The following is a 111,242-nucleotide window of genomic DNA, read 5'->3' as shown; positions in this document are numbered from 1 at the left end:
CAGGGTGTTTTTTTAAAAACTTGCATCTTTATTTATGTAAAAACCGCAATACATAGAAATATGCAGTTTGTGGGAATCATCTATTGACGTAGGGGGCCCAATTGTTTTGAATTCAACGTTACATTCACATTCCCCCCCTATCCCCCCTGCCCCCAACTTAATGTTTTTAAATAGCAAGGTACCCCTTCTGACATATCAAATGAAAGAGCATGAAAAAAAAATGTTTGATGAAAAAAAATTGAAAATCGGTTCATAAATTTGCGAGATATTTCTCCCTCCCCCCCGGAACTTAATTTTTTTTAATAGCAAGACACCCCTTGTGACATATTAAATGAAAGAGCATAAAAAAAGAAAATGTTTGGTGAAATTTATTTTTCATTTGATATGTCACAAGGGCGGGTACCTTGCTATTAAAAAACAAGTTATGGGTAGGGATAAAGGGGGGGGGGGATTAACTCACAAATTCATGAGCCGATTTTAATTTTGTTTTCACCAAAAATTTTCTTTTTTCATGCTCTTTCATTTGATATGTCACAAGGAGTACCTTGCTATTAAAAAAAAAATAAGTTCCGGGGAGGGGGAGGGGGAAATATCTCGCAAATTTATAAACCGATTTTCAATTTTTTTTCATCAAACATTTTCTTTTTTCATGCTGTTTTATTTGATATGTCACAAGGGGTACCTTGCTATTTAAAAAAATTAAGTTGGGGGCAGGGGGGGAAAGGGGGGGAATGTGAATGTAACGTAGAATTCAAAACAATTGGGTCCCCTACGTCAATAGATGATTCCTGCAAACTGCATATTTCTATCTATTGCGGTTTTTACATAAATAATGATGCAAGTTTTTAAAAAAACACCCTGTATATACCGGGTGTCCGAAAAATAACTCCCTAGTTTTGATAAACGATTGTTTATTGTAGAGAATACATATTCTTATATCTAATACATGAAATTAAAGAGGGTTTACTCAAGTTTATTTTGACATTAGTACACCTCGATATGTGACCCATTTGTAGCTCTACAGATATCTAACCGGTATTCGATCTCTCTCCAAGTGTTAGTTAAAATATCAGGTGTCACTGATTCTACTGCAGCTACGATTCTTTGACGAAGATGGTCAATGTCACGTATCTTTTCTGAATAAACCAAGTTCTTAACGTAACCCCACAGGAAAAAATCCAGTGGTGTTATGTCTGGGCTTCTTGGAGGCCACGCGATCGGGCCAGCTCTCCCCATCCATCTTGCCGGGAAACGAGCGTTTAAGGCCGAGCGCACACGTTTCTTGTAATGGGGCGGCGCACCGTCTTGCTGGAATATTACTAGTCCTTTTTCCGCCTCGATGTCATCCACCTGTGGAAACACGTACAGTTCAAGCATTTCACAGTAGATATCGCCATTTATAGTGTTTTCACAAAAAATAAAAGGTCCAACAATTCGATCGTTCATTAAACCGCACCACACATTAACCTTAGGCGAGTCTCGTTGGTGTTGAACAATTTCTCGTGGCTTCTCAGACCCCCAAATTCGGCAGTTGTGGCGATTTACAACCCCGTTAACATGGAACGTTGACTCATCAGTGAACAAAACATTGTTCAGGTAGTTTGGATTCTCATCAATTCTGTTGAGAATGTCCACAGCAAAATCTAACCTTAAGCGTTTATCATTTGGTTTTATTTCGTGGACCAGTTGGATTTTGTACGCATGTAATTTCAGTCTTTTACGTACCACGTCGTAGACAGTAGATCTTGGTAATCCCAATTGTAGACTACGACGCATTAGTGACGTCTTAGGGCTGCGTTGGCATGAGGCTCTGATTCTCTCTACATTCTCCGCTGAAACAGATGGCCTACCCGGTCGTTTTCCTTTTAAAACACTCCCCGTCTCCTTAAATTGTTTTAACCAACTGCGAATTGATTTCGGATCAGGTGCACTGCCACCATACTCACGTCTGAAGTTACGTTGCACAGTAGTAACAGATTTTGTTTCCACTAACCAAATTACGCACTGTGCTTTCTGCTGTGGAGTAGCCATTGCACTGACTGACAGTCAGACAGTCGAGTCTAGCGCTCGGCGCGGCGGCGCGGCGCGTGGTGGAACTACACGCTCAAGGTCAAACAGGGGGTACGAAACTAAAACTTAAGAGCATACTCAACAGGCCCAAAGAATTATTTTTGTCCATTCTAACGAATACTGTCCTCAGAAATTTGATAAAACTAGGGAGTTATTTTTCGGACACCCGGTATATATATGTGTGTGTCCGTTAGCACGATAACTCGAGCATAAATGATCCGATTTTGATGAAATTTGGTACAAAAGTGTAAACCTACGTTTATTCAAACGAGTTCGCGATCCAGCATGATCGGACCATGGGAACGGGGGTTTACGGGGGGTTTTATGGGGTAAAAATAGGTTTTTCCCATTTTTGACCCAAAAAACATAAAATTTAGCAATTTTTTTCCAAACCATTTTGTAGAACTTAAAAAAACAAATAATTTGGTATATTGAAGCGTTATTATGCGCCTAATGGTTACGGAGAAAATTCCAAAAAATTGTAAATTTAAAATTTCCATGTTATTCTTATGGAGAATAAGTAAATTGTTGTAGTTTGCTTGTTTATGAACATATTTTGATCAAATTTGGAAAATGTTTTTATTTCTTACTAACTATTAACGTTTTACAAAAAAAAAACAGTTTTACCCTCTCGGATGCAGCAAACCTAAGTACTAGTTAAACTAATTCTATTTAAATAGAGAATTATTGTTATATTTTTAAGAAGACATTTCAGTGTAAATCCAATCAGTCAAATGGAAATTCGCTTAGTCTGCAGGTTTGCTGCGGCGGGGGTATTTACCCTTCATCCCGTTTTTCAAATTTTTTCCCTTTATCCCAAATCGTTTTCACTTTTTCCCAACTCTACTTCCCTTTGTCCCATTTTCCGAATTATTTTTCCCTTTATCCCGTTTTCCCAAAAACCGACCCGACCCGACCCGACCTGACCTGACCTGACCTGACCTGACCTGACCTGACCTAACCCGACCTAACAGACTAGACAATGTTATGAGCCAACCAGACCTGTATTAAAAGCTGTATTAATAGCTGTATTAAAAGAATGTTAGTGTTTTAATAGTTTTAAGGATTAAAATGTTCTCTGTTAATTTGATTCTTTTTTGAGCATGTTTTTAGCGTTACACAAAAAATGCAATTAGATTGATTCATGTCCTATACATTTTACTAACATAAGATTTATTTTTTAATAAAATGTTTTGAAATATTTAATAAATTATTATTACAACAAGTAGTCAGTTATAAATATTACAATATTCCACATTCAAGGCACAAAATAAGACAATTAATTTGTGAGCAAACAATTGCGTAAAGATAGTATATACCTTAAAAACTACTACAAGTAAAGATTATGCATGTTGCTTATCCTATACTTTATCCATGACCGGTTACGTTTTTTAACTCTTTCCAGCACGGAAAATACAGGTGTCAGGTGACCCCAACCTGCACGGAATTTTTTTTTGAAATGTTTGTAAATACTTTATAATTTGTGTTTAGAACCATACTAAATTTATAAGGTTATATAAAAATGCATTAACAATTTTTTTTTTCAGTTAGTGATAAAAGGGAGTTGCACATGTAACACCGTGCAGCACATGGAACATATTTTATTGAATCCCCTAACTATTAAAAATCAAGTAAATATTTATAATGGTTGATAATGGAGAGGGTTTTTAGGGTCATAAATACAAATGCAAATTACAATATAAGAATAGTTATTTGTGCAACTAGTGAGCAAAGTGAGCAATTGACTCACTCGAGAGAAATACTTACTCACGAGCCGTAGGCGAGTGAGGAATGGTTTCTTGAGTGAGGCTATTGCTCACTTTGCTCACTTCCCAATTATTTTTTCCCCTTTGTCCCAAATCGTTTTTACGTTTTCCCTTTTTCCCAACTATACTTCCCTTTATCCCATTTTTCAAATTATTTTCCCTCTATCCCGTTTTTGCAGTTATCATTTTCACGTTTTCCCTTTTTCCCAACTCTACTTCCCTTTATCCCATTTTCCGAATTATTTTCCCTATATCCAACTTTTATCTTTTCCCAACTTTTTTACCCTTCAACCCGGTTTTCAATTTTTTCCCTTCATCCCAAATTTTTTTCACTTTTTCCCTTTTCTTTTTTTCCAACTCTTTTTCCCTTTAACCCTTTTCCCAATTATTTTTTCCCTTCATCCCAAATCGTTTTCACTTTTTCCCAACTCTATTTCCCTTTATCTTGGTTTTCCTTTATCCCAAATCGGTTTCACTTTTTCCTTCATCCCATTTTCCCAATTATTTTTTCCTTCATCCCGTTTTTCCAATAATTTTTTCCTTTATCCAAAATCGTTTTTACTTTTTCCCTTTATCCCCCTTTCACAACTCTTTTTCCCTTCTATCCCGTTTTCCTAATAATTTTTTTTTTCCTTTTATATTTTTTCTTTATCCCGAATCTTTTTCACTTTTTCCCCTTTTTCCCAACCCTATTTCCCTTCATCCCATTTTCCCAATTAATTTTTCCTTTTATCCCAAATCGTTTTACCTTTTCCCAACTTTTTTACCCTTAATCCCGTTTTTCAAAACTTTTCCCCTTTATCCCAAATAGTTTTCACTTTTTCCCAAATCTACTTCCCTGTATCCCATTTTCCGATATATTTTTCCTTTTATCCCATTTTTTTAATTACTTTTTTCCTTTTTCCCCAATCATTTCCACTTTTTTCCCTTTTTCCCAAACCTATTTCCCTTCATCCTATTTTCCCAATTATTTTTTCCTTTTACCCCAAATCGTTTTCAAATTTTTCAACTTTTTTACCCTTCATCCCGTTCTTCAATTTTTTTTCCTTTATCCCAAATTGTTTTCACTTTTTCCCCCTTTCCCAACCCTACTTCCCTTTAGTCCCCTTTCCCAAATCGTTTTCCCTTCTATCCAGTTTTCCTAATAATTTTTTCTCTTTATCCCAAATTGTTTTCACTTTTTTCCTTTTTCCCAACTTCATTTCCCTTTATCCCGGTTTTCCTTTTATATTTTTCCTTTATCCCAAATCGTTTTCACTTTTTTCCCTTTTTCCCAACCCTATTTCCCTTCATCCCGTTTTCCCAATTATTTTTTCCCTTTATCCAAAATCGTTTTTACCTTTTCCCAACTTTTTTACCCTCCATCCCGTTTTTCAGAACTTTTCCCCTCTATCCCAAATCGTTTTCACTTTTTCCCTTTTTCCCGACTCTACTTCCCTTTATCCCCTTTTCCGAATCATTTTTCCTTTTATCCCGTTTTTTTTTTCAATTACTTTTTCCCTATATCCTTAATCGGTTTCACCTTTCCCCAACTTTTTTACCCTTCATCCCGTTTTTCAATTTTATTACCCTTCATCCCGTTTTCCAATTTTTTCCCCCTTTATCCCAAATCTTTTTCACTTTTTCCCTTTTTCCCAACCCTATTTCCATTCATCCCATTTTCCCAATAATTTTTTCCCTTTATCCCTAATCTTTTTCACCTTTTCCCAACTTTTTAGCTAATTTCCCATATAGGGAATAAGCTATTACCGTAGTACTCATGGTAAGACCTGGACGCGGGACGAATTTTTTTTTCATTTTGAGGTTCCTAGAGGCCAAAAACACCATCTGTTCAAATTCATATATATATATATTTATATATTTACTAGCTGACCCGGCGAACTTCGTATCGCCTAAGTTATAGGTTTCCCCTAAGACAGACCGATGGAACGAAAGTACCGTTACGTTTAATTTTCTAGATGATCTCGTTCGCATCGCTCAATCACGTCCTGGTTGAAGTTCGTTCGCTACACTCACTCACCTTTGGGTTGGAGCTCGTTCGCTACGCTCACTCACCTTTAGGTTGGAGCTCGTTCGCTGCGCTCACTTGCCTTCAGGTTAGCTCGTTCGCTACGCTAACTCGCCTCCAGGTTGAAGTTCGTTCGCTACGCTCACTCACCTTTGGGTTGGAGCTCGTTCGCTACGCTCACTCGCATCCAGGTTGAAGTTCGTTCACTACGCTCACTCACCTTTTGGTTGCAAATTAGCTGTTGTCATAAACGTAAAAGAAATAATAGTGCTGCACCCTGTTGGTAATCCTTGTAACTTTAATGCTATTGAACATCATAGAACAGAACCAACTTGTTTAATTGAAACAGCTGTTAAGATTCATTAATTCCATTTCTCATAAGGTTAACATGGGAAACTCCAGAGCCACTGGGGCGGAGCCCTTTTAAGAATTTCGAAACGGGAAATAGTTTACGTCCGATTCGCATACCTACAGAATTTACACACCAAATTTCAAAACGATCGGTGAAGTCGTTCCGGAGGAGTTTGCAGACAAACACTGTGACACGAGAATTTTATATATTTGATATACACCCATATACAGGGTGTTTTTTTAAAAACTTGCATCTTTATTTATGTAAAAACCGCAATACATAGAAATATGCAGTTTGTGGGAATCATCTATTGACGTAGGGGGCCCAATTGTTTTGAATTCAACGTTACATTCACATTCCCCCCCTATCCCCCCTGCCCCCAACTTAATGTTTTTAAATAGCAAGGTACCCCTTCTGACATATCAAATGAAAGAGCATGAAAAAAAAAAATGTTTGATGAAAAAAAATTGAAAATCGGTTCATAAATTTGCGAGATATTTCTCCCTCCCCCCCGGAACTTAATTTTTTTTAATAGCAAGATACCCCTTGTGACATATTAAATGAAAGAGCATAAAAAAAGAAAATGTTTGGTGAAATTTATTTTTCATTTTATATGTCACAAGGGCGGGTACCTTGCTATTAAAAAACAAGTTATGGGTAGGGATAAAGGGGGGGGGGATTAACTCACAAATTCATGAGCCGATTTTAATTTTGTTTTCACCAAAAATTTTCTTTTTTCATGCTCTTTCATTTGATATGTCACAAGGAGTACCTTGCTATTAAAAAAAAATTAAGTTCCGGGGAGGGGGAGGGGGAAATATCTCGCAAATTTATAAACCGATTTTCAATTTTTTTTCATCAAACATTTTCTTTTTTCATGCTGTTTTATTTGATATGTCACAAGGGGTACCTTGCTATTTAAAAAAATTAAGTTGGGGGCAGGGGGGGAAAGGGGGGGAATGTGAATGTAACGTAGAATTCAAAACAATTGGGTCCCCTACGTCAATAGATGATTCCTGCAAACTGCATATTTCTATCTATTGCGGTTTTTACATAAATAATGATGCAAGTTTTTAAAAAAACACCCTGTATATATATATATATATGTGTGTCCGTTAGCACGATAACTCGAGCATAAATGATCCGATTTTGATGAAATTTGGTACAAAAGTGTAAACCTACGTTTATTCAAACGAGTTCGCGATCCAGCATGATCGGACCATGGGAACGGGGGTTTACGGGGGGTTTTATGGGGTAAAAATAGGTTTTTCCCATTTTTGACCCAAAAAACATAAAATTTAGCAATTTTTTTCCAAACCATTTTGTAGAACTTAAAAAAACAAATAATTTGGTATATTGAAGCGTTATTATGCGCCTAATGGTTACGGAGAAAATTCCAAAAAATTGTAAATTTAAAATTTCCATGTTATTCTTATGGAGAATAAGTAAATTGTTGTAGTTTGCTTGTTTATGAACATATTTTGATCAAATTTGGAAAATGTTTTTATTCCTTACTAACTATTAACGTTTTACAAAAAAAAACAGTTTTACCCTCTCGGATGCAGCAAACCTAAGTACTAGTTAAACTAATTCTATTTAAATAGAGAATTATTGTTATATTTTTAAGAAGACATTTCAGTGTAAATCCAATCAGTCAAATGGAAATTCGCTTAGTCTGCAGGTTTGCTGCGGCGGGGGTATTTACCCTTCATCCCGTTTTTCAAATTTTTTCCCTTTATCCCAAATCGTTTTCACTTTTTCCCAACTCTACTTCCCTTTGTCCCATTTTCCGAATTATTTTCCCCTTTATCCCGTTTTCCCAAAAACCGACCCGACCCGACCCGACCTGACCTGACCTGACCTGACCTGACCTAACCCGACCTAACAGACTAGACAATGTTATGAGCCAACCAGACCTGTATTAAAAGCTGTATTAATAGCTGTATTAAAAGAATGTTAGTGTTTTAATAGTTTTAAGGATTAAAATGTTCTCTGTTAATTTGATTCTTTTTTGAGCATGTTTTTAGCGTTACACAAAAAATGCAATTAGATTGATTCATGTCCTATACATTTTACTAACATAAGATTTATTTTTTAATAAAATGTTTTGAAATATTTAATAAATTATTATTACAACAAGTAGTCAGTTATAAATATTACAATATTCCACATTCAAGGCACAAAATAAGACAATTAATTTGTGAGCAAACAATTGCGTAAAGATAGTATATACCTTAAAAACTACTACAAGTAAAGATTATGCATGTTGCTTATCCTATACTTTATCCATGACCGGTTACGTTTTTTAACTCTTTCCAGCACGGAAAATACAGGTGTCAGGTGACCCCAACCTGCACGGAATTTTTTTTTGAAATGTTTGTAAATACTTTATAATTTGTGTTTAGAACCATACTAAATTTATAAGGTTATATAAAAATGCATTAACAATTTTTTTTTCAGTTAGTGATAAAAGGGAGTTGCACATGTAACACCGTGCAGCACATGGAACATATTTTATTGAATCCCCTAACTATTAAAAATCAAGTAAATATTTATAATGGTTGATAATGGAGAGGGTTTTTAGGGTCATAAATACAAATGCAAATTACAATATAAGAATAGTTATTTGTGCAACTAGTGAGCAAAGTGAGCAATTGACTCACTCGAGAGAAATACTTACTCACGAGCCGTAGGCGAGTGAGGAATGGTTTCTTGAGTGAGGCTATTGCACTTTGCACTAGAGTTGCACATTGTATTTTTCCTACAGTTACCATAAATAAAACATATAAATTTGAAAAGAAACGTAACATATTTTTACACAGAAGTTAACTTTTAATATGATATTTAATGATACAACAGTACAACAGCTCATGGTTCCACCATGCAACAACTGACCAGCTGATTTACAGCTAGTGCTGCCAACGTATTTTGCGCGCACACGACCTTGTCTGCATGTTACGTTCTCACTATTTCTTGCCTTAACGTTGCAAATCTGGAGTGAGACAAAGTAATTACTTTGTCTAATTACGCACTCTAATTAGAGTGAGACAATGTTAACATTTTCTCACTGATGAGCGAATTGGCCACTTTGCTTTCTCAAATCAGTAAGAGAACATGTACATTGTTAGGTAACTCTAGGAAAAGTATATATTTTACACATATTCAATATAAAGCATTAAAACATCATATAGAGACCTGAATAAATGTAGTAAAAGAAAATTCACACACTGATAAATGTAAATAAATTATAAAATGTAAAAGTTACTTAGCCAAAACAAAGTATATAAAGGCCAATTTATATTTAAGTAATCTATATCTATCTGTATACATAAAATAAAATGTATGTTTGTATGTTTGTATATTTGTATGTTTGTCCTTTATGGACTCCAAAACCGCTCGACAAATTGTAATGAAACTTTCAGGCATTATTAAGCATTCAAGGATGGTTTGTGTGAAGTTTGGTGCAGATCCGTCAATAGGGCTCCGCCCCAGTGGCTCTGGAGTTTCCCATGTGAACCTTATGAGTAATCATATTTAAATGGAATTAAAGAACCTTAACAGCTGGTGCAACTAAACAATTTGATTCTGTGATGTTCAATAGCATTAAAAAGATAATAGGTTTACCAACAGGGTGCAGCACTATATTTATTTTTAATTTATGAGAACAGCTAATTTGCAACCAAAAGGTGAGTGAGCGTAGCGAACGAACTTCAACCTGGAGGCGAGTTAGCGTAGCGAACGAGCTAACCTGAAGGCAAGTGAGCGCAGCGAATGAGCTCCAACCGAAAGGTGAGTGAGCGTAGCGAACGAACTTCAACCAGGACGTGATTGATTCATGCGAACGAGCTCATCTTGAAAATGAACGAGCATGTGACATAAAACCACAATAGGACAGGAGATTTAAAAGTAAATATTGATTGATGGTATCCATGGTAACAAAGAACAAACCTACAGAGTTTAAAAATGTAAACAAGCAGAACTAACTGTCAAATGAATTTTAAATTCACAATTCCACACAGCTGGTTCAAACATATTAAATATACTGCACGAATATTAGAACAGAGAGGGTAAGGATTATAAATTTAAAATAATGATGTCACTAGCCATAGATGTGTAAACATTATTTTACCTAACCCGCCATGTTAAACTTCCCTATCCCAAGCGTGATGTATATAACTTCCTTACTTCTCGAGTGATGTAAAGTTGAAAAAAACTCACTCGGTGATGTAATGAAACCCATTTAAATAACATTGAGTGGATAACTTAAAAAATATACCTCTATGGAGCCAACGACGTTCAACGCTAGAAATCAGCTGTGTGTTTGAATTTTATTGTTATGCTTTGAAGAATTTTCCTAACCTAGCATTTGTTTGTAAATGAACGTTACTGTTAGAAGATGGGGATGTTATTTAAATGGGTTTCTTTACATCACCGAGTGAGTTTTTGATACTTTACATCACTCGAGAAGTAAGGAAGTTGTATACATCACGCTTGGGATAGGGAGGTTTAACATGGCGGGTTAGGTAAATAGCTATAACATTACTTAAATGGAGCTGTCAAACCATATGTTAATGTAATTTCATTAGTACTGTACATGATTCATTCAGTTACTTCATTTGTTTATGTTTATGATCTATATTATACTGAGTCTGTTCTAATATTTGTGAAATGGTGTAATAATATTTTACAGGGAATAATTCAATGGAAAATAAATCATTCATGGATATAGGAAATAATTAAGAATCATTGCCAAATCAACATAGGCCCTTATCCTGAGTTTTTTTTTTTTTTTTTTTTTTTTTTTTGTAAACAGTAATATAATCCCCTTACCACAGCAAATCTATTGACTGAGCGAATTTCCATTTGCCTGATTATAATGTCACTAAAATATATTACCCTATTTTCCATATTTATTTATATTTTCAGATTTTTTTCTATTTTTTGGTTTGGAACTATAGTGATAGCTTTTCGTTTACAGTGCAAACCATTAAACACATTCTCTTATTATACCTAAAAATCTGTCATTGGTTTTGTATCGAAGGTAGCCTAAATAAAGTATTCACAGTATGAGTTAACAAAAACGTACTATTATCAAGTTAAGTAACTGTGTCTAAGGATCTTGTCGGCCTTAGTCACTAACAAGACTACAAGATCGCGCCACTCATCCTACACTCTTATTTGGGTTAAAATACGCACATAGTGGTGTCCCCATCTTAAATAATTGATAATTGATAATTGAAGTAATACAGTTAAATTTTGCTTCTAAATTAAATGGTAGGAGTGAAACCATATGCCATTTTCAAAGAACCCATTGTCTCTTTAGCATACCTACTGACCCCGTTGAAAGGCACGGGTATAGCTGCTAGCAAATACAAATACAGTAGTAGCACTGGTTTGCAATAGCTGTCAAATAACAAGCGACCGACCGGCGCTACTGATTGTGACCTAGACGGGATTGATTTATTAAGTATCTTATATAAGTAGTCAGTAGTTAATCATGTATTACCAAAAAGTCTTTGTTCTACATATCAATTTACAATTCAATAATACCTCCACCACAGCAAACCTGCAGCCAAAGCAAATTTCCATTTGTGTGAATTTATTTTCAATTAAATCTAATTCAATAACATTAGGTTTAACGAGTACCTAGGTTTGCTGCCTACAGGCATATTAGCTTAGTATTAAATAAATAAATTTTCCAAGTTTGATAAAAATCTATTCATAAACAAGCAATATTACAACAGTTTACTTATCCTACTAATATTATAAGTAAGAAAGTTTGGATGTTTGGATGTATGGGTGTATGGATGTATAGATGGATGTATGGATGTATAGATGGATGGATGGATGGATGGATGGATGGATGGATGTTTGTGACAAGTAAACGCGAAAAATACTAAACCGACAAGATTGAAATTTGGTATGATGATAGCTGACATTCCCGATTAACATATAGGCATATTCTTACCTCAAAAATCCTTTCAGGCTCCACCCCAGTGGCTCTTGCTCTGGAGTTTCTCATGTTAACCTTATGAGTATTCATATTTAAAGAAATTAAAGAATTTTGTCAGCCGTTTCAACTTCACAAGTTGGTTCTATGATATTACATAACATTAATAAACGGTATCAGCATTCTGACACATACTTTCTCCCATAAGTTTGTCAACAACCTTTATCATGTGTAAGCGGTGAGAGTAAATATACGGAAATGGGATTAGTACTTTGATCAGAATTTCAAGGACTATAACATACTAAATTTTTATCAAAATCGTTCGGGCCATTTTTGTAAAAATCCGATTTGTCCGTTATTTTATGGGGTTTTTATGGGAAAATAACATAATTTACAATAACTTTTGAACCGCAATTTTTACAGAAATGGGATTTGTACCATTTTGTTCAGAATATAAAGGACTATAACATACTAAATTTTAATCAAAATCGTGATGGCCGTTTTTGGGAAAATCCTATTTTTCCGTTATTTTATGGGAAAATCCCCATTAAAAATAAAAACTTCTAAAAAATTGAAAAAAACTATCAAAATTTTAAGGACCATAACATACTATGTTTAATAAAAACCGGATTTTTTTTTCTAAAATCCTAATTTTTGTTATTTTATGGGGTTTTTATGGGAAAATAACATAATTTACCATAACCTTTGAACCATAATGTTTAGAGAAATGGGATTTGTACCATTTTGTTCAGAATTTAATGGGCTACAACATACTAAATTTTTATCAAAATCGTTCTGGCCATTTTTGAGAAAATTCAATTTTTCCAGTTTTTTATGGGAAAATCCCCATTAAAAATCAAAATTTCAAAAAAATGAAAAAAACACCTGGAGATATCATGGATTGGAACCTACATACCAAATTTCATCGCAATCGGACCACAGGTGTAGTCTCTAGCTCTGTACACATCCAGACACACAGACATCACTTCGAAAACCACTTTTTTGGGTCCAGATGTTAAATTTAAATACATAAATTTAAATGCGGGTGTCCATAACAAATGTTTCAATATGCCAAAACTTTATCCTAAATTGTAATGACATAAGAAAAAACTATCAATATCGAGCCAAAAATATGACAAAACCTATTTATAATGTCATATTATGGTACTGTTAAAGGGAACATTCATTATTATCGATGATTTTTTTCTCGATATATTGATGTTTTTGTTTTCCCATCCATTACAAATTGACAAGAAATGAAACCGTTCTAAGCTAACCTAACATAACCAACCATACTTGCTGTACCATTTAAAAATTCTGTTTGGGTTTGAATATAAAAGGCAAGTTATAAACGCGGAATTTTTAAATGTTACAGCAAGTTTGGTTAGTTATGTTAGGTTATTTATTTTAGAACAGTTTAATTTCATTAATTTTTGTTGATACTGAACAATATATTTAGTAATTGTCACCTGATATGTTTCAATTTGTTAATATCGATACATCGAGAAAAAAATCATCGATAATAATGAATGTTCCCTTTAACAGCAAAGTACCCATATTATTTATAAAAATGCATAAACGCAATTAAAATTAAGTTTCTGGAGGATTTTATTGTTAATTTATTATTTATGGATAGATATATTTGAACGCTGAGCTGCATGGTGTTACATTTGAGTAACGCACTTTGAGAAATCAAAATACATTCTAGTTTACTGATTTTATGACTCTAAACTATTATAACAACTATTATGACAAGGGACGCTATTATAACAGTACATTACAAAACAGCATAGGAATCATATAATCAATAACAACATATCTTTCATTTGCATAAAAATAAAGACGGGATCTTGGGCACGAGTCTTTCACCAGGAACAGCTGTTTTCTAGGAGTTATTTGTAAGAGTGTAAACAAATGGATGGTGCTGCCACCTAGCAAAGGTCCATAATACTAACATTTAAAGTTTCCAGATGCATAGCGCTAGTAGTATTGCTAAAAAAAAAAAATGTCTCGCATTACAAAGATGTAACACCGTGCAGCAAAAAGTCAAAAAGTACGTTACATAAATGTAACACTGTGCTTGAAAGAGTTAAACTTCATTACCTTGGTACTGCTACAATTGAATTGGTAGTTTAGTCATTACCAGATGGTCAGCATTAGGTATAAATTTTAATTCTTTTACAGTAGAACCCTTGTTAACCGAAATGGTTCCATAAAATAATACATAGTACAGTAAAAATATGTTTTGACCAAAAAAAAATTAGCACAACTGGGGAATTTGGTACAGATGTTGGGTGTACCTTCCTTTTGAACATACTAAAAGTCCCCTAAAATTGAAGATGTGCTACGGCAGCCATATTGGAAAATAGCGACATATTTCAGTATTTTTCGCTATAGTGACTTTAATATTAAAGATACAGGAAAAAGCTAAATATACAAAATGTAGGTCATCTAAAAATACACATTTTTTGTATTTACCATCTTTCTCTAAACCCAACGGTTTTTGAGTTATTTGTTATTAAGTATATTTAGTTTTTTCTATTTATCAAAAATAGGTGAAACACATGGAAATTGACCGTTACTATCAAGGATTATGATAATGTATTCTATTTAGTTAAATAGTATGATACTATAAAATCTCAAAATTTAAGCTTATTTTATGAGTAAAACAACTCTGCCACAGCAAACCTGCAGACTCAGCAAATTTCCATTTGATTGGATGTTTTATTAAAAAATGTATATAAATATAATTAGGTTCAACAGGTACCTAGGTTTGCTGCTACAGGTAGGTTATTGTAGTGTGTTTTTTCAAGTAAAATATCAATACCTTACAATAAAATAACTAATTTTCCAAGTTTGATCAAAATATATCTATAAACAAGCAAACTGCAACAGTTAACTAATTCATAAGAATAGCATGGGAGTTTTAAATTTACAATAAACAAATTTGAATATATGTACAAATTTGGTTGTGTTTACTAAAAAGGTGGCGATTATTCGTCACGATTAGAATATTAACCAAATGGGTTTTCAAAAGGAGATGGAGCCTGTTATTTATGTAATATTAATTCGTACCAAGCACCGAAAATATTGTATGCAGTAAGGTAATCTACCATATTTTGTAAAGTACGCAATAGTCATATTAATATTTTATCTTCATTTTTTACCCATTTAATAGTTAACATTTTAGTATTTTGATGGCACCACCACACTAACTAACTATACTTGACATCCCATTGTAAATTTGGAAGGGTATTTTTCGTGTCTAGTTCATGTTGGTGACTAATTAAGTATGGTATAGTATAGTTTGTTTTATTTATCAAAAATCAGTGAAACCCATCGCAATCGACGGTTACTTTCAAGGTTTACGACAATTATTCATCCCACTTAGTTGATATCAGAGTGATAGTGGTAAGCCATCAAAATATTAAAATGTTAATTTATTAAATGGGTAAAAATGAGTATAAAATATTAATATGACTATTGCGTAGTTTACAAAATATGGTTGATTTCCTCACTGCATACAATATTTCCGATACTTGGTACGAGTTAATATTACAGTACTTAAATTACTTGCTTCATCTCCTTTTGAAAACCCCTTCGGTTAGTATTCGAATCGTGACGAATAATCACCATCTTTTTAGTAAACACAACAAAAATTTGTATATTTAAATTTGCAAATTGTAAATCTTAAGCTAACATGCTATTATTATTAATTAGTTAACTGTTGCAGTTTGTTTGTTTATAGATTTATTATGATCAAACTTGGAAAATTAGTTATTTTATACTAAGTTATTGATATTTTACTAAAAAAAAACACACTATAATAACCTACCTATAGCAGCAAACCTAGGTACCTGTTGAATCTAATTTTATTTAAATACAATTAATAAAACATCCAATCAAATGGAAATTTTCTGAGTCTGAAGGTTTGCTGTGGCAGAGTTGTTTTACTTATAAAATAAGCTTAAATTTTAAGATTTTATAGTATCACACTATTTAACTAAATGGGATAAATTATCATAATCCTTGAAAGTAACGGTCAATTTCCACGTGTTTCACCTATTTTTGATAAACAGAAAAAAACTAAATATACTTAATAACAAATAACTCAAAAACCGTTGGGTTTAGAGAAAGATGGTCAATACAAAAAATGTGTATTTTTAGATGACCTACATTTTGTATATTTATCTTTTTCCTGTATCTCCAATAATAAAGTCACTATAGCGAAAAATACTGAAATATGCCGCCATTTTCCAATATGGCGGCCGTAGCACAGCTTCAATTTTAGGGGACTTTTAGTATGTTCAAAAGGAAGGTACACCCAACATCTGTACCAAATTCCCCGTTTGTGCTAATTTTTTTTAGGTTTATGGAATTTTTCTCTTATTTTTACTGCACTAACAGGGCTGTAAAATGCTTTAGTAACTTCAGTTGTTTAGCTTAAACTTAGCTTAAAGTGTTTGTAACCCATTGTTTTAGCTTAAATAAAACACTGGGTTATATATCATTGACCATATAGTCGATGGTCATATAGTCATTGTCTTAAATTAATTTTTTCTACACACTGCGGGAACACATTGGTTATTTTTAGCATATGATGGGTTAAGCTAAATTGGTTATCCAAAACAGATCTCCCCCTTTATTTCGGTTAACCGGGGTTCTACTGTATCTCGATCCTTAATCCCCATGGGTCTGTTACTTTACCAAACTAGTGCTAAACAATATGGCGAAGTGAAACTTAATGGTTCTAAAAATTGAATTGAAAAGACTATTAAAAAAACCCATTTGTAGGAGATACATATGTATTTAATTCTTACTCCTTTTGTCAAATACTACCTTTCAAACTTCAATTGAATGATACATAAATTTCAATCCTGTATATATTGTTATGATTTGAGGTTCTGCATCAGTGACGTAAAACTTAAGTGCGAGTTGTGTGTTATGCTTTTTCAGTTAAACTAAAGGCATAACATAAAGAAAGAGTGGTGGACCTAACCAGCTTAACAATTATTGTATTTATAATTTATATGCACTTAATAGGCACTCACAATTCTGCAAGGGATGAAAAATATTGTAATTTATTAAGTTACTGCCTGTTTCATTGCTGCTTGCCATTCAGTACACAGAAAAATAAACAGAAGAAATTAAGGGTTAAAACCATTTATTATACACTGTAAAAATATGATTAAAAATGTTGACAAAATTTAGTACAGTTACTAACAAATATGACCACATTATATCACCCATTTAAAACAAACAATCATGAATTGAAATAATTCAGTGGAATCAGTTTTCTACAATGGTTTAAAAGGCGAAGGCCCTTGAGGAAAACGGAAATGACAAAAACAAGTAAAGTACAATCTATCTTACACACTAATGAGAAAAAAATACTTATTTGGTACAAATATTTTTAAAAATAAATTGTGAATGTGTTTAATATGGCCTGCTCCTGTCTCCACCGCGGTCCCTGGAAAAAAAAACAACTATTAGTTTTTCAATGTCAACCAATAATATAGGTCACTGTTTATTAAATGTGGAACTCAGTCCAGCTAGTTTACCTGAGCAAGTTTTGCTACCGGAGAGTAAAGGAGCTAATAGATACCAATGATAGATGATTTGATTGGAAAGGGCTTATTTAAGAATTTAGGAGACAATAAGAACAGGATAAGCAGGCTTACCGTAAATTTGTAGGCATTTAACTTCCCAAAAGTAACATAAAAGAAAACATAAAGGAAAAACTGAATATTCCGAGGCCGCTTCAAGAAATATTCACAGAAGAATGAACTCGCAGAATGTTGCAGAAGGGGCCATTGGCCTTGAAATATGATTAAGTTTTTCCTTGGTAATTACTTTTGTGAATTGGTATGCCAAAATCAAATCACTAACTTTTGTTGCTTTAAAACCCTTAATTAAATGATGAAATTACTCTCATCTTTAAGATATTTGAATTTCACTTTTATTGACAATTGCAATACTAAACAGTTAAGTTTTTCATGCTTCATTTGCTGGACAATAATTAAACCTGTTACCAATCACTAGGGGTGTGCGATGCAGCATATTTTTTTCGATTAGATGCATTGATGCTATTCAAAGAATTCTGATTTGAATCGATGCGATTCGATGCAGCACGGCATGATTTTCTTTAAAAATTAATTACAACATGTGTTTCTGTAATGGATCCTTTACCTTAAAAAAGTTGAAGTAAAAAATGTACTAAATAAAATTATGAACAAGAGGATAGTTGCTGACCTAACACACACATTGCTAATGAGAGAATAGTTGCTAATGGATACTGCTAATTTTATGGTTGGCCTAAGGAAATTCACCCTTCACTAACAAATAGAATCAGCCTATATATCTATAAAGCAATCGTTAAGTTTATTATTATTGACCTGTATTAAATAAAATAGAGTTTATTTTATGATGTAGGCCTAAATTAGTAAATTAGTAATGTAGTAAATTTGAAAATGTGAAAATTGTAACTTAATTTTCACATTTATATTTGTTGGCTTTCAATACTTCTGGATCATTCTTAAATCAGGACGAACCAAAAAAGTTGATAACCAGTGTTTACTGTCTATTTGATACATTATTGCATGCAATGAATAAATAGACGTGAAATTAAAAATAAAGATTGAAATAATAAAAGTGTGTGTAAACTAAAAAGTTCAAAGAGATCAGCAAGGCCTACCAAAAAGATAATAAGTTAGTTATTAATTAGAACTTAAATAATATATAATGTCATTTTCTCACTATTTATATCTTCAACATGTGTTATGAAAATAAGTCACTAAGTCTAGCTGAAAACACATTAATAAATTACGATATCTTTTAAATACAGAATAATAAAATAAATCACATTTTAAAAACATTTTATTTCCTAACTTTTTCCCTTGAACAGGTTGAGGGGGGAGGTTTTTTTACTGATTATCAACAAAAATTATCAATTATAATTTCACGAAAGCCGCTGATGAGTGAGCTGTGAAGAGCAGACAGTAATAGCCGGGGGTCTGAGACTGAATTCTGACTGTCTGACATCTTGAAATGTAGATTGTATTGTGTTGTGCAATATCATCTGCCTGCAGAGTGAACAGCTGAAGCCAAACAATGGCACTTCAACTGTTTTGAACTAAATAGTGTTCTAAGTTGGCTACTAAAGTTGTTAGCATGATTAAAAAACTAATAGATAACTAATAATTAAATGTTAAAATAAAATATCTGTCTATTCCTGTCGGGTGTCGGTATCGGCGGATTCGGGCGAAATCGACGTTTGGCAATCGATTCTTGATACCGATATTCCTAGTATCAGTATCGGTGGTATCGATAATCAACAGATCCCTATCTAAAACTCATTTTGGAGTCCTAAATTAGTTTTAAATATGCATCGGGACTTAATTGATGCATCGGTCTTTTTCGATGCATCGAGGCCAAATCGATGCATCGTGATTTTGATGCATGCTGAATCAAACCGTGAATCGATCGATGCATCGCACACCCCTACCAATCACTCAAGACAAGAATAGTAGTTCTTTGCACTCACCCTCGCATTGGTCCACCACTTCCTCTACCACCACCCCCTCTGCCACGGCCGCCGAAGCCACCTCCACCGCCTCCATAGCCTCCACCACCACGACCTCCTCGGCCCCCACGGTCCATTCCTCCACCACCACCTCTACGTCCTGTGGAAATACAAACATCAACATGTTGTAGCAACCTCAGTGAATATAAGTTTGGAATGTTAACTAATTAAACTCATGAATCCCTACTTTTGCAAGGTCTAGATGATGGATAAACATTTTTATATTCAGCTCTTTCAATTTCATAAGAATTAGCCATTTATTAAGGAAAAAATTGATAAACTCAAAGTTTTTTTAAACCAGTAAAATTTTTTAATAAAGAATAGTTTTATAAATCTTTTTGGAATAATTCAATCAATCTCGTCATAATTTTTTTTTTTCTTTAAACTATTAAATATTCAGTGCATGATCCATGATGAATTTTGCTGATATATTTTGATATTGTAACACTAATTCCCAATCCAAATCATTTTTATATTTATCAATAAAATCTTCATCTAAATTTTGATACTTACAAACCAAATTAATATAGCCATTAAGTTGATAATTAATAAATAAACTGATAAATAAATGTTATACTTAATGTTTGATGTTGTGAAATTTTTCCCAATTTAGTTTATTTTGAATTGGATAGACTAATAGCATTAACCAGATTATTAGTTTTCTTAATATGGTTTTTTAAATCCTTATTAACATAATTAAAAATGGAATTTATATAATCATTTTTTACTTCAATTAAATTTTTTTTCTGTCTACCAAATAGATCAAATATATCTAATGAATCCATATTTATTAAGAATTAATTTATTGATTATAATATCAAATCTTAAATTTTTATTCAACTCATTTAATACAAAAACACACAAATGACCACATATAGGTGGATCATCATAATTTTGAATTTGTGAATCATTAAAAAATATATTGTCTTTTCCTAAATATTTAACAATTTCCTTAAAAAGTTTATTAACAATTTTTCCATAAGAATCTAAGTAATACTTAATTTTATCTTTTTTATAATAACATATCCAATGAGTTCCATTGCCAGAAAAAGAATCTAAATTAACTATACCACATTCAAATTTATTAACAGTTTCAGGAAGCATATCTCTCATAAAAACACCTCTAAAATACTTGATATTATTACATAATTTTTCTAAGTTAGCTAATGTTAATGGGTTGAAATTTTTTCTTTATATATTTTAATGTTTTTTATCTAATCCAGATCCTTGAACATTTTCTAATTCTTGATCTAACCAATTAATTAAGTCTCTAAATTTAGGAATAACATTTTCTTTTACTACTTTAGCTCCTCTTCTAACTTTTGGTGTTAAACTATTTATGCCAGGAATATAATCAGCAACATTTAATATTTCATTTAATAAACCACCATCTTTTATTTGTTTAAGTTGATTATAAGAAAATTCAAGTCTTAATCCAGTATTTATTTTTTTATGTTTTTCTATTTTTTAAAATTGTTTTTTAGTTTATAATAATACATCATTACCATTTGAAAATTGATTTATATCAAACTGTAAGGTTAAATCTTTATTTTTCTTAAAAGCTGATTTAATTTTAGATTTTTGATAATTAGTTAAACTTACATTTAATTTCTCCATTTATGTATGTTAAAATTTTGATCCAACTTCTAACCCCATACCTAATTTTCTTTTCAACCACATAGCACCTGATGTTGGTGGTACAACTAATCTTTCACCAATACCATGATCACTAGATGTTGCTATATTCCAAGCTTTTTCTTGTAAAATGTTATCAGCAATTTCATTTCTAGATTCTGTATCCTTATTATCTCTATAAAATATATCATGTTCTTTAGCAGCTTTATCTAAATCATTTATTCCAGGATCACCTCTTTTAAATTTTTTTTAGCTTAGTTCCAGGTCCTAGATATTGAAAACCAGGTACATGCAATTCAAATGGTAAATTATTTATAAAATCATTTAATAATCCTGAACCTATAATAGGTGATGTTATTGTTGGCAAAATTCTTTTTAAACCTCCGAGTGTCATTTGTCAAAGCTTCGACACATAACACACTTTGTGTAGTTTTTTGTGTCGAAGCTTCGACTCACAAGCACGACTTTACGGCGAAGGCTCTATGACTGACAAAATCGGATTGAACTGGATCGAGTTAGGTATCGTTTTATTTGGCAGATTCTAAGCTTTCTCTGGAGGTCTGTCTCTAAGCGGTTTTTTCTCGAGCCGAACATAATTGTAGCAGACAGCTGACGTGCGTATTTGTGAACAGCTTGGTTAACCTCGCACCGATGACTGATGTGTTTTATTACGTTTATCATTGTTTTAGTGTTAAAAATCAAAAGTAGTGATATACGTGGTGCATTATAAGAAGATTTAAGTGATTTTGAAGGGCTGGTTGATGATCCTGAAGAAGTAGGTAGTAATATTGATGTAAATTATCAGCCAGATTCCTAGCTATGGTTAGGCTATGCATTCTTACCTAAACGCTATGTACCGAAATCTGTTTTTTGCCCATAACTTCTTTAATTGCAAATCTACTTCCTTATATTATATATATATATTTTTATATTTTATATTTTTGGAATCCTCATAAAATTCTGAACAAAGTGGCTATTTTCAAATATTTATAGGCCTATAATTTATACAATTTCATTGAGCGTGAACTTATTTTTTTTTTCCAAATTATTTTACCTAAAAAATTTTTTTTCAACAAATGTTCCTTATGTTTTATGTATAATATTGAAGCCCATGATTTTCCAAACAAAATGGTATATAGAACAGTATAATTAACATTGTTTATAAGCTTCTCAGATCCGTTTTAATAAAACCTTGCAAATGCGCAAAAAATAGGCAGACATAAGGCCAAAACTAGGGACACTCGGAGGGTTAAATATTTTATACCATCTGGTTTTTTAACCTATTCATCTAATTTGGTTGAAATAAAATCCTTAATAGCTCTTTTTTCATTGATAAAGTTATTATTTCCAGCTTTTCTTAAGCATATATATTATTGATTATATTCTCCAATTTGATAAAATCATCAATATATCTGTATTCAATTTTATTTACTGTATATTTTCTATTACCAGATCCTTCAATATTTCCTTTAGAATCCCAAATAAATTTAATCAAATTCATATATTTATTACCTTTACTTGATTTTGGTTTTCTAGTACTTGGATCATTATTTTTATAAATTGAATCTGTTTCCCATAAAATTCTTGAGTAATTATTTAAATTATCTTGACTATATAAATTATCATCTGGTGTATCTTTATATGTCAATAATCTAAAAAAAAACCATGAGCGCCAGTATGTGTTTTACCATCAATAAGTCATCATCATTATCAATTACTGTTATTTTATCACCAATCATAAATGATTTTTTATGTTTATCCCAATACAAACCAAATTTATCATCTTTTGCTCTAGGTAAATATTTCTGTGCTATTGGACCAATGGTTTTATTTAATGTTTGAGGTGAAACAATATTTGGATCTATAAATGTTGATTCTTCTTCAATAATTTGTTCTCTTATTGGTCTAAATGGAGTACTTGAAGGTAACATAAATTCTTCTTCAGATTGTGGTATTGACATATTTGCTAATTGATTAACAATAGGTACTAAATCCATTAAATTTTTGATTTTCATTTAAAACTTCACCAATTTTATTTTATACTTTACCAATTGCAGATGTTATTGGTTCATATGCTTTTTTTGTTTAATTTGTTCATAATTTTCATTCATTTTAATCTGATTTTTAAATTTTTTTATTAATTATTTTTCAATTTCATCTAACTTCTTAGCCTTGTCGACAGTTATGTTATCCATTTATTAAAAGAAAAAATATGTTAATATAAACATAAATGATGTGAATACAAACATAAACCATGTTAACATAAACATGAACTATGTCTATTAAGCCCAATCAACACTACACTAATGATTAATATAAATAAAACAAAAATAATAAGTAAATCTAAAATTAAACACAAACACATCATTTTTATTTTCTGTAAATTCCATAAGAAAAATAAACACTAAAGATAAGGCAAATATTATTATAACAAATATTTTATCAACAATTGAATCTAGCATACACCACATTTATTTAGAAGAAAATCTTATGTTAAAAAACTTATTCATATATTTTCCTTCATTTGTTTTTAATAACAAATTCATAGTTAAAAATCCATAATTTTCTATTTTTTTTTATAACAAATTCATAGTTAAAAATCCATAATTTTCTTTCCAACAATCATTACAAATATAATTAAATTCATTAAATGACATATCAGAACCTACAAAATGACCAAAAATTTGATTTATATAATGATTATTTTGCTTAAAAATACATAACAAACTTAAATTATTCCTTATCAATTTAATGTCAACTTTTGAATAACATTTTGAAGGTAAATACATGATATGTTTTGATGTCTACCCTTTACAAAATATTCTTTTATTTTATCTAATGTTCATTTCAATGTTTTTAAATCTATGTTGTAATCTATACTATTATATACAAATCTAATGGTGTATGTCTGTATGTGTATTACTAATAGGCACATAAACTACTGAATTGACTGGGCTTAAATTTTACAAAAGTATAGTTACCATACCAAGGACCATTATAGGACTATTCACACTTTGATACTGACCGTGGTCTTTGCCCCTTTGGCTTCAAAAGTTCTGAGGTGAGGATTTTAAAAGTAAATATTGATTGGTCTCCAAGGCTGCCATTAAAACACACACAATGTTTACAATTTTCTATCCCACCCAAATGTAAACAAGCTGAACTGTCAAACCACATTAATTCGCAATTCCACAGCTGGTTTATAAATAGGCATATAATATTCTCTACAATCATGTGACATGTTTATTTATTCTTATATTTGATGGTTCATTGATTATTGGTTTCATGAAATAAGTGAGATTGTATATCTGGTGCTGTATCTAACCCTAATTAGTTATTTAAAATTTCACTAATGTGAATGATTGTATTGAAAGATTTTGGTGTAAAAATAGTAAAATTATAAAGTCACATTTCCTTGAATCATTTTAACATTTTTGAACACTTAAATTGTGTTTAGAGTAGGGCACACACACCTTAAAAATTGACTCAAGGAGATAATTAATTGTAGGCCTATATTTTTTCCATTTTGAGAGATATATTGTTCACACCATTTGCCTTTTCACACATTTTTTAATAATAATTTCATATTACTAATTAATACCCATAGATTAGTTGTGATGTTTTCTAATCCAGAGGTAGCGACTGGTATAACTTTTGGCCATTCCTGTAGATTTCACATTCTATTCTAATAATGAATAACTTTTTACAAGCGTTCCATGGTCATTACATGTAAATTTTCAACAAAGTTCCTCTTGACAAAACCAATCCTTGACATAGACATTGTTTGAATGACGTTAAATTTCCTAATTCTAAGCTATATACCAATATTTCAATTTAAAAAGAACAATAAAAAACTAAGTTTTATATGCACTTGCCTTTGGTACATGAATAGTAGGAGTTATAAATAATAGGGCTAAGTATGTTTCTGTTTTAGTAGTAAGAGTGTTAATGTTTTTGTTTGCTCACATAGTATGTAATGAGATATTTTTATAATCAATGATTAGTGAGCAATGCTTCTAGAAACAAGATCACATGCTTAATTTAATTCAACCCGTAATATTAACCAGATGTTGTAAATTATTGTTTCTCTGTGTTTGATTTTATCATTTAAAAGTAAGTAAAAGCTTTGAGTTTTTTTTATTTGTTTTATTGTTTGAAAATGTGTTTTTATGTAATTAGTAAGTTAATAGTTTTTGATAGGTACATTTATTGGAATTTAATCTTATTTTACTCTTTTTTTCATGTCAGATTTCAAAAAGTACCATTTAAACATACATCAACCCCGGACGAAGGACGGGTCCTCTGCTAGTTTTATATATGCAGGCTGCTCTAATGATTTACTAAAAACATATAAATTTGTGTATGGTATCAATCTTTTATAGATAAAATTTAATAGCAATGTTGTTTTACCAGAACCACTTGATCCTATTATTAACAATCTAATTGGTTGATTATTTTTGATTTTTTCATCATATATATCAAAATTTAACTTATTTTTTCCTTTAAAAATTTTTCCATTTAAATAAGATGAAATTATTTAAAATTACAGGAAATTCTTCAAAGATTTAACTAAGATTAGAACATCCAATTCATTTGGATGGAAATTATAGAATTGGTCTTTGTGGATTTTATTCAGATAATTATATATTAAATGTACCAAATGATTATAAAAATGTATATGATTTACTATTAAGGATGGTAAAAAAGAAATAAATCAATATTTTAATTTAAACAAAGGATATCACACATTGGAAGCTATAAAAGAAAACTTTAAAAATAGCTTAAAAGAATACAAAAAAAGCAGATAATTTTGATGAAAATGATTATTTATTGGATAATGATTGTCCTTTTATTGTGATAAAATCACCTGTTAAATTATAGTAACAGCTATTATAACTGATTAATAAGGTTTAAAGGATGAAATGATTGAACCATACACTTTAACTAAAGGAATTAAGTTGCCAAAATTAAGACCTTTTGATGTTTTAGAAATCCGTTGTAATTTGGTTGAACCTAGCTTTGAAAATCATAATGATCACTCACATTTACATAAAGAATCAGAAATTCTATATACTTTTTTCCAAATGTTAAATATGGTTCTAAAATAAGTGAAAACCCAAATCAAATAGACTATGTTCCTTTAAAAAATATTAATAAAATTCAAAATATTGTAATATTTATTCAAGTTAATGAAGGAAATTTGATAAATAGTAAAAATGTTAAGAATATTGTGTATTTAAGATTAAAACAAAATGTCTAACGTAAAATTTCTTCTATATAAATAATGACAACAACTAATGATTTATTTAATAATAATTTTATATTTAAAAATAAAAATGTATTAATTCTATTTGATAAACAAAATAATCCATGGTTTAAAGCTAAAGATATTTGTAATGTATTAGAATATGAAAATTCTAAACAAGCAATTATAAAAAATGTTGATAATGATGATAAAACTGATTTAGAGACATTAAATCCTATATGTATCTATCAGATACCTTTAAAAAAATTTAAAAAATATAATTTGTATTAATGAATCAGGTTTGCTAATTTTAAAATCTAAAAAAGAAGAAGCTTAATTAATCAAAAAATGGGTTACTAAAGAAGTTTTGCCTTCAATTAGAAGATCAGGTGAATATAAACTAAAAAAATCAACTAACATTAGAATTTGAAGAAAAATTAAAAATTAAAGAAGATGAAAATAATAAAGTTATAGAATAAAATAAAAAACTAAAATTTAAACAACTTCAAATTAATAATTTTATTACAAATATTAAAATTAAAGAAAAAACTGAATATATTTATATTCTTACTACTTTACAATACTCTAAAAACAATAATTTTAAAATTGGTTTACTAAAGATTTAAGAAACAGATTACATACTTATAATACAGGCAGAAATTCTAATGATTTATGTTATTATGTTTATTATGCAAAAGTATTTGAAGGTAAAAAAATAGATAATTTAATACAATATTTATTAGGTGATTTTAGAGATATTAAGAATAAGGAATTATATATTATACATTTTTTTTTAATTTAGAGTCAATTGTTAAATTTATTATAAATAATTATAATGATACATTTGAATATATACATGATTTTATTAAAAATCACTTGAATAACATGTATGAAACAAAACCATATACTGTATACCAAAACCGATTATGTTAGTTTGAATAGAGAAAAAGATAGTTTTAAACAAAATTAAATAAAAGTGAAACTGTTAAAAAGAATTTTTTTAACTATTTAGAAAATCAGACTTTTATTGTAAATGGTGTTAAGAAAAAAATTTATAATTTAAGTAAAAATATATCTAATCTAATGTAATGTCTAACTATATTTCAATCTCTAATATTATCAAATTAAAATTCATGATTTAGCCCCTGAACTGTTTATTAGACTAATATGATCAGGTACATACCTTTACGTCAACAGTACCTGATCACATGTACCTGTTCAGTACATGTCAGTATGTACCTGATCATATTAGTATTATCAAATCTTCCATGGTAATAATAATTTTGTTTTAATAAATAAGACTAAATAATTGTTTGATTGTTTACTATCAAATTTAAATATTGTTATATCTTTTTCATTATTAATTCATTCTTTTGGTATGATTATTATTTCCATTTATCTATGTTTAAATTATATTTTTATGTCCCCAAGGTAATGTATCGATTCTATTTTCACATACAAATATTTTATCATCCTTATTACTCAAAGCTAATTTGTTTATTCTAATAGTATACAATTCATGTTTATAACTTCTAATACATGTCATTGTTCTATATTGTTCTATATCAGCAAACAAGCACTTCTTAAAATCACTCATATTTATTGTCTTATTTACAACACTTTTTTTGATTCCTTTACATTTTACAGGATTTTTATTGTTAAATTCATAACTATATAATTTTGATCTTAATCCACAATATTCTTCTAGTATTTCACCATTTAGCTCATCTTTAAATTCACCAATTAGTTTTTTATTTTTTTTTCAGTGTAACACTCATGATCTTTTTTATAATCACTTGTATCAAACTCATTTATATTTTCCTTAATAATTTTATAAGGATCCGTCTTTAATTCCACAAAATAACAATCAGTGTCCATATATAATAATTTTGCATTTGGATCATATTTCTTTAGCTTATTATAGTAAAATTCATACATTAATAATTTTGATAATTCTAAAACTGAAAGTCCAACATATATTAGTTTATCAAATTTATCTTTTTCTTTAATCAAATGTGAAGCAATACAATTGTTATCAAAAATACTAAACGTTTTTAAAGTTTGGTTTTTTAGCTTGTTTTAATGAATATTCTTCATCACCTAATTTTACATCTATTCCTTACATTCCATTGTTTTACCAAATACAGAATTATTCATTAACTTAAAGAAGTCTTTTTCAAAGTCTGATTTTGATTGAGCTCTTAATTTTGTGTTCAGTTTTATATATTTTTATTTTTCCATATAGTTATCTTGATCAAATGCTATTACTCGATTTACTCTTTTTAATTCTAGAACTTGTTTTAAGTAATATTTTAAGTTTCTTGAATGAACCAAATAGTCTTTTTTATCAAATAAAGTAGTACACAACTTGTTATTATAATGTTCAGGAGCCAAAGGTAAGTCTTTATGTTTATCATGCAATTCTTTTAGATATTCTAAATCAACATCTAATATATAGCCATAATCAGCATTTTCATCTAATTCTAATATAGTTTCTTTCCATTCATCAGTAGTATATACATTTGGATTCATCCATTTAATATCTTTATATGGTAGTTTTTGACTTAAGGCCCATCCATATAAATTGTTTGCATCTACATATCTAAATATATAAAAGGCAAAGCCCTCACTGACACACTCACTCACTCACTCACTCATCACTAATTCTCCCACTTCCCATTTACCTAGGAGGCTGAAATTTGGTACACCGATTCTTTGGGCATTAAATAGGAAAACTAAGTAGTTTTTATTCTGATCGGGCTTTCGGGTTCCGCCCCAGTGGCTCTGGAGTTTCCCATGTTAACCTTATGATTTGCCATATTTAAAAGGAATTAATGAATCTTAACAGCTGTTTCTATTAAACAAGTTGGTTCTGTTCTATGATGTTCAATAGCATTAAAGTTACAAGGATTACCAACAGGGTGCAGCACTAACAGGGTGCAGCACTATTATTTTTTTTAATTTATGACAACAGCTAATTTGCAACCAAAAGGTGAGTGAGCGTAGCGAACGAACTTCAACCTGGAGGCGAGTTAGCGTAGCGAAGGAGCTAACCCGAAGGCAAGTGAGCGCAGCAAACGAGCTCCAACCTAAATGTGAGTGAGCGTAGCGAACGATCTTCAACCAGGACGTGATTGAGCCATGCGAATACTTATGAAGTTAAACGGGGCAAAGCCCGGGAGTATTTCATTTGGTCCAAATCGTTTGGTCCACAAGTTGTAAAACAGTTCGTTTGGTCCAAAATCGTTTGGTCCAACACTTGTAAAACAGTTCGTTTGGTCCAAAATCGTTTTATCATCCAGTTGGGGAGTATTTCATTTGGTCCAAAATCGTTTGGTCCACAAGTTGTAAAACAGTTCGTTTGGTCCAAAATCGTTTGGTCCACAAGTTGTAAAACAGTTCGTTTGGTCCAAAATCGTTTGGTCCAACAGTTGTAAAACAGTTTGTTTGGTCCAAAATCGTTTGGTCCAAAAGTACAGGCAAAACCAGAATTACAATTGTGCATTGTGGAGTAAACTTATGAAATAGACTGTACGTTTCACTGTGGACCATTCGATCGGGTCGTTTTATCCAAAACTCTAATACGAGTTCGTTTGGTCCAAAAGTATGAACTATTGCGTCCCTCACATAGAAGGCGTTCAAATAATCGCCGTCACGTCGTCAACCCAACCGCCTGCCTTCCGAGGCCTATTTGTTGTTTTGTGTTACGTTTCTAAATAATTGATATGTTTGCATTAACACGTACATATACATATATTTATTTATATATAATGTGTTTGTGTAATGTTTACTTTCTATCCCCAGTCAATCTTAACACAACGCGTTTTAATTCCCTAGATTTGTGGATAAATATTAACTTTGCTTTGAGTTTGCATTTAATGTTAAACAGATGGTTTATTTAATTTATCTATATATTAAAATTCAATCTGTGTTTGTTGTGTGTTTGTCGTGGTATTTGTAACAATTATGTAGTTAATAATACAAATATATAAAGTTAATTTCTCATCGAAGATATATCCTATTTGTAAAACTTCCCAAAATGTTATGTTTACTCCCCATGAGAACCGTGAATAAATTTTTTAAAAGAAAAGAGTTTGTAATTGTTGTATCTTTACAAAATTATATTATATTTTTAAATATTTATATCTTATCTTATCTTACTATATAATATTATAAATGTGAAAGTTTGTGGGTTTGTTTGTTTGTTTGAAGTTCAATCACGCATAAACCACTGGACGGATTGGGCTGAAATTTGGTATGATGATAGCTTACATTCCCGATTAACATATAGGCATATTCTTATCTCAAAAATCCTTTCGGGCTCCGCCCCAGTGGCTCTGTAATTCCCCATGTTAACCTTATGAGTATTCATATTTAAAGGGAATTAAAGAATTTAGTCAGCTGTTTCAACTAAAAAAGTTGGTTCTATGATATGGAAAAGCATTAAAAAGTTATAAGATTTACCAACAGGGTGCAGCACTATATTTTTTTTTTTGCATTTATGAAAACAGCTAATTTGAACTAAGCAGCAACAAAAAACTGTGATTCGCAATGAGAACTGTCAAAGTAGGATTGTTTACAGTTATGTATATGTTTTTCATTTCATGAATAATTTGTGATATTTTGCGAATTGATAATTTATTTTTCTCTATTGTTTAGGTAAAATGGTAGAACATTATGGCTATGGTAGATGTGTAATACTATAGAATACTGTAAATTTAAAAAAATTAAACTGTGTCCTCCACCCATTGCAATCGCAAAGCTTGAGTATAACTGCAATAAGCATTTTATACTTATATTCCAACCCCGTACGAAGGACGGGTACTCTGCTAGTTTTTATATATTTTTATATTTGATATTTTTAAATTTTATTATATTTTTTGTATACATTTAATAGTTAGTTTTTAGTACTGCAACGCGTGCCGGATAAATACTAGTCTGATACTGTATATATATATACAGGGTGAGTTTTAATTGTCCCCCCCCCCCCAACTTTTTTCTACATTTTTTCAAATATCAATCCCAGACCACTTCCAAACATTGTTGGGTAGTAAGTACTTCATTTTGACAAGGTGGTCATTTCCGGCCGCCATCTTGGATCCGCCATATTGGATGCAAAATTTTTTTTCAAATGTAAAGGTGGGGTTGTGACCCATTATTTCGAACTACATTTTTACCCTGATTACAATGCCGCAAACCGTTTTTAAAAATCTTGATTCATTCTAAAGTTACGAGGGCGTTTTAAAACTTTATTTTTAGCCCATTTTAACATTGTGCATTTACAAACTAAGACCATAATCCCAAAATAGTGCTAGATAATGATAAGTATACACTACCAGTAATTGTCCACCTATTTTCACTTGGTTATGACTGATGTATTTTTTTCGGCCGCCATCTTGGATCCGCCATTTTGAAATGTGATTAATTATTTTAAATATGAAGGGGGTGTTGTGACCCATCATTTCTAACTACTTTTTTAAGCTGAACTTAATTCCATAATCTGTTTTTCATTTTCATTTTTTGATTTTGAAATATTGACATTTTTAACAAAAAAATTTAAATACTTCATAAATAAAACAAGATAACAAAAAATGGATTGCGGCATTGAGTTTAGCTTAAAAAAGTAGTTCAAAATGATGGGTCACGACACCCCCTTCATATTTAAAATAATTTATCACATTTCAAAATGGCGGATCCAAGATGGCGGCCGAAAAAAATACATCAGTCATAACCAAGTGAAAATAGGTGGACAATTACTGGTAGTGTATACTTATCATTATCTAGCACTATTTTGGGATTATGGTCTTAGTTTGTAAATGCACAATGTTAAAATGGGCTAAAAATAAAGTTTTAAAAAGCCCTCGTAACTTTAGAATGAATCAAGATTTTTAAAAACGGTTTGCGGCATTGTTATCAGGGTAAAAATGTAGTTCGAAATAATGGGTCACAACCCCACCTTTACATTTGAAAAAAAAGTTTTGCATCCAATATGGCGGATCCAAGATGGCGGCCGGAAATGACCACCTTGTCAAAATGAAGTACTTACTACCCAACAATGTTTGGAAGTGGTCTGGGATTGATATTTGAAAAAATGTAGAAAAAAGTTGGGGGGGGGACAATTAAAACTCACCCTGTATATATATATATATATATACAGGGTGAGTTTTAATTGTCCCCCCCCCAACTTTTTTCTACATTTTTTCAAATATATATATATATATACAGGGTGAGTTTTAATTGTCCCCCCCCCCCAACTTTTTTCTACATTTTTTCAAATATCAATCCCAGACCACTTCCAAACATTGTTGGGTAGTAAGTACTTCATTTTGACGAGGTGGTCATTTCCGGCCGCCATCTTGGATCCGCCATATTGGATGCAAATTTTTTTTTTCAAATGTAAAGGTGGGGTTGTGACCCATTATTTCGAATTAAATTTTTACTCTAATTACAATGCCGCAAACCGTTTTTAAAAATCTTGATTCATTCTAAAGTTATGAGGGCTTTTTAAAACTTTATTTTTAGCCCATTTTAACACTGTGCATTTACAAACTAAGACCATAATCTCAAAATAGTGCTAGATAAAGATAAGTATACACTACCAGTAATTGTCGACCTATTTTCACTTGGTTATGATTGATGTATTTTTTTCGGCCGCCATCTTGGATCCGCCATTTTGAAATGTGATAAATTATTTTAAATTTGAAGGGGGTGTTGTGACCCATCATTTCGAACTGCTTTTTTAAGCTGAACTTAATTCCATGATCCGTTTTTCATTTTCATTTTTTTGATTTTGAAATATTGACATTTTTTACAAAAAAATTGCAATATTTCATAAATAAAACTTGATAACAAAAAATGGATTGCGGCATTGAGTTTAGCTTAAAAAAGTAGTTCGAAATGATGGGTCACAACACCCCCTTCATATTTAAAATAATTTATCACATTTTAAAATGGCGGATCCAAGATGGCGGCCGAAAAAAATACATCAATCATAACCAAGTGAAAATAGGTCGACAATTACTGGTAGTGTATACTTATCTTTATCTAGCACTATTTTGAGATTATGGTCATAGTTTGTAAATGCACAATGTTAAAATGGGCTAAAAATAAAGTTTTAAAAAGCCCTCATAACTTTAGAATGAATCAAGATTTTTAAAAACGGTTTGCGGCATTGTAATCAGGGTAAAAATGTAGTTCGAAATAATGGGTCACAACCCCACCTTTACATTTGAAAAAAAAGTTTTGCATCCAATATGGCGGATCCAAGATGGCGGCCGGAAATAACCACCTCGTCAAAATGAAGTACTTACTACCCAACAATGTTTGGAAGTGGTCTGGGATTGATATTTGAAAAAATGTAGAAAAAAGTTGGGGGGGGGGACAATTAAAACTCACCCTGTATATATATATACACGCGTTTTTTATTTTGATATTTTGAACCACTTTACGGATATTAATGAATTTAAATAGAATGATAGATAATTAAGAAATGAAGGGGATGTCGAGGCAAGTCGATGTTGAGTATCGTCTGGGTAAGTAACTTAGAGAGATCAATGATTTTTGTAGCTGAGTAGCGTCAGTAAACATGTACAACACTTCTTTAGTTGAATAACATTCATTGGCTCTATTGTGTATTCTTTCACTAAGCTGAATTAATACATCAAAGTAAACTCTCTAAAAGTCTGTAATAAACTGAAATTTAGGATTAATAACTTTCTATAACTTATCATGCATTTATTCATAAAATTATTAAAAATGTAATCCATTAACTGAAAACCACTATTATTTAAAAAAATATGGGCAACGTGCCTGAATGTTTGTCTCAGACAATTATGCATATCACAAAGAGTATACCTATAATTGATGTACCTTAATGATATGTCTATGATAAATAAAAGTAGCCTATTTAACATTCATTTTCATAGACTGTAAAAGCCTTCTGCACTTGTATTATTCTGTATCGTATTACATAATGGGAAATTGTCCAATGATTAAATACACATGTATAACAATAATCTCGTGATGATCTTTCGGTCTTGAATAATAAGACAAAATATCGGCAAAAGTAGTCAAAAAGGCAGACACCAACCAGTACAATAGATATAACATAATGCAATAAGAAATGATTGAAAGAGTTACTGTAATATTAAGATTATATAATTGTTCGTAATGGAACGTTATATTGCTAAACATGACATTATACAGAAGAACATCAATTTTAAAATAAGAAAATAAGATCCTTAAATATAATTCTGTAAGACAAGATTTTTACCAGGAAATTGTGGACGTCCAGAAAATATGAGTAGGCTAATTAATGTAATTTTCATGTTCTATTTTAACCTTTTGATTAAGAATTAATTATAAACAACGATGGAGGATCAATAGTAAACACTCCATTGTAAATAGGTACCGGTACAACAATACAAATTAAGGTGTATTATAAATATTTAAAACACGTTGGTCCACTGAATTTCTATACACTCTGTATATTAAAAGGTCGCCAAATGTGATAAAAACTGTTCATTTATAAGATTTCCAACCGTGTGATACACTTTTGAGCTTTAAGTTTGTTTATGTACGCTTTAGTGGTTTGAATACAACAAAACATGGCGTCTTTAACGTTAAAAACATAAAAAGTCAACATGTTTAAAGCAAAAACTGTATTAATATTATTATTGTATACGACGGCGGATATTTGAACGCCTTCAATGTGAGGGACGCAATAGTTTATACTTTGGACCAAACGAACTCGTATTAATGTGTTGGACCAAACGATTTTGGACCAAACGAACTGTTTTACAACTGTTGGACCAAACGATTTTGGACCAAATGAACGGCAATATAAACGTACAGTATATTTCATAAGTTTACTCTACAATGCAACATTTTACTTCTAGTTTGGCCTGTACTTTTGGACCAAACGATTTTGGACCAAACGAACGTGTTTTTAACTGTTGGACCAAACGATTTTGGACCAAACGAACGAGTTTTTAACTGTTGGACCAAACGATTTTGGACCAAATGAAATTGGATAAAACGATTTTGGACCAAACGAACGAGTTTTTAACTGTTGGACCAAACGATTTTGGACCAAACGAACGGCAATATAAACTGTGGACCAAACGACTTTGGACCATTTGAAGATGATCCCAAAGCCCGCGGGTACAGCTAGTAACATATAATTTTCAGGTTTATTAGGATAATAATTTTTGGTATATTTGTTATTTGCTTTACAATACATTGTAACACATTGAGAAATTCCACCTCTTATACCTTTTTCAATCATCAAATACATATCATAATCACTTATCAATTCTAATTCTATTTTTGTTAATTTTAACAGAGTCCCATGCTAATGATGGTGGTGTTAAATAATGTGCAGGATCTAATTGATAGTTCTTTAAACAAACTGATCTAAAATTTTCAAATACATCAGCTAGCATCACATCTTGAATATTGTACAAATCAGAATAATTTCCTAATGTTTTAACTTATAATTTGTTCCAAACTTTTAGATAGTATTTATAATCATCATCACTAATATTTTCATCAGTTAAAGAACTATAAAACTGTCCTTTATCTAATATTTTATCATAATTTAATTTTTCAATATCATCTATAAACTCATAAGGAAATATACCTTTAGAAGATAATATTGCAAATGTTTCATCATCTTTTTCAATTATATCAATGTTCTTTATAAATTTAGTCAAGTGTTTAAATTCTTTTAGATTTTTTGCTAACTTGTCAATTGATGAGGCCATAAATCTAAACGTATCTACAAATGAGAATTTTACAAATTTTCTAGGTTTATCATCTTCAAATTCATAACCATATCCTGAATTACCTGAATAATTTATATATTTTTCATCAGTATTTGCTATTAAATCAATTTTACCATATTTTTTAGCTAATTCTTTAATAAACAAAAATGTGTATCATAGTTTGAACTATTTTGACAAAACACAAGTATATTTTGTGGAAGTTTTAGATTTAAATTACAACTTGAATGTGCTGCACCTCTAAATTTTCCTGTTAAATGACAGTGATCTCTTACCTTTCGTCTTGTGTCATTATCAAAACCACTAGTTTCACAAATATGACAAACACTTGCTTTATGATATTCAATTTCTTCATTTTTAGTTAAACTCATAGGCTTTTTGTTTTTTGAATTATATTTGTTAGCGATATACTTTGAAATCTCATCTAAGTTTTCAAATAATTTATTTGGTACATTTTTTACTCTTCATCTGTTTTTGCTCTATAACAAATTGGTTTATACATTTGATTAGTCACTCTAGAAACTAAATAAATTGTGAATCCATAAGGTATACGTTTCTGAATTTTATTTGTATATGAGTTGTTTTGATTATTTTCACAAGTATTAATCTTTTTCAGAATGCTTTCAAAATCCATATAAATTACATAAGGATGTTCGAGTTTTTTATAATAATTTTTAAATTTAACAGTTTCACCAGGAAATGGCATAATTGGTCGACAAGGTACAAGAGATTTACAAATTATTAAATGATTATTCAAATCACTATTTTTATAAAAATGTGTCAAACATCGTCTACAAATATATAGTTTATGACCATTTTTTGAAACTTGGTTGGAAACTAATTTACTTAAATCAGTTATTAGTATTAGTATATAATATAAAAGGCAAAGCCCTCACTGACTCACTCACTCACTCACTCATCACTAATTCTCCCACTTCCCATTTACCTAGGAGGCTGAAATTTGGTACACTGATTCTTTAGGCATTAAATAGGAAAACTAAGCTGTTTTTATTCTGATCGGAATCTCGGGCTCCGCCCCAGTGGCTCTGGAGTTTTCCATATTAACCTTATGAGTACTCATATTTAAATGGGATTAATGAATCTCAACAGCTGTTTCAATTAAACAAGTTGGTTCTGTTCTATGATGTTCAATAGCATTAAAGTTACAAGGATTACCAACAGGGTGCAGCACTATTATTTCTTTTACATTAATGACAACAGCTAATTTTCAACCAAAAGGTGAGTGAGCATAGTGAACGAACTTCAACCTGGAGGCGAGTTAGCGTAATGAACGAGCTAACCTGAAGGCAAGTGAGCGTAGCGAACGAGCTAACCTGAAGGCAAGTGAGCGCAGCGAACGAGCTCCAACCTAAAGGTGAGTGAGCGTAGCGAACGAACTTCTACCAGGACGTGATTGAGCCATGCGAACGAGATCATCTTGAAAATTAAGAAGTTAAACGGGGCAAAGCCCGCGGTTTACAGCTAGTTAGTATATAATGTGAGTTGTCACCATCTTTAGAATACAACAAATCAATGTCTAATTTTGCATTTTAATTTTCAGATATTTGTAATGGAACAATCTTTACATCTTCATCAATTCTATAAACATTAATTGACATGGACAGATAGTTATATTTAGGATCAAATGATCTTTTTTCAAATAATTTTATATCTTTTAATGTTATTGGATAAACCTTTAAAAATTTCATCATTTATATAACTCTGATACTGTTTAACCCTAACTGGATTATCTAATTTTCTATTTTTATATTTATCAATCGCACATCTAATTGCATAAATGAAGCAATATTCATCTTTATTTTTAAAATTTATACAACACTTCTTGTTTTTGATTTTATTTGGTAGTTCAATATATGTACCAGCATTTAATGAATTAACTTTATACAATTTGAGATTTAATTCTAAACATCCACTTAATGACCAACCACTACCATTTGATGGTTGATTCAAATTTTCTCTTAATATCAATTTTGTAAACTGATCATTTATAAATTCATTAATATTTAAGATATCTGAACCCCTAAGACCATAATACATTGTACTGGTTTGATTTTCACCACTAACCAATTTTCTTTGATATTCACATATTAAAGCTAATTGTCCTTTTATATTTGCAAATTCTTGTTTTTCAAACAATTTTTGAATTTCACTTCTTTGTGATTCTAAATAATCAGATGTATCCAAACCATCATTTGAATTTGTTAGAATATATTCTTGAAAATAACCTTTTAATGAAGAAGCTTCTTGAATATTTATTATATTTTCTTTTGGAATTGGTTTATTTTTAAGATGATCAGTCAATAATTCAGTCAATTCCTTTCTAGTTTTATTTACAATTTTAATATTATTTTTAACAGCTAAATCTTGAATAAATTTCAATGATCTATATTCTAATTATTAGGATTTTGTTTAATTTTATTTAGTCTTTTAATCAGTTCATTTCTTACTAAATTTGTATAATTTCTAACAGATAGTTTGTTAGCAATTTCCTTTAATTTTTCTTCTTTAAATAAAGAATAGTTTGTTGGATCATATGACTTTTTCATTTCTTTTAATTGATTTAGATTTTTGTTTTTATAATCATTAATATAATTTTGTTTACACCATATTTTTATATTATTAACTTCATTTTCAAATTTGATTTTATTTTCTAAATATTTCTTTGAGTTATAATGTCTTGCATAGTTTTTAGAATATATATTTTTAATACAATAAGGACATAATATATTTTCATTTTGTCTTTCCATTTAGATGGAAAAAAATTCCTTTATTTAATAAGAATAATTTTTACTTAGAAAATATGTTTTTATAAAATATAAGTAATATACCCAAATTAATGATTAATTTATTTTTTCTAGAGAACTTTTTCAATAAAATAAGTAATCAACTAGTCAATTTATATTTTCTTCAGTATTTTTTTCAATTAAACTTTTATAAACTAGTAATATTATTAATTCATCTTTTTAGCCTCATAGATTTATTGGTATATTTGATGAGAAAACAATTAAAGAATTAAATAAAAAAGATTTAAACTTAATAATTACTGAAATTAAAACATTCAAAGAGAAAGAAACTGTTTTAATTCAATTTGTATAATTTTTACAAACTATTCAATAATATATTTTAAAGTTTTACTTGTTTTTAAAAACATTTTGTTTTGTAGTCAGTTTTATATAAAATATAGATATATTCGGGTCCGCGGAATTGGCTAACTCTGGAACTCGCTAACCCCATGTTAAACGCCCTATCTTCAAATTTGGTCGATGAGAGGAACTCGCTAACTTGTTCGGTTTCGGAATTGGCTAACTCCGGAACCCGCTAACCCGCTCTAGAGCCGGGTTAGCGAATTCCGTCCTCGTACGGAAGTTGCTAACTCGGTCCCTCGGCGGAACTCGCTAACTCCCAATCAGAAGCCTCGCGGGCCGTCCAATGGGAGCCAAGCACGAATATTTTTGGCCAGTGTTGCCGAAAGTGTAGTACCTAGATCGTACCGGTACCATAATGTCGTATCCTACGATTAATTAGGAGTAAGATCAACGTAGTCGATAAAATAAATATATTTAGAAGTATGTTTATTTATTTATTTATTCATTCCGACGGCAATCACCATTTTACAAAATAATACATTAGACAAGATTTACATGCAACAAGATATACAATAGAAAACATCAATAAATGAGTAAGAAGTTTGGTGGTGGTGGTGGACAGTTTGAGTGAATTGCAACAGTTACAAAATATTGTGAAAAAAGTAACAATAACAAGAAACAGTGTAAATAATTAACATCAATAACAATAACAAGAAACAGTGTAATTTTGATACATAATGATAATGATAATTAATTATGATAATAATGATAATTTTGATTTTGATTCTTGTGGTTATGTTTAACCACAGAGAAGTTCTTATGATTATTAGGGTGGAAAATGCATTATAATCTTACCATAGACTAACCAACACAAGTAAACTTTACATCCCATTGTAAACTTTGTAGCTCGTTTTTCGTGTCTAGTTCATGTCCGGTGACACTGATCGCTAGTGTCGACAAAATTGTGTTTCTATTATTTTATAGTTAACTTCATGATTTGTTCTTTACTGTTTGGTTATATAACTAGGGGACATGTTATTAGTTGTGATTAGAACGTTTTATTTGGTTAAACGAGGTTTTAAAGTACTGAAAACAAGAAACAATTGTAAACAAAAAACGACCTCTAAAGACAGTGCACCGGGCAGAACTAACAATACAACTGTCTTCAGATGATCCATAAGGATGAGAAATGTACTAATATAAGGGAGTATGTTTTATATGTGGGTTTCTTACTTAAATAGTAGCTTATTGGTATGTAAAAAGATAAAAATGAACATTTAATTTGGATCTATTACATGTTATGCAATATCTATTTTCGTAGTCCGCCATTTGTTTCTTTTATTCGAATAAATACCATTTTGTGAACTTCTGCAAATAAAATTATTGAGTTCATATTTTATATACTGGGCTTGGAGTAACCTTAAATCATAAATCATAATAAAATATACACGTTAAACGTCATTACAGAATTACATTGTAGTGGTAATGTATTTTTAAATAGAGCTATTGAATTTAAATAAATATTTATCAATACAATATAAAGTGGTAGGCCTAATGTATTCATGGATTGCATTAAAAGTTAGTCTATGCATAAATACAACTTGTAAATTTCTTTTATCGTAGGCTATTAGTGTAGAACCCGGGTCATCCTCTTAATTTTGTTGAATCAATTAACATTAATTTTACGTCTTTCAGTAGGCCTACTTTTTAAAAGTCTGGAGTTTTTCTCCAGGCTGGTTCTAAATGGGCCCAGGCGTTCTTGTTTGTTACAATTCTTATGAATGGTGGCCATAGCTAAACATACTTGATCTTATCCAAAAACAAAGCTATTGTCTATTGTGGAGCTCAGTACCGGGGAACGGTGAACCGAGCAATGGCTTGGCATAGTTTATATCGATTGTGAAAGCAATATAAAGGAAACCCAACACCCAAATCAGGAAAATCCGTCAATTCGTTTATTAAGAATCGTGAATTAAAATAACCCTGTCACGTTTTATTATATGAATATTATATCTTCTGTTTTTTACTAGTGGTGATTAGGTGTACAATCTAAAAACTGTTTTAAAACATGTAACATTATTGCTAAAAAATTCAACACATTCTAGAATTAGGCAACTATTTACTAGTAGGCCTACAATGCTTTGGTTCAAACTATTAGGCCTAGATAAAAACTTAGTCTATGTCATCATATTTGTACACGTTAGTTGGCCGGTTCAATGACAAACATTTAATTTAAAATCTATGAATTAGTTATGAAAGTTACGATGGTTGATGACTGTATTAATTAATGGTTTTGATTTATTACATTACAATTAAATCTGTTTTCCGTGTTTAAGAACTTGCGTGTATTTTAGCTTAATTTCGCAGTGGTTAAATTACTTATTACCAATTAAACTAAATTTTAAATATTTTTCATATTCTATTATTTTCTTTTATACTGATGGCATTTATATTTAAGATCGAAATCATAAACATTTAACTGGCCATTGTACAGTTTAATATAAAACCCCCTTTTCATTATTTTTATATTGTCTTTTAATTACTTTGGGCTAGTTATCTGTTAAAAGTGGAATTGATAACAAAAAACAATAACATTTACTGTATCTTTATAGACACTGACATTTTGAAATACGGCAGTGTAAGATTATTTTGTCGTACAAGGTTGGCAACGCTCCGAGCAGTGGGCGCGGCCGGGTTAGCGACTTCTGAGTTAGCGAATTCCGCCGCGAGACAAAATCGAGTTAGCGGGTTCTGGAGTTAGCCAATTCCTGACCGAGACGGTTAGCCAGTTCCAGAGTTAGCCAGTTCCGACACACGACCGAGTTAGCGAGTTCCTGAGTTAGCCAATTCCTACGTCTCATATATTCATGAAAATTTCATCAAAATTGTATACGTTTTCTAGAAAAATGTTAGAAATTGGCTGAAAAGAGGCAAAAATTTTACATATTAGTATTGAAAAACAACAAATTTCATTAAATTATTGAAGTCTTCCTTTTTTGGTTTAGGATTGGCACATTACTATCTACTGTTATATTTCTATATTGTTATGAGTTTGTTTATAGTTGAGTCTGTTTACATTCAGTTGTTGTATTTTGCATTCTATCTTATTCCCAATAATTAAATTAGTTTCATTGGTTTCATGTTAACTAACTGTCTAAATCATTTTATATAATCAGGGAAATTGCTGCAGCTCAACTCTGCTATTTCACCAACATCAGGTTATGGGCCTCCTGTTTACTGAATTTTAATTTCTCTGATTATTTTGTCCAAGTTCACCAACTTTTCAAATGTATCAACCTCCCTCAATAGAGAAATTGAAAGGCCGTGAAAACTATGATAAATGGAAAGTTGCCGTTCAAGCATATTTGGAAGATTGTGAGCTCTGGGACTGTATTTTGGGAACTGAAGAAGATAGAAAGAAAGTGACAAAATGTAAATCTAAAATTATCTTGCTAATTGATTCAGTTAATTATGTCCATGTTCAATCAGCAGAAACAGCCAAGAAAGCCTGGGAAAATTTAGAAAAGGCATTTTCTGACAGGGGTTTGACCCCTGACAGAGTTGGTTTGCTGCGATTTTTAACAACAACAAGGTTAGAAAATTTTAAGTCCATAGAAGATTATGTTAATCAAATCGTATCAACGGCCCACAAGCTAACTAACATGTGGATGATGAGTGGGTAGGAACAATTTTACTTGCTGGACTACCGGATCAATTCCAACCAATGATCATGGGTATTGAAAGTTCTGGTGTCAAGATAACGGCTGAATCAATCAAAATTAAACTAGCCTACTTCAAGATGTATCCGTGGAAAATGAATCTTCCAAATGCATTGCGATGTACGGTTATGGTCGAAGAGAAAATTCAAAACCAAGTTTTCAGAACAGCCACAGACACAACACTTCAAGCCAAAAGAAACCCACCGAAGACAAGCAACGACAAGATGGCAAATGTTACAAGGGTCCTCGATGTTTCCAATGCAACAGTTATGGTCACATATCAAGGAACTGTGACGAATCCAGGAACATCAGCACCAGAAATGAAAGAGACAGTTGTAAGTCTAAACAGGACAATTCACTCTTTGCTGCCTTCTCAATGCAAAAAGATGTAAGTAGTGATTGGTATCTAGATTTAGGGGCTAGTGCTCATGTATGTGTTGACAGTGTGATACTTGAAAATAAAAGGAAATCTCCAAAATTGAGTATTACAACCGCCAATAATTCCACTATGGTAAGTGACACAATTGGAGATACAAACCTTTCTGGAAATATTTCAGGTACTTCATCAGATGTTAAAGTTCAAAATGTATATTATGTTCCTCAGTTGAATGAAAATTTACTGTCTGTCAGTCAAATTGTGAGCAAAGGGAACACTGTGATTTTTGACAACGAAGGAGCTCAGATTTTCAATAGTGACAATGAAGTAATTGCCACAGCTTCTAAGGTCAACAACTTGTTTAAATTAGACGTTCAACCCTCTTCAGGCACAGCCATGACTGCAAAATGCAATGATCAAATTCTCTGGCATAAACGTATGGCTCACCTGTGGCATAAACGTATGGCTCACCTGTGGCATAAACGTATGGCTCACCTGTGGCATAAACGTATAGCTCACCTGTGGCATAAACGTATGGCTCACCTGTGGCATAAACGTATGGCTCACCTGAACTATGATGATCTGACAAAATTGTCAAATGGCTTGGTGCATGGAATAAATCTTTCTGATAAAAAGCATGATAATCCTTGTGAATCATGTGTACTTGGCAAAAGCCACCGAATACCTTTCCAACCAAGTAGCAGTAACAATAGTGAACTGCTAGAATTGGTACACTCTGACTTGGTTGGACCGATGGAAGTAAATTCTCTTGCTGGTTCTGAGTATGTTCTTACTTATCTTACTCACTTGGACGTCGTGCAACAGTCAAATATTTATTGGACGTCGTGACACTTGGACGTCGTGCAACTGGCAGAGGCTTTGGACGTGATGCAAATGATACTTTTTTTTACAATTAATAGTTTGCTGTTTCACGACGTCTAATTTCATGACGTCCAAAGCTTGTAGAAAGACTATATTTTTGGCAGTTACTGTACTTTTGGACGTCGTGGCACTTGGACGTCGTGCAACAGTCAAATAATTCATATTGGATGTCGTGCAACAACTCAAAAAAATTTTGTACGCCGTGGCACTGAATAATATCTTTGGACGTCGTGGCACTTGGACATCGTGCAACACTCCCGAAAATTTCACCCAAAGAATGTCCCTCCAATGACAGCTGGTCGACATTAAGGCTATGCAGTTTTCCTCAGAGGATTTGAATACAACATCAAACATCGGAAAGCAGAACAACACCAAAATGTAGACTTTCTATCCAGGACTTTTCAAACAACGGAACATCGTGGTATCGACACAGCACTGAATAAAGAAGATGAAATATAACAGAATTCAATCCTTCAAATCTCATAAATCAACATCACGAGTGATTCAATTTCAAAAGAAACTGTGTAGGATCCAGGAATGAAAGATCTTATGAAACAAATAAAAGAAGGTGCAAATGATCCAATCTACTCAACCAATCAATGAATTGTATTCAGAGGAGAACGTGTCTACATTCCAAAATCACTACGCTCTCATGTTTTAGAAGAGCTTCATGCAACACACATAGGAATGGTAAGAATGAAACGACTCGCAAGACTCCACTGTTATTGGCCCGGAATCGACAAAGACATTGAAAATAAAGTTTGATCATGTGCAGCAACTTGCGCTTTACAGTCAAAAAAGCCAACAAAAGTTTTCACCCTTGGGAATCCCTAAGGAAAACTGAAAGAGTTCACATGGACTACAGACCATTTAATGGACACCATTTCCTAGTAGCGATTGATGCTCAAATCAAATCAAATCAGTTTTATTTCCACAATATATAAAAAATTTACAATTTTTCAAAAAAATAAAATACAAATATATATAGTCTTGAAGCATTATAGAGTAAATTTATTACGTAAACTAATTCTAGTAAAATTAAATTTATAAAGTTATAATAGTAAAAAACTTAAATACTAGTTGAATATGTTTGCTCCGGGTTGAATAATAACTAATGTAATAGATAATGGAAATGAGTCTACATGGACCTCAGTGGTCTGTGCGTAGACTCGAGTTGTTAAAAATTATATATATATATATTTTTTTTTTGAGCTAATTTGAAATTGAAGAAAAAGTTGAAGAATAAATAATAAAAATGTACTATGTGCTATGGGAACGTGTAAAGATAAAGATAAGTTTAAAGATTATATAAAAAAATGGAGTAAATATTAATTTAATTTTTACTAACAGAGTTGTTTAAGGGGAAGCCAATAAATAAAATGGAAAAGAATTTTGTTGGTTGCAAGAGTTTGCAGAGGCCCTGTCCGTTCAGTGCTGTCAGACAGTGGCAGGTCTCCTGTTATCAGTAGTGATAAGAGCCTCGGCCTCTTCATCGCTGATATCCAATAACCATCTATTAACTCGATTTTTGAATACACCTAATGTAGGAGAATGAAATAACTGAGTTGCTTTATACATAGTGGAATAATTCCGGAACAAAATATGTGCTATGTAGAAACAATTTGTTTTTGAAAAGGATTTATGCTGCTGAATAGTAGAAATTCCAATTCTATTAGCATATCTTGTATTATGAGTGTGGGTTATGGAAGTAAAAATTGAATTGAAGTTTTTAAATATAAAAATTAGAAGATCTTTGATAAACAATTTTGAAATGGGGAATATTCCAGTTTCATGAAATAGTAAATCTGAGGGGTATCTTTTACACTTTTTGAAACCAGCTTTTAGGATAGACTTTTGAACCAGAATCAGACCTGTGAGATGTGAACTGTACGCCCCTCCCCAAGCTAATATTCCATAAGACAAAACCGACTGTACATATGCAAAATATGGTAGATGCAGCAAAGAAGGCCGCCAACATCGCATTTATTGAAAATGCCCCAAACCCTTGCAAAGCAGCCTGGAGTCTTGTCAACTCTCATAGGAAAACGGCAAGTGTGGAATGCTCAGCCAGCCCTGAACAGGTAAACTCTTTCTTTATTACTGCTGTTAAGGAGATTGTTGAAGGCATTCCAGAAAGTATAGCAGCCACTAGTGTCCAACCTCAACCTAATCTAGTTTTTGATAAATGGAGGTCTACTAACCAGCAGGAAATAACTAGAATTGTAAAGAACTTTCGGCACTCGCGAAGTGGTGATGCCTATGGAATGACTACAACAATATTAATTAAGATTATTGATACCATTGCATCTCCTCTTGCTACTGTAGTCAACTATTGCTTAGCCACAGGTATTTTTCCCGATGAACTCAAGATATCCCGGACAGTACCAATCTACAAAAAGGGTGACCCGCAACTTTTAAATAGCTATAGGCCTATATCCATCACTCCCATTCTGAGCAAAGTAGTCGAAACCGTAATCAAGATCCAACTAACAGACTTTTTTGAACAAAATTTTATCTTCTCAGACAAACAACATGGTTTCAGATCAGGAAGATCTACTTCAACAGCAGTTAAAGATGTGGTGAGCTGCGTCTATGAGGCTTTTGAAGGTGGTGAAGCGGTTGCACTCACCCTGTGCGACTTGAGTAAAGCATTTGACTGTGTTTCTCACAAAATCCTGCTAGATAAACTCCATCATTATGGCATAAGAGGCACAGTCTTTGCTACACTCAGGTCTTACCTTGAGAACAGGCAACAATTTGTCACAGTGAAGGGAGTTAGCTCTAGTAAAAAGCTAATTGAGCATGGTGTCCCACAGGGCTCAGTACTTGGCCCCCTGTTCTTTCTTGTCATGATAAATGACCTTGGAAATGATATTAACTGCCTTTTATTTGCTGATGACACAACAATAATTTCTCGCAACAATGACATTCAGATGCTGCTCCAGGGGGCTGAAATCGACCTCAGTAAAGCCAGTACATGGTTCGAGCGTAACAAACTAAGTCTAAACAAAGACAAGACTCAACAGCTCATCTGCTCCCTCGCGGGAGTTGAAGTAGAAAATCAGCCAGTGAAACTGCTTGGATTCTATCTAGACAGCAAGCTCTCTTGGAATGATCATGTCAGCGTTGTGTGCAAGAAACTGTCAAGAGTAATCTCCCTGATCAGAAAACTGAAAAATTTGGTAACTTTGCAGTATCTTGTCGTCATCTATCACTCCCTGTTCCATACACACATCTCCTATGGACTGCTGTTGTGGGGGCACTCTGCAGCATGTGAGAGAGTACTTCTGTACCAGAAGATGGTTTTGAGGATTATGACAGGAGCTGAGTATAGGCAACACTGCAAACCTTTATTTCAAGAGCTTGGCATCCTGACAGTCTATGGGAACTACGTGTTGAGCTCCCTTCTCTACGTAAAAGAAAATTTAGCTGATTTTCAAATGAGAGGGCAGCTTCACGGTCACAATCTGAGAAACAACGACCTGATCTCTATTCCCAGATGCCGCACTTCTAAAGTGAAGGACAGTTTCCCACTACTGGCTTGTAAGATGTTTAATAGACTGCCTGAGAACATTAAGAACCTGGAGCCGAAACTGTTCAAAAAGAAGTTAAAGTCGTGGTGTTGCCAACAGAGTTTTTATTCCTTGGAGGATTACTTCAAAGCCCAGTTAGTTTTTTAATATTTTTTATGCCGCCTGACACTCAAGTTAATTTATTTATTTATATGTTGAAGTATTTTTTATTTGTAAGTTTTATGATATTTGTATCATTACTGACGCGACCTATCCAGAAATGGTCATCGGTCAAGAGGATGGTAATTATGGTAATTATGTTGATTTAATTTCTTTAAAACTGAGAACATCACTTAACTGTCTAAATGCAAAAATAAGTTTTCTAGTTTTATTTTGCAAGAAATTAATATGCTCTATCCATTTCATATGTGAGTCAAAAATTATTCCTAAATATTTATATGAGTTAACTCTCTCTACGGTATCGCACGAACAACTGTTATTGAATTGGTTGAGACAACTGTGCAAGATCAAATTGGTTAGGTTATAGTCAGCTGTTGACGCGAGAGAAATAGGCATGAATTTTGTTTTGGAAACATTAAGAGATAGTACATTTTGGTCGAGCCATTTTTTTACTAATTTGAGATCTGATTGAGCTTTACTTTTCACACCTTCCCATGTCTTATCCTTAACATAAATCAATGTGTCATCTGCAAAAAGAAACATTTTTCCAAAAATTGGTAATTTAGAAATATTATTTATATATATTAGGAATAAAATAGGCCCAAGGGTACTCCCCTGAATCACCCCATAGTCAACAGGCACCTCATTGCTATTGACTCCATCAATGTATACGAATTGCCGCCTATCTCTGAGGTAGCTTTCGAACCATGAGAGAGCGTTCCCCCCTACACCTATAGCAGATAATTTTGAAATTAGGTGCTTCCTGTCTACACTATCAAAAGCTTTTTTGAGATCTAAAAAAATTAATACTGAGCGCAAGTTTTCAGATAGAGCATTAAAAATTTCTTTGTTGATATGAAAAAGAACATCTGTAACATTTTTATCTTTTCTGAACCCATATTGACAGTCTGCTAGGATCTGATTCTGGTTCAAGTAATCCACCATTTGTTCCTTAACTATTTTTTCAAGCACCTTAGAGAATGCACTCAATAAAGATATTGGTCTGAAATTATTTTTGTCTTTGTGGGAGTTTGATTTGTATAAAGGAAAAACTTTTGCCAATTTAAACTTGTCCGGAAATATTCCACTAGCCAAACTTAAGTTTATGATATGCAATAATGGTTTAGAGAGTGAATTTACATTTTCTTTGAGAACATCAGCCGAGACACCATCAAAACCGGGAGCAGACCCACCACGTAACGAGTAGACATGTCTGATAACGTCGAGTTCAGTCACTGTCTGGAGTGTAAGCACAGTGTCCTGCCTGTAATCTGCGTCGTTGATGATCGGCGGACCGCTGCTATTTATTGAACTGGCAAGGTTATATCCAACAGAAGCGAAAAACGTGTTAAAATCATCAGCTACAATCTTTCTTACATCAGGAGTGATGTTGGATACGCCTAGCTATATCTAAATGGCCTGAGGTTCGAATAACCAAAAGCGCACCATCCACAGCTACGACAATAGAATTTCTAAATGATATCTTCTCTACACATGGATATCCTGCTGTACTAGTTTCTGATAATGCCATCATTTTTACTAGCCAAGAATTTACAGACTTTTGCCGACAAAGAGGCATATTTCAAAAATTTATTGCCCCAGGACAACCAGCAACCAATGGGTTAGCGGAACGCTATGTGCAAACGTTAAAAACATCGTTGAAAAATTGTGCTGAAGATCCTCAAAAGAATATTAAATCACAAATTCAAGATATACTGTTTCGCTACCGAGCTGTACCTCTACAATGCAGACAATCACCGCCTGAACTGTATTTGAATCGAAAGATCAGAACAAAACTAGATGCTCTCAAACCACCTAAGAAAAACACATCATTACATCCAGGTTTTCAACAAGTCGCTCATTTAAAGTGGGGGAGAGAATATTAGTACGTCCCTTAGACGGCTGGAAGTTTGGAAAAGTTATTTTTCAACTTGGAGCTCTGCACTACAAAGTCAAACTGGACAACAGTGACATTGGCAAGAGACACATCGATCAGTTGAAGAGAACATCAGTGCCAGAAACAACAGAAGTGCCAGAAACAACGGACAATACACACTCTAGCTCATCTCCTAAAGAAAATACCAGTTGGCAACAACAGAACGTGACATTCAAGGACAATGATCTGGAAAATACAGAAATCAGGCTCCAACGCAGAGAAGATAATAATGATCAACTTAAAAATGCAGAAATCAGGCTTCAACCCAGTGAACATAATAATCCTCAAACAGATGACAATGCTTCAACAGATGTTCCTCGCAAATCAGCCAGAACAAGAAAGCAACGAAAAAGACTGGACTTATGAATCAAATTTAGTGGGGAAGAAACTGTTGAATCTCTATGTTTAAAATGCTATGCATTTAATAATTTAATCATCTGTTAGTTCAAAAATGTGATTCAATTTATGTAAATAAACTAGTGACAAAAAAGGCTCATTTTTCAACTTGCATTTATTTAACTACTAGCTGAGTACCCGTCCTTCGTACGGGGTTGGCATATAAGTGCAAAATGTTTATTGCAGTGTTATACTCTAACTTAGCTTTTGCAATGGGGTAGGACACATTTGAACAAAATTGTTTACTATAATAAAATTTACGCTATACTATAGTATTACACATCTACCATAGCCATTACTACCACTGCACCTAAACAATAGAGAAAAATAAATAATTAAAACTTTGCAAAACATCACAAATTATTCATGCAATTAAAAACATAAACATAACAGTAAACAATCCTACTTTGACAGTTCTCATTGCCAATCACTGTTTTTTGTTGCTACTTAGTTCAAATAAGCTGTTTTCATAAATGCAAAAAAATAATAGTGCTGCACCCTGTTGGTAAATCTCATAACTTTTTAATACTTTCCATATCATAGAACCAACTTTTTTAGTTGAAACAGCTGACTAAATTCTTTAATTCCCTTTAAATATGAATACTCATAAGGTTAACATGGGGAACTACAGAGCCACTGGGGCGGAGCCCGAAAGGGTTTTTGACATAAGAATATGCCTATATGTTAATCGGGAATATGAGGTATCATCATGCAAAATTTCAGCCCAATCCGTCCAGTAGTTAATGCGTGATTGAACTTCAAACAAACAAACACACAAACTTTCACATTTATAATATTAGTAAGATTTTATATATAAACTTACAATACATAACACTTATGGAATCTTACAACAAAATTCAGCTGACACCTAATTGCTGCTGGGATACTGTAGTTGGCAATTCCACTACACAAAATAAACCTTTTGAAAGTACAAAATTCCCCATTATTTCTTCTCCTAGGTTTGTTATGTTTGGAACCGCAAGCTAGTAGCGGGACTAGCACTTTCACTCATAAAAAATCTGTGCTTGTGTTTTCTCTATCGTTTCCCACAATTGATTACGGTATCTCAAAATTTTATTAAACAAATATGACCAGCAAGTGAAATAAAAACATATTTTCCTTAACACTGATATCTGTGCCACAGCAACACTAGCGTAATTCAACACCTAAGAAATTATGGGTGAGTTAAATAAGTCATTGTTGGTGACATATTTTTTCTCATAGAAACGTCAAGTGACACTTACCTCCGTCCCCACCGCCACCACCTGGCTTGTCAGTGTTGCAGCGGTTGCATTGTTGTCTCCATGCAAAGTTGGTATTGTTGCAGTCAGGGTTGGGGCACTTCCAGTCTCCCTCTCGACTCCCGAATCCTAGGAAAATACCATCTCATTACCTTCTGCCGAGAAGATGACTTCTGTAGTTTTTATTAGCAATGTATGTTACATTAACAAGTTTCACCACTCACAACGTAGATTGATATGTAGATTTTTAATATTTGGAAATCCGTATTTTAAAAATACTGAATATTCCTAGGTAGGCTAAAAAATATCATAACATGTAGGCAACCCATCATGCACAAACATCAAAACTGTTGATTTTAAAATAACAATTTGACTGTTAAATAAGAAATTTTCTAGAGGACAGTAATTTAAAAAAGAAAGAGCAGGATAACTTATAAGCCTTTTTTTACACTATACATAATTGTCCGGTATTTCACCTAACACAATCTTTTATTAAAAGTACAGTCAATGGTTTTTTTTAAAGCGACATAGCTGTTAGGTTTTACTTAGAGCCATGAATATTTGGAAAGGTAAATTTTTCGTCACTCTACTAACTTACCTCCACCACCTCCGCCGCCGCGTCCACCGCCATCTCTATCTCCTCCGTCTCTAAAGCCTCCGCCCCTGCCTCCACCTCGTCCTCCACCTCCCCGTCCAGGTGGTCCACCACCACCCATACTGCCACCTCCACCTCTACCACCGCCACGGCCAGCACTCCAATTGTCCCTTTTGGTAGCCATCTGTACCTTGATGGTGCTTCCATTGAATTCCTTACCTGGAACAATCCAACAAATCACTTCCTATACCAATTCTATAAAATCAAAGGTACCTGTAAAATTGTTCAACATCAGCGGACAGCTGCTGGGTTAATAATGCCTGAAATACTCTAGGTGTCCATTCAACCGTAAAGACCTGGAATTGTACTTAAATTTTGATTGTCATAAAAATGCAGTTTTTTCATCAAAACTACTTAGTTTTTAAGTTCTTTTAATATTGATTGATGGGGGAAGCATTTAAATAAATTATATACAGTAATATTAAATGAATTCTTAGCGTGATAAAAATGAAGCGATAAGTAATTTGGTCACATAATTTCATTTCGCTGACATAATACGCTTAAGATTGTACATGCTACTCTGTGTTATTTTGATTATGTTATCATATATTTTTAAACTTAATTTCTCTCACCATCAAACCAGCTGATGGCAGACTTAGCAGCGTTGGCGTCGTCGTACGTAACAGTGGCTTCTCCCTTAGGTCTTCCTGTAGCTTTGTCATTGTACATCCAGATTTTGGGCTTACCAGTCCTCTTGTCGGTCTGCAACAAACCAACAAAACAATTAGCAGATCTATAATATACACAACAAAACAGTTGAGGTCTGTGGGTTGGATTATTTTATTTTAGGTTATGTCAGTTAAAAGATTTTGAACTAGTGTCTCTAGGCAAATCATCCCAAGTGACGATGACGCCGGTGAGATGTTCACAATAGTTCCGCGAACGCAGGAGGCGAAGTCCATTTCGATGATCGTACCTCCAGTCATTTTGACATTCCCACCATGACCGCAAGGCATTTCAACCATTGCGCCGTTCTGTGTCAAAAGCCATACTCAGTACAACATAATTGAGGGGTGGGCATTCTCATAAAGTAACGTACACACAAATAATTACACAGGGTGTCTGGCCTGTTGATCAAGCAAACATTCAGTGACTTTTTTAGTGAGTTTAGTAGAGGACGATAAAACACACAATCTTTGGTACCAATAAGACTATAACTTAGGTATGTGAAGCTGGCAGCGCCCATATTTAAAATAAACTTCAAAATAACCTAAATCGTTTGTTTATCGTTTGTTTAGCTATTTTTGACGTTTGTTTGGCCTTAGTTGCTTTTAAAAACGAAAAATAAAGTGGGTTTTAAGTTTTAGTTTTTTAGTTTTAGTTTTTTCATTCGTCGTTTTAAGCTAAAAACAATTGAAATCGATTGTTTAGGTTTGTTTAGCTATTTTTGTCGTTTGTTTGGCCTTAGTTGCTTTAGAATTAGGAAAAAAGTGGTCGCTGCTAGTGTGAAGCTAACAGCGCCCATTCGTCGTTTTGAGCTAAAAACCATTGAAATTGATTGTTTATCGTTTGTCTAGCTATTTTCTTAGTTTGTTTGGCCTTAGTTGCTTTAGAATTAGGAAAAAAGTGGTCGCTGCTAGTGTGAAGCTAGCAGTGCCCATTCGTCGTTTTGAGCTAAAAACCATTGAAATCGATTGTTTATCGTTTGTTTAGGTTTGTTTAGCTATTTTCGTTGTTTGTTTGGCCTTATTTGGTTTAGAATTAGAAAAAAAGTGGGCACTGCTGGTGTGAAGGTAGCAGCGCCCATTGGTCATTTTAAGTTAAAAACCATTGAAATCGATAGTTTTTTGTTTGTTTAGGTTTGTTTAGCTATTTTCGTTGTTTGTTTGGCCTTAGTTTCTTTAGAATTAGAAAAAAAGTGGGCACTGCTGGTGTGAAGCTAGCAGCACCCATTGGTCATTTTAAGTTAAAAACCATTTAAATCGATAGTTTATTGTTTGTTTATGTTTGTTTAAAACTATCTTCGCCATCGTTTGTGAATATCGAGTAACTAGTGGTTTGGTAGGTGATTGCCCTGGGATTAGATGTTAAAAAGTCGATGCTAACACTTATCGTCTTCACCAAAGTGATCACTTTTTTATATTGCCATATTGTTTTTAATTATTAATTCATTTCATTTTTATTTTACAATATTATTTCAATTTTATATTTGACCAACTATTTTGTGTTACTTATCAGTACCTTCAGTTCCCTATGACTAGAACACTTTATGTCTGCTAATGCCCTTGTATTATGTGATTGTGATAGCAAACAAAATAGCATGAGATTGAAACCCACTTTTTTTATTTGTGTTAATTTATTTTTTAATCTGAGCACACACTGCAACTGATTAATCCATATTTTATTTCGATACTTAATCTTTTAATCTGTAACCAGCACTTTAGTGTTTATTTTTTCGTAAGTCAATAAAAAAATTCCCGCCTTATAACACATTGAGGTATACGTGTAATGTAAGAAATCTAGCTATATCTTATTATGTATTGTTATGCCTGACCAGCATGGTTAACTAAGTTAATAGGATAAAACCAAAGAAGAAATAAAACGTTAAAGTTTCACACAAGTTTAATTTTACATTTTAAATTGAATCAAGAAATTTACACTCAAGTAAGTTCATATGCTTAAATTAGATACGCAAGTTCATCTCTAAAAGGATTAATTATTATTTAATTTCCAGAATCTTAAATACTAACATAGAAATACTACATGATAGAGAATACCTAAGTGAACCAGAAAGTGAGAGAGAGACTAGAGGGGGGAGGAATTACTTACTAGTTCGAAAGTTGATGATGGAATGATTGTCTAAAAATTATAAAAAGAGTTCTGTGACAGTTATCCCCTCTACTGTTACTTATTAATTGTATTTACCATATATGGAGTATCCTTGAAAAGGAAAGCTCTCATTGGTTGTGGGTTTGCAGGACAGTGGGGGACATCGTCACAGGAAGTACACTTCCTCGAGACGAGCGCGTGTCAACAGATAAAATGTTTTTACAACTTTCAATAAATTTTGAAAATTAATAAAAGATTTATTTTGACTTATTATTGTTCCCTTAGACTGAATTTAATAAATATACATTGCTTAATAAATATACATTGCTCATCATCACATTCGCACCACCGCAAGAGAAAATCATACCCTTTGGGTTTGATTTTCAAGACTTTAAATTCCAATAACAGCCTGTTAGTATGGTGATGTATAATACCAGTTGTATATTAGCTGTCGGTCGCAGTCTATCGCGAGTGGGTTGTTATCAGTAGTTGGATAGCGACCTCCTTCCGGCGGTCCCCTCAAGTCTCTGTCTAATGAAGTAATTTATTTCAACACAATTAATATTAGCTACATCACAAAATAAGCAACAATTAATTAATGACTCAATACTGCAATAAGCAAGATGCCTAGGCTTTACAAGAACATGATTATATTCTAGTAAAGTCAACAAATAATATATGCTAAATACCAAATTTCACGCATAAAATCTTAGAATATAATTGATACATTTTGTTTATTTACATTTTCAATTACATTAAATTTATTTGTATATATATATATTAATATATTTTCAAAAGCAAAAAGTTTAAAATTAAGGTTAATCATTGGCAATTAATAAAGTGTGTACAAAATGGTTTCATGTCCATACATATTACCTCTACCGCATTAATATAGTAACATAAGGGTACACCATTTTATTTCGTATACAAAGTACATCAGCAACCCTATTTCATGAATACTAAAATAACCACATCAAAATATATAAATATCAACGCATATATATATTTGAATTTTCAGTTAGGCACTAGAGTATCTCATGGTTTTGAGCGAGTGTGGGTGCCTTATCAAACCCTCTTCCTAACGCCTCCGCAAGTCACTCCCTAACCAGCACTACTTGTCCTCAGTTGCTCCTAGTCCTTGCCCGTGTTTGACTGTCATCATGCCTCTTGTAGAGCTTGGCGTAGATTGCTACACCCGCGTACCTCCGAACACTGAGCCGGAGTGGGTACACGTAGTCATATCACTAGACACTGAGACTTTGGCTGTCCGTCGATACATCTATCCACTGGGAATCAGAGCAAACCCAAGTCCTCCATGTGCAGCTGGAACCAGAGCCAACCCGAGTCCTCCATGTGCAGCTGGAACCAGAGCCAACTCAAGTCCTCCGGGTGCAGCTGGGTATCTCCCTCTCTCGGTAATCCGCTGCAATGCTCCATCTTCAGCGTTTCCGGTGGTGCCCATCCCTGGAATAGGCCGTGGTCGGCCGCGGTCAGCACCAACTTCTGCTGGGGCTCCTCATGCTCCAAGGTTCGTGCGCGTTCCATTTCCAGCACGCTCATCAGCTGCTCCAAGCCCGCCCCGACGGCCTCCTCCGTCCTCAGAGCCACCGCAGGAGTACGACTACGTGACACTGCCAGATTCTCCACCAGAAGCAGATCTACCTGCGCAACACCCACGGAGCCCAAGCCACTCATGCTGTCCCCAGTTGTGAACCACCAGGTATGTGCCTTTAACTCAAACATTCATAATATAATGTCTTTATGAAGAAATGGTATGTGACCATGTGCGAGGCATATTTGTGGTCACATGACTCCAACAGAGCATATATTTACATCCATTTGACTAGACTTTACACTCAGTATCACGTAAAAAAAAGGCAAGTTATTTTCATAAGTAAACTGAATAGAGTGAGTATTTCCATACTCGATACTCATGGTAAAGAATGATCATTTTTCAGTAATTCTCTTCCATTTTTAACTGCCCTCCACCTCTGTGTTCACCTTACATTTATTTATCTAATTAATATTATAAGCAATGGTCTTTGTTCACACTACACACGAGTAAAATTAAGATGTCTACAGCTAATAGTAAGAATTTAAAAAATACTTATAATCGAGTAATGTCCTGTACACAAACGTTAAATGTTTCAAAATACGCTAAACAAGGTAACTTATTACCCACGCTAATATGGTTGGTTCAAAATGTCCCATTATCATTGCACAAAACTCATCATTCTTCTAACACAAAATCATACAATAAAATCGATATGTTATGGTCAAACAATTGTGAACACTATACAGTTGAGTGTCTAATTTTAATATATAATATTGAAAAATATCTGGAAAGTAAAGTATATATATATATATATATATATATATATATTTAATGTTTACTAATATGAGACATAATTCTTAGGAGACCTCATAATTCATTCCTCTACATAATTACCCTCTCTACCACAATGTCGTCATATCTCGGACCAGATTACACATATAATAGTAATTTTGTCAACTTAAACTTCCTAATAGTTTATTGTCATGACTATTGCCTAGCGCGCGCTCTTGTGTTATATGCGGGACCTCCTAACTCATCTGGTGGTAATACAGGTTCCACGGGTGGTTCCCAATCAACATCACGGTGATCATCCGGGGGTTCGTACATGCTGTCATCCGATTCAAATTCGACCGGTTCAATTTCATGGACAACGTCATCAATGAAGTTGTCCTCTACTACAATCGGTCCATCAACCCAATTTAACTCCCCGGGTACGACACCATCGGCCTCTGGCGCGTCATCACCCGTGACGTCGTCGCTTATCTCAGCTGGAACAGCTGTGGCCTGTACCACCTCGTTATCAGCCACGGCGCGTGCCTTATCGGTCAGCTGAGTGTTCCGACACTTCTTTAACCTATTAACATGTAGATTTACTGTCCGTCCATTTATGTCTATTTTGTAAACTAATTCACTTAACTGTCCAACCACCTCGTGAGGTCCTGACCAATAGCGTTTGAACTTAGACTGTGGGCCCTTTTTGATGTCGGGATGATAAACATAAACAAAGTCGCCTACAGTAAATGTTATCAACCGAGTATTTTTATCATAGTGCTCTTTGTTTCTTAGCCGCGCCTCTTCAGTATATTTTGCAGCTAGCTCGTTAGCCTCCCGAATTTTATCAGCTAATTCCTCCACTGGAGTTCCCTTGTCACCTGAGAAATCGTAGTCGTCGTCAGCTGGTAGTCGCATCTCACGACCATACATAAGATAAAATGGCGTGTTCTTTGTCACCGGATGTTTGGCATTCCTCAGTGCCATGAGTACGTAAGGAATAAATGTGTCCCAGTTTCTACTATCTTTATTTACATAATGAGACACCATGGCAGCTATGGTTTGATGCTGACGCTCACATAACCCGTTACTCATCGGATGCATCACGGTAGTCTGTAATTTAGAAATTTTCAATAACTTACATACCTCTTTAAACAATTTTGAAAGAAAATTAGATCCACAATCAGTTAATAGGTACTTTGGAACCCCTAAATGAGCAATTATATTCGTGACAAACGCTTTTGCTACAGTTTCTGCAGTTTGATCCGGAATGGCTATGGCCTCTACCCAACGGGTTGCAGAATCAATGAAAGATAAAAGATACCGATTTCCTGATTTTGACACAACAAGTGGACCAATAATGTCCATACTAACTAATTGCATCGGTACTCTAACAGTATCAAAAATACCCATGGGTGCGGTATAACGCCTGCCAGGTTTCCGTAAGTTACATGAATGACACTGACTAACATACTCTGTGACGTCCTTGTTTATGGTTGGCCAATAATATCGTGCTTTGACTGTATCTAGGGTGCGTTTGATACCTTGGTGACCACTAAACACACAATCATGGTGTGTCTCTAATACTTTTGCTATCATTCCCCTCGGTACAACAAGTCGGTTTCCGGTATCGGACTTTTGATACAATAACCCATCCAGGTCATGGATAAAGTTGTTCTCTTCCCCAGTCTTAATTTGCTTTGAGACCTCCCTGCAAAACATATCCGTCCCCTGTCCCTGCAGGACAGCATCCCGTGACCATATAGGTCTACAGATAGTTCTGATCCGTGATAGTGCATCAGCTGCCTGATTAAGGTTACCCTTCCTGTGCTCAATTTCGAAGTCAAACTCGGATAGTTTCAAAGCCCATCGAGTAAGCCTACTGTTCGGGTCCTTTAACGAAAATATCCATTTTATTGCGGCACAATCGGTTCTTAAGGTGAACTTGTTACCGTAAAGATAACATCGCCACACCTTAGTTAATATTACCACGGCAAGCAATTCCCTTTCAGTTGCGCCATAATTTTGTTCAGATTTGGAAATAGATTTAGAATAGTAGGCCACTGGCCTCTCTCCATCCTCATATTGTTGACTCAATATGCCGCCAATACAATACAAGCTTGCATCGCTTGTAACCAGAAATGGCTTATCAAATTGTGGAAACGCTAAAACTGGTGGTGTGGTGAGTGCCTGCTTTAAGGACTGGAAAGCCTCTTGCTGCTGATCACCCCACTCAAACTTTTTATCTTTACGCGTTAAATCAGTTAGTGGTTTAGCTAATTTGGAAAATCCCCCAACAAAGCGTCTGTAAAATGAACAAAGTCCTATAAATGAGCGTACGTCCTTGACGTTGCGCGGAACGGGATAGTTCACTACGGCGCTAATCTTATCTGCTTCCGGTCTCACTCCATCGGAACCGATAACATGACCCAAGTAATGTACCTCCTTATGAGCAAATACGCATTTCTCTGGTTGGCAAACCAAGTTCGCCTCCCTCAACCGATTAAATACTTCCCTCAATCTACTGGCATGCTCCTCAATGGTTCGCCCATAAATTAGCACATCATCGAGGTACACGAGAGCACCTACACCTTTTAGGCCTGTTAATACCGAGTCCATAACTCGTTGAAAAGTTAGAGGGGCTGTACTTAATCCAAACGGTAACCGCTTAAACTGGTAAAGTCCCTCCTCTGTCACGAATGCGGTCTTGGGTCTATCCTCTTTTGCCACCTTTATCTGCCAATACCCGCTCATTAAGTCACACACGGAAAAGTATTTACAGCTGCCAAGGGAATCCAGTGTGGTTTGAATGTTAGGTAATGGATATCTATCCATGCGAGAAATGGAATTAAGACCACGATAATCTACACATAGCCTAAATTTAGGTTTATAATCAGGCCCAGCATCGACTGGACGCTTCTTGAGGCACAAAACAATTGGAAAACTCCAAGCACTATCGCTTGGTTCAATTATGTCCTTATCTAACATGTCTTGGATTTGTTCCCTAACAATTTCTTTCTGTACATGGGGTAGTCGATACGGTCGCCTCCTTATTGGTGGAGCGTCACCTGTATAGATATTGTGTTCGATTTTGCTAGTACATCCTAGAGCCCTCTTACCGTCATAGAATATATCTTTAAATTCGCACAAAACAGACTTAATTACCTCTTTTTCCTTCCCTTCCAAATGCGCCACTTTTCTTTCAATAAGTTCGTCTACATCAATTACACCCTTACCTAAAACTGCAACTAGAGCATTTGACCTTTCGATCTCGGAGTTATCCACGGACTCCTGAATACGTCCGGTTACAGCCCATTGCGAGGTCGGACCGAGCTCCCGTGCTGAAGCGTCGACGCCTACCTCGTGGTAATTCGTATTTCGGCTGGGAAGGATGAGCTCACTGCTCCATCCCTGCTCCCTAACTGTACAAATATTTGAAAAACCCTCCAAGTTTTCCACCGGGGTTGCTATGGCCACTTGCGTCCCCTTCTCTAGCGCTAATACTTCCTTACTGGAATTCAACATATGTATAGCTACACAATACGTCATGACATTGCCTTTAACACCTTGTTTCTCTATAACTTTACTAACCACATGCGCGCCCTGTATTCCTGAAACATCACTTTCAATCGGCTGAACATATACCATGTCCGGAATTACAGCTCCACGGCTGCTCGCAAAAGGCTTTAATACGGCCCTAATCTGAAACTCACTTTCCGGGTCCAAACTCAACCTCTCCGGTACTACCACTTGCCACACGACTCCATCTGGCAGGGGAGGGTTCGCGACGTCCTCCCGCACCATCACGTCATCCTCTTCACACCGTTCGTCCCCGAAAGTGATACAGTCTTTCTTAAGGTCTATAACTGCGCCAATTTGTCTTAAAATGTCTAATCCTAAAATACCTCCATAAGGAATCTCCATATTACAAACTCTAAACACAATTGGAAAGAACCTATCCCCCATGTTAATAACCATCTTTTGAATTCCTATTATATTTAGACTACTCCCTGTGACCCCTTTAGCTATGTCGTTACACGGCAGGATTGGTAATGTACTGACGCCCTCTTTTAACAACGACATCACAGCCCCAGTATCGATTAATAATGTTACCTTTTTACCATCAATTTCCCCTACTACAGTCAGGTCCCCACTGGTGGTGGAGAGGATACTAGGTACTATTATATCGTTGTTCGCTGGTCCGACAGTTGGACGCCATTTTAGGCTATCGGACCGCGCCTGTTTTCCGAATTAGTTCTCGGCTTAGTGCAGCGATTGGCAAAATGCCCTTTTTCTTTGCAATTAAAGCATTCAACCTCCGATAACGGACGTCTAGAAACCAAACCCTCATTGACCCCTTCACGCCCTCTACCTACATTGTGAGACACAGAACCATAAGTTCGTCCTCTGTTACCGCCCTGTCCTTGTGATGGACCCGTATGAGAATACTGGCCACGCCCCCGAAAACTCTGACCTGGCCCATAGTTCGTACTCCTGTCATATCTACCTCCATCAGCAGTATTACCCTGTCTGGGAGCCCTACAGTCACGAGCCATATGACCTGGTTGCTTGCAATTGAAACATGTTGCCAGGGTTGAAAACACTGGTCTCGGGTCGCGCGAAGGGTGGCTTCTTTCATCCGCGGCCACCATGACTGCGTATTGGACCGCTTCTTCCCATCGCTCAGGGAATTTGTGACGAGTTACCTGTCCCGTAACCCCAGTCAACCCATGCAGAAAAGCATGCAACATTCGTTTCTCAGCCTCCTCCCTCACAATACGCTGTTCCGCCATGTCCTCCCTCGGTGTTATAGTTAGTGTGCCCAACCGCCTAATCCTATCAGCGAAAGCCTCGACACTTTCATTTTTCATCTGAACTGCGTTAGTAAGGTTGGAGTAATGATAGTGTTGGGTATGCTTCCCTGTAAACCGTTCAACAATTTCCCTTTTAAGGACTTCATACTCAACCTCGGCCCCATACCGGTCTAACAATGTGGACAAAAATGTGGAGGCAGAACCCTTAACTTTAAGCTGTAAAATCCTCACCATATCCTCCTTCGCCCATCGCCCTGTGGCGGACGCGCTCTCAAACAAACGGAAAAATTCTTTCACGGTAGGGCCTGTTCCATCACCCCTAAATACTTCGATAAGGTTCGCTACCGACAGATCGTATAGTCTTGCCGGCACCAGTGGTGCTACTGCCGGTGCAGCGGCTTGATGTGCTGCCTGAGCTAACGGTTGCCCTAATTGGTTTGCATTGTCCTCCTCATTCGCTTGCTGATTGTTGCCCCTTCCTGGTGGAAGTGGTAACGGCGGGGGTGTTCGTACCATCTTTCTCTTACGGAAAATACTAATCTGTACAAGTATTTAGTAACGCGGTGCACTGGTAGTCGTCTCGTCACTGATAAAAATACGGTCTCCGAGATAACAGGACAACGCACAGCGATAACAACCCAAGCCCACTATAGACCAGATAACTAATATAATGGCTATGACTAGACCACCGACAAAACAAACAAGATTACAACACAGTCCCATCTGACACGACTAGTCTAAGAAATCTATCACGATCTGTGTGACTTTTACACGTGATACATTAGTTTCATTCGTATAATTGGTTCGCCCACCGTTTATGTATTTTTCGATGATACGTTGTACTAAGGATCGAAGTAAGGACTCACAACCTTCTAGAATCAGGTCCGGATTTTGAATAGGCAAATAATAGATTGGATCAGACATTGAAATAAGCTCTTATTTTGATCTTGTACAAAAGAAAATTAACAAAAATATGCAAATATGAATAATGGCAAGAGCTACCCAAAACTCAGAAACCCATGAACCCATTAAATCCTTATCACCGTCATGCAGATTATAATCCTAGAAAACGTTCAAATATTAAAATCGTCTTTACGTATTCCCGTATTATTTCCCAGAATCCCGGAATGCCAGTAACTAACATTAGAACATCTTCATACAAATAAACCCTAAGACAATCCAAGTCTATGTCCCCCAAAAGGGATGCTATTTGGAGTAAATCCTCCTCAGATACTAGTTCCGCAACTACCCTAGAAATAACGTCACTTACATTAGGCAAATTCTCAAAAGGTGTCGACTCTACCTCTTGTACTATGCCGAGAAATTCGTCCAGGAAGTTGTCCGACATTGACTACAATTTTGTTATTTGCTTCGGCACGTCATATATCACTTCGTCTTTAGATTCAAAATCAAGCCCTGAAAAAGTAACGGACTTTACATTCCCACCTGAGGCATTACTCCCTGTCGGCTGGATATGCTCGTAGTGTGCCGTAATAACAGCCGATCTAGTTCCGATCTTTGTAAAAAGTTCTGATTTAATCTCGGTTACGCTCGTTGTTCCTAACCCCGAATTCGGCGGCCGACCAAACGACCTCTTTTCCATAAAAGTTTTTGATTCACTTTTTGAGCTTTTGTTCCCCAGCTTAGCAACTTACTACCCGTCGCCTGTAAACCTGGGCAACCCACGCGGCATTACCCTTACAATATGACCAAACCGAATCAGCCTTGGATCTTATCAACACCTTTCCAGAAATTTTCCTTACATCTACCTTTTTACGGGTACAACCAAAGCTTGATCTTACCCAACGGCTATTAGCAATTATACCATCCAAAGTTAACACCCAATAATAAAATCCCGAAGGTAATTTTACTCCCACCCAAAGGTCAATTTTTACGTCCTGTCCAATGTACTTATAAAAATACTCCCTTTGAACTGACTCTAAATGCACCAAGAGTGTAGGGGGAACCCCTGTTCTTAACAAATTTCTCGATACAGACTGACTAACACTCATTGACAATCATAATACTTAATTTAATATAAAAGACCAAAGAACATTGCTTAATAATACTGCTTTGATATCTGGAAATCAAATACTAATCCACCACTTCTGACACCAATTGTTATGCCTGACCAGCATGGTTAACTAAGTTAATAGGATAAAACCAAAGAAGAAATAAAACGTTAAAGTTTCACACAAGTTTAATTTTACATTTTAAATTGAATCAAGAAATTTACACTCAAGTAAGTTCATATGCTTAAATTAGATACGCAAGTTCATCTCTAAAAGGATTAATTATTATTTAATTTCCAGAATCTTAAATACTAACATAGAAATACTACATGATAGAGAATACCTAAGTGAACCAGAAAGTGAGAGAGAGACTAGAGGGGGGAGGAATTACTTACTAGTTCGAAAGTTGATGATGGAATGATTGTCTAAAAATTATAAAAAGAGTTCTGTGACAGTTATCCCCTCTACTGTTACTTATTAATTGTATTTACCATATATGGAGTATCCTTGAAAAGGAAAGCTCTCATTGGTTGTGGGTTTGCAGGACAGTGGGGGACATCGTCACAGGAAGTACACTTCCTCGAGACGAGCGCGTGTCAACAGATAAAATGTTTTTACAACTTTCAATAAATTTTGAAAATTAATAAAAGATTTATTTTGACTTATTATTGTTCCCTTAGACTGAATTTAATAAATATACATTGCTTAATAAATATACATTGCTCATCATCACAGTATTTAGTGTTTTGTTCTTTTTTTATTATGTTGATCGTTTTGGGTTTTCTTTAGCCTATCTCACCGATGTTAAATTTGTCATCTTTGGTAGAAATTCAGGTTTACATAGTTACAAATAAATGTAGGTTTACACTAGGGGTGTGCGAGTACTCGAACCTTCGAGCTTTTTGGTCGAGCTTTTCATTATTCGGCTCGGCTCGAGGCATTTTGAAAAAGCTCGAAGTTCGAGCCAAGCTTTTAATACTAAGTCAAAACTAAAAAAAAAACACTTAATTTGGGTCGTAATTGGAAACAATGTTATCACAATTCTACGTTGTTCAAGCATTCAAGGTTTGATAAGCACGAACCTCAGCTCAGTCAAGACGCAATGATTATCGATCGTAATTTTGAGGAGATAGTAAAGAGACAAACTACCACCTATCGCGATGTCTTTCTAACACAACTATTCGTATCGTAATATACAACGCAGTGCGAGTGCGTGATTGGCTAAGTCGCTATGACGACACACGGTTGCCGTGACAACCTACAGTGCGCACTGAGCACTGCGCCTTGAGTGGGAGGGGAGATTATACCAACAAACAATTTCAGGAATTCTATTTTGGGACGGATGAAAGATAAGGAAGAAACAAAAAGTAGTCACGTGTGCAAATGTAGTGGGCGACACAATAAGGCTGTAAACAAGTATCAATCGTCATGTCGTGTCGTTGTTCCTTGTTTGTTTACTTTTTCAGATTCCTTATCAAACGCCCCTATCTGCTATCTCTCTTTCTCTCTCTGCTCTCTTAACAATGTACTGATTGAACAGTGACGACTTTTCTACTTATAAGTTTCCCTGCGGTTATTTTAGTTAAATCAATCCCATAACCTTTCCATGGTGTCTACTAAACCTGGTTTGAAAAATTCAAGGAGTTTTCCAGGAGAATTCAAGACAAATTCCTGAATTTTAAGGAGCTACTATCGGAACCCGTTTAACTAATCGCAACCAGCTAATAAATGAAAATGATTATTATTAGGCTATTATTATTATTAATAATGATTATTATTATTTGAAACAAAACATTTCCAAAGAATAATATTTTATACAACATAATAAAACAGTATAACTGGTAGGTAAGGCGACACCAGTTATCATCTCCCGCGATTGTGGGAATATCAGTGAGCATATCTTGCAGTATCTTCAACATCAGCGACAAAACGTCACACCGTCAACGATCACGGCAACACCCGTATTCATATTTTGCGGTTTGGGCGACACCGATAACCGTCTCTCGCGATCGCGGCAATTCCCGTAGGCATATCTTGCGGTTTCGGCAACACCGATAATCGCCTACCGCGATCGCGGCAATAGCCGTGAGGAAATCTCGCGGGTTCGGCGACACCGATAATCGTCTCCCGTGATCGCGGCAACACCCGTGGGCATATCTCGTGGTTTCGGCGACACCGATAATCGTCTCTCGCGATCGCGGCAATACCCGTGTTGAGCATATCTTGCGGTTTTAGCAACACCGATAATCGTTTCCCGCGATCGCGGCAACACCCGTAGGCATCTCACGGTTCTCTCGCGATTGCGGCAATACTCGTGAGCATATCTTGCGGTTTCGGCAACACCGATAATCGTCTCCCGCGATCGCGGCAATACCCGTGAGCATATCTTGCGGCTTTAGCAACACCGATAATCGTTTCCCGCGATCGCGGCAACACCCGTAGGCATCTCACGGTTCTCTCGCGATTGCGGCAATACTCGTGAGCATATCTTGCGGTTTCGGCAACACCGATAATCGTCTCCCGCGATCGCGGCAATACCCGTGAGCATATCTTGCGGTTTTAGCAACACCGATGATCGTTTCCCGCGATCGCGGCAACGCCCGTAGGCATCTCACGTGGTTTCGGCGACACCGATAATCGTCTCCCGCGATCGCGGCAATACCCGTGAGCATATCTTGCGGCTTTAGCAACACCGATAATCGTCTCCCGCGATCGCGGCAATACCTGTGCGCATATCGCGGCAACGCCCGTAGGCATCTCACGTGGTTTCGGCGACACCGATAATCGTCTCTCGCGATCGCGGCAATACCCGTGAGCATATCTTGCGGTTTCGGCAACACCGATAATCGTCTCCCGCGATCGCGGCAATACCCGTGAGCATATCTTGCGGTTTCGGCAACACCGATAATCGTCTCCCGCGATCGCGGCAATACCCGTGAGCATATCTTGCGGTTTTAGCAACACCGATAATCGTTTCCCGCGTTCGCGGCAACACCCGTAGGCATCTCACGTGGTTTCGGCGACACCGATAATCGTCTCTCGCGATCGCGGCAATACCCGTGAGCATATCTTGCGGTTTCGGCAACACCGATAATCGTCTCCCGCGATCGCGGCAATACCCGTGAGCATATCTTGCAGCTTTAGCAACACCGATAATCGTCTCCCGCGATCGCGGCAATACCCGTGCGCATATCGCGGCAACGCCCGTAGGCATCTCACGTGGTTTCGGCGACACCGATAATCGTCTCCCGCGATCGCGGCAATACCCGTGAGCATATCTTGCGGTTTTAGCAACACCGATAATCGTTTCCCGCGTTCGCGGCAACACCCGTAGGCATCTCACGTGGTTTCGGCGACACCGATAATCGTCTCTCGCGATCGCGGCAATACCCGTGAGCATATCTTGCGGTTTCGGCAACACCGATAATCGTCTCCCGCGATCGCGGCAATACCCGTGAGTAGGGGTGTGCGAAGCAGCAAAAAATTTTCGATTCGAAGCAACGATTCGATTCAAAAGATTTTCGATTCGATTCGATGCAACTCGATTCGAAGCAATACGGTATTTTTCTATTCATAATTGTCAATTGAGTGGATTAACAATAATTAAAATTTATCACATTTGTGTAATACAAATTTTTGTTGATGTGGTATTAGGCCTATTCATACTTACATATGAATTTTAGGTGAAAAAATATTTATTTTCAATCATATGTATTAGAATAACTGCTGGAAATACCAGTGAGCTGCTTTACTTGCCTATTTCATAATTTTTACTTGGAATTGGCTCAACTGCAAGAAAGAAGAAAATATTTTTTTTATCAAGACACTCATTCTCATTTTAATAACTGTTTAAATAACTAAATAGGTACCGGTAGCTAAATTACAACAAATTTGAATGGAACTTAATATAAAAAGACCATTAAGAAATAAATTTACATATCACAAGTTTAGGGCCTGTGGACCGGCTTCAGGACTGCAAGCAAGAAGAAAATAAAAATAATATGTTTCCACCATGCAACATGTATCATTCATTCCCTGCCTCCTAACCTCCTTAGTATAATAACCTCACACTTACATTATTTGTTACATCATCATAAATAAAGAATTATTATTGGCATCAGTAGGCCTACAGCTTTACATAGGCATTATTTTTATAGGGCCTAAAATAGTAATAGGCTAGAAGCAACATGTCAAGTGGAGAACTCATTGAAGAAAAGATATTGTGTAAACTAATTTCCTATAAAACTCAAAAACAGTAAATAACATACAAACATTGTTTATGGTATAATTAATAAGGACTAAAAAATGCATATAATGTCATACAGTAGTATAGACCTACCGGTACTGCAAGAGATTAAAATCCTAAAACAACTGATTTTGATAGCTAATGAATGAAAAGAATTAAAAATCCATAAAATGAAGCTAAACAATATCACAACTAATTAGGTACCCGAAAAGTAACTCTTAAATAATATATAGAAGATTAAAATAATATTAAATCAAGAGACAAGAAAGTTAAATGCTATCTTCTAGTGCCCTTGGCAACACAGGTCGATGTTTTTAAACTACCCTCAATGTTTTTGGAACAGCAGGGCCTTTTTCTCTTAAGGAAGGGTAGTAGTATGTCAACAAAAACAATGAATCAGTCTCACCAGCCAGGCCCGGGCAACGATGTGTGAATTCAAGGTCATAGACCCTCCCCCTCCCCTCTTACACCACCCGGTTGCTACACAGTTGCTTCAATTGCTGACAAAATGCAAGTGATGAAACAAGGAAGTAGAGACAAAGAAATATATTTCTTTATTCAAAAACACAAAACTGTTAGAGATTATTTTCAAAGAAATTAATTCAATGTAATTTGTGAGTTGTAAATATTGTATTGGATCTTAGAAATATATTTTTTTAACACTATTTAACCAAGATACAGATCTGTTCACTATATCAGATATTTCTTTTGTTTATAATTTATTATGTAAAATACTAAAATATATTTTTAATTAGGTATTGAATGAACAATAAATGATTATACTAATATGTCTGGATAAATAGTCTTTCTATTCTTTTGACTCTGTTTTCTTTGCACTGTTAGTGTTGCGTCACGGCTTTTGTCTTGTTACTCTTATCAGTAGACGACTAGACCTGGCTCTGGCTAGTGGCAGTGCGGCAATTGCTCTGTTGTGTCTTTATTCTTAAAGGTCGTGAGCCAACTTTATTTTTAATTCTCATTTGAACATTTTAATTCCTCTGTAATAGATATAATAATATAAGAGTGTTTCTTTGGAAATAAATTATTCTTTTTTTTCTTTTGCCCCAACAAAAATTGTCGGGGACCGACAGACACCTAACAAAAATACCAAATGTATCAGTCTATAACATTGACAGGGTGTCTACTACATTCTGGATAAAAAATTCATGGACAATTCCCGTACATTTAAGGACCTTTGTCGGTGTGATTACAGAATAATATTCCTGATTTCTCAAACTGTATTAATCTTGTTCTTCATTGTAGTTGTTCCAGAGAGAAAAGTAAATAATAATAGACAAGAATTAAATTTCAAAATAGAAACTTATTGAAAGTAAACAAACATATACTTTAGGTACAGCTTTTATAGTGTAACAGAAAAACGCAATCATTGTCTCCTGCAATAGCGAAAAAATCCTAAATATCTCCATCGGTCACGGAAACATCATAACATAGCTTATCCGATCCAGGCGGATTAATTTGGCATTATTCGCCCTGGCACAACATTAGGTTCTCGACTACTTTTGGAAAAAAAATCTTTAATGCATAATGAATATACCGTATTGTAACTCGGTTCTAGGTACAAAATCGGTATGGTAAGCGGCTACCAGTAAGCACAGAGTAAGATTATTGTCTTTTCATCTGCAAAGTTAATATTGACACATAGCAATCATTAGTTTATCTTAGGCTCAATTAAATTTTCTTAGTATATTTTACAGCACTTTCAAAGAATCAAAATACCCAGGCCTAGGCCTAATTATTTAGGAGGGCCTATATAAACTGAGTAACAAACAATGAGGTTATAATATCAGCAAAGTCACTACAATATCATCATTCTAGTTCATAAGATTTAGATTGCTTAAAGCATACAACGCAATAAATAAATATGGGAAATAAAAAAAATTGAAACCTGACCGCCAACAATGTACAAAGATACAGAAAATGCAATGACATAATTTGAAACCAAGTAGGCCTACGTAGTGATAAAAATTTAATGCAAACAACAATGCTTTTGGTTTTGTCAATTGAAAGATAAAATATCCATAAAAAAGGGTTTAACTTACAAAATAAGACTGTAGATTAGTTACATGGTTTATATAAAACCATAAACAGTTTTATGGCACTAGGCAATGGCCAGCGGCAAATTGAAGTACAAGTAAGAAGTGAAATTTAACAACCATTATAAAACTATTATTTCCATGATAAAATATGTTTGGGATCTAATAATGATTACCCTAGTAATAAATAAATACGTTGTAAAGGAATAAAAGTGATACAACTTTTATGAGCTAAACTACTACTGAGTCAACAATTCTTGGAAGTAGCCTACTTGACTTGACACTTGATTGTCGTGATAAAATATTAATGGGTTTGAGACTGCTAATGGGGTTTTTATTGCATAATTACTCTAGTAATAAATTATGAAAATGTAAACAAACATCTGATAAACCTTTTATGTGCTCCTAACCAACTAGCGATCGATAAAATTATGACGCATTAAAAATTTAAGGACATAGTCTGGCATTTAAGGACAATTCCCGTACATTTCATGGCCAGTAAAAAATTAAGTACAATTCCCGGTTTTCCCGGATTTCCCGGTTGGTAGACACCCTGATTGATCTTACTAGTTAAGTATTAAGTAACAATTTTTCAGACTTATTTTTAAAATGATTTTGGAGTAACCTACCTTGTTTTGGCTAGGTTCACAGTAGTAAAATATTTCACACACTGCTTACATCAAGACAAAAAACAAAACCTCTAATCATTTGCAATGTCAAAACAAAAAAATATAAAACAATTAAAGCTATATTTAATGCAAAGAATGTATTAAATAAGAACGCCTTCGTAAAGGAAACGCAACAGCAACGCGCTCCTGTATTACGGGTATTGCATTGACTTTCTGCAGGCGTTTTTTGTATATGGATACTGACTCCCTCGTGAATCGAATCGTTTTTTGACCACCACTGAATCGAATCGCGATTCGATGCATCGAATCGAATCGAATCGAAATTTCGATGCATTTTCGATGCATCGCACACCCCTACCCGTGAGCATATCTTGCGGCTTTAGCAACACCGATAATCGTCTCCCGCGATCGCGGCAATACCCGTGCGCATATCGCGGCAACGCCCGTAGGCATCTCACGTGGTTTCGGCGACACCGATAATCGTCTCCCGCGATCGCGGCAATACCCGTGAGCATATCTTGCGGTTTTAGCAACACCGATAATCGTTTCCCGCGATCGCAGCAACACCCGTAGGCATCTCACGTGGTTTCGGCGACACCGATAATCGTCTCCCGCGATCGCGGAAATACCCGTGAGCATATCATGCGGGTTTAGCAACACCGATAATCGTTTCCCGCGATCGCGGCAACACCCGTAGGCATCTCACGTGGTTTCGGCGACACCGATAATCGTCTCTCGCGATCGCGGCAATACCCGTAGGCATCTCACGTGGTTTCGGCGACACCGATAATCGTCTCTGGCGATCGCGGCAATACCCGTGAGCATATCTTGCGGTTTTAGCAACACCGATAATCGTTTCCCGCGATCGCGGCAACACCCGTAGGCATCTCACGTGGTTTCGGCGACACCGATAATCGTCTCCCGCAATCGCGGCAATACCCGTGAGCATATCTTGCGGTTTTAGCAACATCGACAATCGTGTTCCGCGATCGCGGCAACACCCGTAGGCATATCTCGTGGTTTCAGCGACACCGATAATCGTCACTCGCGATCGCGGCAATACCCGTGAGCATATCTTGCGGTTTCGGCAACACCGATAATCGTTTCCCGCGATCGTGGCAACAAAAGCGGTAGTGTTTCGGTTAGGCGACGATTCCGATGACTGGGCTCCGGATTCCCGGAGGTTTGGGTGGATTCCTGGAGTTTTCCAGGACATTTCAAGGTAAGATAAAATTCCCGGAGGTTTCCCGGTTTTCCCGAATTTCCCGGAGAGTAGACACCATGCTTTCTAATGTTTATCAAAATAATTAATTATCTGTTTTGTATTTTATTTCCTTTAAACCAACCCCTATTTACCATCTGTATTTTATAGAATAAAATGTTTGTTTATAAAGTTTGACTGGCCACACAATTTTGTATCTATTTTATTTTGTATAAAGTAACAGTTACTTTGATGATTATTTAAATATCAATAAGTGGTGCGTGCTGTAATGAATGCTTTTTATTATCAAAATAAGTAATGGATTATTAATTTTTGATAATACATGGGTCATTGAATACCATAATGTGATGTAGTTTCCTATTTGTAACTTGCAAATAATAATAATTGATAGTTAATCCTGGAAAATGAAAAATAGTGAATGCATTCATAACTCTGTTGTCAAAACAGCAACGCGGGTGTAAGGGTTTATTGTTTAAGAGGCTAGGGTGTTTCAAGGACAAAGTGCTGGGCCTCCCGGCTCAGGGGGGGGAGGGGTGGTGGTGAGACTGAGAGAGAAATGGGGGAGGAAACTGGTTTTGGCTATTTATTGATTAGTTCACCGACCCTTCTAGATAACAGAATTTAGTGACAGTGTTAAATCATCGTGTTCATTATTTCATTTCTTGTTTACTTTGTGTGTTATTCTATTAATTTTAGTGTTTTGGTCTATTTCCTCTATATGTCAATTATATTTTTAATATATAATTTTACTTTTTACTTTGTCTCTTCACCTTTTTGGATCCAAACCAATCATGTTCTTTTTTGATTAATACGATTCATAAAACAAAAATATTTTGTGCATGGAAAACAACAAGAATAATCACGTGTTTTTATATTTATTTATTTCTGCAGTCTGCACTGCATATCTCGTCAGGCCTTCAATCATATCCTTTTATTTCTTGCATCTTAATTTAGTTCAGTTCAGTTCTTATCGTGATTATCTACTATTTGATGTCTTGACAATTCTCAATGTTTTTAGACTTATTAAGATAATATTGTGTTTATTTAAAAATTGACTGAACATTATTATTATTATGCACTTTTTGAAGAAAAATGTTTAATAATTTATTTTTTTGATAATGTTCAGAATTCAGAATTATGTTTGAAATTCCAGATAGGGTTAGTTGCAAAACATTTTTTGCTGAAAATAAAATCATGACACACTCTAATATTTTCATTTTTTACAATTTAGTTTCCGTTAAAGATAATCTGAATAAATTTGTTCCTTGCAACTCAATCCATGGTTATATCACCAGACAATCAAAAGATTTATATATTCCTCAAGCCAGGCTATCAAAATTTATCAAAAGTTATAAATATTTGCAAATAAAACTATTTAATAAACTTCCAATACATTTTAGAAATCAGGAAAGTATTAATTTGTATAGGTCAAAATTATCAGATTGGCTTACAAGTCGTGCTTTTTATTCAGTTGATGAGTTTTTGCAGAATGAATATTTTTTAACGCTTAAATGTGAGGCCAAGCAGTCTTGATGATTCTTTGTTCTTGTTATGGTCTTTTCCCTGTTAATTTTAAAGTTTTTATTATTACTGATGCTTTATCCTTTTAAGATTCTTTTAACTTTATTTTAACATTTTCTGTAGAATATTTAATATTTTATTTAACATATGTAACAAAACATGTTGACCTTGTCTATTGTAATGTTTATATCACCAAACGACAATAAAGATTTATTATTATTATTATTATTATAAGGTGACGCTAGGAAAAGCTCGGCTCGAAAAAGCTCGAGCTCGAAAATATTTTAAAAAGCTCGGCTCGGCTCGGCTCGAGGTTGAAAATCACTCTTCGCACACCCCTAGTTTACACGTTTATACCAAATGTCATCATTCCGTGAAATTTTACATGTATGTACCCAGTTCCAGTTTCGTGGCTATCGGTCCAGCGGTGTCTTGAGTTTATCAATGCCAAATATACAAATATAAAAACCAACATCCTCTTTTATACATATAGATAACACTTAACATAGCTTCGTAACTTTATTGTTATCTATAAATAACAATCAGGGTGTCTAGTTTATTTCCATTATAAAATTCAAGACTAATTCCAGACTTTTCAAGACTAATTCCAGATTTTTCAAGACTAGTTTTTTCCACAGTTAGTGGGTGTTGATACCAAAATGTATCGATTCTCGATTCTTGATACCGATACCAATTTTTATAGCTTAACCAAATTTTCTAAATAATACTACACCAACTCTTTGTCTTTGTCATAAAGTAGTATTATGATAATGTGGTGTTTCAAGTAAAGAAATAATGCAGCAATAAAAAATTCAAATAGCAAATTTGGTTTTTTTTATCATGAAATCTTCCGCATACCGTACGTTTAGACATCATCATTGACTGCAGCGGTTACAGAAACGTGATCGTCGTCGTCCACGATCACGGCTAAATCATGAACATTTCCCGCGGCCGTGTATACATCATCGTCGTCTCCCGCGGTCACGGAAACTTCATCGTCATCTCCCGCGGTCACGGAAACGTCATCGTCGTCGTCCGCGATCACGGCAAAATCATGAACATTTCCCGCGGCCGTGTAGACCCGCGGTCACGGAAACGCCATCGTCATCTCCCGCGATCACGGAAACGTCATCGTCGTCGTCCGCGATCGCGACAAAATCATGAAAACTTCCCGTGGCCATGTAGACATCATCGTCATCTCCCGCGGTCACGGAAACGTTATCGTCGTCGTCCGCGATCACGGAAAAATCATTAACATTTCCCGCGGCCGTGTAGACCCGCGGTCACGGAAACGCCATCGTCATCTCCCGCGGTCACGGAAACGCCATCGTCATCTCCCGCGATCACGGAAACGCCATCGTCATCTCCCGCGGTCACGGAAACGCCATCGTCGTCTCTCGTGGTCACGGAAACTTCATCGTCATCTCCCGCGGTCACGGAAACGTTATCGTCGTCGTCCGCGATCACGGCAAAATCATGAACATTTCCCGCGGTCGTGTAGACCCACGGTCACGGAAACGCCATCGTCATCTCCCGCGGTCACGGAAACGTCATCGTCGTCGTCCGCGATCACGGCAAAATCATGAACATTTCCCGCGGCCGTGTAGACCCGCGGTCACGGAAACGCCATCGTCATCTCCCGCGGTCACGGAAATGCCATCGTCATCTCCCGCGATCACGGAAACGTCATCGTCGTCGTCCGCGATCGCGACAAAATCATGAAAACTTCCCGTGGCCATGTAGACATCATCGTCGTCTCCCACGGTCACGGAAACTTCATCGTCATCTCCCGCGGTCACGGAAACGTTATCGTCGTCGTCCGCGATCACGGAAAAATCATGAACATTTCCCGCGGCCGTGTAGACCCGCGGTCACGGAAACGCCATCGTCATCTCCCGCGGTCACGGAAACGCCATCGTCATCTCCCGCGATCACGGAAACGCCATCGCCATCTCCCGCGGTCACGGAAACGCCATCGTCATCTCCCACGGTCACGGAAACGTCATCGTCATCTCCCGCGGTCACGGAAACGTTATCGTCGACGTCCGCGATCACGGCAAAATCATGAACATTTCCCGTGGCCGTGTAGACATCATCGTCGTGGTCACGGAAACTTTATCGTCATCTCCCGCGGTCACGGAAACGTCATCGTCGTCGGCGGCGATCGCGACAAAATCATGAACATTTCCCGCGGCCGAGCAGATATCATCGTCGTCTCCTGGGGTCACGGAAATGTCATCGTCATCTCCCGCGGTCACGGAAGCGTCATCGTCGTCTCTCGTGGTCACGGAAACTTTATCGTCGTCTCCCGCGGTCACGGTAACGTTATCGTCGTCCCCAGCGGTCACGGAAAGGCCATCGTCGTCTCCCGTGGTTTCGGAAACGTCATCGTCGTCGTCCAATATCGCGGCAAAATCATGAACATTTCCCGCGGCCGTGTAGACATCATCGTCGTCTCCCGCGGTCACGGAAACGTCATCGTCGTCGTCCGGGATCGCGGCAAAATCATGAACATTTCCCGCGGCCGTGTAGACATCATCGTCGTCTCCCGCGGTCACGGAAACTTCACCGTCGTCTGCTGCGGTCACGGAAAGGTCATCATCGTCTCCCGTGGTTTCGGAAACGTCATCGTCGTCGTCCACTATCGACACAATCGGCAAAATCATGAACATTTCCCGAGGCCGTGAGGACAATCATCATTGGCTTTCGCGGTTACGTAAACGGAAGACGACGATCGCGGCAAAATCATAAAAATTCCCGACTTTGAAATCAAATTTAAGACTAAATCCCGACTTTTCAAGTCCATTTTGAAATTCAATACTAATTCCCGATTTTCCCGATTTTCCCGACTACTAGACACCCTGAACAATGTAACTAGAACATTTAAAAGCAACTAAGGCCAAACAAACGACAAAAATAGTGAAACAAACCTAAACAAACGATAAACTATCGATTTCAATGGTTTTTAACTCAAAATGACCAATGGGCGCTGCTATTATCACACCAGCAGTGCCCATTTTTTTCTAATTCTTAAGCAACTATGGCCAAACAAACGACGAAAATAGCTAAACAAACCTAAAAAAAAGATAAAGAATCGATTTTAATAGTTTTTAGCTTAAAAACGACGAATGGGCCCTGCTAGCTTCACACTAGCAGCGACCACTTTTTTCCTAATTCTAAAGCAACTAAGGCCAAACAAACGACGAAAATAGCTAAACAAACCTAAACAAACGATAAACAATCGATTTCAATGGTTTTTAGCTCAAAACGACCAATGGGCGCTGCTAGCTTCACACTAGCAGCGACCACTTTTTTTCTTAATTCTAAAGCAACTAAGGCCAAACAAACGACGAAAATAGCTAAACAAACGATAAACAATCAATTTCAATGGTTTTTAGCTCAAAACGACGAATGGGCGCTGCTAACTTCACACTAGCAGTGACCACTTTTTTCCTAATTCTAAAGCAACTAAGGCCAAACAAACGAGGAAAATAGCTAAACAAACCTAAACAAACGACAAACAATCGATCTCAATGGTTTTTAGCTCAAAACGTCAAATGGGCGCTGCTGGTGTGAAGCTAGCAGCGCCCACTTTATTTTTCGTTTTTAAAAGAAACTAAGGCCAAACAAACGTCAAAAATAGCTAAACAAACCCAAACAAACAATAAACAAACGATTTACGTTATTTTGAAGTTTATTCCCTATAAGGGTTTATTCAATCAAAAATAAAAATTATTTTTTTTTTTTTTATAAAGTATAATTGTTAAGGTCATTTATAAGGGTAAGAAAAAATGTCACCTGAAATTGGCCTAATAAGAGAGTTATGAAGCTTTGAAGTGCTAACTCCGTTTGCTTTCCAGCTCAAAAATGGTTTCGACTATATTCACCAAACTAGTCTTAAAAATTCCAAAAAATATATCTTTACAAGCTAAAACATTTTATTTCCCATATCGTTTATAAATAAAAGTACCTTTTTTTGTAAACTCGATAACTGGTTTATTTTTAAATGAATCGAGACAAGACACATATCAGAAGAAAGCCAATGATGTACAGAATGTATAAAAAAATACTCCAATGGAAAATTCTTAAGCGTTTTGAAACTGGAAAGAAAACAGAAATCACGTTAAACCAGCGTGGCGTACGATGTGAGTGTGTACAGTGCTCATACGCGCACTCACGGCGCGCGGGCGCACGCCCCTCCCTCCTCATCCCCTGCACCGGCCGCGCCTACCCTGGTTCCCGCGCGCTCTACCTGCTCTCAGCTACCTGCTGCCAACCTGTCACGTGTTTTGTATTTTGTAGTTATATTTTGTGATTGTGTTATAGCATTGACTAAGGAAATAAAATGTTGTTTCTCTTGTTTGTGGTTATTGTTAGTATTGTAAAGGTGCGATGGGAACCGCATCGTAAATACCACGTAATTGCAGTAAACGCTCGAAAGTGCTTAGAAGAATCCATGAACGGAAACGCGAGGGTGAGGATGTAAACACTACTAACAATAGTTCAAATCTCTCCGAAGAAACTAGCGAGGAAATTTTTGATCGTCTTGTGGCATCCAGGTAAGTTGTATTTTAATTAAATCATATTTAATTGTTGTTTTTTTTATGTATTTAGAAAATTTACATTTTTAATTTCTTCCCCGTATATGTAGTGTATGGAGAAAGCATTGTTTTCGTCAAAGTTTTGTGTCCCCCCCTGAACCCAAAAAAGTAGTACAGTATTCGAAGTGATGTCTGATGTGTGTCTTTATGTGTACAGAGCCACAGACCACACATGTAGTCCGATTTTGATGAATATTGTTATGTGTAGGCTCAGGGTATTTCCAGACATGTTTATTTTATATTTTTTTATTGTGATTTTAATGATGATTATTTACCATAAAATAACGGAAAATCAGATTTTCTCGAAATTTACCCGAAAGATGATTTTTTATTAAGTACGTAATAGTCCTTTTCACCACACAATGATGTTTTTGGCTGTATTACACATGGTGGAAGTAAATAAGGTGTGCTACTGCGCATCGTAGCCGGCTGCGGGCGGTGCGGGGGAGGGGTATCGTGACGTCACCTTGGGGGCAAACATGCCTCGCGACCATATCGAGCAGTGACGCCGCTCTAATAAAATTGTAATTTTTAATAGTAAGAACCGATAAAAATTCCTGAAACTTTGCATAGTCTTGGACTATTAACATGGGATGCTTATGATGTAAATTTTATTAATTTATTTGAAATAAAAACCATTCAACCACCGATCAAACTTCAAACCTTTTCATACTAACACAAAAAAGTTAGTCGGCTACCAAATCACGTATTATTTGGTCAGGTTTATAAGACCTGCGGGAAAGTTTTAGGGAAAGGTTCTAATTTAACTGTAGTATCGGTTGGATTTCGATAAAAAATTTACTTTTTTAGCTATGATGAATTATATTAAGCGGCAACGGAGCGCGCGCTCAGCCGATGACACCGTTTATTGGATAATAAGGCCACGCATTTATTATCCAAAACACTGTAGCCAGACTGTAGCTACATGTTATAAGGATATACTTTGTATTTTACATTTTAAATTAAATATGTAATATTAACATGTGACAGATATAATAAGTTGTACATTAAAATGCGTTGCAACATCTTCATTTATATACAAATTAACTCTCTTTGATAACACAGTTGCCATAAAATTTTTAGGATCAGAAATTAATAACATTTCCTTAACCAAAAACATAGTTCATTACATTTTGCACTCTTATAAAAATATTTACGACCTGAAAGTAAACAACTAAAAAATTAAACATTTCGTCACCTCTGGATTTTTCTAAACTTTTTTCAGTTTCTTTATAATTTTTTTTTTTCACCACTAGCAAAATTGCATTGTCTTAGCCTTCTGTTGATTTGTTTGATTTTGATATACGTTCGTATCGTTAGATATCTTCTGACAACGTCCTCTTGTAAGTCACCATTTACTAAGTAAAATTTATTGGTAATGGTAGTTACAGATGAACCCCAGTGAAATAGGATCCTAGCTGTCGAATTAAACTGGAATATCACATTTTTTTATCATGGTATTACAAGAGTGAAACAATTTTATATTTTAACCTTATTATAAATACAATGCTTAATCACTAACTTACCTACTTTTTAACAAAGTAGGCCTACATTTTATTATATATATTACGTTAAATACGTTCCTCTGCGTTAAACATCATTTATTATTTAAACCACTATTTGCAAACTTTGGTTTTAACTAATCAACAACGATTTGCAATACTTTTTAATGCAATTTGGCAACGTTAGCCCTATTCACAGAGGAGACAATATTATATATTCTCTGTGAACTATTACGAAATAACCCATATTCAAACGGGGGAAAACACACTAAAGTCAACAGAACAACAATTTTTCACATAAAAATATAAATACAGGAATAAAAACATCACTGATACTATGTTCATGAAACTACATTATTTGTTGGATGGCAATGTGTGATTAATACTTTGGCAACTGACTCGACTCGCAGCACGCTCTTCGATCACGCGCTCATATAACTTAGCATATCTCAGGAAATAACGCCCCTAAAGGTATATAGTTTGAATGAAAGTAAAATTTGGATCTTTATCTAAAACCAAATGCATGGGGCTTTCAATCTAGTAGTGTTATATAGTCAATGGTTGCGAGCACTCAGGTACAAGGGACGGACTAGTGACTGGTGAGTGGTGTGGTGTGGTTGTGGCATTGGTGCAGAAGGTGCGGCCGTCCCTACTCCCCCCTACCACCCACCCATCCCACCCCCAGCTAACACACACAGTTCCAGCAGCCTCCGAACGGTACCCCCAGCGCGCCGCGTGGCGACTCTGGGAACTACGGCATCTCAATGTGAGTGTCTGCTCGCGTCCAAACACCATTAAATATGGGCACTGCCAGCTTCACATACCTCTATAACTTACCTACTCTGAAGTGACTCCAACACTTTATAGTCGGACATAGAATGTTTTGTGCCGTAGAGATTTTATGCGGGTTGCCTGCTTTCAAAATATTTCCGCTCTCTGATTCTGCATTATGAATTTAATTTTACCTTAGTTTCTTAATTTCTTGCAGTTTCAAAGAATATTATGATTTTATTTAAAAAAAAAAAACCCCCCGTTACTTTTCAGTGACTTCCATGACCCACTTGTAAAATCAGTGACTTTTCTGTGACTGGTACACCCTTTTACATTAAAGTCAGCCTCGGCTGTTCTATGCCGCTGTAACACTTAGACAAGAAATGCTAAGTCGTAGACATTGTAGGCTACAATTTTTTAACAATTTGGTTTTGGAAATTTTTCTACCACATGAAATGTAGTGTTGGACATTATGAAACTCCTAAGTTTAGTTTTGGACATATGAGACTAGATGGCCTTAAACATTTTGAAATAGTCAGCTATAAAATAGTGGGTTTAGATTAAATTATCATCTTGCTTTACCTTGATGACTCCGATGGAACCAAAGTGCTGTTGTATCTCCTCTTCCGATGTGGCTGAGGTCATTCCGGAAACAAAGACAGTGTCTTCCTGGACGACATAGTCATCACCTCCTCTCCCTCCAAATCCCCCACCGCCTCCTGTAATCAAGCAGACGACGGAACTGTTAGAGAAAAGTAAAAATGCTTGACACTAGACAGATTCTACAAGAATAACAGTAGGCATAACAAAATAGAATTTTGAAATTAGTTGAGTTAATTTATGGAACCAAACAAAAAGTATTTTTTTTAGGAAACTTAATTGTTTGACTAATATACAAAAGTATTATAAAATATTTATTTTTTTTCTAACGTTCGATGTTGATTGCATTGTGAACCCCAATACACTAAGTATTTTTAGTGAAATAAATCTTGTGTTACTAAACTGTACTACTAACTCTTGTACTTATACCACACAACCATGAATAATTTACCACCAGTTGAGTAAAACACTAATTTCTAGTAAAATTGTTATCTCCTAATTATTTAGAGCATATAATTGTTTCACAACTCAAGTATTATATAAGTAAAAACCACCCATTTGGGCATTTGCCGTCGTCAATAAATTTCTACTAAAGTAATGCTGCACCCTAAAGATGAGTGGTATTTTACAACTTCATGACCTTAGGAGAGTCAACAACATGTTATACCTTTGACCAATATAATTTTTTCACTTGGATAAAATTCATGATTTATTATTCAACAAGCTTCAATAGCATTCTGTTTAACATTGAGTCAATTCTATATTAATAACTTCAATAAACCCTACCTATTGATGCTATTATTACTTTCACGAAAAAACTCAAAAGCAACGAGTTTATACTTGTGTTCGAAGCATATAACCTAGTAGAAAAACCCCTTATAGTACTTCAAATCTAGATACACTTAAAACTACGAATGGAAGACTTCAAACGTACTTTTTGTTACACCAAAGTTTACCTTTATTCACCTTTGGACTGTGCAAGAATGCACTACTTGACTACTCTATTATTCTTATTTCAACACCACCTGATTTTAAACTCAATAATTCTTGTCGACTGACTTAACCAAGCATTACACACAACTGTACACTCTAGACTTAATACCTTTCAGGTACAAAGAAGTCATACTATACCAAATACCCAGTATCATGTGATTATACCAAAACTTATAGTAAAAATCGAGTGGGAATCACACACCTCATAAGTTTGAGTGATAGCTTGAGAACTTTTACGGTATGTGCTCTGACGAAAAACTCATATAAAAAGTCAGCACCAAAAAATTAACACTCTACCCCTACCCCTTATTTTAACCTTGTAGACCAATTTGAACCTTTTACCAATATAATGCATGCCCAACAGTCAACCGTAAAACCATGAAGTGACTTTTATAATACTTACCCGTCACACTCAACCCAATTAAAAAACACTTAATCATAATTTTACTCCCCAAATAGAAGTCTCCCATTCATAGGCTAATGTCCAACGTAACATCTATAAACCAAAGTATAAAATAAGCACCGGACATTGCTGCCGGTGCATTTACCTTTGTTAAAACCACCCCTGGCGCCACTGCTAAAACAGAAAAACCAATCAGTGGATGTTAGGCCAGAGACGAAATCCTGAAGACTGCGAAGTATTTCTTCCTCTCATCTTTCCACCCTACTAATCTTCCCCTTTCCCTAAGTCTTTTACTACTACAATTGAGTCAATGAGTTTTAGTACCTTTTGACGGTTTGAGTTTTAATACCTTTTGACTGCTATTAAGTTAGAAAAATGTTCAAATTACATTTTTTTTTAAATTTGTATTTTGAGAAGAACAGTAAAACGAAATGTTTTATGTTAGACTTGAGACACAAAGAAATAAGTTTGAATTAATGGTTCTAAGTGTTTGTTCAACTAGTAATCTTACTGTTTCAATGTTACACACCCGCTATGATTGTAAATATTACTTAAAACCTCTTTAAAACACCCTGTACTCTATTTTACAGTAATTATTCAAATTTTGAATTAACTATAGGACACCCCTAAACAAACTTGAAAGTGTATGAATTTATATGTAACAAATTATCGGTAAAACGTAACTATAATAGTGACAAAGAAAAGCTTTTACTATTTACACTGTGAAATCACTACTAATTCACAATAACCCCCCTAAAATTATTTTTACGGTAGACTGAATTTAGTAAGTTAAAATCGATCCCCTCTTACCATTCAATCCCTAATTTGTACCAGAACATTTCTTATACCTTTGAAACCTGTATGAACACTCCAAAACAGCACACATTAAACTCAATAGAACTGAGAAATTTTGTCAGCATAAATTATTGAAATAATATGATTCATCAAATAACATTTAACACTGTAGAGAAAGGATATAAATACTGAATTAAACTAAAAACAATTTGTAGTTGGTGTTATTAACCATCTACAAAAATGTAGCCATTTTCAACAGATACAATTTTTGCAAATTTTTCAAATTTTGATGAAATTTAGCTAGCCTAAAAAAGATACTATAATCATTCTACTAGATTTGTTTATATGGTGTATATCCTTTCTCCAACGAATTATCAATAAAGCTTTTTCCTTGAATGAAATAATGCAGTTATCAAAACTAAAAAATGGTTGTTTGAGTTATATCATTACAAAGATACCTGGGAAATGAGAGTCTAAATGTTTCTTCAAAACCGTTTTGTCAGTAGCCGTAAATAAGTTTTAAGTGACAAAACAAAAATTACGATTGTATTGAGAGTATTACCATACTACACATGGTGGAAGTAAATAAGGTGTGCTACTCAGCCGGACACGTTTGCGCATTTCTGCGCATCGCGACGTGACGTCACCTTGGGGGCAAACCGCTTCGCGCGCGTATATAGCTCAGCGTAACACTGCTCTATTAACATCAACATTTTGAACTGTTAGAATTGAGGAAAAATTATGAAACTTGACATGGACATCAATTATAAGTGGGCGATGCGTGTTGTGAAAAACTAGTTTGTAATTGTTAAAAACTTAAGTGTGAAATCACTCTTTATACTTGGCCTTTCTTAAAACTAAACATGTAAAAGTTAGTCGGCTACCAAATCACGTACTATTTGGTTAGAAGCATTTGACCGGCAGGAAAGTTTTGGATAAAGATCCAAATTTAACTTTCCTTCAAACTATATACCTTTAGGGGCGTTATTTCCTGAGATATGCTAAGTTATATGAGCGCGTGATCGAAGCGCGTGCTGCGAGTCGAGTCAGTTGCCAAAGTATTAATCACACATTGCCATCCAACAAATAATGTAGTTTCATGAATATAGTATCATTGATATTTCTATTCCTGTATTTATATTTTTATGTGAAAAATTGTTGTTCTGTTGACTTCAGTGTGTTTTTCCCCGTTTGAATATGGATTATTTCGTAATAGTTCACAGAGAATATATAATATTGTCTCAATAAAAGGTTAAATTACCTGTGTCCGCCGGTCGATCCTGTAGAATCCTATTGCAGGATATGCATTTCGGCGATGTTAAATCGCCATCATCAGTCCTTAATATAAGAGCTTGTACTTCCCCATTAGGTGCGTCTTAAAGTTTTGAAAACACGTACACAAATTTTACACATGACGAAACACATAAATACACGGTAGGCCTACTGCGGACATAAAATAGACGCGCGTCGGTCGTGTGTCGAGTCTCGACTGGAGTCAGACTTTACTTGCAGAGTTGACCTTTGTCCTGTCTCTGTCCTTTGTAGCTACAGGTGGCGTTTCATTCAACTTTAACAATGCTTCAAATAATATGTTGGATTGTAGTGTACTTTTATCATTCAGAAGGTTGTGGGGGGTGGTTTTTGAGGCTTTGTAAATTTCGTTTTGCTCTAATGATGTCATTACTCGACTTTTTCTACAAACGTGTAAAGGTTTTAAATTATCATTCAAGCTGGAATAACTGTGATTACTATTGACTAGGTGCTCGGCAAAATTGGATTGTTGTGTTAGACTATTTTTGGGAAGGTGTTCTTTAAATCTTTTAATAAATGGTCTGCCAGTCTGTCCAATATAGAACTTATTACAGTCATTGCATGTTATCTTGTACACTCCCGACTTTTCACTCAGGTTTTTATCACTTTGTTGGGCTCTAGGTTTGAGGAGATTTTGGACGTTATTGGATGTTCTAAATGCTACAGTTTTGCCATGTTTTTTGATTTCACTTTTTAGGGTGTGGGGGATCTTTTCTCCATATTCAACTGAGACAAATTCTGTTTTTATTTTAGGCCTTGGATCTGCAGTTTCTGTACAAATTTTCTTTCGTTGTTTGCTAATTAATGTGTCGATTATGTTAGGATTAAACCCATTTTTGACGGCTATGTATTTGATGATATTTCTCTCGTTCTCGAAGTTTACGGGGCTAAGTGGTACTGATAGCAATCTATAAACAAAGCTATTGTAAGCTGCCAATTTATGAGCTATAGGGTGGTGGGAGGTTTCGTGGATGGTTGTGTCTGTTGCTGTAGGCTTCCTGTATATGTTAAATGAAATATGTTCTTCGTTCTTTGTTAAAGTTAAATCTAAGAAATTAAGTTTGCTGTCAGCTTCTAACTCAGTGGTGAAACTTAGTTTAGGATGAAAGCTGTTCATGTAGTTGCTGAACATTCTAAATTGCCTGCTATTACCATCATACAATGTCAAGATGTCATCCACATATCTGTAATAAAAAATTATTCTGCTTTTGTACTTGTTTCTCTCGTTTGTCCAAAGATATTTGTTTTCTATGTGGTTTAGAAAAACTTCTGCAAGGATACTTGAGAGGGGCGACCCCATCGCAAGTCCTTCATTTTGAGAGTAATACATATTGTCAAACTGGAAATAATTTTGGTTTAGTACGATTCTTAGTAAAGACATTAGTTCATTTATTTCCTCTGTGCTTAAGTTGGATTTATTTTTTAAATTGTCTTGTAGAATTTCTAGTGTTTCACTGACAGGAACGTTGGTGTATAAGCTGCTTATGTCTAATGAAGCTAACGTATATCTTGGGTTCAATTTGATAGTTTTTGTTTTATTGATCAAATCAAAACTATTTTTCAGGCTGTGGCTGTTTTCTAAAGTTACATGTGTTTTGACAATGCATTCTAGTTTTTTGGCTAATTTGTAAGCGGGAGCGGGCATGTAGTTAACCAGGGGTCTAATTGGGTTGCCTTCTTTGTGTAGCTTTGGTAGGCCTTTTAGTCGGGGAGCTTGGGGATTTATTGGTTTAAACTCTCTGATCTCCCTGTCAGTTAACAAAAGCTTACTGTTGGATAAAGCCTTATTTAACTCTTTGGTGTACTTAGCTGTCGGGTCCTGTGGTAGTTGGTCGATTAGATTGTTATTAATAAAATCCAGAACTTTGTTACTGTATTCTGCTTGGTTCATTATCACTAATGTATTGCCTTTGTCTGCTTTTGTAATGATAAGGTTGTTATCTGTTATCTTTGCTTGGATATTTTTTAGGATTACGTTTTCTTTTTTATATAAGCAATTGTGTTTGAGTTTCTTAGGATTTTTTAAGGTCTTTTTCAGTTTGTTATTTACCATTACTCTGACTGTATTCTGATCATTTATATCACTGAGACTTTGAATTGCTGCGTCAGCATTGATAATTTCTGAAAATAGTCCTTTAACGCCTTTTTGAGGCAAATTATACTTGAAGCCTTTGTTTAGCAAATTTATCTCATTAACATCAAAAACAATTTCAGTGAGGTTAATTGTCCTTGGGTAAAACTTATGGCTAACCTTATTAAGATCAAAGTCATGTTTTTTATTTAAAAGGGCTTCTAGTTTTTTGTTCAAAACTTTCTTTTTTCTTAGGATGTCTCTGCTAATTTGTGATTCTATTGTAAACAAGATATTATTGAGTTGTGCGGGATGGATAATGTTAAGCATCTCGACGTGAGATTTAAGCAGTAATTTATTCAACATAGACTTTTTGCAGTGCTGCTGTTTTATTTCATGTTTTAACCAAGACTGTTCTGCTATTAATTTTGCCTTTTTTGCTGCTAATGATTTGTTTTTGATTTTCACAGAGATGTACTTAGGAGTGACGTTGTTTTGTACACATTTAGTGTTAAACTTAATGTTCTGTATGGTCTTCAAAACTTTTAATTTCAAGTTCTTATATTTGTAAACAACTTTTGCCTGGCTGGCTGACAACTTCATTTTATGTTGTTTGTTGTTCCGGATCGGTTGACAATCAATAAAAGGTTAAATTACCTGTGCCAAAAAACTAGAATGCATTGTCAAAACACATGTAACTTTAGAAAACAGCCACAGCCTGAAAAATAGTTTTGATTTGATCAATAAAACAAAAACTATCAAATTGAACCCAAGATATACGTTAGCTTCATTAGACATAAGCAGCTTATACACCAACGTTCCTGTCAGTGAAACACTAGAAATTCTACAAGACAATTTAAAAAATAAATCCAACTTAAGCACAGAGGAAATAAATGAACTAATGTCTTTACTAAGAATCGTACTAAACCAAAATTATTTCCAGTTTGACAATATGTATTACTCTCAAAATGAAGGACTTGCGATGGGGTCGCCCCTCTCAAGTATCCTTGCAGAAGTTTTTCTAAACCACATAGAAAACAAATATCTTTGGACAAACGAGAGAAACAAGTACAAAAGCAGAATAATTTTTTATTACAGATATGTGGATGACATCTTGACATTGTATGATGGTAATAGCAGGCAATTTAGAATGTTCAGCAACTACATGAACAGCTTTCATCCTAAACTAAGTTTCACCACTGAGTTAGAAGCTGACAGCAAACTTAATTTCTTAGATTTAACTTTAACAAAGAACGAAGAACATATTTCATTTAACATATACAGGAAGCCTACAGCAACAGACACAACCATCCACGAAACCTCCCACCACCCTATAGCTCATAAATTGGCAGCTTACAATAGCTTTGTTTATAGATTGCTATCAGTACCACTTAGCCCCGTAAACTTCGAGAACAAGAGAAATATCATCAAATACATAGCCGTCAAAAATGGGTTTAATCCTAACATAATCGACACATTAATTAGCAAACAACGAAAGAAAATTTGTACAGAAACTGCAGATCCAAGGCCTAAAATAAAAACAGAATTTGTCTCAGTTGAATATGGAGAAAAGATCCCCCACACCCTAAAAAGTGAAATCAAAAAACATGGCAAAACTGTAGCATTTAGAACATCCAATAACGTCCAAAATCTCCTCAAACCTAGAGCCCAACAAAGTGATAAAAACCTGAGTGAAAAGTCGGGAGTGTACAAGATAACATGCAATGACTGTAATAAGTTCTATATTGGACAGACTGGCAGACCATTTATTAAAAGATTTAAAGAACACCTTCCCAAAAATAGTCTAACACAACAATCCAATTTTGCCGAGCACCTAGTCAATAGTAATCACAGTTATTCCAGCTTGAATGATAATTTAAAACCTTTACACGTTTGTAGAAAAAGTCGAGTAATGACATCATTAGAGCAAAACGAAATTTACAAAGCCTCAAAAACCACCCCCCACAACCTTCTGAATGATAAAAGTACACTACAATCCAACATATTATTTGAAGCATTGTTAAAGTTGAATGAAACGCCACCTGTAGCTACAAAGGACAGAGACAGGACAAAGGTCAACTCTGCAAGTAAAGTCTGACTCCAGTCGAGACTCGACACACGACCGACGCGCGTCTATTTTATGTCCGCAGTAGGCCTACCGTGTATTTATGTGTTTCGTCATGTGTAAAATTTGTGTACGTGTTTTCAAAACTTTAAGACGCACCTAATGGGGAAGTACAAGCTCTTATATTAAGGACTGATGATGGCGATTTAACATCGCCGAAATGCATATCCTGCAATAGGATTCTACAGGATTGACCGGCGGACACAGGTAATTCAACCTTTTATTGATTGTCAACCGATCCGGAACAACAAACAACATAAAATGAATATTGTCTCCTCGGTGAATAGGGTTAACGTTGCCAAATTGCATTTAAAGTATTGCAAATCGTTGTTGATTAGTTAAAATAAAAGTTTGCTTTTACTAGTTTGCATTTATTATTTAAAAGGAATGTATTTAACATAGTATATAAAATAAAATGTACTCTGTTAAAAAATAAGTTGGTGATTAAACATTGTATTTATAATCAGGTTAAAATATAAAATTGTTTCACTTTTGCAATACCATGATAATAAAATGTGATATTCCAGTTTAATTCGACAGCTAGGATCCTATTTCACTGGGGTTGTTATCTATGTCGCAACTTTGGCTCGGGTGCGGGGGTGTGTACGGGGGATGATCACGTGTTGTTTGTTTTGTTTTCGTTTGTGTTCACCGCGAGTTGCAGTAGATGTCAGTTTTCCTTAGGGCACACATCTTTCTACAAAAATCCCCCATTAATGGGGGATAATATTGCATAATTATGCAGTGTACGGTTGTTGTAATAGTTCGAAAAATAAGAAAACGCAACCAAACGTGCAATATTTTAGTTTTCCTCAACAAATCAATAGGAGGCTAAGACAATGCAATTTTGCTAGTGGCAAAAAAAGAAAATTTCTAAAGAAACTTAAAAAGTTTAGAAAAATCCAGAGGTGATGAAATTTTTAATTTTTTAGATGTTTACTTGCAGGTCGTAAATATTTTTATAAGATTGCAAAATGTAATAAACTATGTTCTTGGTTAAGGAAATGTTATTAATTTCCGATCCTACAAATTTTATGGCAACTGTTATCATGTTAATTTGAATAAAAACGAAGATGTTGCTACGCATTTTAATGTAAAACTTATTATATCTGTCACATGTTAATATTACATATTTCATTTAAAATGTAGAATACAAAGTATATCCTTATAACATGTAGCTACAGCCTGGCTACAGTGTTTTGGATAATAAATGCGTGGCCTTATTATCCAATAAACGAAGGCATCGGCTGAGCGCGCGCTCCGTTGCCGCTTGATATAATTCTTCGTAACTAAAAAAGTAATTCTTTTATCGAAATCCAACCGATACTACAGTTAAATTAGAACCTTTCCCTTTTCCCGCAGGTCTCATAAACCTGACCAAATAATACGTGATTTGGTAGCCGACTAACTTTTTTGTGTTAGTATGAAAAAGTTTGAAGTGTGATCGGTGGTTGAATGGTTTTTAATTCAAATAAATTAATAAAATTTAAATCATAAGCATCCTATGTTTATAGTCTAAGACTATGCAAAGTTTCAGGAATTTTTATCGGTTCTTACTATTAAAAATTACAATTTTATTAGAGCGGCGTCACTGCTCGATATGGTCGCGAGGCATGTTTGCCCCCAAGGTGACGTCACGATACCCCTCCCCCGCACCGCCTGCAGCCGGCTACGATGCGCAGTAGCACACCTTATTTACTTCCACCATGATTCTACACAAGGCCTAATGAGAAGAAATTCTCATTATGAAGCAATTGGATAAGCTAATCAAATCATACTCATAACTGTGCAGAGGTTGCTTAACTGGCGACAAAACCCCAAAATTATCCACATATTTTTATCAAACAATCACCAAACTAAGGAAGTTGTCTTTTAATTGTTATCTTCACCATCAAAGTAGCCCTATTACGCTGTTATATCATAACCATAATGTGTCCATTCTAAAAGGATACCTTGTATGATATGTCAGACTAATTCAATTGGTTATTTCACAGAACTACTGTATTTTCTTAAAAACCCAAATACCACAATGTAGTTTTCACGAAGAAACAAAATTGTAATTACCTAGATTACCAACTATACAGGTATTTTAAACCACTAATAAGTGTATTTTGGGAATCTGGAGAAAAACTAAACAAAATTTGCAGCATCATTAAATGAAAACACATATGCTACTTTTTTTGAACCTAAATACAAAAATTGAAGCAAAACACAGATAACGTACCAATACAAACTAAATTTTCTGAATCTTCAGTTTCACATGATGGGTAGCCATTGCTCAAGTGCAATAATCTTAAAAGAAAATATGCAGGACTGCTGCGATTCCAATTTAACCAAACTAACACCTTTTTAGCAAAGTATGCACACACACACTCTGTAAATTAGCAATACGACACTTCTGAATCGTAAGAACTGTGAATATTTAGAAACTCAAGTCATTTCAACACCATGGTGGTCTTTTTTTCATTTAGACGTTGAATAATATGTGCAGGTGCACCTATTATTAGTCCTCAGCAATTACGACCAGTACAAAAATGATTTGTAATAATACAGTTAGTTCTCATTGATTCTTGTAGCTAGTGCTTTCCCAACTTGTTTTACCAGACTGTCTTGCGTTACAGTGTGACTTAGTAAAACACTGTAGGTACAACACCATAATACCTTCGTTGAATGAAATGCAAACATTTACATTCAAAAGTTTCAATACAAATCCGTGCCCAAAACAGAGCAAAATAGTAAAACACTGTTTGTACATACAACACCATACATAGGCCTACTATTTGCCGTGAAATGCCAAAATGAAGTTCAATCGTTTATAGATCCACTAAACCACCAGCCAATAAAACTGTCTTTACAAAATACCTTCGACGATAAACCTTCAGACCAATACTTGAAAAACCTCGTCAAATTTAATTGTGATCAGCAAGTAAATAATTTGTCTGTTATTTTACAGAATACTTTTCTCAATTATTTGTTCTCGGATTGTTGACATGTTAAGTGTGCTCCATGATACCAGTCCTGATTATTTATGCTACAATATTTACACTCAATGCGATTGTTTGTAAGCAAAGTATCCAACTTGACCAACTTAAATCCTAGCAAATTATCTGACAACTGAATAGGAGTGGTAGACAACGGCAGAAGTAGACAACAGACATTAGTATCTGCCCTAATGACAAACTTTTACAAAACATTTCATATTAAGTGCAGTCCAAAATAAGTGTCACCAACATCATTGAAAAAAAATTGTAACAATACCTTGCTCGCCATTCCCAAAATACAAGGGGAGGAACACAGTGGCAAATCTTTCATTACCCTTTTACCGATCTATTGTTCTTATCACCAATCTACACACGTTCGAGGCAAGACAGTTTTGGTATTTCAGGGTGTCCACAGAAAATTTGTCATTAATTTCCATGACTATCCATGATCATTTACCATTGATTTCCATTACTCACATACTTTACTAGAAAATTCCCATAGCTGGCAAAGTTCTCTCTCCACTTCCTATTTTCTTTCCTATGAACTTTTATAGTATATGAAGGATTTACATTACTTTCAGCCTATTTCCATGACTTTCAATGACCTGTTTTCCATCACTATCCCTGACTTTCCAGAATGTGGACACCCTGAATTTTAATACACCGTCTTTCAACGATGAATATATTCAAACAACCACAACCATAACATCTTGAGAATACCTTTTTTAACTGACAAATGTGTACAAAAATTAACATACACCTAGTGCCACAATAAATGTACAACTTGCATATGAATACCTTTTTGAAATAGGCCTATACCTCAACATTATAGCGTAGTTATGAGCTTTTTTAAACCAAGCTGACGGAAACAACCAATCTTGTGAAGTGTCTGATGTAAACCTGTTGTGGAATATTAAAACCACCAATACTCTAATCATTGAAGTTTTCACCATCCATAAACAATAATGTACAGGGATATGAAATGTAGAAACAACACTCAACATTATATCATACCAAGTTGTAGACAATAATAATCAGTTAGGATATAATAAATTAATTATCTTGCTACGAGTTGTCTCAAAATGAAGATTCACAACGATACACATTGATAATATTTAAAAACAAAAAAAATAATTATATTATTCAAACTAAAAAAGAACAGCTTTAAACTAATGTAAGATCTTTAAACCTTTTGATTGATCAATTAGTAAATTTAGTTACGAGGTAGAAATTGCAAATTTATAAAGATTTTGTTCACATTTAACTATGACTGTAGGCTAACATTTTTATTGTACATTAATTTTATACCCTAGAACCACATAATAGTGTATTTAAACAAAATTAATCATCAGAAATTAAATAATTGAGTTAAGTTTAGGCTTATACGTTAAATAAGTTTTAAAGTAATGAACTTACTTGTAGCCACCGCCACCGCCTCCTCTGCCTCCATCATAGCCACCTCCACCTCCGCCACCGCCTCCTAAATCATAAAAATTTCTCTATAAATTAAGGAATCAACGAATTAGACATAGGCTACTTAGGCTAGACCATAAACGTAAAGTTTTATTTAACAAATAGGTAACTTACATCAATTTCAAAATTGTTTGAAATTAGGGGTGTGCGAATATTTGAAATTTCAAATCGAATCGAATAGTAAAACTACTATTCAATTAGATTCGTTCTATCTGCGAGTATTCGATTTTTTGAATAGTTTGACGGTGGTCAAATAGTTCGGCCCTTTTCGAATACTTCCCATCTGGTTACATAATTAGTTGGAGCTTTGGAAAACATAAAACAAATCAAGTTGGCCAAAAAAGCGTTTCAAGTAGTTAATAAAAAATAACCATCGGGCTAAAATACGAATGGTAATCAGTTTCTATCGACTATCGAGTGACAACGACAACGTTTCATTTTCAACTATTGTGTAATCGTGTCGTGAGTTTCCGATGAGATAATGTCCTCCGCCATTAGCCAAATAAACAAGGTCGGTAAAATAGTTCCGTTCCAACTTGGTTTGAAGATATATGAAAACTGTTAAGCTGCTTCAGATTAAATAAAAATGCAATACAATATTTAATTAAAACTCACTTAGATAATTTATTTAATTATTTTTCAACATTATTAAACTAACATTATGTGCTGCAAAACACTACGTTAGCATTCATTCGCCTTCATTGTTCTTGGCGATGGCGATCGGGTTCAAGTTGCGTTTAGCCACTCTAACCACCCACCCCCCAGGCTTCACCAGGAAACCAACGAACTCTAGCATACGACATTGATGTGATTTCGAGTGAAGTAAAACTGAAAAAGTGATTGCGAATAAGATACAAGAACAAATTATACTGAGTTATCTTATACATGGTACGAAAACGCGCACCGTCAGCTATATAAACTTGAAATATGATATATACAAATGTCGTCTGCTAGATTGTCTTGCTATGGAAGTCTGCTTCTATTCTTTTGCTTCTCTAGCAGACAACAATAATTTCTATTGCATTAGCGCAAGCTGTGTTACAAGACAAGAAGTTTGGAGTTTGGAGTTTAGAGACAGTTTGTTTAGCACGTCTGTGCTAATATGCTAAACTTAGAATGTATTACTTACTGAAATAAAAATGATTTTGATTTGATTTGATTTAGTAACAATTTTTGTATATTTTCACAACAGTTGCTTTTATATAGTTGGATATTACCTAAAAGTTGTAGGAGGCCTAGGCTTCATTTAAGTTTGGTTGAATGACAAGATGGATTCAGATGAAGAATCCGATTTAGGCCTAAATGTGCCTTCAACATCATCACAAGAATTCAAAAATAAGTAAAGGAGTTTAATTTGGGATTTTTTTGTCAAAAAGGGCTCTGTTGCAGAATGCAACACGTGTAAAAAGTCCTTAAAAGTAGGTTAAAAGTTAATAATTATACATTTCCTATGTATCTTAATAAACTCATTCTAAATATGCCTAAGTTTAAGTTAGCCTACATTTAGGCTAAAAGGGGCTTTATTATTTCAATCGAAGATTTAAACTAGGTACTGTAAATGGTTAAAAATAGGGCCTAGACCTTCAAACCTAGTTGTCCAGTAGCCTAAGCCCAAGTCATGAGATTAGGCTATGTTAAGTTATGACAAGTTTTATTTTAGGCATACCTTTTTAAAGTTTATGTTCTAAAACATAAACTTAGGGCTGACAGTAATTTGTAGGCCTAAATCCCTACTTAGTAAATGAAAACAATGTGCGTTTTTATGTGGTTATAATGACTATCACTACCCAATTGGTTGAATATGTTTTACAAAATTTGTTATTGGTAGTGCTTTATAATTTTGACTAATAAAATTTGGTTCAGGTTTGTACCTTTACTTATTATCTAAGTTCAGTTACCTATTGAATTAAACTAGGCCTAAATTAAATAAACAAAAGATACATTTACAATCTACACTTATTCTGGAAAAAATATACCAACAGTTTTATTAAGTTATTGAGAGTTGACTTGACATTGATTTCCAGTTTTCATTATTTGAGGGTTAGTATTCGGTTAAAAAATGTTCACTATTCGAGGGAAAGTATTCGATTCGAAAAAATTTGAATTTGATTTGGAATTCTCTCTATTCGATTCGTATTTGATTCAAAAAGAAAAAGTAGTATTTGCACACCCCTATTTGAAATAAACATAATTAAATTTTACATTATCCCATGTTTTATTGCACTTATTTACCTACCCAAAACATTTTATTGACTGAAAAAGCTTATAACATAAAATATGTTCGCCTACTTGAGAACATTTAATGTTTTTAAAGATTTGATTATTTTAGTACGGTAAACTTTCTTTTTAAGAACAACATGTTTTTTATTTGATTTTAATAACCTAAAACACATTTTATTAATTTGCTTAGGGACGAACCAGGATGTTAACGTTTATCAAGGATAAGGGCACAGGTACTTCACAATTCAAAAGCCTTTAGTAATTAAGCCTTCCTTACACATGAGTGCTAATATTTTTCCACTGTCTTAGTAGTTTGTGCAATGATCGCGTAAAGATAGTGTTTATGAACTGAGTGGAAATTTAAAGTACAAGCCTTAAAAACTTCTACGAGTGTCGTTAAGACTATTCATTCGAGTTGTGTACACTATTTTACCTAAGACAAGTGTTTTAATTACCAACAATCACTACTCATAACTTCTAAGATAGGTTGTGTTTTCGCTTATAACAGGGTGTCTACCAGATTTCTCAAATGGAATTCCCGACTTTTTCCCGACTTTTCATTACCATTTTTATATAAATCCCGACCAAAAACTCGGTCCATTCTCCATGTTACTACACCTTTTTCCGTCTCGCGGTCACGGTACCTTCGTCAACATATGTTGTCACTTACGACCCAGCAAAATCACTGACGATCGAAACGTATCACATGCCAAGAAAATCCCGTATTAAATGTAGGTGTGTGTGAAGCAGCAAAACATTTCAACTCAAAGCAACGATTTGATTTAAAAAAATGTTGATGTAACTCGATTCGAAGCAACATGGAATTTTTATATTCATACTTCTCAGTGGAGTGAAATATCTGTTTTCAATCATACATTAGAAGAACCAGTATTTCTGGAAATATCAGTGAGCTTCTTGCCTATTTCATAATTTTTACTTGCAGCATCATGTTGTTAAGTATGTTACCTATTTTATTTTATTCATTTTATAAATTAAGATATGTTTGGGTGTAAACAAATAAAAACCTTTGTAAGATTTAAATACTGAATCTTTCAATTGGTTTACATTGATAAAATAAGAGGATAGAATCAGAACTACAAGGTATACATAACTTCTTGTATGGCGAAGCAATGTCTCAGTGTATGCCATGTACTTGGATGGCATTAACCTGTATGGTCAAGCAATGTCTCAGTGTATGCCATGTACTTGGATGGCAATAACCTGTATGGCTAAGCAATGTCTCAGTGTATGCCATGTACTTGGATGGCAATAACCTGTATGGCTAAGCAATGTCTCAGTGTATGCCATGTACTTGGATGGTAATAACTTGTATGGCTAAGCAATGTCTCAGTGTATGCCATGTACTTGGATGGCAATAACCTGTATGGCTAAGCAATGTCTCAGTGTATGCCATGTACTTGGATGGCAATAACCTGTATGGCTAAGCAATGTCTCAGTGTATGCCATGTACTTGGATGGTAATAACTTGTATGGCTAAGCAATGTCTCATCTCAATGAATAGCTTATATAATTAATGTCAATCATTTGAATAATGTCAATAAGTTATATGGATACTGATAGTCAAAGTAACATTATCAATGTAACAGTCAACTACGTATATGGATACTGATTCAATGACGTATAGACACTGATTCAAAAAGCTATTTGGATAATGATTCAATAACGTATATGGATACTGATTCAATACCGTATATAGATACTGATTCCATAATGTATGGATGCTGATTCAAAAACGTATATTATGGACACTGAATGCCCATGATTCAAATCGTTATTTTGATCATCACTGAATCGAATTGGAATTCCGATGCATTTTCGTTTCATCCCCCACCCCTTAAATGTAATCCCGTCCCAATGATCAGGAATATAAGATCCAGAACATTTTTTTAAAGTTTTGGGACCCGTTCATCCCTAATTTTGAAAGGTTAGATTATTCCCGACTTTCGGCCGAAATTCATGACTTTTTCACGACTTTTCCCGACCCTTCAAAATCCCCGACTTTTTCCCGATTTTCCCGGAATTCCCGACTGGTAGACACCCTGTATAACCACTGACAGTGATACAACGAATCATTGTATCAAACACTAATTGCACCACTCATTATCAATTAAATTTGCCTGAACAGCTGATTAATTGAAGTTTGAAGCATTATTACAATTTTACTTCTTTACTCTCAATCCTTGAACCTCGTTGGTCCGTTACCCGTGTTAAATAAATAAAAAACAACTAGTGAGAATGAGAGAATGAGAATGATTTATTTCCTGAAAGCATAATATGTACAAGGAAATGTCAATACATCAAAATCTTAGCCTAAGCCTAAGAGTGGCTTGTAGGGACATAAGTCCCTAAAAAGCTCAAATGGAAAAGAAATTATTGTAGGATTTAAACAAACTCAGAATTAAATTATCTATGTGTGTGTCAGGATAGACATCACAGTACAAAATCTTTTGTGTAAAAAAGACAGTTTGTTTTTTGTCTTTGTTTGCTTTTGTTATTCTTATTTTCAATAAAGAATTTGAATGATTCCAGAGGTTTAACGGCTAAAGGCAGCAAACATGTTTATGAATAAATATTGGTTTATTAAGGTAGCTTTGGTTTTTTGGCTAATGCTGATAAAAAAGGTTGGAAATTGTCTTCGTTAAATAAGAAAAGGCAAAAAATGGTGTGTTCAGATAAACTTAGTTCTTGGTCAAAACCGCTAAATTAGAATCCCTACCCTACCCAGCTATTTCTAAGTCTATGCTCATTTTGTAAAGGTTTAGCAAAAGTAGTCTTAAGTAAAGGCATCCCATTGACAGAACTTAACCCTACATTTGTTTCTGATCAACATAAAAAATAACCACTATTAGCCTAGTGTAAGTATATGTGGTGGTAATCCTCCTAAAGGTGAGATTGATTTACATATTCTACCAAAAAAGGTCTAATCAACGTCTTGAACGTCTTAAACGTTTTGAATTACTAACTATTTTGCGACTGGTTTAGGGTTCCATTACCCAGTTATCGAAACTAATCACGACATAAATATTTTTGGTTAGTTTTAAGAAACGGAAATTACCTCTATGTTCTACCACAGAAAACGTACTACTATAACCCAGAATGCCAACCGCATGGTAGAAAGCATTAAGCGGTTTGAGAGAGCTTTGCCTGTCAATCCATAGGCAGCGCCACCAGCGTTGCCATGCAATAGCATAGCAACGCTGGTGGCGCTGCCTACCGATTGACAGGCAAAGCTCTATCAAACCGCTTAATGCTTTTTACCATGCGGTTGGCATTCTGGGTTATAGTAGTACGTTTTCTGTGGTTCTACTGTTATATGTATCGGTGCCCCCTACTACCGTGCATGCTAGGCTAGATTAATTGAACCTTTTTTGCTTGGATCAACAAAGTAATTAAGTACTTAATGAACAAATACCTGTACCAACCTACTTCAACTTTATTCTCAAATTGTTTTCCAAGAGTACCTAACCGTTGAGGTTATTCCACTTCATACAAAATATTGATTAAACACTACAATAAATCTCAAATATAAATGTTAGTAAATTTACAAAAAAGTGTGGAATAAATCTTTAACATGTTTTGAAATCAAAACAAAGAAGATCTTCATTTAATCTTGAATCGTTTCTATTAGGCCTATCTTCAAAACAATTGATTTCAACTTTGACATAACTAAAGAGTCTAGATTATTATTGGCAACTTTATCCCTTTATATAGTTGGTTTTATATAGTACTAGCTGTACCCGCGGGCTTCACCCCGTTTAACTTCATAAGTATTTGCATGGCTCATTCACGTCCTGGTTGAAGTTCGTTCGCTACGCTCACTCACCTTTAGATTGGAGCTCGTTCGCTGCGCTCACTTGCCTTCAGGTTAGCTCATTCACTACGCTAACTCACCTCCAGGTTGAAGTTCGTTCGCTACGCTCACTCACCTTATGGTTTGGAAATTAGCTGTTTTCATAAATTAAAAAAAAATAATAGTGCTGCACCCTGTTGGTAATCCTTATAACTTTGATGCTATTGAACATCATAGAACAGAACCAACTTGTTTAATTGAAACAGCTGTTAAGATTCATTAATTCCTTTAAATATGAAAAATTATAAGGTTAACATGGGGAACTACAGAGCCACTGGGGCGGAGCCCGAAAGGATTTTTGAGATAAGAATATACTTTAATGTTAATCGGGAATGTGAGCTATCATTCTGCCAAATTTCAGCCCAATCCGTCCAGTAGTTTATGCGTGATTGAGCAACACACACACACACAAACACACACACAAACTCACAAACTTTCAGATTTATAATATTAGTAAGATACATTACATTGCAGAATTGACTGGCAAATAGGTAATCCAAATGTAATATTGCTTACTTGCTTAATGAGAAATCACCATCAGCTGTATTGAAGTAAACAAAAATCAGCAGTAAATGCCTTCTAATGCTATTCTTATGGAGAACATTTTACGTTATATCTAATTTTGTGTTCATATTTTGGGAATTTCACTATTTTTCTCGCCGTCACGGGATTGAGACCTTTAATTTGAGCCCTCTCCCGTCGTTCTACGTCTTCTCAGTCGCCCACAATTTTGACGCAAAGAATCGGCTTACGTAATTAATATACAGGGTGAGTTTTAAATGAGTTCCCCCCCTACTTTTTTCTACATTTCTTAAGATATCAACTCCGGACCACAACAGATCATTGTAGAGTAGCAAGTACTTCATTATGCCTAGGTACAAATTTTTGGCCGCCATCTTGGATCCGCCATATTGGATACAAAGTTTTTTTTTCAAATGTGAAGGTATGTTTGTGACCTATCATTTCAAACTAGATTTTTACGTTAAATACGATGCTGCAATCCGTTTTTTAAAATCTTGATCCATTGTAAAGTTATGAGCACTTTTTATAACTTTATTTTTAGCCTATTTTAACATTGTGCAAATACAAACTAAGACCATAATCCCATAATAGTGCTAGAACCAAGTTTAAATAGGTTGATAATGACTGGTGGTGTATACTTATCTTTATTTATCACTATTTTGCGATTATGGTCTTAGTTTGTAAATGCACAATGTTAAAATAGGCTAAAAATAAAGTTATGAAAAGTTCTCATAACTTTAGAATGGATCAATATTTTTAAAAACGGATTGCAGCATCGTATTTAGCGTAAAAATCTAGTTCAAAACAAAGGGTCACAACCCTACCTTTACATTTGAAAAAAAAACTTTGTATCCAATATGGCGGATCCAAGATGGCGGCCAAAAATTTGAACCCAATCAAAATGAAGTACTTACTATTCTACAATGATCTGACGTGGTCCGGAGTTGATATCTTAAGAAATGTAGAAAAAAGTAGGGGGGGGGGGGGGGGGGAACTCATTTAAAACTCACCCTGTATAGATAGATGCTGTTAAGTGTATCTTTTCAATTCTAAGAAATGAACTGAAACGGCTAGTTTAAAAATGGTTAGGTAAAAGCCCTTAATTAATACCCTCATCAGGTTACAAACAAATGCGGTTTTGGTCCATAAATTAAATGTAAAAAATATAACATTTATTTAGTCTACATTTATTAGTATATACTTATATCTCAACTGGGATGAAATCACTAGGAAGAGTAATTTCTGATAGCCTAGCCTTCTGTCTAAATAGGCCTGTCTAAGTTAAAATATTTGAAACTTACGTCCACCTCCATATCCGCCACCGCCTCCTTGATTGTAGCCACCACCCTGGTTGTAGCCACCTCCGCCACCGCCTCCGTAACCACCACCGCCACCAGCTCCACCGCCGCCTGCGCCGTAGCCACCGCCACCACCACCCTGGTTGTAGCCCTGGTAGCCACCTTCGCTATTATAGCTCCCTTGATTGCCATAGCCACCTGCAGCTGCTCCACCAGCTGGAGGGGGTTGGGTGTAGCTCGGTGTAGTACCTTGATCATATTGGTAACCTACAAATGACATTCAAATTAGGGCTTACTTAACCTAGAAATCAGCAGAAGGCTAAATTAGTAGGGCAGGGCATATTTAAATCATCAGGTAAAAAATCTGGTTATCTCTGAGACTCTTGATCAAATTGTTCTTTGAAAAATAAGAGGGAGTAGATTTTTGGACTGGTAAGCAAGCATTATCAAACCAATGTTCCAGAAATGGACAGGTCAACAAATTGATCGCTTGCAAATTTTGACTTTGTTTCTAAAAATATTTGATAGCCTACTGGAGGTGTCGAGGGATCATGTGATGGGCCAGCCTTTTCTTCTTTGGGTGGGCCATTCCTATAATATTTTGTAGGCTAGCTTTAGAGCCAGGGCTTTTTGATTAGCCTATTTATTAAATTTTAACCTCTACTGTCATGTATTTCGGTTACATCAGAGCATTTTTTCCACAATTGTTCATTTTTAACAAAGCTATACGGAACATACCACGGTGCCTTAACATTAACAAGACACACATGCGTTATTACTGCCGTTAGTCAAGTCATGATAAATCTGGTCAGTGCTCAATTTGTTAAAAATGAGGTGCCAGAACTCTGCTCCGCCGCAAATCAGCACTGGGTCTGGTAACCTAAATCAAATAGCTTACTAATAAGTTAGGCCTAAGCTTACTTATTTCTAGAAATAAAACATAACTTGGAGGCATTAGTAAACTCGACCACATGGCAGATGAGACGTTAAAAGTCAATAAATCTGTTAGAAAAGTCTACAAAGGTAACCAGGCTTTTAGATGCACCTTTGTTAGGGCCTCCTTGAGCACCATAAGTATCGGCGGCAGCGCCTCCATAACCTTGTTGCCCAGCACCCCAGCCAGTGGCGGGCGGAGGCTGTGAGTAGCTACTAGCCGCACCTTGATTGTATCCTCCCTGGGCATAGCCTGTGGCGGGCGCAGCTGCACCTACGGCTCCAGCAGCTGGGTAAGCACCTCCATAACCTCCATAGCCAGCTCCCCCACCTCCAGTGTTGTAGTTAGCATACGTTTCTAAAAAACCACAAAATCTTAAGTTAACTGTAGACTGATTATTATCAACTTATCAATGTAAATAGGCTAACCAAATCCAATTAAAGTAACCCTAGGTGGCGTGGGGAGGGTATGCCCAAAGTGATTTTATTTGAGGTTTGCCAGGCATAACTTACATGTTTTATACCTGCTAGAAATGCCAGCCATTTCCACACAAAAGTGAGTCACATTCCTCGAGACGGTCGAGACTGCGCGAGAAATTCCGGCGTCTTGGAGCGAGACGCTCAGCAGATCACTTAAGTAAATAAACTGGCTGTTTGTCAGATTGTAAATCGTAAGATTTTAGTACAACTATCCACCACTGTGACGTAGAGTTGCGCTGCAGCATGGCCTGTTTTTTTCTAGTGGGGCCTTGGTGTAGATTATACATATTTTTGGTCAAGTTTTCGACCACTACCTAGTACAATTAATAAATACATTTGTTATATGATTTCTCTTTAGTTTTTAATGCTCTTTAAAATTAATGTAAAATTGAATATCAATGAATAATTTAAAATTAGCCTATATTAAACTTATTTAAAAGCCAAAAATGTTTGTTAGGCTAATAAATAACTTAAGTAGCCTATTTTTAATTTATGACAATATTAATAAACATCTACCTACATTTATATGGAGAAATGACCGGCATTCCTAGAAGCAAATAAAGCCTGGCAAACGTCATTAAACCCCAAAATAATAGAAACAAAATTCCGTCGACACAAGGGCCTAACCAATCAGTGTCACCGGACATGCAAGACATGAAAAACGAGCTTCAAAATTTGCAATAGGATAAGAACGTCTACTTGTGTTGGGTAGTTTCTTAACTGGGCTATGCAAATATAGATTGAATTCATCTTATCGATTAGGCAGAGGATACGCGTCCGGTAACCGGACGTGGATTAGGCATCTGGCAGTTAATGTCATAACCTAACCTAACTAAACAAACATGCTAAAAATGAAAAAAATCAAATGAAGGTTCAATTCTCTTCATAGAATAAAATTACTCAATAAAACCTCAAATTCTAACAAATGATGTAGCCTAGACCTAAAGTTATAATCTAGGCCTAAACAAAAAGTTAGTGTCACCGATGGGATTCGATTCAGACACCTCTTGGATATCAGCAAAGTAGGCTACTCTAACAGTTACTTACACAACACTAACTTACACCACGAACACCAATTAAAAAGTAGCTGCACTTCGTATCGTTGCGGTAGGCCTAATGGTGTTCCTGGCTCCCACAACCCGGTGACGTCAGTGTCGGACGCCTAATCCGCGTCCGGTAGGCTTATCCTCTGCGTATCGATTAGTAATAAATAGGCTATTTTATAACTAGATAGGCTATAGGCTATTATTATTTATAAAATGAAATTGTCATAGGCCTAACCTAATTTAACTTAAGTTTAACCAAACTTGCTGATAATGAAATAATCTAATAGATGTTTAAGTTACTAATCGAACCAATAAGTTAGTTTTAATCAATATTAAGTTAGCATAGGCCTAGGCCTAGCACAGTTAAGAAACTATAGGCTACCCATTATGTTGGTTCCAAGTCCATGGTTAAAGCCAAGTGTTATAACTTAAATAAGCGTCTAGGCAGCCAGTGCAACTCCGAGGATCGTGGATCAGATCAGAAAACTCCCTACCACCGCTCCTTGCCAATGGCGTGACGTCAACCATTACCGCAACGATACGGAGCTGAGTCATGAGACTTGGTGGTGTAATGGATAATTAGCGTGTCGGACTGATAAATTGTAAGTGCCGGGTTCAAATCCCGCTGGTAGTAAGTTAAACTCACTAACTTTTGTCAAACAATTTGTTTCATATCAGCAAGTTTGGTTGGTTTGGTTAGGTTAGGCCTATGACAGTTTAATTTTATAATTAAAAAATTATAAAATTGAATTTGAGACATTTAAACTTAGATAGGCTATAGGCCTATAATTTTATTTTTAGAACTGAACTATTTTTAAGTTTAACCCTCCGAGTGTTTTGTGTCGATTTTTCGACTCACAAACACTGTTTACGGCGAAGGCTCTATGACTGACTGAATCGGATTGAACTGGATCGAGTTAGGTATCGTTCTTCTCGTTATATTCTAAGCTTTCTCCAGAGGTCTGTCTCAGCGCTGTATGTTCTCCGAGCCGATCGTAATTGTAGCAGACAGCTGACGTGCGTATTTGTAAATAGCTAGGTTACCCTCGGACCGATGACTGATGTGTTTTATTACGTTTATCATTGTTTTAGTGTTAAAAATCAAAAGTAGTGATATACGTGGTGCATTATAAGAAGATTTAAGTGATTTTGAAGGGCTGGTTGATGATCCTGAAGAAGTAGGTAGTGATATTGATGTAAATTATCAGCCAGATTCCTAGCTATGGTTAGGCTATGCATTCTTAGCTAAACGCTATGTACTGAAATCTGTTTTTTGCCCATAACTTATTTATTTGCAAATCTACTTCCTTATATTATTATATATTTGTAATCCTCATAAAATTTAGAACAAAGTATCTATTTTCAAATATTTATAGGCCTATAGGCTAATTTATACAATTTCATTGAGCGCGAACTTATTTTTTTTTTTTGAAAATTTGGCTGCACTTTACTTGACGTCCTACACTCATTCGATTGTTTTTTCGATTCAATATTTTCATTCGATTGTTTCATTCGATATATCGTTTGGTTAGTTAGGTTAGGTTAACCTTACCTAACTAACCAAACGATATATCGAATGAAGCAATCGATTAATCGATATATCGATCGATATTTTCATTCGAATGAGTGTAGGACGTCAAGTAAAGTGCAGCCGAAAATTTTCCAAAATATTTTTTTTTAGCCTACCTAAAAAATTTTTTTGAAACAAATGTTCCTTATGTTTTATGTAAAATATTGAAGCCCATGATTTTCCAAACAAAATGGTAAGTTATATAGAACAGTAGAATTACAGTAACATTGTTTTAAGCTTCTCAGATCGGTTAAAACCTTGCAAATGCGCCAAAAATAGGCGGACATTAAGGCCTAAACTATGGACACTCGGAGGGTTAACTTATTTTTTCGATTACCGGTAAACTTAATGTAAGTTTAGTAAACCTACATTTGGGTTTTTCATTATCAGCAAGTTTGATTAGTTTATGACATTTTAATTAGGCCTATATTTATTTTAAATTTAACCTACAAACGATAAGTTTTGACAGCAACAGTGATAAGTTAGAGATAGCCTAACAATTTTCTGCGAACAGTTAGGCTAGGTATGCTGATGCGCCGGTATGATTCGGAAGCGTACGTCATGGTGTGGTGGAGGGGGGTGTACTGATCCATGATCCTCGGAGTTGCACTGGATGCCTAGACGCTAGTAGTGTTATAAATTTATTGCCTGCCTTGGACTTTCTGAATAATTTATATAACTTACCTACAACATATGTTTTATTCTTCAATTATAATGTTGTAAATATGTCATTGTTCCTTTTGTTAAATACAGATCAAGTTTAATAATTGTCTTGAAGTCTTGTCTTTGATGTTTTTAGGCTGCACTTTTGACGTCCAAGTAAATTAAGTAGGCCTACTGACTTTTCCCGTCTGAATTGTAACTTAGTAACTTAAATTAGCCTAACAAGGCCAAATTAGAAAACAAATTATGTTTAGATACGGTTTGTTAGATTTAACCATAGACAAAAAGAAGCTTGGGAAGCCATAACTAAAGCTAAACCTGTTCAAGGTAAACAAACATTGCTGCAAAATTAGATGCGCTAGGAACCTTCTTCTAATCAATGTAGTGATGATATAAATACTTACGTGGATCACCCATGGTTCGCTAATCTTCGCTTTTGAGAACTATACTAATTTGAATAAAATGTGGTAAAGTATAACCGGCAGAAAGCCGGTCTTCTAGAGTTAAGCAAGTCAGCAAGAGCAAGTTCGACAGGGGAAGAAAACGAGCAGAAACCGGAAGAAGAAAATGATAGAGCAAGAGGTTGACGACGCTATGGCTTTTTTGTTGGTTACGGGGTTCACATAACCTACTACAATTTGTAAACGGACGCAGGTTGACAAACCAAAAACAAATACAACCCAGGTAACTTATTTATATTGTTTATTGGTATTTATATTGTTTATTGCATATAACACTGTTTTGTTTAGTAAGCTTCATCACAGATAAAACGGGCATGTTTTATCATAGACAAAAAGAATTAAATAAATTAAATTAAATAAGAAATTGCACTTTTTTATCAACGTTACAACTTTGCCCCAGCCCCTAAAATGGAGTATTTTGGGGGCAGCTCCAAATTTTCAAATGTAAACACCGTGACCCCTCATTTTAAATTGTTTATCAAGAGAAATTGAATGGCGCAAACCAGAGGTCAATATCGCACCCCTAATCAAAATAGCAGCCATTTTAATTATTTAAGATGAGTAAGCAAGATAAAGTCTAGACACCCCCAGTTAACTTTAAAAAATTGATATTTTAATACTGACCAAAAGGATGAATTCTCTTTTTTTAGCGAATTTCCCTATAGAGAAGTAGCTATTACCGTAGGTGGCATGGTAAGACCTAGACCCGGGACCGATTTACTTTTTCATTTTGGTGTCCCCAGAGGCCAAAAACACTATTCGTTCAAATTTTTATATATGTATATATATATACGTCCGTGAACGCGATAACTTAAGAAATTTTTGTCCGATTTTGAAAAAAATTTGTTTTAAAGGTGTAAAGCGGGATAAACTTGAATGAGTTCGCGAACCAGCACGATCGGGCCATGGGAACGGGGCTTTACGGGGGGTTCTAAGGGGTAAAAATTGCTCACTTTTGACCCTCAAAACACAAAATTTCCCAATTTCTCTTTAGACCTTTTTAAAGAGCTTAAAAAAACAAATAATTTAGTATATAAAAGTATTTTTGTTTGATTATTAGTAACGGAGAAAATTTAAAATTCCCATGTTATTCTTATGGAGAATATTGTCAAATGTTGTAGTTTGCTTGTTTATGAATATATTTTGATCAAACTTGGCAAATTTATTTATTTTGTACTAAGCTATCAATATTTTACTCAAAAACACACTTTATTAGTTTCCTTGTAGCAGCAAACCTAGGTACTCGTTAAACCTAATGTTATTAAAATATATTTAACTGAAAATCAATTCGGACAAATGGAAATTCGCTTAGTCGGCAGGTTTGCTGCGGCGGGGGTATTATAAAGGTATGCTGAGTTTAGTTTTCCTGCTATAACCTATAACCTGTTAAAAAAGTTAATAAGGTATATTTCAAAATTACCGCCATTTTGATTAGGGGTGCGATATTGACCTCTAGTTTGCGCCATTTAATTTTTCTTGAGAAACCCTTAAAAATGAGGGGGTCACATGATAGGGGTTTACATTTTAAAATTTGGGGCTGCCCCAAAAATACCCCGTTTTGGGGGCCAGACACAAGTTCTAACTTTGATGAAAAAGTGCATTTTTTAATATTGTAAACATGTGCCGAGTTTGGTTTTCCCACTGCCACACGTTATTTATGTAACTGGGGGTGTCCAAACTTTATCTTGCTAGCACATCTTAAATTAAAATGGTTGCGAATTATTAGAGTTGGTATTAGAGTTGGTGAATTAAATTATTAGAGGTGCGATATTGACAATTGACCTCTGGTCTGTGCCATTCAATTTCTCTTGATAAACCCTTTAAAATTAGGGGTCACATGATACGTGTTTACATTTGAAAATTTAGGGCTGCCCCCAAAATACCCCATTTTGGGGATTGGGGCAAAGTTGTAACTTTGATGAAAAAGTGTGATTTCTTATATTGAGTTTGGTTTTTCTAGTGCAACGCGTTAAAAAGTTAACTGCGGGATTCCAGACTACATTTACATTACATTACATTACATAACATTATTTGTCATGGGATTCCAGACTACTGCCTTACCCTGTAGAGAACCACCTAGCCAAGGTCTGATCCTCTTTGTAGTCCCTGATATTGGTATGTTGTCCTTAAAACCTTGCCACCTTTTTCCCATGCACTGATTGGTATGAAGTTAAATGTAGGTCATATTTAAAAAAAACAGTGTACATTAGTACCTCCTTAACAAGTCACCCTTGATAACAAGTAGTGTCATTTTCAATTCTCCTAGAATTGATCTTATCACTAATCACAGACATTTAAACCTCGATATGTAATCAAACTTCATAAAAAATCTTATATTATTATTATCACCTCAAGAGTCTCGTTATCTAGGTTCCACTGTATTGCCATATGATAACCCTATTGCTACAAGCTGATGCTAATAACATTTTGTTCCCATTGGTACTTTTAGCGAATTTCCCTATACGGAAGTAGTTATTACCGTAGGTCTCATGGTAAGACCTAGGCCCGGGACTGATTTACTTTTTAATTTTGATGTCCCCAGAGGCCAAAAACACCATTCTTTCCAATTTATATATATGTATACCAGCATGATCGGACCATGGGAACGGAGTTTAACGGGGGGGGGGGTTTATGGGGTAAAAACTGGGTTTTCTCATTTTTCACACTCAAAACAAAGATTTCCCAATTTCTCTATAGACCTGCTTAAAGAGCTTAAAAAACAAGTAATAAAGTATATCAAAGTGTTTTTGTACGTTATTGGTTACAGAGAAAACCAAAACATTTAAAATTTAAAATTCCCATGTTATTCTTATGGAGAATATTGTAAAATGTTGTAGTTTGCTAGTTTATGGATATATTTTGATCAAACTTGACAAATTTATTGATTTTATACTTAGCTATAATTATTTTACTTAAAAAAACACTTTTTTAGTTTCCTTGTAGCAGCAAACCTAGGTACTCGTTAAACCTAATGTCATAAAAATAGATTAATTGAAAATCATTTCAGGCAGATGGAAATTCGCTTAGACGACAGGTTTGCTGGGGTGGGGGTATTTTTTGTCTTGGGATCCTTTGTCTCACAACATCAGGCTAGACCTAGGGGTTGTGGCATTATCACTTGGATAAAATAAAAATCTATTGGTGATTTGGTTAGATTTAAATCCGGAATCTCAGAATTACCTTTCAAATATGAAAAGTGTTATTTAATTCAAAGAGATAACAGCCATATGCTTGTAAAAAGGAGCTGGGAAAGTGATAACTGCCCTGACAAAAACCACAGTCATAAAATCAATTAGTTTAATACTCAGTTCCTTTCATTGCTACGTAAGTTGAACTGTATACGTGATTACATACGTTCTTTACGTTTTCGTGCAGAAAGAAGGAGGTGGTAAAGAATTGGTATTAATTTATTTTCAGGTTATAGGAATATCAGAGGTATAATTCGATTTTTTAAGAACAATAAGATTTTAAATACAATATTCAAAGTATTCTCTTTACCTGTAAAGTTACGACTCTTTATAACAGAAAATGTCATCTCTTATATTATGTATACTAAATTTTCTTTATCAACACCAACAGTAACCTTCTTAATTTTCTTTTTTTCCGTCATTTCTTTTTTATGTGATATTTTTTCATAAGTAGGCCTACCTACTTTTGTAGCTTAGGACTTTTTAAATCAACATAAATATTCTGGCAAACATCGTTTTAAGTAATCGAAAAGGCTTTCAATCAGGAAGCTACTGAAAGCATTATACTGTATATTGTGTTTTAATCCACAAGGATTCCTTGGACTTGAATACGTTTTACATTGTTATCTGTTAAGATTTTCACAAATACTGGACACTGGGACAATGCTGTTGTTTTATATTGGTGAAATGAAGTCATTATTATCCAAACATCATTGAGTATTGAAAATCATAAATCACTTCCTTATGTTTCTACTAATATATAAAATAATAGGTAAATAGATAAATTTAGATAAGGTAGGAGATAAATAGGTACTTATTCCTGAAACAAGACAGTTGAGGAAAATGTAATCTTGAAAACGTTTTGCTTGGAAATTAATCATTACAGAATTGCTTAGTTGGCTCTGTAATTTGCGAGCCATCATAAATTCATCAGAGGGAAGAAGATTACTACTGATGGATAAGTATACAAGCTAGCTTTGTCATGCTACACAGCTTGCATAGCTAGTTTAGCAAATTTCCTTATAGGGAAGTAAGTAGTAATTAATGTATTTGGCTCGGTAAAACCTAAGCCCGAGACCAATTAATTATTGTCTTTTTAGCGAATTTCCCATATAGGGAATAAGCTATTACCGTAGTACTCAAGGTAAGACCTGGACGCAGGTCCGATCTTTTTTCGTTTTGAGGTCCCTAGAGGCCAAAAACACCATCCGTTCAAATTCATATATATATATATATATATGTGTGTGTGTGTGTGTGTGTGTGTGTGTGTGTGTGTGTATGTCCGTTAGCACGATAACTCAAGCAAAAATGATCCGATTTTGATGAAATTTGGTTGGAACCTGTAAACCTACATTTATTCGAACGAGTTCGCGAACC

General features: G+C 34.7%; 1 protein-coding gene across 1 annotated transcript; it reads right to left on the bottom strand.

Annotated features, from left to right (window-relative positions):
- Positions 1-17,293: 17,293 nt before the first annotated feature.
- LOC128994089 (RNA-binding protein cabeza-like) lies at positions 17,294-106,784 on the bottom strand. Its single transcript, XM_054418340.1, has 11 exons — positions 106,621-106,784; positions 102,570-102,815; positions 101,528-101,791; positions 93,557-93,620; positions 83,003-83,031; positions 81,444-81,580; positions 52,967-53,096; positions 52,338-52,553; positions 51,743-51,868; positions 19,690-19,828; positions 17,294-17,616 (listed from the first exon to the last, which is right to left on the bottom strand). Exons 1-11 carry the CDS (start codon positions 106,631-106,633, stop codon positions 17,583-17,585), a joined length of 1,398 nt encoding a protein of 465 aa, XP_054274315.1. The 5' UTR covers positions 106,634-106,784; the 3' UTR covers positions 17,294-17,582.
- Positions 106,785-111,242: the final 4,458 nt, after the last annotated feature.

Source organism: Macrosteles quadrilineatus, unplaced genomic scaffold, assembly GCF_028750875.1.
Source record: "Macrosteles quadrilineatus isolate MER2022 unplaced genomic scaffold, UCM_ALF_1.0 Scaffold_1__1_contigs__length_201487025, whole genome shotgun sequence".
Lineage (NCBI taxonomy): Eukaryota > Metazoa > Arthropoda > Insecta > Hemiptera > Cicadellidae > Macrosteles > Macrosteles quadrilineatus.
The sequence above is the reverse complement of the archived record's forward strand: the minus strand, read 5'-3'. Positions and strand labels throughout refer to the sequence as shown.

Excerpts from the sequence above, each read along its gene's own strand:
- LOC128994089 (XM_054418340.1), bottom strand. Across the intron at positions 53,097-81,443 it reads GTTCCATCGGAGTCATCAAG|ACCGACAAGAGGACTGGTAA; the intron begins GTAAAGCAAGAT and ends GGTTTGTTGCAG. Across the intron at positions 19,829-51,742 it reads TGGTGGCGGTGGGGACGGAG|GACGTAGAGGTGGTGGTGGA; the intron begins GTAAGTGTCACT and ends GTATTTCCACAG.